The 105,884-nt window shown below is 42.4% G+C and overlaps 7 protein-coding genes, 1 long non-coding RNA gene, 11 other non-coding genes and 2 pseudogenes across 22 annotated transcripts in view; 8 read left to right on the forward strand and 13 right to left on the reverse strand.

The window, feature by feature from the left end:
- Positions 1-3,151: 3,151 nt before the first annotated feature.
- On the reverse strand, positions 3,152-5,847 carry LOC103721170 (putative pentatricopeptide repeat-containing protein At5g52630 pseudogene; annotated as a pseudogene). Its single transcript, XR_015976931.1, has one exon. The product of XR_015976931.1 is annotated as a putative pentatricopeptide repeat-containing protein At5g52630 pseudogene (transcript).
- A 20,477-nt stretch (positions 5,848-26,324) lies between these two features.
- Positions 26,325-26,433, forward strand: LOC120109756 (small nucleolar RNA R71). Its single transcript, XR_005510551.2, has one exon. It is a non-coding gene; the product is annotated as a small nucleolar RNA R71 (small nucleolar RNA).
- Positions 26,434-37,147: 10,714 nt separating this feature from the next.
- On the forward strand, positions 37,148-39,727 carry LOC103721169 (CASP-like protein 5C1). 2 transcript variants are annotated; one of them, XM_008811249.4, is made up of 4 exons: positions 37,148-37,529; positions 39,100-39,232; positions 39,311-39,450; positions 39,544-39,727. In XM_008811249.4, coding segments are annotated over exons 1-4 (405 nt in total). In that variant the 5' UTR covers positions 37,148-37,398; the 3' UTR covers positions 39,545-39,727. The 2 variants fall into 2 exon arrangements, with proteins under 2 accessions (XP_008809471.3, XP_008809470.3); XM_008811248.4 differs by having other exon boundaries at positions 37,149-37,529; positions 39,311-39,727.
- LOC103721184 (uncharacterized) lies at positions 38,869-44,087 on the reverse strand (annotated as a pseudogene). Its single transcript, XR_015976936.1, has one exon. The product of XR_015976936.1 is annotated as an uncharacterized LOC103721184 (transcript).
- Positions 43,986-44,088, reverse strand: LOC120104151 (U6 spliceosomal RNA). Its single transcript, XR_005506603.1, has one exon. It is a non-coding gene; the product is annotated as a U6 spliceosomal RNA (small nuclear RNA).
- Positions 44,089-45,034: 946 nt separating this feature from the next.
- Positions 45,035-45,137, reverse strand: LOC113462316 (U6 spliceosomal RNA). The gene has a single exon (XR_003384472.2). It is a non-coding gene; the product is annotated as a U6 spliceosomal RNA (small nuclear RNA).
- A 3,715-nt stretch (positions 45,138-48,852) lies between these two features.
- Positions 48,853-51,248, reverse strand: LOC108510979 (uncharacterized). The gene has a single exon (XM_039114337.2). The coding sequence runs from the start codon at positions 51,038-51,040 to the stop codon at positions 49,520-49,522; it is 1,521 nt and encodes a 506-aa protein (XP_038970265.2). The 5' UTR covers positions 51,041-51,248; the 3' UTR covers positions 48,853-49,519.
- Positions 51,126-51,228, reverse strand: LOC113462036 (U6 spliceosomal RNA). The gene has a single exon (XR_003384273.3). It is a non-coding gene; the product is annotated as a U6 spliceosomal RNA (small nuclear RNA).
- A 1,018-nt stretch (positions 51,249-52,266) lies between the features above and the next one.
- LOC113462201 (U6 spliceosomal RNA) lies at positions 52,267-52,369 on the reverse strand. The gene has a single exon (XR_003384393.2). It is a non-coding gene; the product is annotated as a U6 spliceosomal RNA (small nuclear RNA).
- A 1,038-nt stretch (positions 52,370-53,407) lies between these two features.
- Positions 53,408-53,510, reverse strand: LOC120104152 (U6 spliceosomal RNA). Its single transcript, XR_005506604.1, has one exon. It is a non-coding gene; the product is annotated as a U6 spliceosomal RNA (small nuclear RNA).
- Positions 53,511-57,208: 3,698 nt separating this feature from the next.
- On the reverse strand, positions 57,209-59,615 carry LOC148715013 (uncharacterized). The gene has a single exon (XM_088719443.2). The coding sequence runs from the start codon at positions 59,405-59,407 to the stop codon at positions 57,887-57,889; it is 1,521 nt and encodes a 506-aa protein (XP_088575569.1). The 5' UTR covers positions 59,408-59,615; the 3' UTR covers positions 57,209-57,886.
- On the reverse strand, positions 59,493-59,595 carry LOC148715014 (U6 spliceosomal RNA). The gene has a single exon (XR_015974214.1). It is a non-coding gene; the product is annotated as a U6 spliceosomal RNA (small nuclear RNA).
- A 1,024-nt stretch (positions 59,616-60,639) lies between the features above and the next one.
- LOC148715015 (U6 spliceosomal RNA) lies at positions 60,640-60,742 on the reverse strand. Its single transcript, XR_015974233.1, has one exon. It is a non-coding gene; the product is annotated as a U6 spliceosomal RNA (small nuclear RNA).
- Positions 60,743-61,796: 1,054 nt separating this feature from the next.
- Positions 61,797-61,899, reverse strand: LOC148715016 (U6 spliceosomal RNA). The gene has a single exon (XR_015974193.1). It is a non-coding gene; the product is annotated as a U6 spliceosomal RNA (small nuclear RNA).
- A 4,076-nt stretch (positions 61,900-65,975) lies between these two features.
- On the forward strand, positions 65,976-68,174 carry LOC103724371 (uncharacterized). Its single transcript, XM_008815603.6, has one exon. It carries the CDS (start codon positions 66,623-66,625, stop codon positions 67,385-67,387), a length of 765 nt encoding a protein of 254 aa, XP_008813825.2. The 5' UTR covers positions 65,976-66,622; the 3' UTR covers positions 67,388-68,174.
- A 6,452-nt stretch (positions 68,175-74,626) lies between these two features.
- Positions 74,627-75,513, forward strand: LOC103724372 (uncharacterized). The gene has a single exon (XM_008815604.5). It carries the CDS (start codon positions 74,685-74,687, stop codon positions 75,198-75,200), a length of 516 nt encoding a protein of 171 aa, XP_008813826.3. The 5' UTR covers positions 74,627-74,684; the 3' UTR covers positions 75,201-75,513.
- A 2,900-nt stretch (positions 75,514-78,413) lies between these two features.
- Positions 78,414-78,486, forward strand: TRNAF-GAA (transfer RNA phenylalanine (anticodon GAA)). The gene has a single exon. It is a non-coding gene; the product is annotated as a tRNA-Phe (tRNA).
- A 2,665-nt stretch (positions 78,487-81,151) lies between these two features.
- On the forward strand, positions 81,152-89,194 carry LOC120104042 (uncharacterized). The gene is made up of 2 exons (XR_015976946.1): positions 81,152-81,609; positions 88,918-89,194. It is a non-coding gene; the product is annotated as an uncharacterized LOC120104042 (long non-coding RNA).
- Positions 89,195-95,073: 5,879 nt separating this feature from the next.
- On the forward strand, positions 95,074-95,514 carry LOC148715017 (uncharacterized). The gene has a single exon (XM_088712654.1). The coding sequence runs from the start codon at positions 95,074-95,076 to the stop codon at positions 95,512-95,514; it is 441 nt and encodes a 146-aa protein (XP_088568780.1).
- A 1,920-nt stretch (positions 95,515-97,434) lies between these two features.
- Positions 97,435-97,507, forward strand: TRNAF-GAA (transfer RNA phenylalanine (anticodon GAA)). The gene has a single exon. It is a non-coding gene; the product is annotated as a tRNA-Phe (tRNA).
- A 4,450-nt stretch (positions 97,508-101,957) lies between these two features.
- The window catches only part of LOC103720791 (plastid division protein PDV2-like), a 6,665-nt gene continuing 2,738 nt past the window's right edge, over positions 101,958-105,884 (reverse strand). Inside the window, exon 2 of the mRNA XM_008810683.5 lies at positions 101,958-102,649. Within this exon, the coding sequence (XP_008808905.3) occupies positions 102,023-102,649 (627 nt within the window). The 3' untranslated portion in view covers positions 101,958-102,022. The remainder of the gene's footprint in view (positions 102,650-105,884) is intronic.

The raw sequence follows: 105,884 nt of genomic DNA on the forward strand, positions 1-105,884 counted from the left end.
TAGGCATTTTTCATGCCAAGATGTTGGCAATTGCTAGGGGCTGAACTTTATTCATTACTCTGTTAAATTGGGACGACAAATATCTCTCTCTCTCCAACAAGAAACCTCTATATACATAATAATAAGATGAAGATCATTTTAATTGAAATATTTCTATACTTTACTATAGTATTCTAGTATCTGGCTTTGCACAAATATGATCCAGGTGTATATATGTTATATGATATATATGACACATCTGTGGACATCTCTGCAAATCAGGGACGAAGAAAATGCAAATATGGTTGAATAATAAAATTATTCTTTGTAATTTTTTTTTGGCCAAAGGAGAATGCTGGTTCGATCCTGCCATCCACCTAAGAGTAGGATGTTGATGGATTTTAGTGTGGAAATGCTTTATTTCTCTTTGCAACCCAAGCTGCTTGTACCTTAGCCACGAGGTGGTCTTAGTTTGATGACATAATCTGGAAGTCAGGCCCAAAATCATCGTGGCTATTTTTTCTTTTTTGGGTATAAAAGCGGCTCACACGCATTGTGCAGCTAACAAAATCAGGAAAGAAAAAATAGTACAAAGAATAAGATTCCGACACGTGGTTTATTTAGGTGAAGCCTTCATAATAGTGAGTAGCGAAGGAGGCCATCTCCGCGGTTCGTGATGGAGCGGGCTCGAGCTCAGGCAGCAGAGATCACACATGTAGACCTAGCCCATAGACCTTTGACAGCTCGGGACATCTGGGGCCCCCACACTGCTTCGGCTGCTCCACATAGGGTATTCTTTACCTGGGAGCCCCCACCCTCGAGTTTTCTCAAGGTCAATTTTGATGGCTCAGTTTTGGATGGAGGTAGGAGAGGAGGGGCGGGATTCGTCATCAGGGGGCCGAGCTCTGGCGGAGTGGCAGCGGGGGGCTGCCATCTTTTTGACACTTCGGTACCTGGGGCAGAGCTGCGGGCGGCTTGGATGGGCATGTGTTACGCGCGGCGAGTGCTTCAGGCGCGGTCTATCCTTTTAGAGGGAGATTCGGCTACTGTGATCAGCTGGGTCCGGAAGGGCTCAAGCAGTTATGGGGGGGTCCACCCCTTACTATTCGACATTTTTGAGATGGCGAGGGAGTGTGTTACATTCCGAGCCATGTATGTATACCGCGAGGCCAATGGGGCGACCGACTGGGTGGCGGCATATGTTGCGAGCCACTCAGGAGGCACCCTATGGTCTGGAGAGAGAGAGATGCCCAGAGCACTTCGGGACCTTTTGTTTTCTGACTCTATTGGGTGTATTCGTACCCGTGTTGTATGAAATACTCGCTTTAGCAAAAAAAAAAAAAAAAAGGAGGCCACCTAGTTAGCAGCGCTATTCGCATGTGGCCCGAGAAAGACCACACTCATTAAGAGCCCATGGATGTCGCAGAGAAGCGGTCTAGAACCAGCATCGCGTCCCTGACTCCGGATCCACTCGATCATTGTGGCCGAGTCTCCCTCAAGAAGGATACAGTCCACCCCCAGCATACGCCTCACATAGATGATACCCTCCTATACAGCTTTGAGCTCAACACTAACTACAAACGTGTCAAAGATCTGCCGGCCCCTAGCCGCTATTAATCTGGCATCATGATCTCTGATGACAAATCCCACGCCTCCAGCGATCCTTTTCTTCGTCAACACTACCGTCAAAGTTCACCTTGAGTAAACTAGGGAGTGGAGGCTCCTAGGAGATCAACACGGTCTTGGGCGCTGCAAGAGCAAAAGGGGAGCCCCAGATTTTTCTGGCCATCCCGAGGGACGACGACATAGTGGTGCGGATGACCTTCGACGCATGAAGAAGAGCCCTATTTGCCACCAACCTCGAATGCGCTCTGCTGTCCTCGAATATCCGAGCATTCCTATCTAGCCAAAGGCTAAGTAAGCAACCCTAATTCCCGATTCCTCAAGGCCAGGCCTCCATGAGCAGATCTCCAGGAAGTGTAGGAAGTCCTCAGTTGACGTCCAGCCCTACCGAGGGTTGTGGGGACTCAAGGCACACACCCCAGATCTGGGAGGCTCTCGGGCATCCTATAAGGACATGGAAGATAGACTCCTCCATCTCCAGGTAGTCCACACACTCTAATGAAAAGCTAATCTCTCGCCGAGCCAGCATGCCTTTGGTAGGTAAGCAACCCCATGCCACATTACAGACAAACAAGACAACTCGTAGGTGGATGCGAAGCCTCCAGATCCAGGCCCCATCAATCTGCCTAGCCGTAGACCTCCTGACCACCCAGAGTAAGTCCCGGGCCTTCACCTCTGACCTCCTAGTCATGCTCCATATCCTCCCGTCCGCAGCCTCCCCAGTAGGAATCGATAGAGATTGGACTCGCTCAGCCAGCCGCTCCCCAAAAGCCTGTCGAACGAGATCCTTGTTCCATCCCCGCTCACTAGGAGCAAACAGATCGCATACTTTACACCCCTCCAGACGTCCAATGTCGATCAGGGTAGGCCAGTCGTGTAGTGGCACCTTAGAGAGCAAGTTGCCCTCCAAGACGTCGATAGCCCGTCCGTTCTCGATGTCCCATCCAATCTTCGATAGGACCGTCGGGGCGCGGGCACAAATTTCTCTCCAAATAAAGAAACTGTGACGACCAGCACGAAAGACAGCCGGATCGATTAGATCCCTATGGCCTTCATCAGAGCGGCCTAGAGACTCCTTAGCTTCAGAAAAAACCTAGCCGCCAACTTGGTCGTGAGGATCTCCCATCGCTCAATCAAAGAGTGGATCCCCAGCCCTCCATTGCTGGTCGGCTGACAGATGGTATCCCAAGCTAGCAGATGAACACTGCTTCTGCCGCCATGTCACCCCCTAGAGGAAAATCCTGAACTGTCACTCCATACACCGTAATGCTGCGAGAGGTACCAAAGTATAGGAAAACAGATAAATATGGATCGAGCTCAGGACTAACTGCACCAGTATGACTCTATCCATCATAGACAGAGTATCCGCTTGCCAACTCTTTAGTCTACATCTAATGCCCAGCTCCATAGGAGTGCAATTAGCCCTGCGTAGACACCGATCTGTGATCAGGATCCCTAAATATCTCAAAGTACCTTCTAGCTCCCCAATCTCCAGGATGCTAATGATAGATGCAGGATCTTATGAACAAACGTTGGCAAATTATCAGGCTTTTATGAACAAATGTTGGGAATATTATTGTCATGCCGGACAAAGGGCAACACAACACCTGGTTCCCTAAACCCTGTTAGACTTCTCTCTTGGAAGCTTAAATTAGGGACTAGAATTGATAATGGGAGAACATTAACTATTATAAAATGCTTAATCATAAATTCATGGTGCAGTTGGCTTTTAGAGAAGACTGCGAGCGATGGTGTACTTGATGGGTTTCATTTCTCTCCCGTTACGAATTCAATCATGATTGACACTGCCATGTTTCAAAGTCTCCATCTCTTTTCAATAGGCATATGCTTTCTTACACTTTGTAAGTGTCCAATGGATATTTGCTGGTCTGAATTTAATATGTATTCTTGGTTATGAGTCACCATAGATCCCGACATGAACAAGAACCATCTCTAAAATGATGAAACCTCACATTGTCCCTTACAATGATCTGCACTCCAATAATCTTTGCCATGAACTTGATAGCATTGTGGCAGTCCCCACAAATCCTCAAGTTCTTAAATACTCGAATAACTGATTCCCCATTCAAGTTCAGAACACCAAATGCAACAGCAAGCTTCTCACTGTGGCTGCATAAAGTATCTTCCTTTTCCTCTCTATCAACATCTTGCAAAACATAATCTGTATCCGGAAGATATCCCTCAAGCTTCATCTTTTTCCCCATTTCTTTCAGAAAACCACACACCTCATCTCTCCGAGCATTTCTATCGTCGCCTTTAACAAAAGTGTAGACCTTGTTCTTTATTTGAATCCAACTACATCCAGGCACTTTTGCAATTCCCCTGCCCCTCATCCTATCTCTCATCAAAGTCCTGACCTTCGAAGCCTCGTCCCACATTTTGGCGGCGACCAACATGTTCGATAGCAAGATATAGTTCCCAGGGTTTTCTGGTTCAATTTCAAACAAATGATCTGCTGCAATCTTTCCTAACTCGACATTCTTATATACTTTACAAGAAGCTAGCAGTGCTCCCCATGCACTGGCGATCGGTTCCATCGGCATGCTTTGGATGAATTCGTATGCCTCTTCGAGATGACCGGCACGGCATAGGATGTCGACCATACATGCATGATGATCTGCATCAGGTCTGAGCTCATGATCTTTGCTCATCGAGTTGAAAATGGAACGGCCCTCATCAACAAGCCGCGAGTGGCTGCAACCAGACAGAACCACTGTGAAGGTGACTGAATTAGGCCTCACCCCTGAGTCTACCATTCGGCGAAACAGCGACAATGCTTCCTTGCCAAACCCATGCATGGAATTTGCCAATATCATTATGTTCCAAGCAACGGTGTCCTTTCTAGGCATTTGGCTGAAGACACCCCTGGACTTATCCAAGTCTCCACACTTGGCATACATGAGAACTAGAGCTGTCATGACCACTAGGTCGTCCACAAACTTGTGCCTGATAATGTAACCGTGTATCTCCCTACCTCCCCTCAAACTCTCAAGATCAGCACAAGCTGGCAATATACTTGCTGCTGTAATTTTGTTGGGTTTGAAGCCTAAACGCTGCATTTGAGCCAACATTTCGAATGCCTGTTCTGCTCTTCCATTTTGTGCAAATCCACTAATCATACAATTCCAAGAAGCAGAACTCATTGCAACTCCTTCAGATTTCATCAGCTGGAAAAGCTTCAAAGCCTCTCCAGAGTTTCCATCAGAGAAATATGCTGTTAAAATCACAATCCATGACACAATATCTTTTCGTGGGATGCTATCAAAAACAATCCTTGCTTGCCGAATGCTCGAGCAATTCGCATACACATCCGCTAGCCCACTGCCAATACATGCATCTTCTTCTATTCCATTTCTCAGCACAAAACAATGGATTTCTCTGCCAGGATTCAAAGCTTTCAATTCCGAGCACAGACGAAGAACTGTCGACAAAGTCACTGAGTTGGGCTTTGTCCCAGATGACAGCATATCACGAAAAGACTGCAGTGCTTCTATTGGTAGCCTACAATTCACATAAGCTGCTACGAGCGAAGTCCAAGATACAACATCCCTCTCGGGTAAGTCATCGAACACCCTTCTAGCCCCCTCGCTGAATCCACACTTCCCATACGTGTCGACCAGTACGTTTCCCAGTAGAAGGTCGGAATCGAACCCAAACTTGATAGCTTCTTCATGTATCCCTTTGGCTTTATCAAGATCCAAAGAACGGCCGCACGCCTTTGCAACCGAGAGCAGAACCAACCTGTCAGGTTTGAGATCCTTCTCCCTGCGGAGTTTCCAATAGAGACTTATGGACTCTTTGGGATGCCCTTGCTTCGTGTAAGCAGAGATTAGGACTGTTAACGAGCGGAGATCTGGGTGGGGAATTTTATCGAACAGCTCGCGAGCACGATCCAACCGACCGGCGCTCAAGTAGGATCTGAGGAAGTTGATGCTAAGATGAGGCGGGAGGTTAATGGGTAGCGTCGGCGGCATGTGACGTCCACCTCTGAAAGGATTTGAAAGGACGCAGTTCGGGAATATTCCCACACTTGAAAGGACAGAGATCTCCTGCCGCAGCGGTTGCGAGAGAGAGGGCGGCGCCGCGGCGGCCGTGGATGAAGTGCCCGCGACGAGGGAGCGAAAGAGAGAGCGGGTAAGGAGGGGGGATCACAAGAGAGAGAGAGATGGCGGCGGCGGCGGCGGCGGCGGCCCAGGCGAGCGAGGGAGAGAAGCGGGATGATACGTGCGGAGATCCGAGATGGGGAGATAGGTCTGTCGCTGTAACCCGCAGACCCGTACCCGACCCGATCCCTATCGGATCCGATCTTGACATGTGGGTTTATCAATAGGATCCGATCTATATTATGTTAGGATGTGGATTTAATTTTCCTAAACTTCATGCAGTCCAGACCATTAATTTGATTTGTCACCCATTCTAATATATGTAGTCACACAGACTTGTAAATCTCATGGTTTCATAAAATCTATTAATAATATTTTAGAGCTGAATTTTTAGTAAACAATTTTGAGGGTACAAAAAGAATTGAGCATTTCAAACCTTGTCCAATAAGTTACCTCCATTAGTTGGTAAAAAGTTGGAACCGATATGTCAAACAGCACACCTAGTAGGATCTATAATTTTCGATTATTTATTTTATATTTAAAATTTACAATTAATAATATATGATAACATATATTTTGCATCTCTATAATTTTTTATATATAATTGGAGTTCTCTAACAAAATTAACTAGATAAATAAACATTACTGTTAGGTTTGACTGACCCGATGAGCCGAAAACTATTATCTCGGCTGATTCAAAATTAGGTATGGTGGGTGTTGGGGGGAATAAGATTTTTTTTCCAAATGACATAAATGCCCCTAAGAAGCCGTACAACTTCCGACCCCGGACGGCCGAAGTCGGCGTCCGACTTCGGAACGCCCGACCTCAAGACGACCGACCTCGAGACCTCCGACCTAAGAAAAACCCCGATGCTCGAGGTCTACTCTTGTCAGCCACCTACTACGGCCGTGCGCCTCTGAGGTCTGGCCGAGGACCATACCCTGACGCCCCTCTGGCATTTATTGCGCATAGTCGCTGTAACTCTCCGGCTTACTCCACAATAAATGCGGATCTCCGGCTTACTCCACAATAAATGCGGATCTCCGGCTTACTCCACAATAAATGCGCATGGCTCCTGTCATCTACGGACTCTCAGCTCTCCACGGCAAATCAGCCCAGCAGAGTCTAGTCAACTATGATAAGTCTCCGATCTCGGCCATACCTCCGACACCAATGCAATAATTCGCCTGATAGCGTGCTAGTTCGGGCTGTACGACGTCCTCACCGCCGACATCAGTGCAATGATTCGCCTGACCGTGCGCCGACCCGAATGACATGCCGAGCCGTACTACGGCTTCGCCCTGTTACATCGCAGGTAAACCGACCCCCGCCTATAAAAGGGAGTCTTGGCCTCTCAGGAGAGGGGGGGAAGATTGATGCACTCTACAGACACTGTTTATCTCCTTTCTACACTATTTGCCCCCTCCCTGACTTGAGCGTCGGAGGGCCGGCGCCGGAAAACCCGGCCACCGGCTCGTGTGCAGGCACCCAGACGGAGGACGCCGCCAGCTGACGGATCGTCGCCTCGCCGCGTGGACTAGCCGTCCCTTCTCTCCGACCGCCCCAGACGGAGGACGCCGCTCGCCGACGGACCGCCGCCCCACCGTGAGAACTCGCCGCTCCCTTTCCTCGACCGAAGATTGCCCTCGGGTCCAATTTCTAGCAACAGTTGGCGCTAGAGGAAGGGCCCGAGTAGCAGCCATGAAGTTGAGAAGTAAGGGAGCCTCTAACGCCTCCCGGCGTCCCCCGCAAAGTCCTGGACACTCTGTCCAGAATTCTCCAACTCCGGCGGACCCGGTTCCTCAGGTCCAGCCGGAACAGTTTGACGCCTTGGTACAGCAAGTCCAGGCCCTGGCCGCCGCCGTTCAGGGTCTGCGGCGCGAGGAAGCCTTACCTACGCTCCCCCCACGGGCTCAGACCCTGCCAGAGTGTCTCCCCAACGGTCCGGTTTTTCCAAGCCAAAACCTGCATGGCTCCTCCAGAGCCAACAACGAAGAACGAGCTTCCCCCCGGAGGGAGTCACCGGGAGAAGGCTTCGACCGGAGGCCCCAGCTTTCTAAGGCGGAGTCAGCCCCAGACCACCGTGAGCCGGCGCAAACCACGGCGACAATTCCACGAGTGGGGGAGCTTGACCGGAAAGTTGAGCATCTGGAGCGCCAGATTGCGGCGCTCCACAGCAAGAAGGCAAGACAAGAGGGAGACTTTGAGTTCACTACTAAGTCCCCCTTCTCCCGCCAGATCGAGGATGAGCCGGTTCCCGCGAGGTTCAAAATGCCTCAAGTGGAACCCTACAACGGGACGACTGACCCTCTCGACCATCTAGAGAGCTATCGGGCCCTCATGGCCCTGCAAGGGTCCTCGGAGGCCATACTCTGCAAGGCCTTTCCAGCGACCCTCCGAGGGACCGCTCGGCTTTGGTTTTCTGGGCTGAAGCCGAATACGGTGTCCTCTTTTGAGCAGCTCGGCAGGCAGTTCGCCACCAACTTCGCTGCCAGCAGGCGCCAGCGACGGACGTCGGACTCCCTCCTCGACATCAAACAGAAAGAGGGGGAGTCCCTCAAGGAGTACCTGGACCGCTTCACCGCCGCCACATGGGAGGTTCGCGAGCTAGACCAGTCGATAGCTATGTCGGCTCTGAAGACTGGGGTTCGCTCCTACCGATTCCTCTTCTCCATCGAGAAGAGCTTCCCGGCCGACTTCACTGAAATGTTGGCCCGAGCCCGGAAGTATGCCAAGGCCGAGGAGGCAGTTGCATCCAGGCGGGGGGCAATTGAGCCCGCCTCGAAGAAGCAGAAGAAACGCCGCGAGGAGCGCGGCCGACAAAGGAGCCGATCCCCCCGCCGAGAGAAGAACCTCCCCAGACTGAGAAGTCCGCCCCGACAGCAGAGGCGATCTCAGCAAAGGACCCCCCCTCGGCCGAGGTCCCCACCACGGCCTCGGACGTACCCGGAAAAGTACGAGAACTACACACCCGTCAACGCTCCTCGGGCCGAAATTCTGATGGAAATCGAGGGTCGGGACTTCTTCCGATCCCCGCCTCCTATGCGAGACACGGGACTCCCCCGGAATCCCAGGAAGTATTGCCGCTTCCACCGAGATCGTGGGCACGACACGGAGGACTGCTACCAACTCCGGGATGAGATAGAAGCGCTCATCCGACGGGGAGTGCTCAACCGGTTCGTGAGGAACCGACCTGAGGAAAGGAGGCCGGCGGAGAATGTCGCACCAACCGAAAATCCGGGCGACAACAGGCCCATCGCCGGCACCATCAATATGATCGGGCGGGCCTCGGCAGGAACGGCCGCCCAGGGAGCACCCCCGAAGCGCCCACGTACTGATGAAGTCATCTCGTTCTCGGACGAGGACTTAGAAGGGGTCGAAACCCCTCATGATGACGCTGTGGTCATCTCTATGATTGTAAATAGGTTTGATGTAAAGCGTGTCCTAGTTGACAATGGAAGCTCAGCCAACATTTTGTATTATCATGCCTACCAAAAAATGGGATTGACAGAAGGGCATCTCCGGAGAGTCAATGCCCCGTTGGTTGGGTTTACCGGAGATGCAGTCCCGGCTGAAGGTGAGGCTAGCTTCCTTGTCACAGTCGGCCTCGCCCCCCGGGAGAGCACTGTGAGGATGGACCTCCTGGTGGTCCGTCTGCCCTCGGTCTACAACGCCATCCTTGGGCGCCCGGGGCTAAATGCCCTTCGAGCCGTGGTTTCAACTCGCCATTTGCTCATGCGGTTCCCCACCGACCAAGGAGTAGGCGAAGTCCGCGGAGACCAGCTGGTCGCCAAGCAATGCTACATGGCGGCCCACACAGTAAAGCAACCAGCCGAGGCGCCGGACCACCCGATGGGCCCTTCACTGCCCATAGAAACCCTCGATGCGAGGGACACCCTCTGGAAGAAGCAAGTAGAGCCCGGTGAGCTCCTTATTCAAATCCCACTACAAGAAAATTTTCCCGAGCTAACTGTGCAGGTCGGCTCCGGCCTCGGCGCCCGCGAGAGGGATTGCCTCGTCAGCTTCCTGCGGGACAACGCTGACGTCTTCGCCTGGTCGCCCGCGGACGTGCCAGGAATTGACCCTGAGGTCATGGTCCACCGACTCCAGGTGAGACCGACCAGCAGGCCTGTAAAGCAGAAGAAAAGATGCTCCGCCCCGGAACGACAACGAGCTGCGGCTGAGGAGGTGGACAAACTCCTCGGGGCCGGCTTCATCCGGGAGGTCTCCTACCCGGACTGGCTCGCCAACGTAGTCCTCGTAAAGAAGGCCAACGGGAAGTGGCGTATGTGCGTGGACTATACCGACCTGAACAAGGCCTGCCCGAAAGACAGCTTCCCCCTCCCGAGCATCGACCAGCTCGTCGACTCCACTTCAGGACACCAGCTGCTAACTTTTATGGACGCCTTTTCAGGGTACAATCAAATCCGAATGGCGCCAGAAGACGAGGAGAAGACGGCCTTCATCACCGACAAGGGCACCTACTGCTACAAGGTGATGCCCTTTGGCCTGAAAAACGCTGGGGCCACCTATCAGAGACTGGTCAGCCAAATTTTTAAAGATCAGATCGGCCGGAACATGGAAGTCTATGTGGACGACATGCTGGTAAAGAGCCGAGCGGCGGAGCACCACATAGCCGACCTCAACGAGACATTCGCCAAGCTCAGAAGATACCAAATGAAACTCAATCCGGCGAAGTGCGCGTTCGGGGTCACCTCGGGCAAGTTCCTGGGTTTCATAGTGACCCAGCGCGGAATTGAAGCCAACCCGGAGAAAATCCGGGCACTGCAAGAGATGTCGCCTCCAAAGACAGTTAAGGAGGTGCAACGACTCGCGGGGCGGGTTGCCGCCCTGAGAAGGTTCGTCTCTCGGTCAGCCGAGCAATGCCTCCCCTTCTTCAAGAGCCTTAAACGGCCGAAAGACTTCCGGTGGACAGAAGAATGCCAGCAGGCCTTTGAAGAGCTTCGAAGCCTTCTGGCCTCTCCCCCGCTGCTCACCAAGCCCCAGAAAGGCGAGATCCTTTACTTATATCTGGCCGTCTCCCCAGCTGCAGTAAGCTCAGTCCTCGTCCGGGAAGAGGACAAGCTCCAAAAGCCGGTCTATTACACCAGCCGGGTTCTCTGGGATGCTGAGACCCGATATTCTAAACTTGAGAAGACCATCTTCGCTCTCATCATTTCGGCTCGGAGACTCAGGCCTTACTTCCAAGCCCACACGATAGCTATATTGACCGACCAGCCTATGAAGCAAATATTGCAGAGGTCGGATCGTACGGGGAGGATCGCCAAATGGGCGGTCGAGCTCGGAGAATTCGACCTCGAATATCGGCCCAGGCCGGCTATCAAAGCTCAGATACTCGCCGACTTCGTCGTGGAGTGCACCCTTCCGGACAACCCCGAGAGGCCACCCGAATCCGTAGAGGAGGCCCCGAGGCAGCCATGGGTCCTGCACTCGGACGGGTCTTCGACCTCGTGGGGTAGCGGGGCCGGACTTATCCTCACCAGTCCAGACGGAGTGGTGGCCGAGCAAGCTTGGCGCCTCGAATTCCCGGCCTCGAACAATGAGGCCGAGTATGAGGCTCTCATCGCCGGGCTCAAGCTGGCGAAAGAACTAAGAGTGGAAGACCTGACGGCCTTCAGTGACTCCCAGCTGGTGGTGAACCAGGTCCAAGGAGATTTTGGAGCTAAAGAGCCATCCATGCAAAAGTATCTCCAAAAGGTGCGGGAACTCATATCTGCCCTGAATTCTTTCAATATTCAATACATCCCCAGAGCGGAAAACCTCAGGGCAGACCAGCTATCCAAATTGGCAACCTCCCGCATGAGCGAGCTTCCCAAGGGAACATCGCTCGAGTATCTTCGGATCCCCAGCACGGAGGAACCCGAGCCCACCATGTGCATCGACTCCGAGCCAAGCTGGATCGATGGGCTCGTCTGCTACCTTCAGGACGGAACCCTACCTCACGACGAGACGGAAGCTCGCCGAATCAAGCGCCAGGCCCCCCGGTATGTCTTATACGAGAATAGACTACCGGCGATCATTTACTTCTCCCCTTCTCAGATGCCTCCGCCCCTCCGAGGCGGACTATGCCCTCCGAGAGGTCCATGAAGGGATCTGCAGAAATCACCTGGGGGGTCGGGCATTAGCCCATAAGGTCCTGCGACAAGGATATTATTGGCCCACACTCCAGAAGGATGCAACGGATTTCGTCCGGAAGTGCGATCGGTGCCAACGAAACGCCAATGTCCAGCGCCGACCTTCAGCTCTGCTGACCTCCATCATCGCTCCCTGGCCGTTTGCCCAATGGGGGATCGACATCCTGGGGCCCTTTTCCCTGGCCACCGGACAGAGAAAGTTCCTGGTCGTCTCCATCGACTACTTCACCAAATGGGTCGAGGCCGAACCCGTCGCCCGGATCACCGAGCAAAAGATGCGAGACTTCGTGTGGAAGTCCATAATCTGCAGATTCGGACTACCCCGTATCCTTATATCTGACAATGGTCGACAATTTGACAATGTTCATTTCAGAGAATTTTGCTCTGAGCTCGGCATTGATCACCGTTTCACCTCAGTCGCTCACCCCCAGACAAACGGGAAAACTGAGGTAACTAACCGCACTATTTTGCAAGGGCTCAAGGCTAGGCTTGATCGGTCCAAAGGACAGTGGGTCGAGGACTTGTACAATGTCCTTTGGGCGTACCGGACCACGTTCCGACTGCCCACGGGAGAGACCCCCTTCAACCTAGCATACGGCACTGAGGCCGTCATCCCGTTGGAGATCGGCCTGCCTTCTCCAAGGGTGGAGCATTACGACCCCGACACCAATTCTTTCCAGCTCAGGAGCAACTTGGACCTCGTCGAAGAGACAAGAGAGGTTGCCCGGGTCCGCATGGCGAGATACCAACAGCGAACGGCCCAATACTACAACTCTAGAGTCAAGCCCAAGCTCTTCAAAGTGGGGGACCTCGTCCTCAGGAGAGCCGAGGCTTCTCAACCGACTGAGTAAGGAAAGCTCGCCCCAAATTGGGAAGGGCCGTATCAGATCGCCCGGGTACAACGACCAGGGGCGTATAAATTAAAGTCCCTAGAGGGGACCATGATCCCGCGAAGCTGGAACTTCGAGAATCTACGAATGTACTACCAGTAAAACTCCTAGGGGTTCAAGACAATCAGGACAATGGACTCAGCTTCCTTTTCGCAAACAATTCTCTTATCTTGATGGCTGTAATTCTCTTCTAATATTGGGTCGTCTGTGATCCTCAGATTCCCCGGCCAAAATCGGGATGCCTCGAGGCTCGACCGTAGAGTCCCAAACTCCCTCGACCTCGGAAAGAATCGCAGGACGACGAAACATCGACTTGGCGCGAAATTCCCTCGACTAAGGTCAGGATGCCCTGGTTCGTCGGGATGCCCCGAGACGTCGGGATGCCCCGGCTATAGGGATGTTCGAGACGTCAAGATATGAGTACGGTCCTCTCTGACCAGACGAGCTCGGCTCGTTCTCCATCAACTTCCACCTATGAGCACGGTCCTCTCTGACCAGACGAGCTCGGCTCGTTCTCCATCAACTTCCACCTATGAGCACGGTCCTCTCTGACCAGACGAGCTCGGCTCGTTCTCCTACCTCGACTAAGGTCGGGATGCCCCGAGGGTCGACCGTAGAGAACCAGACTCCCTCGACCTCGGGAAGGCGCCGTGAGGGGTGGAAAGGGTGGCTCCACCCGGGGCGCCACGAAGTGGACCCCCGGGAGCGGTCGACGATCCCCGATCCCCGAAGCGAGCTATTCCCCGACTAAGGTCGGGATGCCCCGAGGATCGACCGTAGAGAATCAGACTCCCTCGACCTCGGGAAGCATCGCAGGTCGGTAGAGCGTGCCCAGACCCGCCGACCTGACGAACGATCCCTCGACTAAGGTCGGGATGCCCCGAGGGTCGACCGTAGAGAACCAGACTCCCTCGACCTCGGGAAGCGTCGCAGGTCGGTAGAGCGTGCCCAGACCCCCCGACTTGACGAACGATCCCTCGACTAAGGTTGGGATGCCCCGAGGGTCGACCGTAGAGAACCAGACTCCCTCGACCTCGGAAAGAAGCCGTAAGGGGTGGAAAGGGTGGCTCCACCCGGGGCGCCACGAAGTGGACCCCCGGGAGCGGTCGACGATCCCCGATCCCCGAAGCGAGCTATTCCCCGACTAAGGTCGGGATGCCCCGAGGGTCGACCGTAGAGAACCAGACTCCCTCCACCTCGGAAAGCGTCGCAGGTCGGTAGAGCGTGCCCAGACCCGCCGACCTGACGAACGATCCCTCGACTAAGGTCGGGATGCCCCGAGGGTCGACCGTAGAGAACCAGACTCCCTCGACCTCGGGAAGCGTCGCAGGTCGGTAGAGCGTGCCCAGACCCGCCGACCTGACGAACGATTCCTCGACTAAGGTCGGGATGCCCCGAGGGTCGACCGTAGAGTCCCAAACTCCCTCGACCTCGGAAGGCACCACAGGTCAGCAAAGCGTCCACGGACTCGCTGACCTGACGCAAGATCCCTCGACCAAGGTTGAGGCGCCCGAGGTCCTACCATGGGGTCTGAAACTCCCTCGACCTCGCAGAGAGCTACAATTCAATAAAGCCTCGCCAAATCCTCTCAACCTTGGTGGGCGCTGTTGGGTCCGTGAGAAACCCGAGCCCCCCTTTAAGTCAAAATGACTCCGGAGGTCGACGAGGAAAGGAGGCAACCTACTCCACCATGCGAAGCATAACTCCGAGAATGCAAGAGGTACGTCTAACTAGACGCCTTCCTTGTCAAATTTTATCTACATACTGCTGAGCGGAATCTCAACGTTGGAGTCTTATCACGCCCCAAAGTCGGGCTTCTCCAATAGGTCGGCTTAAAACCGATCCCCTAACTACGCTATGTATGCTCCGTTCGTCAAGTCTCCGCAATTTGTACAAAGGCTTCATAAATTAGGGCCCAACTCGGCTCTTCTACGTAAACTCCGACGTTCGGCTGAGAAAGTGGTCCCGGCCACGAGTGTACCAGCCAAACACGGGTACCAAGGCAATCTTTCGAAATTCCGGCCTTGCTCACCGAAATCTCGGCAGAATCCGAGAACGATAACTACGAAAACCTTCGGCAATAACTTGTTTATTAGCCCGCGCTCCCTACGAGGGGTTCGGAGTTGAGTTCGGAAATCCGGCTAAACTCCCCGAATAGCAGCACGCACAGACCTAGTCCGGTCTTACTTAAAGGGCCAAGGCCCGACCTCGAGCCCTTGAGATTTTCCTGAAGGCTAAACGTGATGACTTTCACGACACTCAGATCCGAGCTATAGGACTTAGAGAAATTTCCTAAAAAACCTAAGACTCGGAGCTCCTTTTGGTCGGAATGACTGGAACCCGAGAAGGCTAAGACATAGCCCGGGAAAAGAGGGCAACTTCGTTAAGCAGCCCGGAAATTAAAATACAAAGTTAGAGGTCGTCGAGGCGGTTAGCTAAAGCTCTAGCCTCATTCACGACAACAGAGGAAAAGATGAATACGGAATGACAAAAATATCTTTTCATTAACAAAGGGCTGGAAGGCCAATTACAAAATTGGAAGTCGGCCACTCAAGGGCCGACCCCGGATACAACGAAAAAGAAAAGAAAAATACGCTAAGTCCTAAGCGGCGGGAGCAACATCCGGGGGGTCGTCCGGCACATTGATGACCTCATGATCTTCATCCGGAACAGGCTCGGGGTCGAGGGCAGGAGCTTCGGGCACCGGCTCCGGGACGGCGTCCACCTCGGCCGCTGGAGCCGCCTCCACGACACCGTCCGCCTCGGCCACCCCCGTCGAAGGCTCGGCGGGGTCTTGTTCATATATTCCCGCCTCGGACCCCCAGCCCAGGTCCTCCCTCGGATGGACCGTCGAAAGGTCGTACTGAGGGCAGTACCGGCGCATCTGCACCCGGAAGTTCTCGAAGCCCCGGAGGAAACCGTCCACCGTCTCCTCCTCCAACATGTCGCGGAACTCTTGCGACTCTTTGAAGAGTTCCACGGCATGTTCGGCTCGTTCGAGTGCCCTCCTCTCCCGGGCCTCAAGTTGCTCGATTCGGAGGCGGGAGACCCCGTCCTCATACTTGAGGGCCGCGACCTCGGCCTGGACCTCCCCCAAGCGCGCCTCCGTACCGCGCATGGCCGACCTGGTCAGGGCGTGAGCCGCCCTCTCCTCCTCAAGCGCCCCCGCCATAGCAAGGCGCTCGGCCTCGGTGGCCGTCCTCCGAGCCTCGGCATCGGCCAATGCCGCCTCCAGCTCGGCGACTTTCTTCTTGGCCGGCTCCAACTGTTGGCCGAGCCGCCATGCCTCCTCTTGACAGCCTTGGGCGATAAACACCAAGGCGTCGAGCTCGTGGACATGCTGAAAAGAAAGGAACGAAGATATCGTGAGTTGAAAAGCATATGAACTCGCCAATGACTCAAGGCAATCAAGGAAAGAAACTTACTCGGGCAGTGTTGCAGTAGGCGCCGTCGACGACCTCCTCCAGCGGAATGTTCCGGAACTCGGCCCGGTCCGCTGGGAGCATCGCACGCCGCAACACGGAGCGTGCGACCTCGGCATTACGAAAAGCCGAACTCCCCTCGGGAATAGAGGAGTCCGGCTCGACTGACTCTTCTCGGAAAGCCCGGGAAGAGCTCGGCACGATCGAGCCCGAGGTCCCGGAGCCGCTCGCTTCGGGGCCTCGGGCAAGCCCGGGTTCTGGCTGCTGCGGCCGGGCCATGGACGACTCCCCCCGCTGGGCAAGGGGGGCAGGGCAAGGAAGGGCCGATGGGCCCGCGTCGCTGGCGACCCGCGCCCGCCTCGGCTCGGCTGCAGAGGCCCCCGCTTCGGGGCCACTCCTCCCGGCCGACGTAGAGGCGCCGTCCGTCCTCGCCCTCTTCCGAGGCTGGGGCGCGGCTCCCCCGGCCTCGGCTTCTCGCCTTCTCAGGCGAGAAAAAAGTGATGTGTTGCTGGTCGGCAGGCGGGGAATATCTGAAATCAAAATTTCGTTAAGTGTCAGACCAGTGACAGTAAAAGCAAAGAACGAAGAAAAAATAAAATAATGTAACCACCCTTACCCTCGGGGCGCGCCGAGCTCAGACCTACGCTCGCCAGGGCGTCCTCCCGCAGGAGCTCGGTCAGGTCGTTGCCCCTCCCGAGGGCTCGCACGGAGTCCAGGGTCCTCAGCTCCCTCCTCGAGGGCTCGCACGGAGTCCAGGGTCCTCAGCTCCCTCCTCGAGGGCTCGGAGAGCTTATTGAGGGTCTTCAACCGAGGGTCCCCCCACCTCGGGTCGAACCCCCAAGGCGCCTCGGACGCCAGGAAGAAAAACTTCTCCTTCCACTCATGAATCGAGGAAGGGGCACCCTGGAAGAGTGACATACCGCCCCGAAAGGCGAAGTATAGCCACCCTGCGTCCGCCGGGTTCTTCTTTAACAGAAAACACCGGTGGAAGAGGCCTACCGAGATCGGGATCCCGTGCCCGAGGCACAGGGACAAGAACCCGATTATGGTCCTCCACGAGTTCGGAGCCAACTGCGCCGGGACGAGCTGGTACTCGGCCAGCAGCTGGCTCACGAACTCGTGGGCGGGAAAACGCAGGCCAGCCCAAAGTGTCTCGCGGTAGACCGCGATCCGACCTGGGGGCGGCTGCGTCACCCTGTCCTCCGGCCCCGCAGTTTCAAGACGAAACCCGGGCTGGAAGAAGAACCGGGAGCGGATCAGCTCCAACTCCTCCCCCGACAGGCTCGAATGTCCTTAGGGGCCAACGTCTAGTTGATTTTAGTTAAGCTTGGGACATTTATGCACTGGGGTGATTTTTGGGCTAAGGACGAGTGATGAAATCCCGACCTTATTTTTTTAAATAGGTTCAGCCCTTAGAATATTTTATGTTGATGCCTTACACTATATGCAACAATCAAGAGATTTTTTTTTTAATATTTTATGACATGACATTAAATTTCATTGAATAGGCGATCAAGCAAATTAATTATTTTTTTTTAAATTTTATGAGTTGACGTTTGAAATTTGAATTCTGAAATTTGAAACTTGAAATTGGAAATTTTAGGTTTTTTTTTTCTTTTTTTTTTTTTTTTTTGAATAATCACCCTTGATCTATTCTTAAGGTTTCTTTTCTTCAATTTTTAATTAGCAACAAGGGTTAATGAGATATAATAACAATATAATTCTGATTCTAAAAAATAAATGCAGAAAATTCAAAACAGAAATCAGCAAGGTTTCGTATTAATCTGATGGTCTTAAAAATATCAGAATGTCAATCAGACCGTTCAGATTATCTAACAATGTGTCTTGCACTAGCTGACCAAATTTTAATCAAATCCGACGGCTAATTTCTATGATATCAGAGTTTGATGCAAACTGTGTAGGGAATTAAAAATAGTAGTAAAGATGCAATTTTTTTTTTTTTCAAAAGAAAAATACTAACTACTAAGGTAAAAAATTAAATCTAAAATTATGCTAATAACTCAGCCGTTCCCCGGCAACGGCGCCAAAAACTTGGTGCTTTTGAAAAACTGTTCTCCCAAGTGCAGGAGAATCGCACAAGTAGTATAACTCGGAAGTCCGAGGTCGATTCCTCAGGGAACGAAATATGGATTATTAGTTTAATTTCAGATTAATTGATTCAATGAACTTGTGGATTAAGATGATGGTTTGCAAATAGAAAATAAACTAGTAAATAGAGAGTTGAAGTTTGGATATATTAAAAATGGTGTAGGGATCCAGAATCTCCTTTAATAATATCAAGTTCATGCAATAAATTCTATGATTCTTTTGTTTTCTTTTAAAAAGTATAAGCAGATAAAATTTAATTATTGAGTATGTTCTTGATAACATGAATTCTCTTTTTAAGCATTCAACGTGCCTTAGAACGTCAACGATGAATCAAATAATTGAGGAAGACATGTATCAATAAGCATAAATCATAAAAGAATTTTCAACATATGAGAATCATAACATAATCTAAAGATAAATCGTATAAAGCAAAGGAGTAGAATTTACATCATGAACTCGGTACACCAAAGGATCCTCCTTCACCCATCACCAAGGATTTTAGCTCATCATCTTCCTCTCTCTTTCTCACTCTTTTTTTTTTTTTTTTTTTAATAACAGAAACAGGGCATCCCCTGTTTCTATTTTTTTTTTCTTCTTTTTCTTGCTACTGCAGCAGCCCGGCTCTCCTTTTTTTCTTTCGAATGAGCGCTCCCCTGTTCTTCCTCCCCCTCCCCTTCTTATAGATCACCGGAGCATGGCGTGGAGGAGAAGCGGGTGCGGAAGGAAAGAGGCGCGGGCTGAGGCGGAGGAGGAGCGATGATCGCGGGATTGTTCTAGTGAAGATGAATCGAAGGAGGAGGAAGACAGCTGCGGTTGGATCGCGATCTCTTCCGGATGGCCGCTGGGAAGCTTGTGAATGGCTGGGAGGTGAAGCGGAATCAGTGGAGGAGCGTTGCAGATCTGGAGGACGCCCGGAAGGGAGAACGGCTGGGTGATCGCCGAGATAATCATGAACGGCTGCTGGCGGCATCAACGGGATGCTGAGGTCTTAATACGGGAGCTGGGATCATGGAAGAATCAGTGGAGGAGCATTGCAGATGCGTGGGAGATTTGGGAGAGGCGGATCCCGGCTGGGCGCGGGTTGCTCGGATGCTGGGATTGTGCACGGGAGTGGAAGCCGCGGACGGATGCTGGGCGTTGATCACGGTTGCTGCGACGTTGGAGCTGAAACGGGTCCGGAAGAAGGGATGGACGCGTGAGCCGGTGGGAGACTCGGATGGATCGCGGACGGCAGGGGCGTGGACGAGTGAATTGCGAACGTCTAGGATCGCTGGGACTCAATTTCCGGAAGCTGGGATTACGGGGGAAAGAAGATCATGTGGGAGAAGCTTCACGGGCTCGGGCAGGATCAGAACGGAACTCATCACGGGTGTGGACGACCTGGAGGGGACTCGTTGATCACGGGATGATCGCTGATGTGGCCATTTCGGATGTCCCATTGCGTGTTGTCTTAGGATGGCTGGCATATACCCCTCGAGTGCAAGTGTGCTTGAAGATTGGTGGGTTTGATCACCATGACCAGGTTGGGCGTATGTGGTCTAAGTTATGCATTTGTCTAGGCCCAATTTATTCTAAATACGCATTGTAACTTTGATTTCTGATCACCACATGTCACTGGGTTCAGCCCAACCAACCCTATCTGATCACCTGCACCCAATCAAAAATATAATATTAAATTAGTGATAATATCGTTATCCGTTGGCAATAATACTAATTTAAGTAGTATGTAGATCGTACTTTTGTACTCTCATCACACCCCCCAACTAGCTTATTGCTAGTCTCTAGCAATTCAGAGTAACCAATAACATGAGAGTACAAAAAGTGTTGATCAATCCTTTGACTTTTTATTAAGGCTAAAGACATAAAACTAAGATATGTACCCACTTTCGTAGGGTATCACGATTGCACTTAGCACGTGCAACAAGCCGTTAAACCCCTAGGTTACCCTAGTGGACGAGTGTTGTCTCGTGAGGGTTTTCAGTAATGTTACCCACAAACATCATTCATAAAATGATATACAATGAAATCTAAGTCAATACACATGTGATATATATATTTTTCTAAAGCTTGGCAACTATCAAAGCAAGGGGAATACTAAAGTGTAGTATGCATAAACAGAATGACTTTCTTAGAGCACTAATACCTCCACCACAACATGGTACCGCTTGAATTTTAGGTGCATACTCAAATTCGCAAGTGTTTACTACAGTTTATTAGAACCTGATCTATCAAATTTTCAGAATATCACATGTTGTCTACATTCGTCAAGAATGGTTCGTATGTAAAGAAAGAGCTATCAATCCCAACTAAATATCCAAAGTACACAAAGGTCCAATACAATGGAGTCAAACCAGCCATTACCACATGTCACTGGGTTCAGCCCAACCAACCCTATTCATGCTTTTTTTTTTTTTTAGCATAAATATTGGAAACACATATGGTGGTTACAATAGTCCAACCCCCTTAGGCTCTAGCAAGGTCCATGTAGCGAGTTTTCGGCCAATGACTCTTGATCCAGTTGGCTCAAGGCATTAGGTGAAAACACCCCTCGGGCTTAATTACTCGAACCAAACTACACCACGAGGTTAGACTTGTCATCTCCTCATTTATTTATTTATTTATTTATTTTTTTTTTCAAAATAGAGAAAGTAAACTGAACCATATAACATGACTGCATCGTGACTATAGGTCAACCAAGGTCGGAACATAAGGCACTTAGGTGATCTAGCCAGGGTATTCAACCTCTATCTTTATGTGAAAACCAAATCATGAACCTTATAGTACGGACAAGGATACTCGTACTTCTTTTACAGATACGGCTTAATAAAAATGCATTAAACAAATATGAACTCCTGAGGCCTTCCTATAATCATTAAGTACATATGCGGGGATCTAATAATAGGTCTCTGATCAGTCATAATATGCATGTGTTCCTTGCCGTAATAGTTGCACAAACTCAATATGAAAATACATGTGCATTTGCTTAGAAAAGAATGCAAATTTTTTTTTTTTTTTTTTAAATCAAAATACTTCCCTCCCCCCAACTTAAACATTGCATTGTCCTCAATGTAATAGATACAAGAAAGCTATAATGAAAGACAGTAGAGAAAATAATATTGAAGAGAAGAGGAATACCTTGAGCTGTTGATATCCAGAAAATAAAACCTACAAAACTAGAAAAATAATCCTAACTAATATACACGTACCTTTGCCTTCATGCTCAGTCATAAGAAGGCTCCCCCAAGAAAAAGGAGTCCTCTTCATCTGCAAAATTCTCAAGAAAAGGTTTTAACCTGTGTCCATTTACCTTAAAAATTTTACCATCCCGTGGATTCTCAATCTCAACCGCCCCATGTGGAAAAACAGTTTTTATAATGTAAGGACCTGTCCATCTCGATCGCAACTTACCAGGAAACAGATGTAAGCGGGAATCATATAAAAGAACTTTTTGCAAAGGTTCAAAAGATTTTTTTAAAATTGATTTATCATGTAAGATCTTCATTCGTTCTTTGCAAATTTTAGCGTTGTCATAAGCATCTCTGCGAATCTCATTAAGCTCGTTTAATTGCAATTTTCTAGCTAGACCGGCATCTTGTAAATCAAAATTTAATTTTCTAATTGCCCAATACGATTTATGTTCTATTTCTACGGGCAAATGACACGCTTTTCCGTAGACTAGCCGGTAGGGAGACATGCCAAGAATGGTTTTGTATGCAGTACGGTAAGCCCATAATGCATCTGATAGTTTCAAGGACCAATCCTTTCGTGATGGGTTCACCGTTTTCTCTAAAATACGCTTGATCTCTCGATTGGCTAACTCTACCTGGCCACTGGTTTGCGGATGATATGGGGTAGCAATTCTATGGGCGACACCATATTTTTTTAATAAGGTTTCGAAAGGCTTATTACAAAAGTGTTTTCCACCGTCACTAATTATGATTTTAGGCATCCCAAATCGTGAAAAAATATTTTCTTTTAAAAACTTCAGAACGGGTTTGTGATCATTGGTCTTACAAGCAACATCTTCTACCCATTTGGACACATATTCGACACCGACTAAAATGTACTCATATCCAAAAGATGGTGGGAATGGGCCCATAAAATCGATGCCCCAACAATCGAAAATTTCGATAATAGTAATGGGTTGAAGAGGCATCATTTGCCTATGAGTTAGACTTCCAATACGTTGACATGGATCACATGTCCTGCAGAACTCATGGGCATCTTTGAACATAGTGGGCCAATAGAAACCACATTGCAAAACTTTTGCAACAGTTTTCTTAGAGGCAAAGTGTCCACCGCAAGCATCAGTGTGGCAGAAAGAAAGTACGCTTTGTATATCATGATCCGGTATGCATCGTCTAAAGATTTGATCGTTGCAATATTTAAATAAATAGGGATCGTCATAGTAATAATTTTTTACTTCGTGCAAGAAAATTTTTCTATCTGTCGACCCCCAATGCTCTGGCATCCGGTTTGTAACAAGAAAATTTACAATATCTGCATACCATGGTATACTAGAAAGTGCAAACAACTGCTCTTCAGGGAATGAGTCCTTGATGGAAAACTGTGGCACTGAATCATGAAAAACTAATCGTGATAAATGGTCAGCAACCACATTTTCTACTCCTTTTTTATCTTTGATAGTGATGTCAAATTCTTGGAGTAGAAGTATCCATCGTATTAAGCGTGGTTTGGCCTCTTTCTTATCCAACAAATATTTTAGTGCCGCATGGTCCGTGAAGATAACAATAGGAGCACCAAGGATATAAGAGCGAAATTTATCTAAGACAAATACTACTGCAAGCAATTCCTTCTCGGTGGTGGTGTAATTCATTTGAGCATCGTTTAAGGTTTTGTTTGCATAGTAAATAACATATGGCTTATTATCCTTGCGTTGTCCTAGGACAGCTCCTATCGCATAGTCGCTAGCGTCGCACATAATCTCAAACGGTAATGACCAATCGGGTGGTCGCACGATGGGTGCAGTGCTAAGCATAGACTTCAACTTTTCAAATGCCTCCTGACAGGTTTCAGTCCAATTGAACGGTGTATCAAGGGATAGGAGGTTACATAATGGTCGAGATATGACACTAAAGTCCTTGATGAATCTCCTATAAAATCCGGCGTGACCCAAAAATGATCTAACATCTCTAACCGTCTTGGGTGCAGGTAGCTTAGCAATTAAATCAGTCTTAGCTCTATCTACTTCCATTCCTTTCGATGAAACAATGTGTCCTAGGACAATTCCCTTTGGCACCATGAAGTGACATTTCTCCCAATTCAGTATCAAATTCTTTTCTATACATCGAGCTAAGACTGCTTGTAAATGTGACAGGCAATCATCAAATGAGTCGCCAAAAACGGAGAAATCGTCCATGAACACTTCCAAAAAATTCTCGTTCATGTCTTCAAAGATGCTGAGCATGCATCTTTGGAATGTTGCAGGTGCATTACACAACCCGAATGGCATTCGTCGGAAAGCAAATGTGCCAAAAGGACAAGTGAAGGTAGTCTTCTCTTGATCTTCTGGTGCAATTTCAATTTGATAATATCCCGAATAGCCATCAAGAAAACAATAGAAAGCATGTCCTGCAACTCTCTCCAATACTTGGTCTAGGAAGGGTAGAGGAAAGTGATCCTTTCGTGTGACCAAATTAAGCTTTCGGTAGTCAACACACATGCGCCAACTCGTCGGGATACGAGTTGGAACTAGTTCACCTTGTTCATTTTCTACTACCGTCAAACCCGACTTCTTAGGAACAACTTGAGTAGGGCTTACCCACTTGCTATCGGAAATTGGGTAAATAATACCCACATCAAGCAACTTGAGGACTTCTGCCTTAACCACATCTCTCATCGTAGGATTCAACCTTCGTTGCATTTGCCTTGTGGTTTTGGCATTATCCTCCAAATATATCCGGTGCGTGCAAATTAAGGGGCTAATCCCCTTCAAGTCGGCAATAGACCACCCTAAAGCTCCTTTATGATTCTTTAGAACACCAAGTAATTTTCTTTCTTGGTCATGATCAAGTCCAGATGAGATAATTACAGGAAAAGTGTCATTAAGTCCAAGAAAGGCATACTTAAGTTCCTTTGGTAAGGGTTTTAATTCGAGCTTGGGTGCTTGCTCATGGGATGGTACTATTTTCGCCTCTTGAGGCGACAACCTCTCAAATTCTCCTACTTTTGGTCTCCACCCATTGACCATTTTGATATCCAGATTATCCACAATAGGTGTGACTGACAAATCATCGTCATCGGTTCCATTAGGACACCAATCAATTAAACTATCATTGGATGGGTCGTTAATTGCTTTAGCTAACAAATATTCTTCTGCGATGGTTTCAACCCAATCAACCTCTTTACTCTCTTCAGAATCATTGGGTTGTTTGCACACATTAAAAATGTTCAGTTCTAAGGTCATGTTACCAAAAGAAAGCTTCATGACGCCATTCCTACAATTAATCAATGCATTAGAAGTTGCAAGGAATGGACGTCCTAAAATGACCGGAATCTGAGACTGTGAGTTCGAAGCCGGATGTGTGTCCAATACGATAAAATCGACAGGAAAGTAGAACTTGTCTACTTGGACTAATACATCCTCGATAATCCCCCTTGGAATTTTAACTGACCTGTCAGCTAATTGCAAAGTGACGGAGGTTGGCTTCAACTCACCTAAACCAAGTTGCTCATATACAGAATATGGCAACAAATTCACACTCGCCCCTAAATCTAACAATGCTCGCTCTATCCTAAAGTTGCCTATGATGCATGAGATGGTTGGGCAACCTGGATCTTTATATTTAGGGAGAATGTTGTGCTGCAAAATAGCACTCACATTTTCAGTTAAAAATGCCTTCTTCTTAACATTTAATCGGCGCTTGACGGTACACAAGTCCTTTAAAAATTTGGCATATGAGGGTACTTGTTTGATTGCATCAAGAAGAGGTATATTGATTTTTACTTGTTTAAAAAGCTCAAGAATTTCAGAATTTGGTTCGAGCTTTTGCAACGGCTTTAACCGTTGTGGAAAAGGTGGAGGAAAAGGACATTCTACTTTCTCGGTAGAAGTTGGGACCTCAACTTCATCTTTGTCCCTTTCATTGACTTTAGGAGCATCAGAATTAGAAGTAACTTGCGGTTTCAATTGGACGGTTTGATCAATGACTTTCCCATTACGCAAAGTCATAATGCTCTTTGCATGCTCTGTATGTGAACTAGAAGGAGCCGTATTATTACTACCGTGCACTTGTGGGTTAGGTTGGGGTTGAGCTGGAAGCTTACCCTTCTCTTGGGTACTTAGGACGGTAGTCAACATTGACAATTGGTTCCTTATGTCTTCAAAATTTCGAGTATTTTGAGCATTGATATTAGCTTGACCTTGTAGAAAAGTTTGTATGGATTGCAAGGTATCCTCGATATTTGGCTTTTGAGATGGTGATGGTGCATAAGTAGGATGTGCAGGTGGAGGAGCTGAATGGTGTGACTGTTGAGGATGATCGTTTCTCCACCTAAAGTTTGGATGATTCTTCCAACCAGGGTTATAGGTATTCGAGTATGGATCGTTATAAGGCTTTTGGTAGGAGTTCATAGCATTCGCTTGATCGTGCAAGACTTCTTTGAATGCCGGTATGGTGGGGCAATCTGTAGTGGTATGACCTGACATATCGCAGATACCACAACACTCGTTTCTAAGCTCTATAGTTTTGACAGGCTCAACCTTCCTAAGCTCAATTTCTTCTACCTTCCTAGTGAGGGCTGCCATTTTAGCATGAAGATCATCCTCAGTTCTGAGGTTGTAAAGGCCTCCCTGTACAGAGCTAGTAGGCTTAGGCAAAGACTTGTTGTTTCTATCCCCGTTATCCCAAAGTTGGGCAGTCTCAGCAAGGGAATCCAAATACTCCCATGCCTCATCAGGGTGTTTTTCTAAAAATCTACCATTGCACATGGTCTCTACAAATTGTTTTAACTGTGAAGATAAACCTTCATAAAAGAAGCTAATGGTTCTCCAAGTTTCGAATCCGTGATGAGGGCATGAGAGAAGAAGGTCTTTTAATCTTTCCCAACATTCATAAAATGTTTCATTATCTTTTTGTTGGAAATTGCTAATATGTCTTTTTAAAAAGTTGGTCCTTTGTGTGGGGAAGAACTTCTTTAAAAATTCTCTCTGCATATCTTGCCAATTTCTTATTGATCTAGGTCGCAGAGAGTTTAGCCATGTTTTGGCCTTATCCTTTAGAGAGAAAGGAAACAATGTCAACTTGAGGACATCCTCGGTGACATTTGGCACTCTAAATGTAATGCTCAATTCTTCAAAATCCTTTAAATGAAGATACGGACTCTCGGACTCTAACCCATGAAACTTGGGCAGCAATTGGATTACCCCTGGTTTGATGTCAAAATGACCTACATTATCCGGAAAAATTATGCATGAAGGCTGACTAGTCCTAGCCGGTTGTAGGTATTGTCTTAGAGTCATAACATGGGGTTCTCGTTCTCGATTGTGGTGACTCCCCGCATCTTCATTTAGATCAGCCATCTCAAAAGGTGTGAGATATTGCGAAGGAATTTCAGAAGTATGTCCTAAGGGATGATCTAAAGTTGTACGACTTAATCGACCGGTGTCGTCCCTATTCCACTTTAACATGCAAAATAATTCCCTCTCTTTTTTTTTCTTTCTTTTTTTAAAAAAATAAAAAAATATAAGTACTAACTAAAGATACCCTAAAACGACATCCTAAAACAAAAGTCTTATTCACAATCAAACATGCAACACAACATTACACCTCAATTTCTAATATTTTTCTTAAATTTCTAGACAGCTCCTAACTGGTTTGAAGAGGACACCTAAGCCTCCAATCCGGTCCAATGAACCGAGTTGACCAGGTAAGCTCCCAGGTAAGTGGAGGGGTCACGATGCGTTCGCAAAGGTCCCACTTAAAACCCACTTGCCTCGAACAGATGAACTGTCTCCCTTATAGGGACAAAGCTTGCCTAGACATTAACTAAGCCACAGAGCGAAATTGGTGCAACTTTCGGCGGTCTTCGTCCTATTGAGCTCGAATGTCCTTAGGGGCCAACGTCTAGTTGATTTTAGTTAAGCTTGGGACATTTATGCACTGGGGTGATTTTTGGGCTAAGGACGAGTGATGAAATCCCGACCTTATCTTTTTAAATAGGTTCAGCCCTTAGAATATTTTATGTTGATGCCTTACACTATATGCAACAATCAAGAGATTTTTTTTTTTAATATTTTATGACATGACATTAAATTTTATTGAATAGGCGATCAAGCAAATTAATTATTTTTTTTAAAATTTTATGAGTTGACGTTTGAAATTTGAATTCTGAAATTTGAAACTTGAAATTGGAAATTTTAGGTTTTTTTTTTCTTTTTTTTTTTTTTTTTTGAATAATCACCCTTGATCTATTCTTAAGGTTTCTTTTCTTCAATTTTTAATTAGCAACAAGGGTTAATGAGATATAATAACAATATAATTCTGATTCTAAAAAATAAATGCAGAAAATTCAAAACAGAAATCAGCAAGGTTTCGTATTAATCTGATGGTCTTAAAAATATCAGAATGTCAATCAGACCGTTCAGATTATCTAACAATGTGTCTTGCACTAGCTGACCAAATTTTAATCAAATCCGACGGCTAATTTCTATGATATCAGAGTTTGATGCAAACTGTGTAGGGAATTAAAAATAGTAGTAAAGATGCAATTTTTTTTTTTTTCAAAAGAAAAATACTAACTACTAAGGTAAAAAATTAAATCTAAAATTATGCTAATAACTCAGCCGTTCCCCGGCAACGGCGCCAAAAACTTGGTGCTTTTGAAAAACTGTTCTCCCAAGTGCAGGAGAATCGCACAAGTAGTATAACTCGGAAGTCCGAGGTCGATTCCTCAGGGAACGAAATATGGATTATTAGTTTAATTTCAGATTAATTGATTCAATGAACTTGTGGATTAAGATGATGGTTTGCAAATAGAAAATAAACTAGTAAATAGAGAGTCGAAGTTTGGATATATTAAAAATGGTGTAGGGATCCAGAATCTCCTTTAATAATATCAAGTTCATGCAATAAATTCTATGATTCTTTTGTTTTCTTTTAAAAAGTATAAGCAGATAAAATTTAATTATTGAGTATGTTCTTGATAACATGAATTCTCTTTTTAAGCATTCAACGTGCCTTAGAACGTCAACGATGAATCAAATAATTGAGGAAGACATGTATCAATAAGCATAAATCATAAAAGAATTTTCAACATATGAGAATCATAACATAATCTAAAGATAAATCGTATAAAGCAAAGGAGTAGAATTTACATCATGAACTCGGTACACCAAAGGATCCTCCTTCACCCATCACCAAGGATTTTAGCTCATCATCTTCCTCTCTCTTTCTCACTCTTTTTTTTTTTTTTTTTTAATAACAGAAACAGGGCATCCCCTGTTTCTATTTTTTTTTTTCTTCTTTTTCTTGCTACTGCAGCAGCCCGGCTCTCCTTTTTTTCTTTCGAATGAGCGCTCCCCTGTTCTTCCTCCCCCTCCCCTTCTTATAGATCGCCGGAGCATGGCGTGGAGGAGAAGCGGGTGCGGAAGGAAAGAGGCGCGGGCTGAGGCGGAGGAGGAGCGATGATCGCGGGATTGTTCTAGTGAAGATGAATCGATGGAGGAGGAAGACAGCTGCGGTTGGATCGCGATCTCTTCCGGATGGCCGCTGGGAAGCTTGTGAATGGCTGGGAGGTGAAGCGGAATCAGTGGAGGAGCGTTGCAGATCTGGAGGACGCCCGGAAGGGAGAACGGCTGGGTGATCGCCGAGATAATCATGAACGGCTGCTGGCGGCATCAACGGGATGCTGAGGTCTTAATACGGGAGCTGGGATCATGGAAGAATCAGTGGAGGAGCATTGCAGATGCGTGGGAGATTTGGGAGAGGCGGATCCCGGCTGGGCGCGGGTTGCTCGGATGCTGGGATTGTGCACGGGAGTGGAAGCCGCGGACGGATGCTGGGCGTTGATCACGGTTGCTGCGACGTTGGAGCTGAAACGGGTCCGGAAGAAGGGATGGACGCGTGAGCCGGTGGGAGACTCGGATGGATCGCGGACGGCAGGGGCGTGGACGAGTGAATTGCGAACGTCTAGGATCGCTGGGACTCAATTTCCGGAAGCTGGGATTACGGGGGAAAGAAGATCATGTGGGAGAAGCTTCACGGGCTCGGGCAGGATCAGAACGGAACTCATCACGGGTGTGGACGACCTGGAGGGGACTCGTTGATCACGGGATGATCGCTGATGTGGCCATTTCGGATGTCCCATTGCGTGTTGTCTTAGGATGGCTGGCATATACCCCTCGAGTGCAAGTGTGCTTGAAGATTGGTGGGTTTGATCACCATGACCAGGTTGGGCGTATGTGGTCTAAGTTATGCATTTGTCTAGGCCCAATTTATTCTAAATACGCATTGTAACTTTGATTTCTGATCACCACATGTCACTGGGTTCAGCCCAACCAACCCTATCTGATCACCTGCACCCAATCAAAAATATAATATTAAATTAGTGATAATATCGTTATCCGTTGGCAATAATACTAATTTAAGTAGTATGTAGATCGTACTTTTGTACTCTCATCAAGAAGAAGAGAGGAACTCTAGCAATCACGGGGTAGGAACCTACTGGACATCGCCGGAAATCGCTCCGGGCACCGACGGCAAGGTTCGGTTGAGAAAGGAAGCAAGGGAGAAAGGCAACGAAAATAAGAAGCAGCCAAATAAGACCTTTAGGGCAACCTCGAGGGGTTTATATAGACCCCCCTAACGGCCCAGATCGATGGGGTCGGTTCCCATCCCCCGATCGGGTTGCGCCACGTGTCGACCTCGGAAGCCGAGGCACCGTATTCACTCCGGATTAATAAATCGGGTACGAAATCGAAGCGTTGTCCCATCGGATCTCGGGGCCTCATCATGGGTCCGCAAAATCAAATCGTCTTGAGGAACGAGCGGACGCTGCCCCGCTCCCCTCATTTAATAAGATCTGGGACACGTGGAGCCTCGATGTGGCCTCCACCTCTCCGGAATTATGATCCAGTAACACGAAATCGGAAGCGTCCGACCTTGGGTCACGCCGCGTGTCCGTTTTAAACCCCGTAATGGCACACTCATTAATGAGCGAGAAGCCTCGATTACGGGATCGAGGCACCGCCTCGACGAGCTCGAGGACCCCCATCATTAATCCGCCGTAAAGCGATCCTGGCGATTCAAGAGACGCCACCTCCGCTTCAAGAAGCGTAATGATACGAGCTTCATCATAAGCTCACTGAATAAAGCAGCCTCGAGACGCCAAAGGGCGCAGGTTTCACCATGAAAGCTCCGAGAAGCGCAAGGGGGCGGACGAGACTCGCCCCCCAACCTTAGTGACAGACTTTACTTCCCACGTCCGAGCCCACAAGTCGCTCGAACTCGGAAGTCGGGGGTAGTGTTGGGGGGAATAAGATTTTTTCCCAAATGACATAAATGCCCCTAAGAAGCCGTACAACTTCCGACCCCGGACGGCCGAAGTCGGCGTCCGACTTCGGAACGCCCGACCTCAAGACGACCGACCTCGAGACCTCCGACCTAAGAAAAACCCCGATGCTCGAGGTCTACTCTTGTCAGCCACCTACTACGGCCGTGCGCCTCTGAGGTCTGGCCGAGGACCATACCCTGACGCCCCTCTGGCATTTATTGCGCATAGTCGCTGTAACTCTCCGGCTTACTCCACAATAAATGCGGATCTCCGGCTTACTCCACAATAAATGCGGATCTCCGGCTTACTCCACAATAAATGCGGATCTCCGGCTTACTCCACAATAAATGCGCATGGCTCCTGTCATCTACGGACTCTCAGCTCTCCACGGCAAATCAGCCCAGCAGAGTCTAGTCAACTATGATAAGTCTCCGATCTCGGCCATACCTCCGACACCAATGCAATAATTCGCCTGATAGCGTGCTAGTTCGGGCTGTACGACGCCCTCACCGCCAACATCAGTGCAATGATTCGCCTGACCGTGCGCCGACCCGAATGACATGCCGAGCCGTACTACGGCTTCGCCCTGTTACATCGCAGGTAAACCGACCCCCGCCTATAAAAGGGAGCCTTGGCCTCTCAGGAGAGGGGGGGAAGATTGATGCACTCTACAGACACTGTTTATCTCCTTTCTACACTATTTGCCCCCTCCCTGACTTTAGCGTCGGAGGGCCGGCGCCGGAAAACCCGGCCACCGGCTCGTGTGCAGGCACCCAGACGGAGGACGCCGCCAGCTGACGGATCGTCGCCTCGCCGCGTGGACCAGCCGTCCCTTCTCTCCGACCGCCCCAGACGGAGGACGCCGCTCGCCGACGGACCGCCGCCCCGCCGTGAGAACTCGCCGCTCCCTTTCCTCGACCGAAGATTGCCCTCGGGTCCAATTTCCAGCAACAGTGGGTTAACCAAATTTGCAACAGTCCAGTTCTTTATATTGAGGCCAAGATCTAAACATAATCTAAACACTAAGGAGCTAGGCCTGAACCCCATCGATTCGGACCAAATCTAAGAGCTCAATATATATATATATATATATATATATATATATATATATATATATATATATATATATATTGAGAGAGAGAGAGAGAGAGAGAGAGAGAGAGAGCATGGAATGGATGCTTAGGAACCAGGTGGCTGCATTGGGAGGAGGTGGGGGTTAATGAGTTCAGGGTTCAGGTTGGGCTCGGATTAAGTCCAACTTTATATGGGCGCTACAAACTGAGACCCAATCCTCCTGGGCCAAACCAGGAGCCCAATAAATCTCGAGTGGGTTGGGCCTATTTCAAGACATACTCATGATGGTTGGGCTTTTTTTTTTTTTTAGCTAAACCGGAAGAATCCTACGCGAGTACGAATACAGCCAAAAAAAATCAAAAAGCAGTACATATCGGAGAGCACCAGGCAACTCCGCCTAACCCACCCATAGGTGTCTCCCAGAATGATTGGCAACAAATGAAGCCACCCAATCGACCGCCCCATTCGCCTCACGGAAAGTATACTTCGCCTGAATGGCCTTTCCATCTCGGACCATAACCTGGATATATCTCAACAACGGGTGGTAATCACCAATCCCCCCTGAAAACCGATGAATCCATCCAATGATCGTCGCAGAGTCGCCCTCTAAGATCACTATCCTCGCCTACAGAGCATGCCGCACATAACACAAACCAGACCATGCCGCTCTCAACTCCGCCCAGGCATCGAGGAGTCAAACAGCTGGCATCCCCTAGCAGCAATCACCCTGGAGTTCGGGCCTTTAACCACAGAGTCCGCACCTCTCCTCGCACCGCCCTATAGAACGCAATCGTCGAAGTTGACCTTGAGAAAATTTGAGGGTGGGGACACGTTGATCGATTCTGGTCCATTACAGCAGGACACGTTGACCAAATGGCAAACTGTGGCTGCACGGTAGATTCGGGACGCGTTGCGATATCACGGCCGTTGTATCTCGGATGGCATACTTCTAGGCATCTCTGACCGTAGAAAGTGGGCACCGGGACATCTATCTTTCAGACCCATCGAATCACCTTAATCTAATTAAAACGAAAATAAAAAAAAGACGTTTGAGTTGATTAATCGCGGTCCGTCCAAATGTATCTCGAACACGTGATTAAGTGCGCCATAGAGATCTTCAATCTTCGTGCACTCACTCTCGAATCACCCCTCCAAATGGGGCCCGCTCAAAAGCTATGGTCGTGATTAAAAATGTATATATATATATACACCCATATGTATATTTGTTGCAAGACATTCTCACGTCGTGCGGGTACATTGGAATATTCTTGTTCCACTTTGGTTCTGGAAGTTGGGCCACCACGTAGCCTATTCTTGGGCCTGGAGATTCGGTTTGGAGGTTGTTCGTTTGTCACCGTCGACCACCGTCGCCTCCCGCACCAATTCAATATTCCTCCGCGTTCAAAAAGGTAAGATGATCGGTTCAGCTTAAATTAGGTTAAGCCAGAATTATATTATTTATTCTACCCTTTCCATCATCGGGTTGGGATTGGTCAACCATGACCATACCTACTCATGGATTTGACTTTCGGAACCTAATTTGATCTTTACTACCTTGAAATTTCCTCTCAATCGACAGTGGATTATAATCCTCCTGTAGGTAAGATACAACTACATCCACCTAATGCTTTGTCAAAATTAAATTCAATTAAATCCACTTATAGTTGCTAATTGGTCCTATTCATCCTAATAGTTTATCCAAACCACCTTCAAAGAAGTCCACTTGCCGGAAGGTTTTCGGCGGAAGATCCTTCGATGCTTAAGTCAGAGATTTAGAATAATAGTGGAAGTGAGAGTAAAATATGTTGAGAGGAGTCTGAGATTGCTTGCCCTCTGCCCCCCCCCGGTCACTCCTATATATATAGGATAAGAATTGTGCCTGTTATCTGATTTACCAAGAAGCATCCTAATCGCATCATAACGGTTAATCATGCTCGAATAGCATGGTAACGGCTTTCCACGTTTGTCATGCAACAATAATTGCATTGATGATGCCTATATTAGTGCAACAGTCGTTAATGCCATTATTGCAGCTCACGTAGTGATATTTGGCGTTATTCTCATGTCGGTCCAAGCAGAATGGCATATCGGTCCATATCGAGGTCATTGCAAGAAGATTCGTCCCGAGGATGGGATGACCAATATTCCCTCCATCACTTGCCCCCACTTCCGAGTTTGAACTTGACCTCACTTCAACTGATGGAAGTTATACCATCGTCCTAACCGAGGGTAAAGCATCTAAATGGAGGTATTAATGTGTCGATTGATCTTTTCGAAGCGTCATTATATTGAGGCTGTCTTGAAGCGTCATTATGTCGGGGTTGTTTCGAGGCCTTTTAATGTGACGATCCAGGAGGGCAGCTTATGCCATATCCCAAGCTGACACATGGCTGAATCAGCTCGGGGAATCGAATCATCGCTCCCATCAGAGCCATTCGTGCATCTATATAAGGTTATCCCCTTCCTTCCTTTCTCACTTTTTGCTTCTTTCACAAATCCCTCTGGCAGCTTGAGTCCCTCCTTGGTGCTTCTCCAGTAGAGTTCTTCATCTCCTGCGCTCTTTTCGGCATCTTCTTCGATTTTTCTCCGGCACTCTTTTTCTCCTATAGGTTTCTCGCTTTTGGCTGCTCAAATTTTCACTTTTTGTTGTTTTTCTTCTTTTCTCCATGAGCAAAATTGAGATTGAGGTCTCGATGGGGAGTTGGTCGACTTTTTGCCGTTAGATTCTGGACTAAGGTCGGTAACTGTCCAAGGAGTCTGAGATTGCTTACCCTTGGCTCCCCAATCACCCCTCTGTATAGAGGATGAGAATGGTGACTGTTATCTGATTTACTGGGAAGCATCGTAACCGCATCATAATGGTTAATCGTGCTCTAATGGCATGGTAACAACTTCCCACAATTATCATGCAACAATAATCGCATTGATCGTGCCTATATTAGTGCCATTACTGCGGTTCATGTAGTGATATTCGCCATTATTCTCATTCTAGTTTGAGCAGAATGGCACGTCGGTCCATGCCAAGGTCAAGGAGGTCAGATCTCTCGGAGGTTCGGATGACCAATATTCCCTCCATCAAATAATTATACTTTATTTAGATGATAAAAATATTAAGGGTGTATTTGGTTCATGATTGGAATCAGAATCAGAATTGAAATGGATTGGAATAGAAATTAGAATTGCCATATCTCCAAATATGTTTGGACCAGGATCGAAATGGAATTTGAATACTAGGAAACAAAGTAGAGATTGAGTTTTGAAGCATTGAGGCATTCTCGTTTCTTCCTGAATTGGAATAGGAATGGGACTTGTCCCAACCAAACGGCTGAACTGGGAGTCACCCATTCTCATTCCCATTCGAGAGTCTAACTAACTCCTCCGAACCAAATATACTCTAACAAAGTTTTACCAATAAATAAATAAATACAATACTAAATTATTTAATTATATTTATTTAACTCATAAACAATCAAATCTAAGAAAATCTTATGGAAGAGTGTAGCTACCTAACACAGCCCTATTCCGCGCTGCACTCACGGCTCGCTTGTGAGGGATGCGGTACATGAGATCTCATGAATGATAGGTGATCTCCGTATGCCAGCTCATCAATCACAACTCAAACGGTTGTAAGCGGCGCGGTGAAGTTTTTCTTAGTCAAGAAACACTAGGGGTACAAATGAGTCGAGTCAAACTAGGCAATAAATGACCCTGACCCAACCTGGGTTCCATATTCGGATCTTAAAGTTGGATCCAAACCCAATCCAATAGAAGATCGGATCAGGTTAGGTCGCATCTATTGCTAAAATTTCTTACCCAACGTGTCATTCGGGTTGGTTGGGTCCATCTATAATCCAGTTCTAACCCAAAAAATTCGGATCTGGGTTGGATCCCAACCCAAAATTATGTGATTTGTTTTAATAACTTAATTTGTTTTACAATCTATTAGCTATAATTAGAAAAGAGGAAAAATGATTTTAGTATACAAGACTAATGAGGATATGTGCAGTGGTACAACATGTGGTGATGCAAAACTCTACAATATGCAGACATACTGCATCTTCTAGCTTTCCTAGACTTCTTATCATGTTGATACTCATTATCTTATTATTAATACACCTGGTGTTGGCATGTAATGGCATGAAATTATTGGGTTTTATTGCTTCTCTTTTTGTAAAGTTACTTTGTTCTCCATATTCTGGTGTTTGACATTTATTGTTTAGTTATATTTGTATCAAATTCTCATACTGCATTAGGTGACTTTAAAATTAATTGAGATCATATGTTTTTATTCTAAATGATGATTCCAATACTCCATCATTCTTATGCAGGATATAGCATCCAAAATAATATCTTTTTCACAACATGGACTGCGTGTTGTCTGTATCATCTCAGCTAATGGTGCCATCTCTACAGTGACCCTTCACCAGCTAGCAAAGGAATTATGTGATTGGATGCATATGCAATAGGTTTAATTTGTCAAAAAGCAAGATTATCTAATTCAGATGTCGTGTTGATGGAAAATACATGTCATAGTTTCTATATGGACCCTAGTTTCTTGTGTTTGAGTTGAATATAAGGCAGTTATATAAAATCTGTTGGCTAATTAAGGGATATCAACAAATTTCACTGGTAGTATCAGCTTGTGTCATATGGGACACAAAAGTATAGAAAAATAATTCTGCCGACTCTTGTTTGTCAAACTAAACCCCTGCAGTCCACGGGCCCAAATAGTTTTACAAGTTTGGGTTGGGGGTGGGTCGTAGGATTGGAAATCCAAAATTATTCAAATTTCAAATGGATCGGGTCGGATCAGGTTAAAATTCAGAAACACAGACGTGGTGCCAAAAATAGAACGGGTCCAATTTTAGAACCTAATCCGGCCACACGGATCCTTTGAAATGGGTCGGATTAGATTTAGTCGGGTTAGGTTGGATCAGATCATGGATCAACCCGACCCATTTGCACCCCCTAAAAAATGCCCAAAACTAAATTTACGCAAATTTTTGGAACTCCCAGGAATAACAGGTGCTTACAATGCTCCGGCAGAACAGAAGACCGGATGGACTTCCAGAGGAAGCCGCACACCAAATTTCCCTGTTCAGCCGACAGCTGACTCCAAAAATCTCATCGATTGGACGAACGTGATCTAAGGAACGACATCCCGTAGAGTCGTCTCTTGGAACAGGTGTCCACTCCATCCCGTAGCACAGGCGTATAGAGAGCTGCCACGTTTACGTTTATAGAGGGAGAAAGAGAAACCAAGTCCCCTTCGGCCCTTCCCCATCTCCACCGCCATCCATCGAAAGCGCCGGTATTCGTTAATTCAGTTCTATAATTACTCTCTCTCCTCGTATTATTTCAATAGTTTTAATTCATGGGAAGAAGAGGCGAGGCGGTGCCGCCGGCGAGAGTCTAAGATGAGCTCGAGTGGCGGGCAGGAGGCAATCGGGGCCATCGATCATAGGCGCCTGCCCTCCTATCGTGTGCCGCCGAGCTGTGGGCCGTCCGATGGATGAGACGCCGGGGTCCGTGGGCACCACCGCCAGCTTGTCCCTCAGGCTGGGGCAGGCCTTATTCTCCTCCGCCTCCCTCCTCTTTATGTCCGTCGGCGTCGAGTTCTACAGCTACACAGCCTTCTGGTGACCCCCCGTCTCCTCTTCTCTTTTATCCAAATTTAGCATTTCTATCCTTTTCCTGCAATAATTTTTGATGGTGGTGTATCAAAATCGCAACTTTAACTCCAAAACCGGTTAAAGATTGCATTTGATTCATAAGCCGCAAGACAATTTGGATTGGAAAGGTCATAGCTTGTCCTGGCTCTTCTGGTAATGAGTGATTGGTATCTGGTTATGAGATGAAGCTTATAAGTGCAATCTAACTGAAAAGTTGACCTCTCCCTTCAGGCATCAGTATGTTTTTCTGTTTGTTGGATGCTTGATATGTCTCGTAAGAATTTCATGATCTTAGAATTTGATCTGTTGTTAGAATTAATTCCACTGAAAAAAAGTTTCAGGTGATCTTCGAATCTAGATGTGGTTATGGAAGTTCTTCTTTATTGGATTTTGCTCCGATCCACCAGATTTTTTTTGTCTTTTTAGAAAATTCCCCCAGGTTTTTGTTGCTATCGAAGAGAAAAGAAAAATATATGTGCATCAGAAACACCTAAAACCTCTAGTTTTATACCGAGTTGGCTAAAATTGACCTAAAGTGGTTTGTAGTCGTTCGATATTAAGGCTTCCATAGAATTGACTTTCAGAGGTAAAACATTTGCCAAATTAAGAATTCTTATTAATTTCCATTAAAAAAAGGAAGAATTCTGACTAAGATGCATTCTTTGCTATTCTTTCTGTTTTCAAGTCTACAATTAGTTTTTATTGCTTTTATATGTTTGTAGAAGTTCCTCGTTTCGGTGGCTTGAAACCTCTCCCCAATTCAAGCACTGAGAAGAGAGATGCCAAACTGCTTCGCAAGGTCCAGTTGGCTTCATCCAGCCTTTGATCTCTGTGAACTCATCAATTGGCATGGAAAGGGAGTAAAAATAGGCCTACATTCCATGATTGAAAAGAGGAAGATACAAGCACCTACTGTGAAATAACAGACCAACCAGTGAACAAGCCACCCTTTTCATTGACTCTATTCTGGATTTATTTTACTAAGTATTCTCACCATTCCTTCCACCTGTGTCCCAGCTCACTATCTTCTCATAAGCCCAAAAATTTAAGGCTAATCAGGTGCAGAAATTTTTTTTTGATGTAGTATGAATTTGGCCTTTCAACATATGGTATTTCATTCATCACCAACTTGAACAGTCTGATATCATAATTCCTATTTAATTTCTCACTATGCTCTCTTTTTCTACTCTGCAAACATCGTATGACAATATTCAGAAGGTCCTTCAGTTTTTCTATATTTCAGTTCTAGAGACCTAACAATATAAGTGAACTTAATGAGCTTGGATTTGTGAGCATTACAAACAACTTGTCCTTATTTAGGTGTATTTGTAAGTGCACAGTATGACAAGAATGTCCCACACAAGCTGTGCTTTATAGGTATGCTATTTAATGTTACAGAAAAATGACATAGATCTCGTGCATTTGAGTTGATTTCTAAAATTAAACTTCAACTCTGTGAAGCGAAGCATTCTTTTCTTTAAATCTAATTAGTGCAATATAGTTGTAAACTCAATTATATATATTGCTGCTGACACAGCTTTCTAGTCACAATCATGGGCTTGGTTATTCCCTGGAGCTGCACACTGGCAATGGTAGACATATATTCTCTTTTTGCTGGATGCCCTCTTCGCCTTCCTCGTGTCATGGTGATTGTAGTCATTGGAGACTGGGTATGTATCCCATATTACCATCAATTCAAAGAATCCATTTTGCATACTTCATCCATGCAATCCTGTGAATTTTGACAGGTCTTATCAGTGCTATCACTCGCAGCAGCTTGTGCAAGTGCCAGTGTTATAGATCTTCTCATCCACATTGATGGGCCCTACTGCCCTACCAAGATTTGTGGCAGATACCAGCTATCTGCAGCAATGGCTTTCTTATCCTGGTTCCTAACTGCTGCCTCTTCTCTTCTCAACCTATGGCTTGTGGCTTCCTGGTGATTGTTCTTGATCAGGCTTTTTTCATTCACTTTTTGTAGAACTTGGATAATAATCTTCTCAAACACCATTCAGCTTCAAGACATTAATTTTGTATATGGCGGCGCTGTGGATGAGCCTTTGGAATTCTCTTCATTGTTCTGAAGAAGAATCATGAAGCGCTTGCTGCTTGTTTGTACTGTAATTAAACAAAGTCTCTCTGTCAATTCATTCAATCACATAAAACATCTCATGGAACAAACTTGTCGACGAAGGAAGAAAAGCAAGCCGAAAAGGAGACGAAGAAATAACTCCCAACCGCATTACTAGCTCAGCTGTGATGCAGCTAGAAGCTCTACATACTTGTGGTGTGGAGATTGGAAGTGCTAATAAGATATGTAAGCAAATCGAGAGGATCAAGAGGAACCTCAAAATCATGATAATTGGTTGCAGAACATACACCATGAACAAGAAAATCTTTGTACTCTGGTCAAATAAACATGGTTAGATCGACTTATATTACTGTTGCTTTCAGTATTTCTAACCATGATATATTTAGATCCCTGTCCTGTTAACTGAAGCGAATAATAGAACTATGATATGCAATGCGTATTTTGGAAGTTCTGTTGAGATCAATCTGTCTCTGTTGGTTGTCAAAAGTTTCAGAGAAGTTTGTTAAACCCACAAGAAATGCAAAATATCTTATTGGTCAAATTCGAAGAGTTCCATTTGAAGGGATTGGCACTTCCCAAGCTGTATTGTATCTGCAACTTCTAGTTTGAGCAGATATGGGTTTGTATTTGAAAGGTAATATTGCATCCATAGATGAAGAACGGCTGTTCATTCTCAGTATAATCTGTGCTTTTTGAGTATACTCATGGCTCGGTTCGGAATTCGGTGGCATGCATTAGATGGACAGATGGTCGAATGAGAAGAAATGCACACATGCAGGGAAGCCCCATATCTTAGTATCACTTGTATTTGATGAATCCCACAGATGACTTAAGTAAGCAGTCAGAAGAATCAAAGGAATGAGAATGGAAAATTCTGCTGTGCCTATTGACAACATGAAAGGTTTAACTCTCCTCTCGATTCGGTGCCAGTGTGATGCTTACTTCATGAACCAATCCCAGTATATCAAAACCAGACTAATTAGGTATTGCCATGTGCCTCGTAGCATTGCTCGATCCTATTTGGATGCTTTGTATCCATTATCCTTGAGTATTATTCTCTCAATGATGGATGATTTGGGAAGGAGAAGGATTATATAATCCTTAGATATCAATTGTCAGGAAGAAATCAAAATCCTTGAAATTGTGAGAGCAGGAAACTCCATGATTTTTTCTTAACTATTCTCTCCATCATTACATCATATCCTAACAAATAGTTTACTAAATTCATTTTTTCTTGACTATTCCCTGTTCGATTTTATCAACTTTAACAACAATCAAACTGTATGCTAGAATTGTCAAGAATTAGTTCATGCAACATAAAATATATTAAAGATACATGCAATAACTTAGCAAAAAAAAAAAGCAAAATAAAATCTTAATCTTATTTGGTCTCCTCCAACAATTTAAGAAGCCCGAACAAACATATCTAATTGATCAACAGCTTAGTCGTAGGACTAGGTAGCTAACTAGAGCAAATGATATTATCATTTTATAAGAAAATGCTCCATTATAATGATTTGCAATATGTTTCAAAACAAAAAGGAAATAATGGTATGTAAAATCACATAATATGTGTGAGTGTGTATTAATAACAAATTTTGTTTTCAAGAGAGGGATGGAGACTAATCCATAGTCATTCAGATCAAAATGGAGTGTCTAGATTTGTTATCATTTGTTTGTAATAGAAATTAATAATTGCTTATCATATATATATATATAATGTCGCATATCTGCATTCATTCATACAAACAATATGTGTGTGGACACATTACAATAAAAAAATACCAATATGGCCAACTTACATGAAATTTGTGAAAAATGCAAAGGTGGCTTAAAAATGCTATTCTTAGATGAGCGATCCATGTCAGCTATCTTAATGCTCCTACATGAAAGCAGAGCCTAACCCGAGTGGTACACAACAATTTTATTGAGGCTTCCTATGTTACCACATATTTTTGACCAAAACTTGAGAATTAAAAATGAGATCATTGGACAAAATGGTCAAGTCAAGATTCCAATTTTTGTTGGTGGCAGATCTTAAACTGACTCAGGCTTTCAACATGTAAGATAATCTATGAGATCTTTATTCCTTTGTCAAACATGTGATCACTACAACATTTCTTTATTAAATCCAACAATTTCCCACCTGATATTGATCTTCCGGGTGCCACAATCAATAATAGCCAACTAATAGCCAACCGAACTCTGAAGAAATAATTCTCTTTAGCATTCCACAAACCCAGAACAAAGGCAAACCCCACAAGTTTCATTACCACTCTAAGCCTAAATCTCAGCCCCCGTCACGACTTCGATTAACAATAACTTGTTTGCTAGATCAATTTATAGGGAGATCATCGATTCCGTCCTGCATACATGCTGATTCTCTGCAAATCAGTTTACAACCTGCTTCCACTTGATACTCCAACATCTGCCATCCTTCTTTAGGCTATACTGTTTCTCTGAACAAGAAGTTGCATTTGCTAGTGTAACAGTTATCTGAAAAGCTTGCCCATAATCCACATTCAGTGGGAAATGCTGTCTCCCTTCTATACTTTCTCATCTACTCCAATATTGCTTCCCATCTAACAGCAGGCTTTGTTATTGAATAGTTGTGAAAAATTCTCCTTAACAATCAAGAAAACTTGTGGAATTCCATCACATCTAACAGCAGGCTTTGCTATTAAATAGTTTGTGGAATTCCATCACATGCACATTGAAGGATGGACAAAAGGAATTCCATAATGTTTGCAGTTAGCCTAATCTTTTTTCAAATGTAAACCCATCTCAAACATCTCATCCTTCAATCTCATCACCTTTTCAACATCCCCTTGCTTCCCATACCCCTGGATGAAGGCAGTATAAACCTTCAAATCAACCTCGAACACTTTCCCGGCCATCTCAGCCTGAAGCTTCAGTGCCTCGTCCATCTCCCCTTCTTCACAGAATCCTCTAATCAACGATTCGTAGCGCTTCCGGCTCGGACGAAGCTCCTCCCTCCTCATCTCGTTCCTCAAAATCCCCAGGCCTTCCACCGCCCTCCCCTTCTCACACATTACGCCGAGCAACTCATCTACAGCCGAGACCCCTATTCCGAAGCCCCGCCTCTTCATATCTTTGTACAAAAGGAGAGCCGAATCAACCTCGCCGGCGTAGCAGTGACCCTTGATCAGAGGCTCGTAGGTGTTCCCGGACGGTTCGATCTCTCTCAGAACCATGTCTCGGAAGAGCTCTTCAGCTCTCTCCGTCTCTCCCGCCTCACAGTAACCACTGATCAAAGTGTTGAAGGCCATGATGTCGGGTTTGATTCCTTTTGCCGCCATTTCTTCCCACAATTTCCTCGCTTCTTCGATCCTTGCTATAAGTGAAAACATTTGGCTCGCATTTGAACATCTCCATCTCTTTTCGGATCTCTTCCGATCTCTCCAACTTCCCTTCTCGGTAGAGCGCGAGAAGAAGGGTGTTGAAAGTCTGAACTTTGGGAGAAACCCTGATCGTAACCGCAACTCCATTGCCATCCTTGGGTTTGAAGATTTCTTCGTAGATCTCAAATCCCGCATCCGATGCCCGCGCCCGAGATACCGATCGGATCAGCGAGTTGGAGGTGCCGATCTCCGGTTGGATCCCGCGGGATCGGAGAATCCGGACGATCTGGACCGCCCGGTCGAGCCTCTTGGCCTGGAGGTAGGCTCGGATCAAAAGGTCGAACACGAAGGGGGTGGAGTCGAAGGCCCGGTAAGTTTTCGCTAGCGCTTCGAAGATCTCCGGCGGCCGGCCGGTGTCGGCGCCGCCTGCGGCCGCGGAGGAGGGGTCATGGGAGCGGATGGCGGACTGGAGGAGGGAGAGGGCGGCGGGGCGGAGGCGGCGGCGGGCGAGGACGTGGGCGGCGGCGGCGAGGGAGTGGAGGTCGTGGCGGCAGAGAAAATGGCGCTGGGTCCAAAGGAAAAATCGGAGGGCGAGGTGGGGGCGGTTGCGGACGCGGCGGAGGATCTCGGCGGCCTGGGCGGCGGAGGATCTCGGCGGCCTGGTACACGGATTTAAGGAAGCTCCACCGGCTCTTGGATCGCTGCTCCCTTAGGATAGAGACCGCCGTGGAGATTATCGTTTCATCCTCTCCGTCGGATGGTGGTGGAGGGGACGCTGACGGAGTGATGGATGGATGTGATGATGAGGAAAGGGGGAAGGTTTTGGTGGCGTTTGGGATGGAGAGAGGGAGGAGGAGGGTTCTGGTTCTTCCTCCTTGGATGGCCATGCCACCGGAGATTGTACCACTATGGAATGGGTGATGGAAACTGGAGGACTATTAGAGGGTGCAAAATGGAAAATAAGGAAAAAAAAATTTGGACCATTTCTCGATTTATGCGTGTCATCCTTGCGCAGGGGCCATGCTAATCTTCTCTGTATCGTTCCAATTTTATCGGATGTCTCCGAAGAGACACCATGTCATGAAATGAAAACTATTATATACAGTTGGTTATTACTAACATCAGCCAATGTGGGACTATTCCTTAATATATTATCTCTTTAGATAGATAGAGGTTGATTTCAGTTTGAATATGCCCAAATTTCTAGTTGGTTCATAATATTGAAAATACCATCTTGCAAGAAAATAGTATCTAAGCTAGTGCTTAATTATTACTTTAAATAAAATGCATGATCCATCTTCTATTAGTTATTGGAGAAAAAAATAATATATAATAAATCTATAAGATATTGCGCATATATATATATATATAAATATATAAATAAAGAGAGAGAGTATCCTTGTTCCAATGGAAGAGAGGAAGGGTTTAGAAGGGGATGAGAAGGGTTTTGGTTCCACATTCATGATAGATGAGATAAAAGATAGGCTTGCAATGGAAAATTGAATTTTAGTAAAAACAAATATACTAAGGACATGGTGAAAAATAAAAGATTGATAGAAGATGTATCTCATGTTATTGTTAGTGTATCTCATGTTTTTATACTCAAAAAGTAGGGAAACTACTTAGTGAGGATTAGATGGAAGGCTAAATGGAAAGGAAGGGCATCTTTTTTTTTTTTGTAGTTTACGTGGAACTGAAAGAATCAAAAAGAGGCTTATAAGAGGCTCGGATATTTTAACTACAACAATTTGGCAAAAAATTTAGAAAGCTCTATTGGCTAGAGATTCTATTAGCATAGTTAGATTGGTTGTTTGCAGCGAAGACTGAATTCATGGATGAAATTTTGAAGTTTAAATAATGTAATGATTTTGTTTTACCTGTATTTGATTATCTCAGCAAAATTCTCACACCGCATTCCATTTCTGGCTCCCTTCAAATATATGAAAGGATTTGTTGTCCTAATTATGACCTACCATATATTTATCGTATACAAGATGTGTGATAGAAAGAAGGGAAAAAAAAATTTGGACCATTTCTCGATTTATGCGTGTCATCCTTGCGCAGGGGCCATGCTAATCTTCTCTGTATCGTTCCAATTTTATCGGATGTCTCCGAAGAGACACCATATAGTATAATGAAAACTATTATATATAGTTGGTTATTTCTAACATCGACCGATGTGGGACTATTCTTTAATATATTATCTCTTTAGCTGAGACACAGATTGATTTCAGTTTGCATATGTCCAAATGTCTATCTAGTTCAGAATATTGAAAAAAGGTACGAAAATTACTTAGACTGAGGATTAGATGGAAGTTTAAATGGAAAGGAAGTGCATCTTTTTTTTTTTTTTGTGGTTTATGTAGAGATGAAAGAATCAAGAAGAGTTTTCGGAGAGGCTCGGATATTTTAACTACAGCAATTTGGTAAAAGATTTGGAAAGAGGGAAAACAAAAAATTCTAATTTCGAAGCGAAACTATACTCTTTATTGGCTATTGAGATTCTATTGGCGATTTGGCATAGTTAGATTGGTTGTTTTGTATTGAACACTGAATTTGTGGACGAAATTTTAAAGTTTAAATTATGTAATGATTTTGTTTTACTTGTATTTGATGATCTTAACAAAATTCTCACACGGTATACCAGTTCTTGCTCCCTTCAAATCTATGAAAGGATTTGCTGTCCTAATTATGACCTACCATATATTAACCATATATTTCAACTGGTAATATTGCACTGCTTAAACACAACCTGTGGCCAATTCTTTGTACTTGTTTTTTAAGATTTAGACACATAATTCAAACTGTTGGAGCTCTTAAGTATCTATTTTTTTTTTAAAAAAAAACACACACACTGTTTAATGTACTTTTTCTTTTCTCAGGTCACCTAAGCCACCTGAAAAGTTTAATGTACTTGGCTAGTGGCCTCGCCTAGTGAAGGAACCCAGATAAAGATGAATGTTGGTTTGTTGGTATTCTTTTGGGGGGCCCAAGTTTACTGTATCGGTATGCTCTTCAGAGCACACAGTTGATGCCAAGATGCAGAGAATTTTGTTCTCCACCATCCCCTGGGGTTGTTCCCCGCAAGGAAAACTAATCCTTTTTAGAAACCATCTAGTGAGTGAGTGCATTAGCAAAGATGATGATGCCCAAGAACAGCATCTATCCATCATCAAGGCCACTAGGAATATCGGAGTACAAAGGATAGCCAAGAGATGCAATTCTATCTAGTTGGCTTGGGTCTAGGTCTGGTAGCCAAAAATTAGATCGGGCGAGGTGTAAATTGATTGGGTCCATTTGAGTAATGAGTTTGTATATTATTGAGGTTGAATTTTGGACAATTTTAGGTTAAGAATGGTTTTGTTTGGAGTAAAGAGGTTGAGCGTGAGACCGCTTTCCCTGGGTTGAAGCCATTTTGCGCCATTTTTCACTAAAATGGACTCTAGTGAGATCAGCTCCACTTCTGGTCAAAATGGACGCAATTTGAGTTCGGATGTCCAGTTATGGGCAACTAAGGGGGCATTAAATCTAAATCTTGTGACTTCAGTTTGAATATCTGAACTTTTTTAATTGGGTCATAGAACATTGCTTCGAGCTTTATTGGATTTGAATTCAATTCTCTAATTGGCTTGGATCCAAACAAACGAGAACTTAGGTAGCCATGTTAGTAGTTTTCCTTTAATTAGAGGAGATCATCGGTTTGTATCTTGATAGTCCGAATCTTCAAAAATGCTAAAAGATTTTCAAAATGCTAGAAACGAAGCGAGTAATAGAACTATGATATGCAATACATATTTTGGAAGTTCTGTTGGGATCAACCTGTCTCTGTTGGTTGCCAAAAGTTTCAGAGAAGTTTGTTAAATCCACAAGAAATGCAAAATATCTTATTGGTCAAATTCTAAGAGTTCCATATGAAGGGATTGGCACTTCCCAAGCTGTATTGTATCTGCGACTTCTAGTTTGAGCAGATATAGGTTTGTGTTTGAAAGGTAATATTGCATCCATAGATGAAAGAACTGCTGTTCATTCTCAGTATAATCTGTGCTTTTTGAGTAGACTCATGGCTCGGTTCAGAATTCCGTGGCATGCATAAGATGGACAGATGGTGGAATGAGAAGAAGAAATGCACACAGGCAGGGAGCTCCCATATCTTTGTATCACTTGTATTTGATTAATCCCATGGATAACTTAAGCAAGCAGTCAGAAGATTCAGAAGGAATGAGAATGGAAAATTCTGCTGTGCCTATCGACAACATGAAAGGTTTAATTCTCCTCTCGATTCGGTGCCAGTGTGATGCTTGCTTCATGAACTAATCCCAGTATATCATACTAACTCTTGAAAACCAGACTAATTAGGTATTGCCATGTGCCTCGTAGCATTGCTTGATCCTATTTGGATGCTTTGTATCCATTATCCTTGAGTATTATTCTCTCAATGATGGATGATTTGGGAAGGAGAAGGATTATATAATCCTTAGATATCAATTGTCAGGAAGAAATCAAAATCCTTGAAATTGTGAGAGCAGGAAACTCCATGATTTTTTCTTAACTATTCTCTCCATCATTACATCATATCCTAACAAATAGTTTACTAAATTCATTTTTTTCTTGACTATTCCCTGTTCGATTTTATCAACTTTAACAACAATCAAACTGTATGCTAGAATTGTCAAGAATTAGTTCATGCAACATAAAATATATTAAAGATACATGCAATAACTTAGCAAAAAAAAAGCAAAATATAATCTTAATCTCATTTGGTCTCCTCCAACAATTTAAGGGCTCGTTTGGTTCGCGGGAAGCATTTTCCTTCCTAGGAATATGATTCCTGGGAAACAAATTCCTAGGAAGAGGATGCCTAGGAAAGTATTTTTGGCATGTTTGGTTGACCATGGGAAAGTGACAAATTTCCAAGGTGCTTATGTTTGGTTGGCCATCCACTTTCCTAGGAAAGTTATATATAATTCCTATTATGCCCTTAATAAAAATTAGGTTTTTAATGCCACTTTAATGCTTCTTTAATACTGAAGGGACTTTTTGGGAAAAAGTAAAAATGAAGTGATTCCCGCCTCATGGGAAAGTAACTTTCCCATGTTTCTCATGGGAAAGACTTTCCCATGAAATGTGGGAATCACATTCCCATGGGAATACAACTTTTCCTTCTCTCTCCTTTGAAAACTCCAACCAAACAAGAGGCATCTCATTACTTTCCCGTTGACCACACTTTCCCCCCTTCTTTTTCCGCGAACCAAACGAGCCCTAAGAAGCCCGAACAAACATATCTAATTGATCAACAGCTTAGTCGTAGGACTAGGTAGCTAATTAGAGCAAATGATATTATTATTTTATAAGAAAATGCTCCATTATAATGATTTGCAATATGTTTCAAGAGAGGAATGGAGACTAATCCATAGTCATTCAGATCAAAATGGAGTGTCTAGATTTGCTATCATTTGTTTCACATAGAAATTAATAATTGCTTATCATATATAATGTCGCATATCTGCATTCATTCATACAAACAATATGTGTGTGGACACATTACAATAAAAAAATATCAATATGGCCAACTTACAAGAAATATGTGAAAAATGCAAAGGTGGCTTAAAAATGCTTTCTTAGATGAGTGATCCATGTCAGCTACCTTAATGCTCCTACATGAAAGCAGAGCTTAACCCGAGTGGTACCTAACAATTTTACTGAGGCTTCCTATGCGACCACATATTTTTGACCAAAACTTGAAAATTAAAAATGAGATCATTGGACTAAATGGTCAAGTCAAGATTCCAATTTTTGCTGGTGGCAGATCTTAAACTGACTCAGGCTTTCAACATGCAAGATAATCTATGAGGTCTTTATTCCTTTGTCAAACATGTGATCACTACAACATTTCTTTATTAAATCCACCAATTTCCCACCTGATATTTATCTTCCGGGTTCCACAATCAATAATAGCCAACCAAACTCTGAAGAAATGATTCTCTTTAGCATTTCACAAACCCAGAACAACGGCCCGTCACGACTTCGATTAATAATAACTTGTTTGCTAGATCAATTCATAGGGAGATCATCGATTCGGTCCTGCATACATGCTGATTCTCTGCAAATCAGTTTACAACCTGCTCCCACTTGAACTCCAACATCTGCCATCCTTCTTTAGGTTATACTGTTTCTCTGAACAACAAGTTGCATTTGCTAGTGTAACAGTTATCTGAAAAGCTTGCCCATAATCCACATTCAGTGGGAAATGCTGTCTCCCTCTTATACTTTCTCATCTACTCCAATATTGCTTCTCATCTAACAGTAGGCTTTGTTATTGAATAGTTGTGAAAATATCTCCTTAACAATCAAGAAAACTTGTGGAATTCCATCACATCTAACAGCAGGCTTTGCTATTAAATAGTTGTGCAGATTTCTTCTTAACAATCAAGAAAACTTGTGGAATTCCATCACATCCACATTGAAGGATGGACAAAAGGAATTCCATAATGTTTGCAGTTAGCCTAATCTTTTTTCAAATGTAAACCCATCTCAAGCATCTCATCCTTCAATCTCATCACCTTTTCAACATCCCCTTGCTTCCCATACCCCTGGATAAAGGCAGTATAAACCTTCAAATCAACCTCGAACCCTTTCCCGGCCATCTCAGCCTGAAGCTTGAGTGCCTCCTCCATCTCCCCTTCTTCACAGAATCCTCTAATCAACGATTCGTAGCTCTTCCGGCTCGGACGAAGCTCCTCCCTCCTCATCTCGTCCCTCAAAATTCCCAGGCCTTCCACCACCCTCCCCTTCTCACACATTACGCCGAGCAACTCATCTACAGCCGAGACTCCTATTCCGAAGCCCCTCCTCTTCACATCTTTGTACAAAAGGAGAGCCGAATCAACCTCGCCGGCGTAGCAGTGACCCTTGATCAGATGCTCGTAAGTGTTCCCGGACGGTTCGATCTCTCTCAGAACCATGTCTCGGAAGAGCTCTTCAGCTCTCTCCGTCTCTCCCGCCTCACAGTAACCACTGATCAAAGTGTTGAAGGCCATGATGTCGGGTTTGATTCCTTTTGCCGCCATTTCTTCCCACAATTTCCTCGCTTCTTCGATCCTTCCCTCGTCGCAGAACCCCGCCATTAGAATGCTATAAGTGAAAACATTTGGCTCGCATTTGAACATCTCCATCTCTTTTCGGATCTCTTCCGATCTCTCCAACTTCCCTTCTCGGTAGAGCGCGAGAAGAAGGGTGTTGAAAGTCTGAACTTTGGGAGAAACCCTGATCGTAACCGCAACTCCATTGCCATCCTTGGGTTTGAAGATTTCTTCGTAGATCTCAAATCCCGCATCCGATCCCCGCGCCCGAGATACCGATCGGATCAGCGAGTTGGAGGTGCCGATCTCCGGTTGGATCCCGCGGGATCGGAGAATCCGGACGATCTGGACCGCCCGATCGAGCCTCTTGGCCTGGAGGTAGGCTCGGATCAAAAGGTCGAACACGAAGGGGGCGGAGTCGAAGGCCCGGTAAGTTTTCGCTAGCGCTTCGAAGATCTCCGGCGGCCGGCCGGTGTCGGCGCCGCCTGCGGCCGCGGAGGAGGGGTCATGGGAGCGGATGGCGGACTGGAGGAGGGAGAGGGCGGCGGGGCGGAGGCGCCCGCGGGCGAGGACGTGGGCGGCGGCGGCGAGGGAGTGGAGGTCGTGGCGGCAGAGAAAGTGGCGCTGGGTCCAAAGGAAAAATCGGAGGGCGAGGTGGGGGCGGTTGCGGACGCGGCGGAGGATCTCGGCGGCCTGGGCGGCGGAGAATCCCGCGGGGTGGTACACGGATTTAAGGAAGCTCCACCGGCTCTTGGATCGCTGCTCCCTTAGGATAGAGACCGCCGTGGAGATTATCGTTTCATCCTCTCCGTCGGATAGTGGTGGATGGGACACTGACGGAGTGATGGATGGATGTGATGATGAGGAAAGGGGGAAGGTTTTGGTGGCGTTTGGGATGGAGAGCGGGAGGAGGAGGGTTCTGGTTCTTCCTCCTTGGATGGCCATGCCACCGGAGATTGTACCACTATGGAATGGGTAATGGAAACTGGAGGACTATTGGAGGGTGCAAAATGGAAAATGAGGGAAAAAAAAAAATTTGGACCATTTCTCGATTTATGCGTGTCATCCTTGCGCAGGGGCCATGCTAATCTTCTCTGTATCGTTCCAATTTTATCGGATGTCTCTGAAGAGACACCACATGGTGGAATGAAAACTATTATATATGGTTAGTTGTTTCTACCGTCAACCGATGTGGGACTATTCCTTAATATATTATCTAAGAGGTTGATTTCAATTTGAATATGCCCAAATTTCTATTTGGTTCATAATATTGAAAATATTATCTTGCAAGAAAATAGTATCTAAACTAGTGCTTAATTATCACTTTAAATAAAATGCGTGATAGATCTTCTATTAGTTATTGGAGAAAAAAATAATATATAATAAAACTACAAGATATTGCGCATATATATATATATATATATATAGAGAGAGAGAGAGAGAGAGAGAGAGAGAGAGAGAGAGAGAGAGAGAGAGAGAGAGAGAGAGAGAGAGAGTACGCTTGTTCCAATGGAAGAGAGAAAAGGTTTTAGAGGGAATGAGAAGGGTTTTGGACCTTTTGGTTCCACATTCAAGTCATGGTAGATGAGATAAAAGATAGGCTTGCAATGGAAAATTGAATTTTAGTAAAACAAATATATTAAGGACATGGTGAAAAATAAAAGATTAATAGAAGATGTATCTCATGTTATTGTTAGTGTATCTCATGTTTTTATACTAAAAAGGTAGGGAAATTACTTAGTGAGGATTATATAGAAGGTTAAAGGGAAAGGGAGGGCAACTTTTTTTGTGTGGTTTATGTAGAGCTGAAAGAATCAAGAAGAGGCTTTTGACAGGCTCGGATATTTTAACTACAACAATTTAGTAAAAGATTTGGAAAGGGAGAAAGCAAAAAATTTTAATTTTGAAGTGAAAGTATATTCTCTATTGGCTATTGAGATTCTTTTGGCATAGTTAGATTGATTGTTTGCAGTGAAGACTAAATTTATGGATGAAATTTTGAAGTTTAAATAATGTAATGATTTTGTTTTACTTGTATTTGATGATCTCAGCAAAATTCTCACACCGCATACCTTTTCCGGCTCCCTTCAAATATATGAAAGGATTTGTGGTCCCAATTATGACCTACCATATATTTATCATATACAAGGCGTATGATAGAAAAAAGGGAAAAAAATTTGGACCATTTTTCGATTTATGCGTGTCATCCTTGGGCAGGGGCCATGCTAATCTTCTCTGTATCGTTCCAATTTTATCGGATGTCTCCGAAGAAACACCATATAGTATAATGAAAACTATTATATATAGTTGGTTGTTTCTAACATCGACCGATATGGGACTATTCTTTAATATATTATCTCTTTAGCTGAGACAGAGATTGATTTCATCTTGCATGTGCCCAAATGTCTATTTGGTTCAAAATATGGAAAATACCATCTTACAAGAAAATAGTATCTAAAGTAGTGTTTAATCATTATTTTAAATAAAATGCATGATAGATCTTCTATTAGTTATTGGAGAAAAAAATAATATATAATATAACTACAAGATATTCCGCATACCTATATATATATATATATATATATATATATATATATATATAGAGAGAGAGAGAGAGAGAGAGAGAGAGAGAGAGAGAGAGAGAGAGAGAGAGAGAGAGAGAGAATATGAGAATATGCTTGTTCCAATGGAAGAGAGGAAGGGTTTTAGAGGGGATGAGAAGGGTTTTGGTTCCACATTCAAGTCATGGTTGATGAGATAAAAGATAGGCTTGCAATGGAAAATTGAATTTTAGTAAACACAAATATATTAAGGACATGGTGAAAAATAAAAGATTAATAGAAGATGTATCTCATGTTATTGTTAGTGTATCTCATGTTTTTATACTAAAAAGGTAGGGAAATTACTTAGTGAGGATTAGATGGAAGGTGAAATGGAAAGGAAGGGCATCTTTTTTTTGTAGTTTATGTAGAGCTCAAAGAATCAAGAAGAGGCTTCTGAGAGGCTCGGATATTTTAACTACAACAATTTGGTAAAAGATTTAGAAAGAGAGAAAGTATATTCTCTATTGGCTATTGAAATTCTATTAGCATAGTTAGATTGGTTGTTTGAGCGAAGACTGAATTCATGGATGAAATTTTGAAGTTTAAATAATGTAATGATTTTGTTTTACCTATATTTGATTATCTCAGCAAAATTCTCACACCGCATACCATTTCTGGCTCCCTTCAAATATATGAAAGGATTTGCTGTCCTAATTATGACCTACCATATATTTATCATATACAAGATGTATGATAGAAAGAAGGGAAAAAAAATTTGGACCATTTCTCGATTTATGCGTGTCATCCTTGCGCAGGGGCCATGCTAATCTTCTCTGTATCGTTCCAATTTTATCGGATGTCTCCGAAGAGACACCATATAGTATAATGAAAACTATTATATATAGTTGGTTGTTTCTAACATCGACCAATGTGGGACTATTCTTTAATATATTATCTCTTTAGCTGAGACACAGATTGATTTCAGTTTGCATATGTCTAAATGTCTATCTGGTTCAGAATATTGAAAAAAAGTACGAAAATTACTTAGACTGAGGATTAGATGGAAGTTTAAATGGAAAGGAAGTGCATCTTTTTTTTTGTGGTTTATGTAGAGATGAAAGAATCAAGAAGAGTTTTCGGAGAGGCTCGGATATTTTAACTACAGCAATTTGGTAAAAGATTTGGAAAGAGGGAAAGCAAAAAATTCTAATTTTGAAGCGAAACTATACTCTTTATTGGCTATTGAGATTCTATTGGCGATTTGGCATAGTTAGATTGGTTGTTTGTAGTGAAGACTGAATTTGTGGATGAAATTTTGAAGTTTAAATAATGTAATGATTTTGCTTTACTTGTATTTGATGATCTCAGCAAAATTCTCACACTGTATACCATTTCTTGCTCCCTTCAAATCTATGAAAGGATTTGCTGTCCTAATTATGACCTACCATATATTAATCATATATTTCAACTGGTAATATTGCACTGCTTAAACACAACCTGTGGCCAATTCTTTGTACTTGTTTTTTAAGATTTAGACACATAATTCAAACTGTTGGAGCTCTTAAGTATCTATTTTTTTTTAAAAAAAAAACACACACACTGTTTAATGTACTTTTTCTTTTCTCAGGTCACCTAAGCCACCTGAAAAGTTTAATGTACTTGGCTAGTGGCCTCGCCTAGTGAAGGAACCCAGATAAAGATGAATGTTGGTTTGTTGGTATTCTTTTGGGGGGCCCAAGTTTACTGTATCGGTATGCTCTTCAGAGCACACAGTTGATGCCAAGATGCAGAGAATTTTGTTCTCCACCATCCCCTGGGGTTGTTCCCCGCAAGGAAAACTAATCCTTTTTAGAAACCATCTAGTGAGTGAGTGCATTAGCAAAGATGATGATGCCCAAGAACAGCATCTATCCGTCATCAAGGCCACTAGGAATATCGGAGTACAAAGTATAGCCGAGAGATGCAATTCTATCTAGTTGGCTTGGGTCTAGGTCTGGTAGCCAAAAATTAGATCGGGCGAGGTGTAAATTGATTGGGTCCATTTGAGTAATGAGTTTGTATATTATTGAGGTTGAATTTTGGACAATTTTAGGTTAAGAATGGTTTTGTTTGGAGTAAAGAGGTTGAGCGCGAGACCGCTTTCCCTGGGTTGAAGCCATTTTGCGCCATTTTTCACTAAAATGGACTCTAGTGAGATCAAGCTCCACTTCTGGTCAAAATGGACGCAAATTGAGTTCGGATGTCCAGTTATGGGCAACTAAGGGGGCATTAAATCTAAATCTTGTGACTTCAGTTTGAATATCTGAACTTTTTTAATTGGGTCATAGAACATTGCTTCGAGCTTTATTGGATTTGAATTCAATTCTCTAATTGGCTTGGATCCAAACAAACGAGAACTTAGGTAGCCATGTTAGTAGTTTTCCTTTAATTAGAGGAGATCATCGGTTAGTATCTTGATAGTCCGAATCTTCAAAAATGCTCAAAGATTTTCAAAATGCTAGAAACGAAGCGAGTAATAGAACTATGATATGCAATACATATTTTGGAAGTTCTGTTGGGATCAACCTGTCTCTGTTGGTTGCCAAAAGTTTCAGAGAAGTTTGTTAAATCCACAAGAAATGCAAAATATCTTATTGGTCAAATTCTAAGAGTTCCATATGAAGGGATTGGCACTTCCCAAGCTGTATTGTATCTGCGACTTCTAGTTTGAGCAGATATAGGTTTGTGTTTGAAAGGTAATATTGCATCCATAGATGAAAGAACTGCTGTTCATTCTCAGTATAATCTGTGCTTTTTGAGTAGACTCATGGCTCGGTTCAGAATTCCGTGGCATGCATAAGATGGACAGATGGTGGAATGAGAAGAAGAAATGCACACAGGCAGGGAGCTCCCATATCTTTGTATCACTTGTATTTGATTAATCCCATGGATAACTTAAGCAAGCAGTCAGAAGATTCAGAAGGAATGAGAATGGAAAATTCTGCTGTGCCTATCGACAACATGAAAGGTTTAATTCTCCTCTCGATTCGGTGCCAGTGTGATGCTTGCTTCATGAACTAATCCCAGTATATCATACTAACTCTTGAAAACCAGACTAATTAGGTATTGCCATGTGCCTCGTAGCATTGCTTGATCCTATTTGGATGCTTTGTATCCATTATCCTTGAGTATTATTCTCTCAATGATGGATGATTTGGGAAGGAGAAGGATTATATAATCCTTAGATATCAATTGGCAGGAAGAAATCAAAATCCTTGAAATTGTGAGAGCAGGAAACTCCATGATTTTTTCTTAACTATTCTCTCCATCATTACATCATATCCTAACAAATAGTTTACTAAATTCATTTTTTCTTGACTATTCCCTGTTCGATTTTATCAACTTTAACAACAATCAAACTGTATGCTAGAATTGTCAAGAATTAGTTCATGCAACATAAAATATATTAAAGATACATGCAATAACTTAGCAAAAAAAAAGCAAAATATAATCTTAATCTCATTTGGTCTCCTCCAACAATTTAAGGGCTCGTTTGGTTCGCGGGAAGCATTTTCCTTCCTAGGAATATGATTCCTGGGAAACAAATTCCTAGGAAGAGGATGCTTAGGAAAGTATTTTTGGCATGTTTGGTTGACCATGGGAAAGTGACAAATTTCCAAGGTGCTTATGTTTGGTTGGCCATCCACTTTCCTAGGAAAGTTATATATAATTCCTATTATGCCCTTAATAAAAATTAGGTTTTTAATGCCACTTTAATGCTTCTTTAATACTGAAGGGACTTTTTGGGAAAAAGTAAAAATGAAGTGATTCCCGCCTCATGGGAAAGTAACTTTTCTATGTTTCTCATGGGAAAGACTTTCCCATGAAATGTGGGAATCACATTCCCATGGGAATACAACTTTTCCTTCTCTCTCCTTTGAAAACTCCAACCAAACAAGAGGCATCTCATTACTTTCCCGTTGACCACACTTTCCCCCCTTCTTTTCCCGCGAACCAAACGAGCCCTAAGAAGCCCGAACAAACATATCTAATTGATCAACAGCTTAGTCGTAGGACTAGGTAGCTAATTAGAGCAAATGATATTATTATTTTATAAGAAAATGCTCCATTATAATGATTTGCAATATGTTTCAAGAGAGGAATGGAGACTAATCCATAGTCATTCAGATCAAAATGGAGTGTCTAGATTTGCTATCATTTGTTTCACATAGAAATTAATAATTGCTTATCATATATAATGTCGCATATCTGCATTCATTCATACAAACAATATGTGTGTGGACACATTACAATAAAAAAATATCAATATGGCCAACTTACAAGAAATATGTGAAAAATGCAAAGGTGGCTTAAAAATGCTTTCTTAGATGAGTGATCCATGTCAGCTACCTTAATGCTCCTACATGAAAGCAGAGCTTAACCCGAGTGGTACCTAACAATTTTACTGAGGCTTCCTATGCGACCACATATTTTTGACCAAAACTTGAAAATTAAAAATGAGATCATTGGACTAAATGGTCAAGTCAAGATTCCAATTTTTGCTGGTGGCAGATCTTAAACTGACTCAGGCTTTCAACATGCAAGATAATCTATGAGGTCTTTATTCCTTTGTCAAACATGTGATCACTACAACATTTCTTTATTAAATCCACCAATTTCCCACCTGATATTTATCTTCCGGGTTCCACAATCAATAATAGCCAACCAAACTCTGAAGAAATGATTCTCTTTAGCATTTCACAAACCCAGAACAACGGCCCGTCACGACTTCGATTAATAATAACTTGTTTGCTAGATCAATTCATAGGGAGATCATCGATTCGGTCCTGCATACATGCTGATTCTCTGCAAATCAGTTTACAACCTGCTCCCACTTGAACTCCAACATCTGCCATCCTTCTTTAGGTTATACTGTTTCTCTGAACAACAAGTTGCATTTGCTAGTGTAACAGTTATCTGAAAAGCTTGCCCATAATCCACATTCAGTGGGAAATGCTGTCTCCCTCTTATACTTTCTCATCTACTCCAATATTGCTTCTCATCTAACAGTAGGCTTTGTTATTGAATAGTTGTGAAAATATCTCCTTAACAATCAAGAAAACTTGTGGAATTCCATCACATCTAACAGCAGGCTTTGCTATTAAATAGTTGTGCAGATTTCTTCTTAACAATCAAGAAAACTTGTGGAATTCCATCACATCCACATTGAAGGATGGACAAAAGGAATTCCATAATGTTTGCAGTTAGCCTAATCTTTTTTCAAATGTAAACCCATCTCAAGCATCTCATCCTTCAATCTCATCACCTTTTCAACATCCCCTTGCTTCCCATACCCCTGGATAAAGGCAGTATAAACCTTCAAATCAACCTCGAACCCTTTCCCGGCCATCTCAGCCTGAAGCTTGAGTGCCTCCTCCATCTCCCCTTCTTCACAGAATCCTCTAATCAACGATTCGTAGCTCTTCCGGCTCGGACGAAGCTCCTCCCTCCTCATCTCGTCCCTCAAAATTCCCAGGCCTTCCACCACCCTCCCCTTCTCACACATTACGCCGAGCAACTCATCTACAGCCGAGACTCCTATTCCGAAGCCCCTCCTCTTCACATCTTTGTACAAAAGGAGAGCCGAATCAACCTCGCCGGCGTAGCAGTGACCCTTGATCAGATGCTCGTAAGTGTTCCCGGACGGTTCGATCTCTCTCAGAACCATGTCTCGGAAGAGCTCTTCAGCTCTCTCCGTCTCTCCCGCCTCACAGTAACCACTGATCAAAGTGTTGAAGGCCATGATGTCGGGTTTGATTCCTTTTGCCGCCATTTCTTCCCACAATTTCCTCGCTTCTTCGATCCTTCCCTCGTCGCAGAACCCCGCCATTAGAATGCTATAAGTGAAAACATTTGGCTCGCATTTGAACATCTCCATCTCTTTTCGGATCTCTTCCGATCTCTCCAACTTCCCTTCTCGGTAGAGCGCGAGAAGAAGGGTGTTGAAAGTCTGAACTTTGGGAGAAACCCTGATCGTAACCGCAACTCCATTGCCATCCTTGGGTTTGAAGATTTCTTCGTAGATCTCAAATCCCGCATCCGATCCCCGCGCCCGAGATACCGATCGGATCAGCGAGTTGGAGGTGCCGATCTCCGGTTGGATCCCGCGGGATCGGAGAATCCGGACGATCTGGACCGCCCGATCGAGCCTCTTGGCCTGGAGGTAGGCTCGGATCAAAAGGTCGAACACGAAGGGGGCGGAGTCGAAGGCCCGGTAAGTTTTCGCTAGCGCTTCGAAGATCTCCGGCGGCCGGCCGGTGTCGGCGCCGCCTGCGGCCGCGGAGGAGGGGTCATGGGAGCGGATGGCGGACTGGAGGAGGGAGAGGGCGGCGGGGCGGAGGCGCCCGCGGGCGAAGACGTGGGCGGCGGCGGCGAGGGAGTGGAGGTCGTGGCGGCAGAGAAAGTGGCGCTGGGTCCAAAGGAAAAATCGGAGGGCGAGGTGGGGGCGGTTGCGGACGCGGCGGAGGATCTCGGCGGCCTGGGCGGCGGAGAATCCCGCGGGGTGGTACACGGATTTAAGGAAGCTCCACCGGCTCTTGGATCGCTGCTCCCTTAGGATAGAGACCGCCGTGGAGATTATCGTTTCATCCTCTCCGTCGGATAGTGGTGGATGGGACACTGACGGAGTGATGGATGGATGTGATGATGAGGAAAGGGGGAAGGTTTTGGTGGCGTTTGGGATGGAGAGCGGGAGGAGGAGGGTTCTGGTTCTTCCTCCTTGGATGGCCATGCCACCGGAGATTGTACCACTATGGAATGGGTAATGGAAACTGGAGGACTATTGGAGGGTGCAAAATGGAAAATGAGGGAAAAAAAAAAATTTGGACCATTTCTCGATTTATGCGTGTCATCCTTGCGCAGGGGCCATGCTAATCTTCTCTGTATCGTTCCAATTTTATCGGATGTCTCTGAAGAGACACCACATGGTGGAATGAAAACTATTATATATGGTTAGTTGTTTCTACCGTCAACCGATGTGGGACTATTCCTTAATATATTATCTAAGAGGTTGATTTCAATTTGAATATGCCCAAATTTCTATTTGGTTCATAATATTGAAAATATTATCTTGCAAGAAAATAGTATCTAAACTAGTGCTTAATTATCACTTTAAATAAAATGCGTGATAGATCTTCTATTAGTTATTGGAGAAAAAAATAATATATAATAAAACTACAAGATATTGCGCATATATATATATATATATATATATATATATATATATATATATATATATATATATATATAGAGAGAGAGAGAGAGAGAGAGAGAGAGAGAGAGAGAGAGTACGCTTGTTCCAATGGAAGAGAGAAAAGGTTTTAGAGGGAATGAGAAGGGTTTTGGACCTTTTGGTTCCACATTCAAGTCATGGTAGATGAGATAAAAGATAGGCTTGCAATGGAAAATTGAATTTTAGTAAAACAAATATATTAAGGACATGGTGAAAAATAAAAGATTAATAGAAGATGTATCTCATGTTATTGTTAGTGTATCTCATGTTTTTATACTAAAAAGGTAGGGAAATTACTTAGTGAGGATTATATAGAAGGTTAAAGGGAAAGGGAGGGCAACTTTTTTTGTGTGGTTTATGTAGAGCTGAAAGAATCAAGAAGAGGCTTTTGACAGGCTCGGATATTTTAACTACAACAATTTAGTAAAAGATTTGGAAAGGGAGAAAGCAAAAAATTTTAATTTTGAAGTGAAAGTATATTCTCTATTGGCTATTGAGATTCTTTTGGCATAGTTAGATTGATTGTTTGCAGTGAAGACTAAATTTATGGATGAAATTTTGAAGTTTAAATAATGTAATGATTTTGTTTTACTTGTATTTGATGATCTCAGCAAAATTCTCACACCGCATACCTTTTCCGGCTCCCTTCAAATATATGAAAGGATTTGTGGTCCCAATTATGACCTACCATATATTTATCATATACAAGGCGTATGATAGAAAAAAGGGAAAAAAATTTGGACCATTTTTCGATTTATGCGTGTCATCCTTGGGCAGGGGCCATGCTAATCTTCTCTGTATCGTTCCAATTTTATCGGATGTCTCCGAAGAAACACCATATAGTATAATGAAAACTATTATATATAGTTGGTTGTTTCTAACATCGACCGATATGGGACTACTCTTTAATATATTATCTCTTTAGCTGAGACAGAGATTGATTTCATCTTGCATGTGCCCAAATGTCTATTTGGTTCAAAATATGGAAAATACCATCTTACAAGAAAATAGTATCTAAAGTAGTGTTTAATCATTATTTTAAATAAAATGCATGATAGATCTTCTATTAGTTATTGGAGAAAAAAATAATATATAATATAACTACAAGATATTCCGCATACCTATATATATATATATATATATATATATATATATATATATATATAGAGAGAGAGAGAGAGAGAGAGAGAGAGAGAGAGAGAGAGAGAGAGAGAGAGAGAGAGAGAGAGAGAGAGAGAGAATATGAGAATATGCTTGTTCCAATGGAAGAGAGGAAGGGTTTTAGAGGGGATGAGAAGGGTTTTGGTTCCACATTCAAGTCATGGTTGATGAGATAAAAGATAGGCTTGCAATGGAAAATTGAATTTTAGTAAACACAAATATATTAAGGACATGGTGAAAAATAAAAGATTAATAGAAGATGTATCTCATGTTATTGTTAGTGTATCTCATGTTTTTATACTAAAAAGGTAGGGAAATTACTTAGTGAGGATTAGATGGAAGGTGAAATGGAAAGGAAGGGCATCTTTTTTTTGTAGTTTATGTAGAGCTGAAAGAATCAAGAAGAGGCTTCTGAGAGGCTCGGATATTTTAACTACAACAATTTGGTAAAAGATTTAGAAAGAGAGAAAGTATATTCTCTATTGGCTATTGAAATTCTATTAGCATAGTTAGATTGGTTGTTTGAGCGAAGACTGAATTCATGGATGAAATTTTGAAGTTTAAATAATGTAATGATTTTGTTTTACCTATATTTGATTATCTCAGCAAAATTCTCACACCGCATACCATTTCTGGCTCCCTTCAAATATATGAAAGGATTTGCTGTCCTAATTATGACCTACCATATATTTATCATATACAAGATGTATGATAGAAAGAAGGGAAAAAAAATTTGGACCATTTCTCGATTTATGCGTGTCATCCTTGCGCAGGGGCCATGCTAATCTTCTCTGTATCGTTCCAATTTTATCGGATGTCTCCGAAGAGACACCATATAGTATAATGAAAACTATTATATATAGTTGGTTGTTTCTAACATCGACCAATGTGGGACTATTCTTTAATATATTATCTCTTTAGCTGAGACACAGATTGATTTCAGTTTGCATATGTCTAAATGTCTATCTGGTTCAGAATATTGAAAAAAAGTACGAAAATTACTTAGACTGAGGATTAGATGGAAGTTTAAATGGAAAGGAAGTGCATCTTTTTTTTTGTGGTTTATGTAGAGATGAAAGAATCAAGAAGAGTTTTCGGAGAGGCTCGGATATTTTAACTACAGCAATTTGGTAAAAGATTTGGAAAGAGGGAAAGCAAAAAATTCTAATTTTGAAGCGAAACTATACTCTTTATTGGCTATTGAGATTCTATTGGCGATTTGGCATAGTTAGATTGGTTGTTTGTAGTGAAGACTGAATTTGTGGATGAAATTTTGAAGTTTAAATAATGTAATGATTTTGCTTTACTTGTATTTGATGATCTCAGCAAAATTCTCACACTGTATACCATTTCTTGCTCCCTTCAAATCTATGAAAGGATTTGCTGTCCTAATTATGACCTACCATATATTAATCATATATTTCAACTGGTAATATTGCACTGCTTAAACACAACCTGTGGCCAATTCTTTGTACTTGTTTTTTAAGCTTTAGACACATTATTCAAATTGTTGGAGCTCTTAAGTATCTTAAATTTTTTTTAAAAAAACACACACACAGTTTAATGTACTTTTTCTTTTCTCAGGTCACCTAAGCCACCTGAAAAGTTTTAATGTACTTGGCTAGTGGCCTCGCCTGTTTGTTGGCATTCTTTTGGGAGGCCCAAGTTTACTGTACCGTATGCTCTTCAATGAACAATTATTATAGAATTTCTCCTTTTTAACAAATCTCATGAAGCTCTCAAGACACTAGGAACCAGTTCCCTCAGTGGAATGTTGAGCACCAAGAATATTCTGATGTGTACGTAGAGCACACAGGTGATGCCAAGATGCAGAGAATTTTGTTCTCCACCATCCCCTGGGGTTGTTCCCCGCAAGGAAAACTAATCCTTTTTAGAAACCATCTAGTGAGTGAGTGCATTAGCAAAGATGATGATGCCCAAGAACAGCATCTATCCATCATCAAGGCCACTAGGAATATCGGAGTACAAAGGATAGCCAAGAGATGCAATTCTATCTAGTTGGCTTGGGTCTAGGTCTGGTAACCAAAAATTAGATCGGGCAATGATAGAGGTGTAAATTGATTGGGCCCATTTGAGTAATGAGTTTATGTATTATTGAGATTGAATTTTGGTCAATTTTAGGTTAACAATGGTTTTGTTTGGAGTAAATAGGTTGAGTGCGAGACCGCTTCCCCGGGTTGAAGCCATTTTGTGCCATTTTTCACTAAAATGGACTGTAATGAGATCCCTGATCAGCTCCACTTCTGATCAAAATGGATGCAAATTGAGTTCGGATGTCGAGTTATGGGCAACTAAGAGGGCATTAAATCTAAATCTTGTGACTTCAGTTTGAATATCTGAACTTTTTTAATTGGGTCATAGAACATTGCTTCGAACTTTATTGGATTTGAATTCAATTCTCTAATTGGCTTGGATCCAAACTAACGAGAACTTAGCTAGCCATGTTGGTAGTTTTCTTTTAATTAGAGGAGATCATCAGTTTGTATCTTGATAGTCCGAATCTTCAAAAATGCTCAAAGATTTTCAAAATGCTAGAAACGACAAAATTTATAGCTCTCGTGATAAAGTGCAAACTTTTTACATGCTAGCGGAGTTATTTTTGGCATAGATGCAATACCTAGCTAAGTTCTACAAATTGCGGCATTTTAATGTTCATGCTTGACATTTTAAAGAGAGAGATCCAACACACTACATTTTTCTAGGTCTAAGCACTTGGAGATGCAATATCCAAGATTTAAACCCATAGTATCTGATTGTTAAGTAGAGGGGTATGATTACTAGGGCAAACCCCAACTCTTTTATGCCCGGCTTTTGTGAGCACTTTCGTAGCTAAAACGAGTCCAAACGGGCTTGTCACAAGCTTGATCCAAGCTATTTATGAATAACTAGGTTCATTAGGCCCCAAGTTTTTGTGAATAGCTCGGCTCATATGCATCCTTAGCTACTATAAAGAAAGAGGATAATTAAAAAAGAACAAAAAGGGCCGGATGAGGATAAAGTCGGACTTAGTCTCATCCAATTGCCAGGGCCAATTTGAATTGGTGCAAGGCAGAACAAGTTCTACCTAGACCTTTCATTTCCCTGACGGCTCTAGATGGAGATAATATAAACATAATGGCACAACCAAAAAATGGACAATATTCAGTAGGAAGCTATAGCAGAATATGTGAAGCATAGAATAATACTTCTAATGTCTGCATCTAAGTCATTTTATCAGCTCCTGCACTTCGTTGTCATGTTAGTGTGTTTCAGAAACCCGCACTGAAATTATGCTGGATAAACAATCATACGTAAGAGAGATATAATTTATTCTTCTCAGTCACCGAATTTCTTTCTTTTTGACTGAATGTTCAATTTTTTAAAAAATTAAGAATACTGCTGGATCTTACTAAATCATTTGATATGTGATGCTGCAATGGATGATTTTCCGGCATAAAGTTGAATATATATGACTTCAGTGTAAAGAAAGGAAAAAGGCTGGAGTATTAATTAACCTTTGGAAATAAAATGCAAATTAACTCAACATGGTAGAAACCATTGGATGAGTATTGTTGGGAGCACATTGCACACCAAAAAATAGATCTTTTGTTTTGTTTTTTCATTTTTCATGTAACACTTGGAATTACCTTGTCCATTGACATGATTGGATATAAGTGTGCATAGAAATGACTGAAATATTGTTTGCATACGCATACCATTCATCTGCATGCAAGTTTTGTCATGGTCAGGTTCTCATGCAGGAAAACAAGAAAACAAAAAGAACTAGAAGAAACTTTAGGGCATGCGACGATTAAATTGTTTCTATTTTTTATTTTTGATTTAGGCAGGGAAAAAACCATTTTTAGTCTGAAGGTCTAATTATCTAGCAAGGTCATAGATACCCTCTGTTTTCTCCGAGCTCTCTCCAAAAATACTTGAGCATAACAACTTTGTCTGCTACCATTTTATTCTAGTTCCATTTTGATCAATGCTTTTTCTCTTATCTAAATTCCCATACATGCACTTTGGTAATATATTCTCTTTTACTAAATTTTAGCATGAAACTCTTATTTCCTTCGGTAGCACAGTGATTAGATTTAAAGTTCTTGTTTATTTAAATTGTTACACTATTGTTATAAGTCAAAACATTACCATACTTTAATACTAAATTATAGATTAATAGCCTGATTCACAATAAAAATATAAAGGGCATATCAATGATTTGAAGTATGGAATGTTGTACAACTCCAAATCGCCCGATTCAGGACAATGCCGAGTTGTATTGGGGGTGAACCAGCAGAGCTCCGCCCTTAGTTTTGAAACCAGCGAGGGAGGGAGAGAGGGAGAAGGAGAGAGAAAAAGAGAAAGAGAAGAAGGGAGGGGAGAAGAGGGCCAGTGGAGGCCGGAGGAGGGTCGGAAGATTGTGCCCTTAATTCCTCTATTTTGAATGAAACAAGAATCCAAAAACGGCTTTATTTTATTTAATGGTTTTTAAATGAAATTAGCAGCCTCCTCTGCACCTCTGTTTAATTCGAAACAAGGGAACTAAGGGCAAAATTCTTCTTCCAGTCTTCCCTAGCCCTTCCTGTCCCTCTTCCTCACTCGCCCTCCCATTCTCCATCTGCTCCCTCTTCTCTCTCCTTCTCCGTCTCCCTCTCTTATCGACTCTCACTTTATTGGTACGTATTGAAACAGCACTATATCATACTATACCATACTGTTGGTCAATCAGAATATGTACCGGTACTGCATAGCTTGATTGGAAGGAATAATCCAGCAAATCAAGCAACCTTGATCTCAACTTCTAGTTTAAAAAATATCTCAAAAATCATAAGGATATATGCAAGGGGGTTCGGATCATCATGATTTTCTTATTATGTAACGGTCTATTCTAAGCAATCTTATCCACTGAACTTTCTCATAATATTTTTCTTCATACAAATCCTAGGTATTATTCCAATTTCATACTTTTATTCCATGACCATTCAGGCCCTAAACGTGGTATCTCCAAAATCCCTCTCTGTCCTCTTTGTTCTATTATTAAGCCTCTTTGTTCTATTTTGCTTTCCAGGGCAGCCAGCATTATTAACATCCAAACTCAACTTGCCTCCCAACACAAAAAATTATCCCCCCGAAGAGAACCAGAATAATTCGAGGTGGGACATCAAACCATTACGTACAAAGATGCCTTGTTTCCTCCCTTCGCTCATAATCCTACTTCCCAGTGCACACATGGACAGGCTCCATCAGCAAGCATATATTCTCGGCACCCTTCTCCACTGAGCCAACCTCCCTCGTATAAATGTAAACCCACCTTCCAAAAATCTCTAACACTTCCACCAATTCCCTTCTCCCTACTAATTTCTCGACATATCTCTCTCTCTCTCTCTCTCGCCTCTATAGCTGAAGCCCCAACACCATTTCTTCTCTCCCTCCCTCCCTCTCTCTCTCTCTTTCATTTCTTTGGGACAATGAACTAATTCTAGCCTTAATAAAACTAGCTCCAAAACTCTCCGCAGTCACTATATCTGTGTCTAACCAAAAGAAGTTACCATGAAGTACGGGGAGATCACCCACTTCAGCCACCCCCAGCACAAGCTCCGGTTAGAGTACACCGAGATACCCTTCAAGTGCGACGGCTGCAAGGAGGCCGGCATCGGGTCGCGCTTCAAGTGCAGCCTCTGCGACTACGACCTCCACAAGCAGTGCGCCCTCGCCGCGCCCTCCTCCATCCTCCGCCACCCCTTCTACCCGAAATGCACCTTCTACCTCCTCCCCGCCCCTCCTGGCAACGCCGCCCGCTTCTGCAACGCATGCGAGCGCGACGTCGCCGGCCTCGTCTACCATTGCCATTCCTGCGGCTTCGACCTCCACCCCTGCTGCGCCGCCCTCCCCCACGTCCTCGACGCCGGCAGCGGTGGAGGAGGAGGGGACCTCCGGCTGTTCCTCCACCGCAAGGTGGCGGCTCCGTGCCACCGGTGCGGCCGGAAGGGGCGGAGCTGGAGCTACCGGAGTGCGTGCAAGCGGTACAACCTCCACGTTGCATGCGTGATGGAGATGCTGGTGGAAAGCTGGTACGAGATCTACTACGGCGTCGGCGGAAGCGGAGGTGGAAAGCGGGGATTGGTGGGGATAAATGGGATGAATAGGATTCCGACCATAAAGGGGGTAGGGAAGAGCCGCCACCGGCCAAGGAAGGGGAAGGTGAAGCGGTGCTGCGAGCTGGCGGCCATGGCGGTGCAGTTCATCATCTCCGCCGTGCTTGGAGATCCGACGGCTATCATTGCCGGGGTGGTAGGGTCGTTCATATCCAGGTGAAGATGCCTTGATGGATGTACAGCTCGACTACGTATCTCGCGCTGGAACGGATAAAAAAAAAAAGGGGTTGTTTCAGTGCACGGATGATGAAGTTCCGACCACATCGTATGGGCTTTGTGGTTCTAATGAACGGTTCAGATAAAATATGCCTTTCGTACCATGGACCCACGGTGCTATGTTGGACTTCGGGGTTGGTTGTGCTGCATGTGGACTTTGTGATGCATGCCATGATCTTTGATCTTGATTCTGTTTGTTGGTTTATGGGTTCTAGGGATGTCGATGGGCCAATTGGTGTGGATTCGGACCAAAGCCTGCTAAAATACTTTATATGTGTTATTGGCTATTGGGGGCCCATTAACGTCCCTTGGTGGGCTCACTTAGGTCGTACATGATCCAATGGTGGATTCGTGCGGAAGAACGTGAATTCTTGTTTCGTGCGAAACATACTAAACCTATCTGCCGTAGGTAGGCCCTCGACGTAGATATTATTGTCTTTCTGTCTATATTGGTGTGGTTTTTTTTTTTTTTTTTAGTACACCGGTTTCTCACACCAAATTATATAAGCATAGCAAAAAAAAAAAAAAAAAAAGTTAGAAAAAAAATTTTCTTAGCCTTACAAAGGAGAAACATCCACCTCCCTTATAAAAATAATAAATAAATAGAAGCAGGAACTATTGACCACCTTGGGGAACAAATTCGTATGGGTTGGATAAGACGTGCGGCGTCCGTGGATGGGAATGAATTATAGCTCGTAGTCATTTATTTAGCCTAGGATGGGTGATTTGCAGGGTTCATTTGGTGGGGTACATGGAATTATGATATATTTTAGAAATTATTTATCTACAAAAATAATTGAAAAAAATGCTATATTTGGTTGGTGAAAAAAAAATGCTTTAAAAAATAGCGCAAAAAGAAGGCTATTATATTTCGTTGGAGAAAATCTTATACGACAACATTGCTAAATTTCTAACAATTTATTAGCCATTTATAAATTTCTTAAATAAATAATTTAAATAATTGCATTTTTTGTTCGGTCTATTTATTAGCCATTTATAGCCCACTTACATAAAGACGGTCAACTGAGCAATTTCAAATATTAAAATATCTTTATAAAAGTTAATAAATATTTTAAAATTGATTATATATGTTAGAAAATATATTTCTTATTATAAGTAAATTTTAATATATTTTTGATATATTAATAAATATATTAATTATAAACCATATAAATATAGTTCTTAATAGATAAATATATTAATTATTAAAATCCCACATTAATTTTATTAATTGTCAATAAATATTCATTAATTATTAATCAAAAATTAATATTTCTTAGTAAATACATTAATATATTATTTATGTTATTTACAACAATAATATTAATATATTAATATATCAATTATAATAAATTAATTTATTGTATTGATGATAATAGATAAGAAATATATTACTATAATAGTGAATTATTTTTAATTAAATAGTTAATAAATGTAGTAATTTTAATAAGTAATATATCTAATTAATATATTTATTCAAATTGATGTATTACTAATACATTAATTATTAATATATTTATGAAGATATTATACTTAATAGATTAATATTAAATATATAATAAATATATGTTAATATTAGTATTTATTTAGTAAAAATTCCATATAATATATTAATATATTATAAAATATTAATGTAATATATTGATATAAAATTAATAAAATTAACATATTAATTATATCATCTAATTTATAAAATATTGATATAACATAAGTAGGGGCATTTCTATCATGCGATGACTAGTAGGACTTATTATTTTTCTTCTCACTTTTATTTTCTTTACTAAATATGATAATTTGATATAAAATTTATTTTTTTAATGTTAGATTACCTCCAACCTAATTAATCCTAAGAGGAGCCAAAAGAACACCAATGTGATCATTGCTGCTTGTGTCATGTGCTAACAAGATTCTCGATTTATAATGCTTTCCATTGCCATGATTTCAGCTGTCTTCTTCTTCAAGCCCCCTAAAATTCACCGGGTCTTTACATTGGTAAGATATCTTTTATACTTCAAGCATGTCTCTAGTGGGGTGATTTGGGACCTGTGGATGCGAACTTTGTAGGTTTCTTTTAAACAAAAATCATATGGGACGAGGCTCTTGTTTTGTCTATTTTATTTAGCGCCCATTTTTTTAAAAAATAACTCAATAGTTAAATAAGAAAAAAACTCCAACTATTATGGAATCCGTCAATCTTATGACTTTAAAAAACATAAATGTGAGATGATTAATTATTTGATATATACCATCTGACTATGTAGTATATACTAATAAAAAGTATATTTTGAAACTATATATCAATTTTTCTGTAAGTGTGTATTGGATCACTGTTAACTGTTAAGTATATATCGGATAAGCTTATAGTATGCATCAAAAAGTCTACGGATGTGTATCAGTGAATATGATATTCTATAAACTATATATTAATGTGCTTGGAAGTGTGTATTGAATTGATATATAACTAATTTACTAAGTATGTATCATTTGATCGTATACGGTATACTGTGTACTAGTGAACACCATATTTTAGAAATTATATATTGATTTATCTAGATATGTGTCTTAACTTATTAAATAACTAATTTGCTCGGTATGTATTTTTGGCCATATAGTGTATACCGTAATTTTTTTTTTTTTAATTACAAAACTGACGACTTTATCGGTAGAAGGAATCTATGATATTTGGGCTTATTCTTTAAGATGCGCACTAAAAAATATCTGACAAAATAGGAAGCCTGCCTTTTTTTTTTTTTTTTTTATTTTCTTTGGTGCCCGCTCTATATAGTTTTTGTTCATTTTTTCTGATGTAAAGCACACTTGTACTCCTCAGGGCTAGACATTTAGGACAGGATACAGGAAGGATTCGATGGTGAATAGAAATGAGCCAAGGTAGGCAGAAAGCAGAGATGTCGGAGGGAAATGAAGGTCGCTCGCCGCTTCGCCGACCAATTCCAATCTCATTTATATTAACCTTTCTGGTGAAGTACGTGTTAGGAAAGGCCAATGGCAATGGCCTAGCATCTAAGCCAAGTCTATATACAGGTCGCTATATGAACATTCAAAAATTTGACCCCACACACATTCATTCCTTTCAGACCTTAAAGAGTACCGTGCACAAATCCAATAATTTATATATGACGTAAACCAAGACATGTCGTCAGGGGCCGACATCGAGTGTGGTGGCAGCAGGAGGTGTCAGCTCTTCGACACATCAGTTTCAGGCACAGAGTTACGGACGGCTTAAATGGGCTTGCGTTATGTGCGACATGTGCTGCAGGCGACTTCTATCCTCTTAGAGGGGGATTCGGCTAATGGGGCCCATACGGTGATAGAGGAGTTCATTTCTTGATCCGTAATATTTGGTTCATTTCTTGCTCCGTAATATTTGGTTGATGGTGAGGAAGGTTGTCACATTTCAAGTTGTGCATATATATCGTAAGGCTAATGGGGCCGCGGACTGGATGGCGGTATTTGTAGCACGCCACTCAGGAGGCGCCCTATGAGTTGGAGAGGATGAGATGCCTGGTGTATTCCGAAACCTTTTGTTTGCCGATTCTACTGGGTGTATTTGTATCCACATTGTATGAAACGCCTGTTATTATTTAAAAAAAAAAAAAAAAAACATGTAACTAACGTAGCTTTCTTTTATACGGCCACAATTCTCTTTGGGAAATCGGGTAAAACTATACCAACCTAGAATAAGTAGGACGTGGTCGCTGTTTTGCGAACATATTTTTTTTTATGTGCAACAATCACAACCATTCATACTTAAAAAAAAAAGATGAGAAATAGTTAGGTGCATAACGCATTTCCTCTCATCCTAAATTGCTTAGTGGGGCTTTCATTATTGCACTCACAATTACCAGCTATATGAGAGAAGACCGGAGAAGGGGAAAGTTAGTTACCAAAGCAATCCCATAGTGCAATTTTGCACTTACTAAAAGGAGATGGATGCTCGATAAATTTGATGGAGAGAATATTGGTTATTCTGACCTCAAGTTACTCTGATCTTTTTGTCCTTAGTCATCACTGAGGTGAATGACCTAATGATCTCAGTATTGGACGATGTGCTATCCAGGTCGGTCTAGCCGATCTGCCATTATTGTCAGTCCAACTTAGAAGTAACACTAAAGGTTATCTAAGGTGTTGCAATTATTGTTTTGACAACGATCGACTTAGCTCACCCATAAATACACAATCAATGTAATTAACATCGTAGATATATCGCGAGGAACCGCTACCAAGCAATTATTATGTCTCCCATCGAATATGGTAACGGACACTCACCCCATCTTATAGATAGGGGTGACTTGGGAGACCCTCAGGCAAGCATTTTCAAACTTCCTCTTTCTCCCGAGCACTTTCATTGCTTTAATTTTCTCTCTTTCTCTACTAACTTAAGCATTAGAGGGTCTTCCGTCAAAAACCTTCCTGTAAGTGGATTTTTTTGCAGGTCATGCTAGCTTTTTGAATTCGCTATGGAGAATTCCCAGCATTTTCTTGGTTGATCTGCTTTTTATCTCAATTTTGACCGATCTTGCTGTACCTCAGGTGGAGACCGACCTGAATTCTGGCACCAACAAAATCAAAGGCAGCTATATATGCATATGAACAAGGCTACCACTACAAAGATGACCCACCACTCTCACAGCAATGATGGAAGCCGTGTTGAGGTGTGCATAAAGTTATCTCACACCATTATTTTGGTCTATAATTGAGAAACGAGATAAACACCAAACAATCTCTCTCATAAGCTAGTGCATTGCCACACACAATAAAGAAAAAAAAATAAAAATAAAAAGCACTCAATCATGCTTCCTTACCTTGCAAAAGAGTCGAGATCGGCCACCTTTTTTTTCTTGTTAGAGATAGCTTTTATTTAAAGAATTTAAAGGTAATGATCAAAAGCAGAGGAATATCATGGTAGTGATTGGCCTCTTCTCTTCCCGCATCTCATGCGAACCACAAAAATCACATGGTTTTTTACCTCCTCCCCCACTACCGGCTTTCCAGCTGTCTTGCGGTCCTCATGCCCTAAAAACAACAGCAGCCATAACCCCAGCGGTAGCATCCAAGGGGCCCTGTCCAAGACCGTCCAAAACAGAGCTCAGACACTGTGGGCCCATCTGATTGAAGGGGCACACCATAACGATCAGGTGGACTGCAGATCAAGCATTCAATGACAGCATTTTCCTGTTACGACGGCTCTCCACCAAATCTATCATTGACTGTTGTAGAAATCACAGTATGACTTGTTTTTTTGAAAGTGCCAAAGATTGAACCGGTCAAAATAGTGGATATGTCTCGAGGGAGACTCCACTACGGTGATCGATTGAATACGAGAAGCTGATCGATACGGAGATGGTCACTTATTGATTCGTGAAACTTGCAGTTTGGTCAAGAGTTTAGCTTCTTTTCAGGCAGTACACGTATACCGGAAGATGCACAGAGCTGCAAACTGGGTTGCCTCCCATATGGTTCGGCACGCTGGAGAAATCTTTTGGACTAGTGTCCCTAGTTTGCAGCTAAGCTGGTAGACCAGATCTATCTAATAAAATCTTTATTATTACTTACCTAAATCATCGTCGATCAAATTAGTTCAAATAGATTATTTTATTAAATTAGCAACATAAATAGCGAACAAACACCTAATCTCCTTAATAAATAAATGCCTTGGTATGCTATGCGGTGATGCATCATGTACTCGGATTAGGTTTCTGCTGGATTGCCGGGACATAAAAAGTCCCTAATGAAACCATTTGGGTGCACCAAACTAGGTTTGATGCTTATTCTAACTATGGGAGCGGCGTTCAACGATGCCTCAAGATAAACCTGGACAAGCTTAGATCTCCACGGATTATATTATATTGCCCGTTATCACGTGGCAACAGGAAGGTTCATGGGATTTAGAAGGGTGTCGGAATAATCACGCGACGATTCGCTGGGCAGCGCCCATTGGGCTCGACAAGCGGAGAATTAAATAACATGAGGAGCACCAGAACCCACGTGGCGGTGCGCTTCACCGCCCTACACCCCTCGAGTCCCCAAGCCTCTTTGTCTCTGGTCTGCCTCCCGAGGTGCCCTCCCCACGTGGCGAGCTCCAGTCGTGCGACGAAGCTCTGTCGGACCCACGATCTCGACACGTTTCCCTTGTCCGTCCAAAATTACTGTTACGCCCCTGATCGTTTCCTTAGGGGCAGGGGTGAGTTAAATTCCGGTGAGGTCACCTCACTCGCGGTTTCTAGCTTTTACTTGCGAGCGTGGAATGATCAAAAAGCCCAACCTAATTCAAGAACCGCTTGGCTTAGTTTAGTTTGGTGCTTGAAATGAACAGAAACCATATACTTTAATTTCAGTTAGTAGTTTTTTTTATCAGAAACAACATGAATTACTGAATACATGAACAATATGATACCATTAATATACTCCAAAATACTTGAGAAAGCACATTACTAGCACTGTTACTACCATCATTACTCACCACACAAATCCAGATATCTAAGAACTAAATCCATAATCTCAGATATACTATAGAAAGCTAGGAACCGTTTCAAGAGTCATGTCAATGGATACATCCCTTTGGGCATTCAGATTGAAGAAGGTAAGAAGGAGACTTAAAGAGAGGGAGAGAACTTTATTTACACCCAAAGCAGATAGGCCGTTGATGGGAACTTGTGCAGCTACCCCACAGGCTATGCTGAAAAGACTCTGGGACGATGAGCTACGTGGCTAAAACATGAACGTTCCGGGCCTGAAATGGAGCACGTAATAAGTGCATGGTTTTCATCAAAGCACGCACGTTCACGTGATTTCCGTCTGAGGGCTGGGAGAGCAACCAATCGTGAAGGAGACACGATAGCCTTATAGCACTTCGAGGTTGCACAGCGACGACACGAGCCTTAGTTTCCAAAACTAGCACAGTTCCAATGGGTGACGCCCTCCGTGTCGTCGCCATTCTCGAGGGCAAAATAGTCTTTCCAGCGGAAACAACCGCACTGTGATTGATTGGATTGTTACTGTTAGTTCATGAGCTGAGTCCCCGACCCCGTAATTTCTTCCAAATCAAAGCCCTTTTCCCCATGTCCTCCCAGGCCTCAATAACTTACAGCCTGGCATTCGCTTGCTCGGCGACAAATCGCTTCCCCCTATATAAATCTTTCCCTCTCCTTCGAGGGCCAAACCGAAACCATTCGAAGAGGTGGGAGGAAATCGCCGATTATTATCATTTCCTCTGAGCGCCGATGGGGATCTGCACCTCGTGCGAGGCGGTCGCGGCGGCGGTGACGACGGTGGCGACGGCTAAGGTGATCTTCACGGACGGCGAGCTCCGGGAGTACGATCGCTCGGTGAGAGTCTCGCACGTGCTCCAGAAGGACCCCACGTGCTTCGTCTGCGACGCTGACGTGATGGAGATCGATGGATTCGTCTCCGCCGTCGGCGCCGGCGAGGAGCTCCGGCCGGGGAACCTCTACTTCCTCCTCCCGAGGACAATGCTGAAGCACCGGCTCCACGCGGAGGACCTGGCCGCGCTCGCCGTCCGGGCGAGCTCCGCGCTCATGAAGGCGGCCCCCGCCGGGGAACGGATCCGACGAGGGGCGACGGTGTCGCCGCTGGTGTTCAACGTCGGGTCCGGAGAGGGCACGGCGGCGGGCGGCGAGGTTCGGGCGGCGGATGAGGAGGAAGGGAAGAAACCAAATAAAAAGCGGCGTGGCATTGGGCGTAAATTTGCGGCAGAGCTTAGTGCAATTCCGGAATAGAAAATATCACGGAGGAATTCTTCTGTCTTGTTTTTTGCCTCTAACAAGGGGTGCAAAAGGCACAGGGATCATCGGCTTGGGCTGGATGATCGGGACCGTCAAAATCTACATCTTGACTTTCAACTAGGGATCATGAGATTAACGCTGATCAGGGGTCTGGGATTGGACGGACGGGATTCGGTATTGAAGATAATATGATGATGGGAAAGGCGTTGTGTTAAGCGATGGAAGTTTGGTCTTTTTCTGTAAATAAATCACTGTAATTGAGGAAGTTAATTAATTTTGGGAACAAGAGAATTAATTAGATTCATCATCCAATGGACTCCGTTATTTGACTACAAGATGTAAAACTCCGAGATGGCAGAGAACTGCATCTCCTCTTCCCGCCCCTCGTCACCCCAAGCGACGGCAGCGGCGGCAATGACGACCCCATCCCAACACCCAAACCCCAAAACTCTAATCTCCCCTCCCCCAGAGGCCTCCATCATTTTCCATCAGCGAGCTTTCCGAACTATAATAAAATATAAATATATAAATAAATCTACCCTATTCTATTAGCTTAAGCTTTTGAAATAAATAATGATTTTAATATAAAAAATATAAATATATAAATAAATCTACCTCATTCTATTAGCTTAAGCTTTTAGAACAAGTTATGATTTCAACACGAACCTCGGTTGCTTCACTCCTCCATCCATGGTCGGTGGCCAAGAGAGGCGAGGCAGATGCCGGCTCGAGGCCTTTGTTTTTATCAATTTGGAAAGGATTTTATCCCCCTTCCTTCCATCCCACCCGTCCTCCTGTGGGCTTCAGGTGAGCATTTTGCGCCCAAAATTCTAATTAAAGAAGAGACCTTTTCCCTTTAACCTCACTCACGATTCATTTGTTGGTCTAGTAATTTGCCCCAGCTTTCATCTTTTACGTGCTTTCTGGTTGAGTTAAATCTTCCCATAATTTTGTGTAATGGATAAGCAAGAGAATCTGTTGCAGGTGATGTTGCCCATCGACTAAAACAGCAGCAGCGGCATCTCTTTGTTTTTGCCCCCATTGCATAATCTTGCATTGGCTCCTCCTATCTCTTCACTCATCCAAATCCTAGTGTTTCTTTACATTGCCCTGTTTTGGTTATGTCCGATCTCTTTTTGGATCTTTTTGGGATTAGATTTGGTCCCTCCCATTTCTTCTTGGGATAAGATCACCATTGTAGTTTGCCATTGTAGCTGGCTAAATTTCCAAACCTCGGCAAAACAAAGATTTTTGGAAGCCCATTATATTTGTTGATTTGTGGATCATTACTCTCCATTATAGAAGATCACCAGTAATACGATTGGTAGGTGGAATAAAGTGGGTTGTGGTGGGCCCAGAACTTACAAGAGGACCATCCCCACTAAGGTCTTGTTTGGGGGAGCTTTTGAAGGGCCATAAAGCACTTTCTAGCCCTCCAAAAGTATTTTTAGATAAAAAATGGTGTTTGGTAAAATTTTCAAAAAGCTGTTTCAGCTTTTGCGGGAAGCTGAAAACAGTTTTTGGGGAGAAGCTCCAATTTGGAACTTTTCGAAAATGCTGTTTTCAGCTTTGTCGGAAAGCTGTATTTTTAACCAAAATGCCCACATTAAAATATAATAATAACATAATTTGTTCTTTTATAAACCTAAAAATCTGCTGGAGCCAAGAACCCTAGCCGTCAGACTCCCTTCCGCAAGAAAAATTGATAGAGAGATAAATGGTCATTCGGAGGATGAAAAATTAATATACACTAATAATTAAAATATTTTATATCTTTATTATTGTATTATACTATAAATATAATATTATATGACATTACATCATAATACATTAATATGTTATTTTAAATAATTTAATATTATGTTATATTATGAAAAATTAATTTATACTAATAATTATAATATTTTATACCTTTATTATTGTATTATACTATAAATATAATATTATAATATGTTATATCATAATACATTAATATGTTATGTTAAATAATTTAATATTATGTTATATTATGAAAAATTTATTTATACTAATAATTATAATATTTTATATCTTTATTATTGTATTATACTATAAATATTACATTACATTACATTACATCATAATACATTAATATGTTATTTTAAATAATTTAATATTATGTTATATTATGAAAAATTAATTTATACTAATAATTATAATATTTTATACCTTTATTATTGTATTATACTATAAATATAATATCATAATACGTTATATCATAATACATTAATATGTTATTTTAAATAATTTAATATTATGTTATATTGTGGAAAATTATTTTTTTTCTAATAATTATAATATTGTATACCTTTATTATTGTATTATACTATATATATATTACATTATATCATAATACATTAATATATTATGTTAAATAATTTAATATTATGTTATATTATCAAAAATTAATTTACTCTAATAATTATATTACTATTATGCTATATTATAATAATATTATTTTATATTACAATAATATTATACTATATCATAAATTTATGTATTAATATATATTATGTTTTATTATGTTCTGTTGTATAATACTATGCAATGTCTTTTATGGTAATTTTGTCATACCAAAGTACTTTCTCAGTTTGTTTACCCAAACATATGTTAAAGTGCAACAACACTTTACAAATGTATTTACCAAACATCAAATAGCTTTTTATAACAGCTCTACTTCAGACAGCTCTACTTTCAACAGCTCTACTGCCCACAGCTCCTCCAAACAGGGCCAAAGTAAAATGAGCTCCACTGCAGGATCACTCTTTTTTTTTTTACTATTTTTACTATTATTATTATTATTATTTAAAGACGGACGCCTCACGGTACTCAAGTACGGACATATTTAATAATAATTTAAAAACAAAATATTGTGAAGAGCCGTAGGCAGCTCTCTTTCTAAATCTACATGATACTACTTGAGTGACTAGCCACGTAACGAGATGAATTTTGTGTTACATATCCTGGTTTCTTCTGCTTCGGTCGTTGGTGCAACCATTATTGTGGAAGTCCTATGGTTTAAATTTTAGGTTCGGACGCACAAGCTTTGGCTTGCGATGGAGTAGCTCCTGGCGACGAATCATGCCTTTATGTGCATTACATTGCCCGTACCTATCCCAATTACATATTATTCCACTTTTAGCCTCTGAATATATTATTAATAGGTCCTCAGTTGAAAGGTTTACATCTGCGGGGATAGCTCAGTTGGGAGAGCGTCAGACTGAAGATCTGAAGGTCGCGTGTTCGATCCACGCTCACCGCATAAATTTTTATATTTACATAATAAAGTATATTTTTTTTATTAAATAAGTTATACACTTTATAAATATAATATAATTTATTTTTTATTGCTCTCATATAAAAAATATTTTTTCCTTGTCCCAATAAGATAAATGATTATTTTTTTCTTGTCTCATCTAGATAAATGTTGCTGATCGTTGAACTTGAAAAATGATATTTTTGTTGCAGCTACAATAGTTTCTAAAATGTATGCTTTTATGCCCAGGATTGTAGGGTCAGGTTTCCATCATTATAAATCTAATCATACTTTGTAGGCTTTCAAATGGCTGTTGGTGAAGAGTTTCTGTGGTGAGAAAAGATATCATCTGTTAACGATCAGTGCCATGTTTACCTGAAGATGTGGAAGTTGTTTGGCCGAGTCTCTACCGGCCACCGTATTTTTCTTTTTTCTTTTTTGGTACAACGGTAGTTCACACTATACGAATGTGAATGCAGCCAATAAAATCAGAAAACAACAAAGCAGATAAAGAACGTGGCACTCTGGCACGCTCCAGCCAAACGAAGTCTCAGGAGTGGTAGGCCGCATAGGAGGCAACCCAATCCGTTGTTACTTAGCTTCCCGATAGGTGTGCATGGCCTGAAGGGAGCTATACTCATGCCGTAGTCTGCGAATGTCGAGGAGCAACGACCTACCCTCGCGAGCACGACCCCAACTCCGGATCCAATCGATCACCGTAGCCAAGTCACCCTCAAGAATGAGCCGATCCGTACCCAGTATCCGACAAAGGAGATGCCCTCTCAAGCGGCTCTGAACTCAGCATACATCACCGATAACTCGAAAATCCGCTGACCCCGCTGTGTTTGGTACCCATCCTGGGTGGACTGAGCCGTGTTAATTAGCATGTGATCAGTACTATCTCTTCCAATGTAGCTTCATTACTTTTAATTAGCTCACGAATAATTGCTAAACCTGGCCCAACTAATTGCACATTGCAATGTACCAAACTGGGAATTAGTGGAGCCCAGATTCTTCAAGGTTGTCTCCCTCACAGTAACTTCACCAGCTTTCCGCAGTTAACGCTGCTGATTCACAGGTCTGCACCCAAAATGTAATCAGAAACGCCAAAATTTAGTGAAGATGGAAGAGGATACAGATCTTGTGGAAGAGCTAAAAGCCCATAACATAATGGATTTTGTAGTTCTTGTGAGCAAAAATTGACCCCCATAAGAATTGTCGTCTTAGTACCATTACATTGTAGTGTCAGTAGGTAGTATGATATGAAATAGCTTAATATATCGAATATTGATACGGTACAAGACTGCATACGGATTCGGTATCAGTATGGTATATTCGATATGGCACGATACTAGCTAATATGGCGAATCTTAAGCCCTCATGTTAGATAGCCTCCATACAGAATTGACATCTCAGAAAGCCTAATAGTTGGCAAAAGAAAGCAAATAGGTAAAAATTTTCGTCATCGTCATTTTTTTTCCCCAATATTTACCACACTTATATTAGCTTCTTGGTTAAGGTCGGGGGCATTTTTTTAATATTACTAAAACTCTATAAAAATTTTTGAAATACAGAAAATGGATATGCATCTTTTAATATTACGGACTTATTTAATATATATCAACATATTGAATCAACCATGTGGACCATATATTATCTTGAGAATGCCTATTAACCTTCTTTGTTTTCTACAACTTTGTTGGATATTTTTTAGAGATTTAATTCAAGATTTTTTTCATGTGAAGCATGAGACAATCCAAAAACTTATTAAAGTATAATGAAATTTTTCTCTCTTTCTTTAAGAGTTGAGTTCCACCGAGCTGGTTAAGGACTCATCCTAAGATTACTTCTTGACGCATGCGTTGCGCTTCCCTGCGCCAATAAATTGCGCTGTGATAGCACTAAAAATCGTGCTCCTTCTGCCACTCGCTAGAGAGAATACGCCAAACGACCTCGTTTGCGATGGATTACACTGCCTCCGCTTGAGGAGGTTGTAGGCAAACCTTCCATGCCAACTCCCTACAAGTGGTTGGTTTTTGAGTTTTTTTCTTCTTCTAATTTTCCAACTTAAACCCTAAAAATGAACGGGGATGAAAATGGGCCAGACCATGCTGACCTGTACCCAAGCAATGTAGAATTAGGCTCTTGGGCTGGCCCAATTCCATCACTAAAATTGGTTCGCAATGGACTCCGCCCATTGGTCCCCAACATGACCCAACTCTAATAGGGTAGGTTTTATTTGATTTGCAGCGGATCCGATGTGGGTATAGGTAACGGTAAAATCTGTCCGAACCCAATCCAGATATACAACTCTTCACAAATTCTTTCTTCTAATCAACGGGCTTTCCGAACCGTAACAAAATATAAATATATAAATAAATTTGTCTCATCCTATTAGCTTAAGCTTTTGGAACAAATAATAATTTCAATATAAAAAAATATAAATATATAAATAAATCTACTTCTTCCTATTAGCTTAAGCTTTTAGGACAAGTTGTAATTTCAACACGAACATCTGTTGTGATTTCCGTGTACTCTCCCCGACTCATAGGCTCAACACCTATGTGTGAGTACGTCACCCCAATGCCATCTCGATACCGGCAGATCAGATAGCAACTCTACCGGATGAGCCAGACGGGAGCATTCGGTTTTTACATTAAATCGACGTCCGTGCGTTTCGAATCTGGGCCACTACGGTGAAATTAAAGTTACGTTTCCACCGTGCTACCACCTCAGTGGCTTTTGTGGGTGATTTTTGCCGCAGGCTGCCTGTTGGGATCGGCCACTGCTCGCGGTCCCCTGACCCAGACCCCACCCGTAGATCATCTCTCTCCTTCTCTTACTTACTTAGAGAAAGATTCTTTGTTCTCTCTCTCTCTCTTCTCTCTTTCCCACTGGTATCGCATCAAAGCCTTACCTTCCTCCTCCTCGCCTTCTGTCCATCAAGAGCTCCAGAATTTGCAGAAAAGAAGGCAAAGATGGAGAGCCGCCTTCACCTCGGCTTTCACTTCAAGCCTACTGATCAAGAGATACTGGTCTGCCTCTTTTGTCGTGCTAATAGTCTGCCTTCTCCCGGGGAATTCCTCATAGAAGAAGACCTCAGGTGTTTTCGGATTGATCGACCTCCAGGTAATCCACTCAAATCTCGCGTTCACCCATATTCATTTGATTCACAATCCCTTTATCCTTGTTTGATGTGGCTTTCATAGATATTAGGAAGGATGGTTGTTTGGGGAGATTATATTGGTACATAGATTGCTACTACAAACAGGTGTCAGGCCGATTTACTCGAGATCGCAAACACCTCTCGCCGCCTCCTTAACATCTTCCAAACCAGCCCCCACTTTTCTACTCCCCATCCACCACCGTCATCACCTCACCACCACCGCCACCACACAATCAGACCAACAAAACCTCGATACCTCTCGGAAATACAAACCCAGATCCCAAACCAACCACACGAAACCCAGAACAAAACCTGAATCTAATCCGATCAGATCCGAGTTGAAGTCTTTCAAGAACGAACAAAGCACCCAAGAATCCGACCACCCGAAACAATCCAAACCACCAACCCCCTCCAATCCTTGGGATCGAAGCAAAACCCTAACGACCCCAACCGCTGCAACCCAGCCGACGGAGAACCGAGGAGGAAGCCGAGTTCGTAAACCTAATTCCGGCGCTGATCGATCCCCCGAGGCCGCGACCCGGCCCGTAAATTAATCCCCTGGAAGCTCGGCGAGCTCGCTCCCTTGGAGCTCCGAGCGATCGATGGGGTCCGGATACCGCCGCCCCCACCCCTTACCCATCTCTCTGTCTCTCTCTAATAAATTTCTTTCAATTTTTCATTCTGTAGAAAAAGAATTCCAACTTTCCACCAGCCTCGAATTCCGAATAATTTTTTAATCTGGGGAAGCGGGTGACCTTTAGACTATTGTGATGACAGATAATGTTTAGCTTTATCTAAAGACTTGTGGCCTGGTTCTGTGCAGCATTAGCAATTGTTTTATTTGTCGATGTTCTTTTTTTCTTTTTGACTGTAGATTTCTGGATTGGTTGATAACTAAGAATGCGTTTTTCACCTCTTTTTCCACCCATCATGCTCTTCGTAAGAAAATTAAAATATTTAAATAAATCTATCTCATCCTATCGACTTAAGTTTTTAGGACAAGTGGTGATTCCAATAATCTTCAAATAACACCTTGATGTGCTGACCAACTCTTCTGAGGGAAGCAAAGGTATTTTTAACTAGTTTCCAAATAAATCCTAATGTCAAGAGTGATGCAGGGAGAACCCAATTCATGGGTGATATCAACTGATCTAAATCTGCTCAATGGCACATACTCAGTCTATGTGTAGCCCATACAGACTTGATTGTCAAAATTTTTATCATCCCTTCTAGAGTTGCAGGTGGATGGGATCAACACATTTCTAGTGATGCATATCGACGGGCTCGGCCCAAGGTTGTCTCAAGATCCAACCTAGTTACTAGATAATTTGTCCATCCTTAGTCCAGCATGTATTCAGCCCAACATTTGGAGAGCGCAAATTCGGGGCATAATTTCTAAGGAACTTGAGGATGGTCCAAATTGGCCTTGGCACTTGGCTTTCGGTAACTAATAAAAATGTTTGAGGAATCCTCTCATAGAATCTTTGGTACCTTTAAGGGCTCGTTTGGTTCACATGAAGCATTTTTCCTCCTATGAATATAATTCCTGGGAAGCAGATTCCTAGGAAGAGGATGCTTGGAAAAATACTTTTGGCATATTTGGTTGACCATGGAAAAGTGACAGATTTACAGAGTGCTTATGTTTGGTTGACCATCCACTTTCTTAGAAAAGTTATGTGTAATTCCTATTATACCCTTAATAAAAATTAGGTCTTTAATGCCTCTTTAATGCTGAAGAGTCTTTTTGGAAAAAATAGAAATGGAGTGATTCCTGGCTCATGGAAAAATAACTTTTCCATGTTTCTCATGGAAAAGGCTTTCTCATGAAATGTGGAAATCATATTCTCATGGGAATAACTTTTTCATCTCTCTCCTTGAAAACTCCAACCAAACAAGAGGCATCTCATTACTTTTTTGTTGACCACACTTTCTTCCCTTCTTTTTCCACGAACCAAATGAGCCCTAAGTTGCACACATTTCTGACCGTCGGCTGAGTGCATGGTGCGCTTTCATTGCCTAAAGTTGATGTCATACTTTTCCTCCATTTAAAGTCACTTTCTAATGCCATGTTCCATGAGGTCTGCGGTCTGGAATTTGCACCAAGCAGCAAGTATCTGCCCCATATGTGATAAAAATTTTCTACGAGGATTGTTAATTTAAATGCTATTTCTCAACTTGGCACCGAAAGGGAAGCAATCACGGTTTAGAACATTCTGAGTGGGGCAATTTACTCCTCATCTTATCTCACGATAGAGGTGGGCAACGGGCCGTGCCGGGCCGGCCCGGCCCAGGCCCCCCGGGCCCAAAGACTAAACGGGCCGTGCCTGGCACGGCCCGTCCAGCACGGAAGGCCAGCCCGGCCCGGCCCCAGGCCCCTCTATTGGTGGGCCGGGCCGGGCACGGCACGCCACGGGCCGTGCCAGGCACGGCCCGTAACGGGCGCAAACGGGCCGTGCCAGGCACGGCCCGCAACGTCTCCAAACGGGCCGTGCCTGGCACGGCCCGTAACGGCTCCAGACGGGCCGTGCCAGGCACGGCCCGTCTGGAGAGGGGGGAGGAAAATAGCCGTTTCCAACGGCTATTTTCGTGAAAATGACCCTTTTACCCCTCCCAACAGTCCAATAACGGCTGAATTGAGGGGTATTTTGGGAAAAAAAATTTTTTGGGCTTCTATAAATAGCCCATTCCTCCCTCATTCTCACCACACCAAACCTCTCATTCTCTCCTTCTCTACTGCTATTATTTCTCTCTTCTAAAGTGCTCTTCTAGCAATTTAATTTTTAGTTTGTTCAAGTGCTACACAAGAGGAGGTTCCTGTTGAGAAGAGAAGGTCGCTTCTGTTGAGAGCACAAGAGGAAGCTCGGAATCTCGGCTCTGCCTCTGCCCTCCGACCCTCTACTCAATTCCTCCTTGCGGTTAGTTTTTATTTTTTGAATTAATCATAGATATGTCATCTTTTGAGGAAAGTCAGTTTGGCATTCCTGTTTCTGAGGGAGAAGAAACTAATCCCCAACCCCCTGTTCCTAGTTCCTCTAGAACTGGTGAACCGAGTGAAGGTCAAACCTCTTCTCGTAAGAGGACTAGTACTGTATGGAATGAATTTGATAGAGTTATGGTTGAGGGAGTCTGGAAAGCTAAATGTAAAAAATGTGCCAAACTTTATAGTTGTAGTAGTAGTGGGGGAACAGGGCATTTAAAAAGACATCAAGAGAGTCATAGGATGCATGATTCTCATGCTCAAACTCAAAGTACCCTTAATATACAAGGGGGATTACTTGTAGGTAATTTTGCATATAATCATGAAAATCAAAGAAAAGCACTTGTAAAATGGATAGTTAAGGATGAATTACCTTTTAGTTTATGTGAATCTTTTAATTTTGAAGAATATGTTCAATTAAACCTACAACCTGCTTACAAAAGAACTAGTAGGCGTACATTTAGAAGAGTAGCTATGACCAATTTTTTAGCAATGAAACAAAATTTAATTGAAACACTTTCTACTTTAAATGTAAAAATTTCATTAACTTCTGATATTTGGTCAGCATCTGTAGGTAGTAATTGTTTTATTGCCATTACTGCTCATTATATTGATAATGATTGGCAATTAAATAAACGTATTCTTGCTTTTCGTGCTTTTGATTTTTCACATTCTGGGCAACAAATTTCAAATATAATTTATCAAACTGCATGTTCATATAATATTAATGATAAAATTATGTCTATTACTTTTGATAATGCATCTAATAATAATTCTGCTGTTGTATTATTAAAAGACTCATTGCATCCCATATTAGATGGAAATTTACTGCATATTAGATGTGCATGTCATATCTTAAATCTTTCTGTTTAAGCTGGCATGGGCATGATTCAAGATGTGATTTCAAAAATTAGAAATGCAGTTTCTTTTATTCATGCTTCTAGATCAAGACTTCAAGAATTTAAGGAATTATGCATAAATCATGGTAAACATTTTAAAAAATTTAAACTTGATGTAATTACTCGTTGGAACTCCACATATAGCATGATACATGATGCATACCCATATAAAAATTTATTAAGTGCATATATTAATGATCGTGGATTAGGATTTACATTGACTGAAACTGATTGGAATAAAGGAAAAATTTTGGAAGATTTTTTGCTTAGTTTTTATAATGCTACCAATGTTCTTTCTGGTATTTATTACCCTACTTCATGTTCATTTTTACAACAAGCATATATAATTAGTCAAAAATTTGCAGAACATAGATATGATGATGTTTTAATGCCTATTATTGACCTAATGGAATCTAAATGGAATGAGTATTGGGACAGGATATGTCCTATGCATAACTTAGCTGCTGTATTTGATCCTAGAGTTAAATTAAATGGCGTGCTAATTTTACTTGATGCATACTCTAAAAATATGAATCAAGATGCTGAATCTGCTAAAGATGAGGTAAAAAAACTTCTTTATGATATTTATGCTATATATGATGAAAAAATTCGTGGATCTAGAACACAAATACAAACCTCTATTTCTCCTTCTAGTAGTTCTCGTTCGTCATCTATTTTTTCATTCATTGCACAGAGAAGACACACACATGCTTCAAGTTCCTCTTCATCTTCTTCATCTTTAAGTAGTGAACTAGAATTTTATTTACGAAATGATCTTCATTCTGCATATGATGAAAATCAAATAGAGAATCTAGATGTATTATCTTGGTGGAAGAGTGTTAGAAATCAATATCCTGTTATGTCTGCAATTGCACGCGATATTTTAGCTGTGCCGATGTCCACGGTAGCATCGGAATCCGCTTTTAGTGCAGGTCGGCGTGTTCTTGACGAAAAGAAAAGTAGGATGACGGGCGAAACGGTGGAGATGCTTCTCTGCTTCAAGGATTGGCTGGATGCTGAGGCAAGACTTCAAGATAAAGGTGGACATAATACAACATCCTCTGATGATGATGATACAAACACTACTGAAGACTGAAGACTGAAGACTGAAGAGTGAATACTGATTCACTGAATCACTGATGATTAGTAAGATTTCTTAATTTTTTATAATTGTACATTTTTATTGTATTCTGGAGGTCCGACCAAGGTCCAAACCTCGGCCCTTTCTTAGTTTCTTATTGTATTCTAGAGGTCAGACCAAGGTCCAAACCTCCCTTCATGTACCATTTTGATTTAAATTAATAAACTGCTAGGGGTCTATGCCAAACCCCCCACCATTAAGGTGGCTTTATATTCATAAATCATAAATTCTTAGTGTTCAATATTTATTAATTTATTAAAAAAATTTATGAAGCATTAATTTTTATCGGGCCGAGCTGGGCCCAGGCCCGGACCGTGCCAGGCCCGCGTGCCAGCCCGGCCCAGGCCCTTATGGGCCGTGCCGTGCTGGCCCGCGGGCCGTGCCGTGCTGGCCCGCGGGCCGTGCCGTGCTTGGCCCGCGGGCCTAGACCGGGCCGTGCCGGCCCAGGCCCGAAGCGGGCCGTGCCAGGCGCGGCCCGCTGGCCAGGACCCTCTAGCCCAGCACGGCCCTCTCAAAGGGGCCGTGCCAGGCACGGCCCGGCACTGTAGCTGGCGGGCCGTGCCAAGCACGGCCCGCTTCGTGCCCACGGCCCGGCCCAGTGCCCATCTCTATCTCACGAAGTTCCTCGTAGATCATATACGTACTATTAACAGAGAGAGGATCAATGTTTTATTCTGCAGATGAGATAATGCAAGCATTATGAGGATTCTTGTTGCAGCATGGCAAATCCCATTGTAACAACTCAGGATTTTATCCAAAATGGCTAGCCGGAAAGTATTATTCGGGTTCCTTGATCCTGTATAAGTACTCAAGATCTGCCCAGCGAATAATCAATGTGGGATTAAACACAAGCCCGCACGAGTCCTCCCAATCTTCTCCCATTCTAGCCCTGACGTCCTAGTCAAGCTAAGGGTTTAAATCCATTCAAATCTATTCACAAACACCACGATCGGCCCGTGGTCAGCCCCAATAGATCTATGCTATAGTGTCTCCTAGTCCACATAGGTTATGGGCCGGGTCCGCTCTGATACCATTTGTAACAACTTAGGACCTCACCCAAAATGGCTAGCCGGAAGGTATTATTTGGATTACTTGATCCTGTATAAGTACCCAAGATCTACCCAGTGAATAACGGATGTGAGACTAAACATACACCCGTACGAGTTCTCACACCCATATTATCCCAAAGGTTATATAAAATTAGAGCATCACTATTAGCTGGTTCTTTTCCACTTCAGGGCACAAGGTAAAGAGGGCCAACCAAGCAGGTTGCGGAAATAGGCAAACTTGTGGAAGAGATGTATGTTTTGTTGGCTTATGACCAAAGGAGATTTGAATCAAAATGATCAAGATAAACTAAGCTCTATGGTTTTAAACATGAAATTAAATACGGCATAGGGCAAATCACAGTTAAACATGTCACAACTTTTTTTTTTGTTTTGTTTTCTTTAGCAATTTAGAATTTATGTTGGACACCGCCTCATCAGTTATGAATGCAATTGTTTTGGAATTAAATTTAAAAGGATTTGAATGCATTTTCCAGTATTGATCCTTCCAATTGCCATAATGTTGTGAAAAGTTGAATAATTAGGATTCTTTGTTCTCTGTATGTGATCTTCCTTAGGGGGTTGTCTGATAGATGACTAAACTAAGTGCATGAGGTGACCACGAAGAGCCTATCATTGTTAAAAAGAGTTTAGTATGTCAAAAGTCAATGACTACCATATACATACACAAGTGCTGCTTTGGGAGCAGAGGAAATAAAATGCGGTTCTTTTTTGATGTTTCGGTGGTGAGACAGTTTTGTTTCTTTCTTCTAACCATTTGCAGCAGACATGATTAATTCCGAATGAATGTCTAAAATCTCTCACCATCGCTGTGGTTGATCTGAATGAGCTATTCTTCGAATCAAAGAAATTTTGATGGTAGTTATATACAAAAAACAGTGCCCTCTGGAGTAAATGGGAGGAGCTGTCTGGAGTGGATGAGAGGATTCTTTTCTTCTCAGATTTGACAGTTGATATCTTCAGCATTTCTAAGATATGACAATGCTTTAGAAGTTACCAAGGGAGGCATTAGTGTTTATTGCTGTTTGTAAGATTTACCAGGTGACCTGTGATTAGTAACACATATCCATTAGGATAGCTGATGCTACAAATTATGGCATGGGGAACATTATGTTTGATCCGGTATGATTGTACATGGTTACTTACAGAGCCGCATAGCTCACATCACTCAATTTATTTTCTTACAGATAAATAAGATTGCTAGGAGCAGGGAGCTCGATGTACTTCATGGGTTAGGAAAAATTGTAATTTCAAAATGTTCAAATTTGTAGAGCTCGTATTGAAAACATTCTATGAATGAAATGACATTTTGTATAAATTGCTAATGTGGCTTCGTATTATTGTGGGCAAAGGCTTGCAATAGGATGGCCGTGTCACGAGCCGGATCGGGGCGTAACAAGTACAACCTATAGCTATTTCTATTGTTGTACTTAACCAAACAAGGAATTGAGTATTTATCCCAAAGGTACATCCAGACTAGCTTTTTGCCCCAAGATGCTCTGTATTGCTTATGATCTCTTAGAGATCAATATGAGAACGTTAATCCATTGATTCTGAATGGCCTAACACCTTTTCCAAAAATCTCCTCGACCTGCAAACATCTTGCAAAACTAAGCCCTTAAACAAGTGCATAGGAACTCTACCGAAAAAACAAGTGCATTCACGCACTACACCAAAAAGCCTTGAATGGGTGATTCCTGACTGGCTGTATCATTGTTGTTACAATTGCTGCATAATTGTGATTCTAGTGAATAATGATCACCCACTACACGACAAAGCCATGAATTCTGGATCAAAAAGGTAGAGTTTCATGTTATTAGCTAGTTTGTAGCTTTAACATGTCAGCTAATTGTCCACCATGAAGGCTGGCAAAATCTTGTGGTATTTAAGCGAATGGCCAATATTTATATCCATCCTTCATTAGTAGCAGAGGATTGGGCAGACGGAGGGAAGAAGTACATATAATACCCAACATGGAATAGAAAGCAAACTTATTTTTGGAAAACTCACGTTCTTACTGATAAAGTAATCTTGTACATACCAGACTACCAGGGCACAAAATTAAAATGTAAAGCAGAATATAAATGCAATCCGATATGGGACATCTAGGTGACTAGGTCATCTGTAAAGACCCTTTGTATCAAAAAGGAGGCCAATCCATGTCTTTGAATTCAAGAGGAGGCAATTCGTAGTCCACACCCAAATCAGCGCTTAATCTCATAAGGATGTCAGGAAAATTTGGATAATTTGGAAGCAGTTGGTTTTCCGCATCCGAAGTGCTGGCCTGATCTATCTCGTTCTCTTGGTTCCCTGCTGTCATACGGATTACACAGAGGGCTTTCTGCACCCGTGAACAAAAAAGAATGGGACAAAAAGCCAAGAGAAAATATGATCAATCGTAAATTATAATTAGCTACAGATAGAGCTTTATAGGTTTGGTTCGTGTATCTAATGAAGGCATTTAGCTGTGTAAGTTTGGTTCATGGGGTAACGTACTTACACGAGTACCATGGCTTGTATCAGGAGGAAGAGTGTACTCTGTCATAACCCATTTCGTGGAGTTCGAGTTCGAGTGACTTGGTCCTTCATAAAATCTGAAATATTGCTTATACCCAATGACGGTCCCGCCATCCTCAAGAATGGGCCTTTTATCCTTAGCTTTCCAAAAGCCACTGCCATCAAGAGTACGCCGACTTCGAGGTCTCAGGTCTGTGTAGTAGCACGAGCCATTCCTACTGACATCTGCAAGCCAAAGTCATATCAAGCTGGTTAACGGAAATACGTGAAGAGTTATTCTAAATCCAATCTATACTTTGTGATGACAGATGCATGAATAAATCGATTGAATGAATGAAAGAATGGACAGAAAGGTAGAGGTAGTGCATGAGGGAACAAACTTGGGAGTTGGTCAGGTCGGGAACTGTAGGCGTCAATTTCTTCATTGATGGCTCCAAAAGAGGGTGTGCGGCCAGCGACGTGGTGGTGCAAGCGCTCCACCAGTTCTTGATCATTTGGCACAGTGCGCAGACCAAGGGCCGCCATGTTAGTGTATTTACTCTCATGTTTCATTCTGCCGAACATGGCGAAACTCCCTAAGCTCTAGTTGGAAACGAGGATGGAAAAGCTCTGACATGGTGGTAGATTTATAGAAACTTTGTGATATATGTACTTAGCGCTGACGATTTTGATCACAAGGATAGCCTCATGAGATGGCTGCACACGGGACTTCTCGGGGAGAAAAGGACTTCGCCAATCGGCGAAGTCCTTTTCCATTCTCCCCGAGATCCGAGTTGGGTCTTTTTCTCCCCCATTCTCCCCGAGATCCGAGTTGGGTCCTTTTCTCCCCCATTCTCCCCGAGATCCTTCGGGGTCAACCCAGCGGCTTCTATGAGGAAGGCAGCACAAAGGAGGCTCTCATCAAAAAAGTCACCTAGCTGTAGCGAGCCGGCTGGGATGAATGCATTTAAAGCAAACGGGACCATACAGGGTGGGCCTGCCTTACCGGTCACGATTCCATCGCCCACGAAGATCAACGATGCACGGACGGTCAAAAAATCCACAATTGAAGATATGAAGGAATGGGCCGAGTTGTTGGACGAAGTCCTTTTCTCCCGTGTGGGCCAGCCTACTAAATCAATCAAGACGTGTGTTATTACTCCATGTGGGACTATAAACTAGCCTTCACTTGTTTTTGTTTTAAAAAAAATTCCAATACGCTGGTCTCGCTCTCAGTCGAGGGAGAGGGATTGAGGGAAGTGGTGGTCCGCTGCTTAATAGGAAGAGGGAGGGGAGCCCACATGTGGGGAGAGTGGGTCGGCCTTCAAAACTCCCTTCTCAAAAATAAAATCAAAATAATAATAATAATAATAATTTCTCATCAAAAGGGTGGGCTATACTTCGCTCCAGAGGAGTTCGAGAAGGATACGGGAATGTGATCAACTCGGTTAGTTGACTACCTCGCCTTCCCTCACCATAGGGAGAGCGAGAACCACTAATTTCTCACTCCATGCCTCCCTCTATTCACCATGGGAAGAGCGGAAGTCACTAATTCTCACTCCATGCCTCCCTTCATTCACCATGGGGGGATCGGAAGCCACTAATTCTCTTCCTTATCTATGAATCCACCACCAACTTCTCCAATCGATTGCATCTCAGAGCTTTTCCATCCTCGTTTCCACATAATTTATTTTATATAAAATGAATAGTAAGTAATTAATTTTATATGGCTTTGATAGGTATAGTTGAGTTGCCCAAGAGAACTTAGGAATCTTTGGACGAATAGAGGTAAGTGACTCTGGCACAAACCTTATTAGTTTTAAAAATTATTGAATAATTTTTAGTGTAGAAAAATTATAAATTATATTTGACATGATGGATCCTTTCTTAAAATGTAGGATCAAGCATGCATTTGACAAAGATCCTTGTTTTGGCCAAATAGCATCTTTACAGAATTCTTGTTGCAAATGATTTACATATGATTTATGAAAAATTGCATGAAATGATATATGTGATATGATTAAAATACTTCAGTAAAAATTGCATATTTCGCATAATTATGCATATTAAACTTTTAATATGCCATTTAGCATTTTTAACCTACTTATTAAGGTATGATTTATGAAAAATTACGAAATATTTTAAGAGCTCTCATATAGCTATGATCGACTCTAAAAATAGAGACCAATCGACATCCTCGAGCTAGCATCCAACGAAAATAGCCTTCTACCAACGGGTTAAAGTTGGTAGCGAATATGAATTATGAATCTTGTCGATTATAAAGACGACCCTATCACGGGATTATAGTGACCATAGCAGCACGTAAATCTATGAGCAAAGTTTTAAACTGTGATATGGCTAAATGCCAGAAAAAAAAGAGTTATGCATTTATTTGCAAAATAAACTTAAAACAATATTTGTAGAAATTAAATGACTTATAAATGCATGATTTGCTTCATGACATGTTTTTAAAATATGTGTTATGAAATGCTTATTTTGGAATATCTGTTATTTTTCTTAAATGATACATTAACATGAAAAAACTCATGCCTGATCCGGTAAGATGGTGCATGGTTACTTACTGAGCCGCAAAGCTTATATGCCTCTTCTTGTTTTTATTTCAAATAAGTAAGATTGCTAGGAGCGGGGAAGAGTAAAAGAAAATGGAGTTTGAAGCGTAGTTGCAAGAATTCATAGATGTAGCTATACCACTATAGCAAAAAAAGGTTTTGCCGACCTTTTTCTGTCGATGCAAGGAAGAAACGTTGGCGATTTGGTCACTGCGCCAAAATTTGCCAACGCTTCTCAATGGCATCGGAAGGTTTTAGATTAGACGACGCTTATAAGCATCGTGAGAAAATTTTGGATTAGACGACGCTTATAAGTGTCGGAAGCCAAGTGAAACAATACGACGCTTTCTAAAAGTGTCGTTGGGCTGAAGTGAGACGATGCTTTAGAAAACGTCACCGGAGTGTCTCCCCCGCCCATTCCACAGCCTTCCCCACCCCCCAAATAAATCTCTTACCCCTCTCCCCCCCACCGCCCAAATAAATTCCTAACCCCTCTCGCCCCCTGGCGGCGACAGTGCATGGAGTCTCTCCTCCGGCAGTCAGGCCCCAACATCGTTGCCTCCATTGTTAGAGAGCTGTTCTGGTTCAAGAAACCGGTGGAGACCCGGGCTTCGATCCCACGACGGGTGATCCCCATGGCTTCCCGTCTCACCGTGAAGGGCACCGAGGGTTTCAACTCCATCAGCCGCTCCATCGTCCAGCACTCCCACCGAGGGTTACCAACTCCGAGAAGGAGAAGGAGGAGAGGATCAACTCCATCAGCCACCCCATCGTCCAGCACTCCCGCTCTGTCACCAACTTCGAGGGTTTCTTCTCCTTTCTTTCTTTCTTTCTTGGGTGTGCTTCTCTTGATTGTGGTGGCAAGAAGCCATGGGGAATTGATGTATCAGACATATAGTCGCTGGATTTCTCTGGTGTTATTTACTACGATGCTGATGGGAGAATGTTGTCGGAGGTGCCCACACCACAGTCGTCGCTCTGGAGCCCACTGCCTTTCTTCCTGCATCCGGTCACCGTCGGTTATGATACAAAGAAGGAGTTGTCTGAGCACTTCGTTAATCCTCCCTTCTCTCTCTCTCTCTCTCTCTCTATTTTGTTAAACAATCCCTCCCTCTTTATGAAGTGCTATTGTAAATATTTTCTCCTTTCTCTGATTGCTATTGTAATTTGGCAGTGCTGGAAAACGATGTATGGATCGATGTGTAGAAATCAATGTAATTTTTTTCTCCTTATAAATTATCACATGCTTCACTCCTTGCTTTGCATTCTCTGATTTATGTGTTCAATTCTTCAGATCTATATTGCATGATCATTAATGAGATGTGCAAATGGGTATACATTTAGCAATTCTTTGCAGAACTATCTAGCAGAATTATCCAGCAAAAACTGGGCATACATTTCAAATAATAATAATAATAATAATAATAATAATAATAATAATAATAATAATAATGCTTTAAAGTGTCGCTATGTTTTCGCTAATTAGCGATGCTTAAAAGCGTCGGCAAAGCATCGTTAATTGTCGACACTTTTAAAAATGCCAGAAATTATTTTTTCAACTCTTACATAGACGACGCTTTAGCGACGCTTTAGAAAGCATCAGAAAGCTTTTTACCAACGCTTATAAGCGTCGGTAAAGACCTTAAAAAGCGTCGCTAATGCCCCTTTTTCTTGTAGTGTACTAATAAATTTGGATTGCAATCTTGCAAACTCAAATAGTTGATTTAGATACTCTATAACTGCTTCCTTTGATTTGAAAATAAAAATGATCAAATATTATTTTGCTATATGAAAGAATTATCGTTATCATGGGCTTCGTGTTATTGTGGGCAAAACCCTACAGTAGCACGCCCGTGTCACGGGCCAGATCTAGGGTGCGACAAATCATGTCCGGATTCAGGTCATGATAGACATGGTATCGGAGTAATAGATTTGATCATAGGTAAAACTTAAAATTTAACAATGGATAGTTAGGTCTCGTTTAGTTAGGTTCCATATAGTTGAATAAGGAAAGGTAGATTTTTTTGATTTTACTGTTGGTCAACTATAGAAGTTGATTAATATCAGTATTTTGATAGGTGACAATGGGCAATGGAGAGAAAGAAGTGTCGGAAAATTTTAGGAATAGAGAAGCAAGAGTGACTACGAAAGTAGGTGGTTGAGCAAGCTCCTAACACGGCAGTCACTCAGGCAGACATTGCTGGAGTGTGCCAGATGGTAACTCGGCTCTTTCAGCAGCAACAATAGATGCAGGCGGCTTTCCGACCTGCAACACCTATGGAGTCTTATTATGAGAGATTCAAGAGGCTCAACCCACCCATGTTTGATGGTGGACCTAATTCCCTAGCCGTAGAGACCTGGATTAGGGAGATGGAGAAGATGTTCGATGCACTGCAGTATCCCAAGAGTGTGAAGGTCAGGTTGGCTATTCCAATGTTGAGAGGAAATGCAAAGTTTTGGTGGATAGCCATAAAAGCTGCAAATGAGAATGAAGATGATAAATTGACATGGGATGAGTTCAAGAGAATATTTTATGATCAATATTTTCCTAAGTCAGTAAAATTAGCAAAAGAGAACGAGTTCTTGTCTTTGAGGCAGACAGATGATATGATGGCACTAGAGTATGCAAATAAATTCAATGAGTTAGGTCAATTCTATCACCAGCTCATGGAGGTTAAAAGAAGCAAAGCAAATAGATTTGAACAGGGTCTGAGATAAGAGATTCAATCTTGTATGTCATCTCACCTCTTCAGTAGCTAAAAAGATGTGTTGGAAAGAGCTCCAAAGGTCGAAGCAGAATGGAAAAGATTAGAGAAGGAAAGGGGTGACAAGAAGAGACCCAAAGTGACAGAAAATCAGAATAGCGAATCGAGGAACTCTGGAGGCAATCCAAACAAGAAGAAGAAATTTGAAGTCTGTGACTACTGTGGCAAGTTTCATGCTGGGCCTTGTCTGAAGAAGATACTGTGGCAATCCAAAGTGACTCCAGCTTGGAGCTACAAAACAGTTTGAGAGAGGGAGGAAGAGGGAGACGCCAAGAGTCACACGGAGCAGCTCCCTTCTCCCCGTTAAGAGGAAAGGCCATTATTGGTCACCAAAAGCGGAGAGCAGCACCCTTCTCCCCATGGAACTGCGCTATACTTACAGTGTTCAAGAGGAGTTCGGGAGGGATACCGGAGTGGGGAGGCCATCTTTTTCTCATGTTTTGAATGTGAAGTTGGAGAGCACTCCATCACCAAGGAACGGGGAAGCCTTTAAATTCATCACCTCTATAAATTCATCCACTACTCCTCCCACTGGTATCGCGTCAAAGCCTTACCTTACTCCTCCCCTTCTGTCCATCAAGAGCTCGAGAATTTGCAGAAAAGAAAGCAAAGATGGGCCCCTTCATTTATTGGTCTTGCAATTCGCCCCAGCTTTCATCTTTTACGTGTTTTCTGGTGGAGTTAAATCTTCCAATAATTTTGTGTACTGGATAAGCAAGAGAATCTGTTGCAGGTGATGTTGCCCATCGACTAAAACAGCAGCAGCGGCATCTCTTTGTTTTTGCCTCCATTGCGTAATCCTGCATTGGCTCCATCTCTCTCTTCGCTCATCCAAATCCTAGTGTTTCTTTACATTGCCCTGTTTTGGTTATGTCCAATCTCTTTTTTGGATCTTTTTGGGATTAGATTTGGCCTTCCCATTTCTTCTTGGGATAAGATCACCATTGTAGTTTGCCATTGTAGCTGGCTAAATTTCCAAACCTCGGCAAAACAAAGTTTTTTGGAAGCCCATTATATTTGTTGATTTGTGGATCATTATAGAGCTGATCACGGGCCTTCTGGCCCGCCCAGCCCGCTCAGCCCAGCCCATGGGTCGGGCCTGGGCAAGAAAAGCGTCCCGACCAAAAAAATCGGGCCGGGCTTGGTCGGGCCATTCTGGCCCATTTTCAGATTCCAAACAAAGAAAAAATCGGGCCTATCGGATCGGGCCAGGCTAGATGGGCCTAGAACCAGATTTATAAAGTCAGGTCGGGCCGGGCCTGGACATAGCCATCGGGCCTAATTTCTGCTGTAGAGTCCGGCCCGGCCCGAGTTTTGATCTGCTCTAGATCATTACTCTCCATTATAGAAGATCACCAGTAATACGATTGGCATGTGGAATAAAGTGGGTTGTGGTGGGCCCAAGACTTATAAGAGGACCATCCCCACTAAGTAGAATGAGCTCCACTGCAGGATCACTCTTTTTTTTTTACTATTTTTACTATTATTATTATTATTATTTAAAGACGGATGCCTCACGGTACTCAAGTACGGACATATTTAATAATAATCTAAAAATAAAATATTGTGGAAAGCTGTGAGCAACTTTTTTTTCTCCATTTAGAGAATACTATCTGAGTGACTAGGCACGTAACGAGATGATCACAATGATTTCATGTTACATATTCTGGTTCTCTTCTGCTTCTGTCATTAGTGCAGCCATTATTGTGGAATTCCTGCTGTTTAAATTTTAGGTTCGGACGCACAAGCTTGGGCTTGGGATGGAGTAGCTACTGGGGAAGAATCATGCCATATTGCCCGGACCTGTCCCAATTATTCCACTTTTAGCATATGTATATATTATTTATAATTGCTCAGTAAAAAGTTTGCATCTGCGGGGATAGCTCAGTTGGGAGAGCGTCAGACTGAAGATCTGAAGGTCGCGTGTTCGATCCACGCTCACCGCATAAAGTTTTATATTTACATTATAATCCAATTACTTTTTAATTAAACTATAGTACAAATTTCATGAAAATTATTTTTTTCCTTTTCTCAATTGGGCCTTCAAAAATAATATTTCGTTGCAACCATAACAGTTCCACACTCTCCATAAAAATAATAAAGTATAATTTTTTATTAAATAAGTTATACACTTTATAAATATAATATAATTTATTTTTTATTGCTCTCATATAAAAATTATTTTTTCCTTGTCCCAATTAGATAAATGATTATTTTTTTCTTGTCTCATCTAGATAAATGTTGTTGATTGTTGAACTTGAAAAATTATAATTCATTGCAACTACAATAGTTTCTAAAATGTATGCTTTTATACCAAGGATTTCAGGGTCAGGTTTCCATCATTATAAATCTATTCATACTTTGTAGGCTTTCAGATGGCTGTTGGTGAAGAGTTTCTGTGGCGAGAAAAGATATCATCTGTTAACGATCAGTGCCGTGTTTACCTAAAGATGTGGAAGTTGTTTGGCAGAGTTTTTGCCGGTGTTTTTTTTTTTTTTTTTGTTACAACGGCAGTTCACACCCTATGGATGTGGATATGGCCAACAAAATCAGAAAACAATAAAACAGATAAAGAACCCGGCACTCTGGCATGTTCCAGCCAAACGAAGCCTCCGGAGTGGTGGGCCGTATAGGAAGCAACTCAATCCATTGCACCATTCGCTTTCCGATAGTTGTGTGTGGCCTGAAAGGTGCCACACTCCTGCTGTAGTCTGCGAATATCGAGGAGCAACGGCCTAACCTCGCTAGTACGATCCCGACTCCAGATCCAATTGATCACCGTGGCTGAGTCGCCCTCAAGAATGAGCCGATCCACACCCAGTGTCCGGCAAAGGAGATGTCCTCCCAAGCGGCTCTGAGCTCAACATACATTACCGATAATTCGAAAATCCGCTGACCGCTGCCATGTTTGGTACCAATCCTGGGTGTACTGAGCCGTGTTAATTAGCATGTGATCGGTAGTATCTCTTCCAATGTAGCTTCGTTACTTTTAATTAGCTCATGAATAATTGCTAAATCTAGCCCAACTAATTGCACATTGCAATGTACCAAACCGGGAATTAGTGGAGCCCAGCTTCTTCAAGGTTGTCTCCCTCACAGTAACTTCACCAGCTTCCCGCAGTTAACGCTGCTGATTCACTGCACCCAAAATGTAATCAGAAACACCAGAATTTAGGGAAGATGGGAGAGGATACAGATCTTGTGGAAGAGCTAAAAGCCTAAAACAGAATGGATTTTGTTGTTCTTGCGAGCAATAATTGACCCCCATAAGAATTGTCGTCTCAGTACCATTACATTGTAGTGTCGGTAGGTAGTATGATATGAAATAGCTTAATATATCGAATATTGATATGGTACAAAATTGCGTACGGATTCGGTATCAGTATGGTACATTCGATATGGCACGATACTAACTATATGGCGAATCTTAAGCCCTCATGTTAGATAGCCTACATACGGAATTGACAGCTCAGAAAGCCTAATAGTTGGCAAAAGAAAGCAAATAGGTAAAAATTTTCGTCATCGTTGTTTTTTTTTATTTTTCAATATTTACCACACTTATATTAGCTTTTTGGTTAAGATCAGGGGCATTTTTTTAATATTACTAAAACTCTATAAAAATTTTTGAAATACAGAAAATGGATATGCATCTTTTAATATTATGGACTTAATATATATCAACATATTGAATCAACCCTGTGGACCATATATTATCTTCAGAATGCCTATTAACCTTCTTTGTTTTCTACAACTTTGTTGGATATTCTTTAGAGATTTAATTCAAGATTTTTTTCATATGAAACATGAGACAATCCAAAAACTTATTAAAATATAATGAAATTTTTCTCTCTTTCTTAAGAGTTGAGCTCCACCGAGCTGGTTAAGGACTCATCCTGAGATTACTTCGTGACGCATGCGTTGCGCTTCCCTGCGCCAATAAATTGTGCTCTGATAGCACTAAAAATCGTGCTCCTTATGCCACTCACACTAGAGAGAATACGCCAAACGACCTCGTTTGTAATGGATTACACTGCCTCCGCTTCAGGAGGTTGTAGGCCAACCTTCCATGCCAACTTCCTACAAGTGGTTGGTTTTTGAGTTTTTTTTTTTTTTTTTTTTCCAACTTAAAACCTAAAAGCGAACAGGGATGAAAATGGGCCGGACCATGCACCTGTACCCAAGCAATGTAGAACTAGGCTCTTGGGCTGGCCCAATTCCATCACTAAAATCGGTTACGTAATGGACCCCACCCCATTGGTCCCCAACATGACCCAACTCTAATAGGGTAGGTTTTATCTGATTTGCAGCGGATCCGATGTGGATATAGCCATATAGGTAATGGTAAAACCTGCCCGAACCCAATCTGGATATATAATTCTTCACAAATTCTTTCTTCTAGGTTGAAAAAAAATTTTTTTTGTAGTTTTACTTGAATCGATCGATCTAACCTACCCCATCTAACTCTATCTATCCCGTCCGTTCCTAAACTCTACCTGTTACACCCTGCTCCGAGGCAAGTACTGGGCGGGTAATAGCCTACTTGACCCAGTGAAAAGTTGGCATGGTGCACCGGCTCAACACATAGAGAGCTCCTTGGGCCAGTGATCTTGGGGTTGCAACTCGGGATTCAAACCAAACTCCTTGTGTTGAACAAAAGAAATCCCCTACCACAACCCCTCCCGTCAGGAGACGTGTTAGGGGGAACTTTTGGTATGATGGAATGTCTGGCCCCCGGTGTTACTCTTTCTTAGTGGCCCTCACGATTTCAATGCAAGACAGCTCATAAGAAAGCATATTGAGATTTTTTTATAAGCAATATTTGTTTTTGATTTACTAATTTTTACCTCTTTCAGAAAAAAAATAATATAAAAAATAAATTTACTGTATAAAAAAGTATTTTATATGTCATAGATCATGGTCAATTGTGCTTTGCTGATTTTCATTTTATGAGATTTTTCCTAATTGTTGCTACGAAGCATTGGGAGCCATGCACTCTCATAAGCATTTCAGCCAGACTTAATTTTTATATCCCAATGTTGTACTATGTTAGAGACCATCCAAACGCACTCTCCTTAATTTCTAGATATTTTTACTGCCATACATCATAACCAATAGTATAAATGTTAATTTGAATGCTCTATTATTAATTTGGAGTTGAAAAGAGTAGGCACACAGGACGAAAAAAAACATTGAAGTGGTTGAGAAAATAATAAAATCAATAATAGTAAGTAAATATTAATATAATTATTAATTCCTTATCATTCCCATTTTCATCATTCCAAACCTTTGTCTTCTGTTAGGAACTTATGGCGTGATTTTACTGAGTCCAGTTTTATTTTTGTTGAGTTCAATGCCAACTAGGCCAAAGCTGAATAATTGGCGCTTTCCAAAATTTTTTTAATTATTATTTTTTAAGGACCAGGAGGGTCCAATTTCCCCGGGCTTCCAAGCTTAGGCCCCCAATTAAAATGACCCCTCATGAAACCAGAGCTTTGCTCATTGGCATCACGGGCAATACCCAAAGTCTAACCTCATTCTCATGCCTAAATGGCAAAAGAAGATATCATCCGAACTAAAGTTCGACCGTAGATTGCCACATATACTTTCCCATCACAAAATACACATGCTAACAACATACCTTATTCGCGTTAACCATTGTTCGTTATCATATTTGCTATCAGATTAGTAGTTCATACATCCTTCCATTTCATTAGATTACTTCAACAAAAAAATATAATAAAATCAAAAGCCATGCAATTTCAGATTATTTGAATTTTCAATTATTGACCTTAATATGGTGTTTGCAGCGCCGCCTTATATTGAAGCGATTCATACTCAATGTACAATCTCTAGGAGTCCAACAAATTCAGATCCAAAATGCCACAGCCAGCATACGAATTTCATCACACCGATAAAAATTTCAAGAGACAAGTCCACCAGTTCTTAGATCTATGTTACAGGTCAATCTAAAAAGAGTAGGCAACAAGAAAACAAATAAACAAGCATATCTATCTACCTTCATCGAGTAGCACCACTATTTTTCGTATGTAGTGAGAAATTATATCCTACATAGCACACATATAGCCTCGCACACTGCCAATCATAGTCACCCGTTTCTGTTGATCCCATTCATCAAGCGCTCATCTCAATGCGTCACCACAGGAATGAACAGGCGTGATTGGCGGCGTGCATAACTACGTGGTGCACCCGTGTAAGATATAATTTCTTCAGATTACCATAGAGTTATCTAAATTTGCAATGCTACTAAAGACCCGGGGAAGTTCACAATCCAGCATACATAATCACAGTAGAGCCCTCCGGGCCTCGTAACAACCAGATAAAGGCCAAGCGAAAAGTAAAAAGTTCTGCTTGCCAAGAAGATCAACTAAAGAGGCATAAGATAACAAAATGAACTTCTATCTACTGATCCAGAGAATTTACAAGTGGGGTATGCAACACTCTCATCCAAATCCATAACTTATTTTTGGAGCAGTAACATCTAACTCAAATGGCATTTCAACTCGCTCTTTAACAAGACAACGCGGCTTCCCGTCCTCAATCACAAGAACTTTCCCAGGTGGGCACTGAAGGGAACTCTGTCTTTCCTCGCATGCCGGCTTGATAAACAACTCCCGGACCTTGAACAGAATGTCTCCTTTTCTAGGCATTGGCTTGTAACCAGCTAATCTTAGAATAGATATGACACTAGCAAACGTTATCAATGATTTAGCTACCAATCCAAAGAGATATGTTATTCCTCTTGGTGAGTTTCGGTTCCCCTGGTGCGAGCTCTGGTTCTTTTCTGATTCAACCATGCTTTGCTTCTGAGATTGCTTGTACTTACTAGTGAAGTCTGAAGAAGGATAGAGATCATCCAGAACAAATAAGTCAGGCAGGTGACTTGGGTATGGAGGGAGGACGAGTCCGTCATCATGCTCAACAGTTTCACCAGCAAAGGCCGCCGCTTCATGAATCACTTCCAAGTCCTCCCCTTTATACTCCTTAAGTTTGCTAAGTAATACCATTCGGCTGTGATCAATCTGGGCTAGAGTTGCTTCTGTTTCATATCTTTGTTGCTGTTGCAGAGCCTGTGCACAGAGGGGAAAAAGAAATCCGATTCTAAACTAGATGTGAAGGGAATGTTGTTTTATTTTTCAGTTTCCAAGGGTATGCATGCTGTATTTTAAGTCATTAGAGACCATCACAAACAAATTTGGACTGACGGTTTCAAGGGAGGCTCGTGTTAGAAGAAGCTTGCATTAGAATCAAGAAAGTCTTCCCCAGTGCCGGAGCCCCTTAGTGTGCAAAATGGATGATACAATGAGTTATAAGTAGGATATTGAGACAGGACATACGTGATATGCTAATTCAGTATACATTCAGCATTTAGAAAGGGAACAACATGCTGCAAAACCACCAAACATAAACATAAACATATTGTAGTTAAAAAGATCAAAATAGCAAATGGCATAATCATGCAGTCATGCTCTAAGAAACTATTCAAGAATCCCTAAATGCCTAATGAACGGACCACAAAAGATGAACATAAGTATTAAAAAATTGTTACATACATCAAGCAATGATGCTCACTCAAGTGAGGCATCTTCCTATGCAAACAAAACATATCTTAAAAAGTTGACATCAGGGGCATACTTCTATGTTAGGGTGGATAATATTAGCAAATAATTCCAATGCCTTCAACAAAGCCATATAATTGATCGTCTCATGAATATAATGTGATGAGCCGAAAATTATCCCATGAGAAAGGAAGCTGACCTCAAAGATTGAGAGGTCATCATAACTGGAAGGATAAGACTTGAAGCAAGGATAAATAAAATTTTATCTAGACAAAGGGCCTTTTGTGCTCCACATTTTTTAGTTGGTTACCTTTCTAATATGTAAAAAAGTTTGTCAAGCAGAAGTCATTTCAATATTTCATGAAGTGACTGTAACTTCCAAAATTCTTGAACAACTACTTGAGCATACTATAATAGCAAACAAAAGAGATGGTAGGTAATACATTTGACCCGTAATCTGCATGACGCCAAGTTTGATCAAAATGAACAACTTCTGCAATTAAATAGGTGCATATTATATTCAGGTACAACAAAAAGCATGGCATTATAACCTGATTTGGCCTAACATATGAAGTTCAATCCATTCCTCCAATTGCCAAAATATCCACGGAAGAGTCATGGATTGCTATATGTGAATTCGTGGATTAGCATAATCTTATTTTTTTCATGCCATTGAGGTTTGATAAGCCAGATTAGTTCACAGTCCATGCATAAAACATGTTACACTTTATTTTCTTCCGAGGGAAATGATAACTTGGAATAAGCCTGAGCAATTGCAGAAAACTATTCTTCATCTATAGACGAATTTGATAATTTAAAGTTCATTGTGACAAGGATAAGTTCCTAACCAAGAAATAAATTTAGACTTAAGAAATGCTAGAAACATAATATCAAAGAATTTATAGTTGAAGAAGCAAAAACAGAAGCAGGTTTACGTGCAGCACCAAGAAAACTGCAAGCTTGACGAAAGGAGATAGAAACACTGATAAGCATTATGAAATACTTTAAAGCTGATAAACCACAATATCTAATTGGCCGTATACAGACAATTACTAGATAGATTTAATGGGAGGAATATGGAAACGAAGTAACCAAATATGACAAAGATTAGAAGCACTGGGAAGCAGGAGACTCGATCAGTTTGCAAAGCAGCAGTATCATCCACTAACCTCCAACTAACAGAGGATTACAATTGTGAAAGTGATCTATACAAACTCTTCTCAAAGAAACAAAAAAAGTAAGTCTCCATTGTCTTTACTAATGCTAAAGAATGGCATTCTTTAGGTGTGATGCAAGCCACAGAGTTCTAAAGTCTGATGGAACAAAGAAAAACAATTTTACTCATACTTTTGGAATTTCGGGCCTTCTGGTCATAAACAAGTCCTTGAAGTTCTTGTATCAATGAGGAGTTAGAATTCTTTTCCTTTTAACCTAAAAATGAACACGGGAGGCCTGATAGCATTAGAAGGGGACTCCCATATTCCTCTAAGTTTGGAAGAGGAAGTTTTCTCATGTAGGTTCAACCAATGCCTTTATTTGTTTTATTTTAAAGTGGTGGGTATCGATGACCTTGAGTGGCTGCTAAGAAATTTAATGAAATGCAGCTCCCACTAATACAGTAATATTTACATTTCATCAGCCGTTTCTAACATTTTACGAACCCTATTATAGAAGGCAGGGAAGGAAGATTAAAAAAAATAAAGTGGACACGAGGATTATTTTGGAGCCTATTAGTATGATTCAGCAGGACTGCTCTATGATAGTTGTGACTATCTTAAAAATTTTCTGTTTTTAACCTTTACTAATTGTAACTATCTGCTAGCATGGTATCTCATTTATCCCTTTTTGATGTACTCTACTCTCAACTTTTTTGCTTTATGGTTTCAAAGAAGATTTATAAATTATGAACATACTTAGTTTTGTCATATAGATGACACATAGGTCTAGTACTCCGGACATATAAATTCTTCATCTTTATTTCAAAGCAATTCTTTTTATTTGCTTTTCCATTGTTGTCATCCAGCAATTATTATGCTTCAGATTTTGGGTCTTAACAGTTGGATCTCTTTATTTTCTTTCCTTATCAAAATTCTAAACTTACAAACCAGCTCAGATATATTAGGCCAATATTCTGTACTTTACCCAACTTTAAATAGCTTTAAGAAATTAAAATGTTAATCTGTCAGAGATTGTACCAAGTGCAAAGTCAGTATCAGACCTAATTCTATCTCCATCATGACCAAACTAAATGTCTAGATCTTCATTTGCAGAATTGAGGACAGACAAGTGATCAACAAGGTGACTATTGATTTGGTAATTTTACAGCACCACTGAATAAGCATGTTAGGAAGTCATGTGTTGTCAAGCTACCAACAAACATTGAAGGTACATGAAGTGCGGCGACATCATGCTACTCGGTAATAAGAGTTGAAAAAAGAAGCATCAAATGCAATGGTACATGAATAAGAGTTGTGATATATGAACATTAGACACAACAATTGGTCTGTCCCAATTCTGCCCCTCCCAGGAGCCCATACTGCAGGGACCATAACTGGATAATGGCCCTTTTACAAAGCAATTGGACACCATTTCAGTAAGTATAACATAAAGCAGTTTATATCACCTGGAAAAACCTAACCCTAGGAAAAAGCCCATACATGCAAAAGTTGATAATTCAACATTGATGAAATAGTTTTGAGATAATATTAATCAGTAACATATGGGGCAGAAAGACAGTTTCAATGAG

This window comes from Phoenix dactylifera, chromosome 1 (genome assembly GCF_051530095.1).
Source record: "Phoenix dactylifera cultivar Ajwa chromosome 1, Ajwa_hap1_PhDact_Kaust_v1.1, whole genome shotgun sequence".
NCBI classification, from domain to species: domain Eukaryota; kingdom Viridiplantae; phylum Streptophyta; class Magnoliopsida; order Arecales; family Arecaceae; genus Phoenix; species Phoenix dactylifera.

Bases quoted from the DNA above. Each gene is read 5' to 3' on its own strand.
- LOC103721169 (XM_008811248.4), top strand. From the start codon at position 37,399: ATGGATGAGACGCCGGGGTCCGTGGGCACCACCGCCAGCTTGTCCCTC. The intron at 37,530-39,099 runs GTGACCCCCCGT...CTGCTGACACAG, and splicing joins TACAGCTACACAGCCTTCTG to CTTTCTAGTCACAATCATGG. The intron at 39,233-39,310 runs GTATGTATCCCA...GAATTTTGACAG, and splicing joins TTGTAGTCATTGGAGACTGG to GTCTTATCAGTGCTATCACT.
- LOC108510979 (XM_039114337.2), bottom strand. From the start codon at position 51,040: ATGGCCATCCAAGGAGGAAGAACCAGAACCCTCCTCCTCCCGCTCTCC.
- LOC148715013 (XM_088719443.2), bottom strand. From the start codon at position 59,407: ATGGCCATCCAAGGAGGAAGAACCAGAACCCTCCTCCTCCCGCTCTCC.
- LOC103724371 (XM_008815603.6), top strand. From the start codon at position 66,623: ATGAAGTACGGGGAGATCACCCACTTCAGCCACCCCCAGCACAAGCTC.
- LOC103724372 (XM_008815604.5), top strand. From the start codon at position 74,685: ATGGGGATCTGCACCTCGTGCGAGGCGGTCGCGGCGGCGGTGACGACG.
- LOC148715017 (XM_088712654.1), top strand. From the start codon at position 95,074: ATGGAGTCTTATTATGAGAGATTCAAGAGGCTCAACCCACCCATGTTT.